At 37.8% G+C, this 144,179-nt stretch overlaps 1 pseudogene; it reads right to left on the bottom strand.

The window, feature by feature from the left end:
• Positions 1-49,761: 49,761 nt before the first annotated feature.
• On the bottom strand, positions 49,762-50,692 carry LOC149258920 (uncharacterized; annotated as a pseudogene).
• Positions 50,693-144,179: the final 93,487 nt, after the last annotated feature.

The raw sequence follows: 144,179 nt of genomic DNA, 5'->3' as shown, positions 1-144,179 counted from the left end.
TGCACTTATTTCTTTTTGGGGCACAAGATGGATCCTGAATTATTGAGAGAAGAAGAGGTTGTTCCTTTAGAGAAGTATGTAAGACCTTTGACATAGATTGCTCATTTATATTTTTCCCCTTCTCTGTTTGTACTAATTGGATGAAGTTGAAGACACAAAGAAGAAGGCTTAGTATAGGCACAAGGTTTCTCAGTGTGGACATAGGTTCATGGTTGGACCCAAGCTTCCCTTGCAGATGGCTCATATTTTCTGTCAAGACTTCATCGGCTGAAAGTTGAAACCAAGCATAGAGAAGTCGGACGTAGGACTGGTCAAGTACTGTAGTGTCACAAGACCCTTTAGATCTCAGCTACATACTCATTCAAAAGAACGAACTCAGTACAGGGAAAAACTTATTTACAAAAAAAATAGCATGATACTAAGAAAACAAAATAAAACAAAACAAAAATAGTAAGCAAGGCAAAAAAACAACATGCAGTAAACAAACTATGTACATGGCACGGGGTGCGACCTGACCTTCTAAAAATAGAGTTTGAGATCTTGGTCATTGACAAGAAGGTTGTCAACCCTCATGTCAAGTGATTTCAGATGGTACATGTGTGAGTCAAGCTTCTCTTGAACCAGTATTATACTATCAAGTTCCACTACTAGAACTTGGTGGTATCCTAAAAGACTATTAAGCAAATACATCATTCCTGCTCCAGATACTGTGTGTAACATAGGTTCTGATGACGCCATGGGGTAGTTGTTTTTTTTCCTGCAACGGTTCAAGTTTTGGAAATCAATGCATAAGCGGATTCCCTTGGATCTCTTACGTACATAAATTAAATTAGAAACCCATGTAAAATAAGAAACTTTGAAAGTGATCTGAGCATCCTACAACTTAGTCAGTTCTTTCTGTATAAGGGGTTCAAGTGACGGATGTGCTTTCCTTAGTTTTTGTTGTAATGGCTTGACCCATTTTTTGATTGGAATCACCTATTGGATTATTCGTGTGTCGTATGTACTCAAGCCATAATATTTCCATGCGGACACATCCCGATATTATGTGGAAAAGCTGACAAAAACTTGTCACTGTTGCCATGTGCAGCATGTACTGATACTAATGAACTCTGGATCATGGTTTGTTATGAGATTGATCTATTCGTTCATCATGGTGGAACTATGGGTTTTTCTATTTTTTGACCGTTGAAAGTGGTTTTTCAAGTCATAGAGCCTTTTGAGAGAAACCACACCCTTAGGGATGAGGTTGCCTTTCTTTTCATCAGCTGTAGCTTGCAGGGACTGCTCGTGCTCATCTTCATTAGCCATTGCATCTTCGAAGACATCAATGTTGTCCATGAAGTGCAATATCTGTTGATCATCACCAAAAGCACGTAGATTAGTTATTTTATCAGGGATAAAAGGCTTATACAAAATTTTAACGGTGAATTTATCCCTAAGAGGCGACATGCTAGCAGCTGCGTTTGTTAAGGTATTGGTAGCTGCATTACGCATTCTTGGCACAATAATGATATTGAATGCTTGGAAGTTAGAGATTAGTGTCCATACCTCTTTCTGGTAACTTTTGAGATGATGTGATAAACAATGTATGGTGTTACGCACCTGTCATACCAAAGTTTCTGCATCACCTACCACTTTGAGCGTAGTAATGTTGAGGCTAATGGCCTTTTGCAAGCCCAACACGAGTGCTTCATATTGAGAAATGTTGTTTGTGCACTCGAACTCCAAGCGAGTCAAGATCAAGTGTTTCCAGTGCTTTGGGTCAATCAAGACACACCTAGCTCTAGAGGCATCCTGTGTCTTCGATCTGTCGAAATACATGGTCCACAACTCATATGTACACAGACCATTAGATGCACTTGTATTGCTGCTACTACTGCTTCTGCTACTGCTACTAATGTTACAATGTGTTGTACAAGTTTCATTTCCATCAGTTGGGAAAGGAAGGAGACCCAATTGCGTTTCTGGTGGGGTTGGAGCTAGTTGTACGAGATAACACCCCAGCTGTGTTTCCAAAAGTCAGTTGCCGAACATGAGTTCCACGAAAGTCAATGGTTCATTCTCACCATTAATGGGAGTGACATTGTGTTTCATGGATATCTCGGATAACACCCGGATCTGATTGATTTTTCCCTAATACGGAATCCACAGTGTGACTAGTTTGTAGAAAAGTACCCATTCAACTTCCTTGACCAGTCTCTACTAAGTAGTAAGCCATAAGCTTCTAGTATGTCCACAATAACAATGTTGATGCACTGGTGAACTCGACCCTCATGAGATAATCAGATGATCAGATCTTGAAGTTCACCAATGGCTGGTATGCACGTTCAGCCTAGTTGGATGAACTTCACAAATGTCTTACTCCATTGCGCATTGATATTCTTGGAAATGGAGAGCAGCATGACATTGGCTGATGGGCCATAATCAACCAAATAGTTGTGAACATTGTAGTTAAAATTTCAATTGAAATAAAGAATGGAGGGAAAACAGAGTTCACTTCTTCCATCTCGAGTGCGTTGAGCACAATTGTGAGTGAATCGGGAGATGTGCTTGCTCCCTTCCTGGTAGAGGTTGCATTGTCCATAGATGTTTGCCTCAGTGCATGCAGCAGAATATCCCACTGAATTTGAATCTTGGCCAACTCAAAAAAAATAATGTTTGCGCGAGTTTTGTTCATGTCTTCCACGATAATATAGTCAAGAGTGGGTAGACTCACTGAGGTGTCCAGAGTTAGACTGGTGTTCGTATTGTCCAGTGGAGTGTTCTGTAGTTTTCTACTCATGGACATGATTTTGTCTGCCACTGTCTTCCCGAGTTTTCTTTTTGTTTTCTGCTTTGGGATGGCTGGTGGATCAACCTTCCTCATCAACAATTTCAAATTTTCTCACGCTTCCTCAGTAATGGGGGAAGCCCCTTAGGTTCTAAGATTGTATCAACCATTCTGCTTTGGGGGATGCTCCTCGGTGTTATTTTTTTGTGTTTCTTGTGAGAATTGATACATGTTGATCACCTACCCAGTGCTTGGCACCTCATCAGATGCAGCATCTTCCTCATCATCTTCATTTTCTGGTTGACACTACACATTGTTTAGTGCATTTGTCATATTGACACACATCAAGTCCGCAACTCGTTTCAATTCTGAACAAGTTCCTTTTGGGTGATGGTCTACATGGAAGGAGAAAAACTTGGAGTTCGCAAACATGTCCATGTGGAACACTGAGCTGGAGCTTTGTGCAGTTTTAGCCAGGAAGTGGTTGCTACCTGATGACATGCTTCCCTTCTGTTGTCTAAGAGGTCGACTACTAGAAGATGTCTCGATAGTTTGTTCCTTTAGCTCAGACATCTGGTTGCATTATGATACAGGTGATACAAGTGTTGTCCTTGATGGCAACTCACTCAGATGACAGATCATAGTGCAATAGGTCAATAGCAAAGATTTAATGATCAGAGAGAGGTATATGCAGGTTCACCTTGACAAAGGAGCGTATACACATAGGTTAATAGACCAAAAGTTGCGTATAACGTACACACACAGTTTCACATAAGGAAAGGCACGTACGTGTTGAAAAACTAAGTTTTGGTCCGTGGTATTTGGTCCATGGTATTTTGATCCATGGTATTGGTCCAAGGTATCTGGTTCGAAGTATTGACCCTAGGTATTTGGTCCAAGGTATTGGTCCTAAGTGGTTTTGGACCATGGTATTGATAAAGGCCTAACACTATAAAAGGAGGAGAAGATCATTAGGCCAAATGGGTGCAAGGATTCAATATCTGATAAAGTGAGAGATCCAGTATGCAAGTTATGGGTTCATGATGCTTTGCTTGATCTGAACCAAGGATGCACCTATGTGGATGATGATGGATGATGGATCGGGATCTTAAGGCTTGAAATGTTTTATCATTATGTGGTTTGATCATGGATAGACTAGATCTGAATTATTGACGAATGTTTATTCTATAAATTTTATGATCTGGGTATGATTGATGTCTGGAATAGCTGCAAAATTATGAGTTAATATTTGCAAATCTGTACACGGGTTTGCTTTGGTAAAAGCGCGTATACATGCTATTTCAGTTCATCAGAGTAGCGTATACATTATGAAATATGATATCTGAACTTATAGATGGTTCTGGTGGTTGTTGCAGGGTTTTGGGTTCTGCTCTGTGTTCTAGTAACTGTGTTTTGATGACTGGTCTTCAGTGATTTAGTTATGGGTGATTCAGAGATTGATTGGTTGATGCAATGGTTGTATTGTAGTGGTGATTTATTTGAGCTTCAATGTTGTTGATGGGTCCAGTATGAAAATTGGATGAAACGTGGCCTTCATATTATGGTGTTGTGATCCAGGAGTATCCAATCTGAAAATTTATGAAACGTGGTCCCTGGAGGAAGAGTAAAGGTTGGAGCCTTTAGTAGGCCAGCGCCTACATACTAGTAAATATACTGGCCAGTACAAGAGCTAGGGGGTTGGAGCTCCCTTCCAGTATCAGCTGGAAAACGAGAGAGGGTTGTAGCCTTCTGTAGGCCGGCGCCTACGTACTAGTAAATATACCGGTTAGTACAAGAGCCAGGGGGTTGTAGCTCCCTTCCAGTGGTAGCTGGAGAATGAGAGAAGGTTGTAGCCTTCTGCAGGTGGGTGCCTGCATACTGGTATGAGTCTGCGCTAGTATAAGATTGTAAACAAGTTTTTCTTATATTAAAGGAAGATGACAGCAGGTGGTTTTTGTCCCGCATTGGGTTTCCACCTTATATCATGGTGTTCATGTGTGTTTCTTATGTGTGATGATCTGTTTTGTTTTACTACACCTGTTTATTGTTTATATGGTTAATGAAATTCTGATGTGTTGATTAAATATCAACATATGATGAATTAACTGAATCACAAGTTTACTGGATATACACTAGTTGCATTAAACACGGTTGTGTGTACACACGAGTTCCCTTAACTGAAGTAGCATATATGAATTAGAGTATGAAATGAAAAAGTTATTGATTTTCTAATACCGATTCACCCCCCCTTTCAGTATTATTTCCAACAATTGGTATCAAAGCAGGTCCTTTGGTAGAAGCTTGATCGCTTGAAGGAGATCTATAGAACAATGGGAAAGAAAGCGCGTCAGAAGAAGAAGACAGCTCAAGGGAATAATGAAAGCTTGCCATCAGGTGGAAGCAAGTATTCAAATTCTGAATCACCTCAGATTGAAGATGAACAAGCAAATGTAGCATTAGATCAATAAGATCTATTTAACGAAAGAGAGAGTTCCCTCCAAGAAGAAGTTTCCAGATTAAAAGCTCAGCTGGAGTGTGCCTTCAAAGTACGACAAATGCTGCAAGATGAAGTGATATCATTGAAGAATAAGCAGAATGAAGATCTACCTCAAGTAGATAAAGAACAAGAAAATGAGATTCTCAAATTAAGGCAACAAGTGGAAGAAGGAAGAAAGGTGGCAGAAATCTTGAAGAAACAACACATGGAAAAGGAAGAGCAACATCAGGTTGAGGTAAATATCTTAAAAGGTAAATTAGAAGAAAAGGATAAACTGTTACGATTTCAAGACAGTACTAAGATTTTGGATGATATTCTTAGTAGTCAAAGATGCCCTCCTATCAAAACTAGTCTTGGTTTTCATGAATCTTTTGAAGGTGAATCTAGCTCTCAGGGTGAGGCAAGGAACTCTAATGAAAAACTTGAAATTATCAACAAGGATATAAGAGGTCAACCACATCAACAACCAAGGAAAGAAATCCATCAAAGAAAATCTTATACTCCAAACTATGGAAGTGATAATCGGTTATTTTCTTAGATGAATAATGTTGAGTGTTATGTATGTCATAATCTTGGACATGTTGCAGCGAGATGCAGAAATAGAATGATGCAAGACCGTCACACGGAAAGATCATCACGTTCCAAGTACTTTAAGGGATATTGTTTTGCTTGCAATATGTTTGGTCACAAAGCCATTGACTACTACAGAAGGAATATGAAACATGTAAGATGTTATGCATGTAACAAGTTTGGACATATAGCAAAGGAATGCGGGAACAAAGTATGGGCACCATACCAAAAGGAGAAAACATCATCACAGTCGAAGATATGGAAGAAGAAGGATGTATAGTTAGAAAGATGTGACATAGCAGAGTATACAGACATGACAGACTCAGAGGGAGCTAAAAGTGTGAAACTTCAGTGTTCTAAATCTTATACGTAGGTTTCATAAAGACAAGTCGTGTATATACACGAGTTCGAAGCTACACAGTCGCGTATATGATGGTTTGAGGAAAAGCAGCGCAACAGACTCAAGAAAAAGGGGTTGATATGGTTTAGTCAATTATTTGCTCTGTTTGATGATGGTTACAATCTCTTGATGATGTGTGGAAATGGCTTGGTATTCATAAGATGTTGTTTAGAAGTGTTTTTGATCCTAACTTGATGTATATCTGATTGATGATGATGCCTTGATACTTCTTGCTGATATATGCATGATCATATCTAACAGTGAATAGATGGAACAGGTTCAGGGGGAGCATATGCTTTGAATAATGCATTGTTGGCATTATGTTTAGAAGTCTTTGGTGATGATGCTTATGTGGCTAAATGATACATCTTGCTATTGGTTGGTCAAGGGAATGGTATTGCAGGTTACAGGTTATTGATGTTGCTGACAAATGCTTATGGTGCAGATCATATATGGTGTATGATAGTTGCTGATGACTATCATGGTATTGTTTAGATTGTTGGCTTTTGTTATAAAAGTCATGTATATCATTTGATGAAAAGGTCATGAAAAGGCTTAATTTGTACCCCCACTATGCATGGGAAGGATGATGTAATAATTTTTATTTTAGTCATGTATAAATAGTTGGTATATCCCCACTTGGTTGGGTGGATGAGTCAAAATGGTGTATCCCCACTTGGTTGGGAGATTGATGTATGTATGAGTCATTGGTGATAGGAAGGTCAAACTCACTTAGTTGAATTGTAGAGTCATGCTATTCTTTTGAAGAATATTTTTGTAGACTCTGCATGTGCTTAGGGGGAGCATGGATGGTTTAGTACATCTTAGCATGTACAAAGGGGGAGTTCAATCAGAGAATTCAACATGTGCTCAGGGGAGCATGGACGGATTGGTACATCTTATCATGTACAAAGGGGGAGCTCAATCAGAGACTTCAGCATGTACTCAGGGAGAGTATGGACAACATAATGTATATCAAGGGAGAGAATATCTTGGTCCACCCTTTGCCCTTGATGTCAAAGGGGGAGAGTGACATGGTGTTGTTGTTGCCATCAAGTCTAAAGGGGGAGATTGTTGGCATTATGATATAGGTGATACAAATGTTGTCCTTGATGGCAACTCACTCAGATGACAGATCATAGTGCAGTAGGTCAATAGCAAAGATTTAATGATCAGAGAGAGGTATACACAGGTTCACCTTGACAAAGGAGCATATACATACAGGTTAACAGACCAAAAGGTGCGTATAACATACACACGCAATTTCATAGAAGGAAAGGCGCGCACATGTTGGAAAAATAAGTTTTGGTCCGTGGTATTTTGATCCATGGTATTGGTCCAAGGTATATGGTCCAAAGTATTGACCCTAGGTATTTGGTCCAAGGTATTGGTCTTAAGTGGTTTTGGACCATGATATTGAGCAAGGCCTAACACTATAAAAGGAGGAGAAGATCATTAGGCCAAACGGGTGCAAGGATTGAATATCTGATAAAGTGAGAGATCCAGTATGCAGGTTATGGGTTCATAATGCTTTGCTTGATCTGAACCAAGGATGCACCTATGTGGATGATGATGGATGATGGATCGGGATCTTAAGGCTTGGAATGTTTTATCATTATGTGGTTTGATCATGGATAGACTAGATCTAAATTACTGACGCATGTTTATTCTATAAATGTTATGATCTGGGTATGAATGATGTCTAGAATAGCTGCAAAGTTATGAGTTAATATTTCCATATCTATATGCGGGTTTGCTTTGGTAAAAGTGCATATACACACTGGTTTTGTTCATCAGAGTAGCGTATACATTATGAAATATGATATCTGAACTTGCAGATGGTTCTGGTGGTTGTTGCAGAGTTTTGGGTTTTGCTCTATGTTTTGGTAATTGTGTTTTGATGACTGGTCTTCAGTGATTCAGTTGTGGGTTATTCAGAGATTGATTGGTTGACGCAATGGTTGTATTGCAGTGGTGATTTATTTGAGCATCAATATTGTTGATGGGTCCAGTATGAAAATTGGATGAAACGTGGCCTTCATATTATGGTGTTTTGATCCAGGAGTATCCAGTTTGAAAATTTATGAAACGTGGTCCCTGGAGGAAGAGTAAAGGTTGGAGCCTTCAATAGGCCAGCGCCTACGTACTGGTAAATATATCGGCCAGTACAAGAGCCAGGGGGTTGGAGCTCCCTTCCAGTCTTAGCTAGAAAACGAGAGAGGGTTGTAGCCTTCTGTAGGCCGGTGCCTATGTACTAGTAAATATATTGGCTAGTACAAGAGCTAGGGGGTTGTAGCTCCCTTCCAGTGGTAGCTGGAGAACGAGAGAAGGTTGTAGCCTTCTGCAGGTGGGTGCCTACATACTGGTATGAGTCTATGCCAGTACAAGATTGTAAACAGGTTTTTCTTATATTAAAGGAAGACGACAACAAGTGGTTTTTGTCCCACATTGGGTTTCCACCTTATATCATGGTGTTCATGTGTGTTTCTTATGTGTGATGATCTGTTCTGTTTTACTGCACCTATTTACTGTTTATATGGTTAATGAAGTTCTGATGCACTGATTAAAGATCAACAAATGATGAATTAACTGAATCACAAATTTACTAGATATATGCTAGTTGCATTAAACACGGTTGCATGTACACGTGAGTTCCCTTAACTAAAGTAGTGTATATGAATCAGAGTATGAAATGAAAAAGTTATTGATTTTCTAATACTGATTCACCCCCCGCCCCCCTCTCAGTATTATTTCCAACAACATCGTTGTTGTTAAGTTCTTGATAAGACAAGTAAGGGTTTCAATGTCACTTGCTTCCTTGTCTCTACACTTGCTCAGCACAGCCTGGGGTTTCCTGCTCACATCTCTAGAGACCTTTTCTGGTTCATCATCCTTGATGACTCTAATCGCGTGTAATTATTTCTCCACAGTGATCGCCTCTTCATAGTTCTCTAGTAACGTTGGTTTCACAACTCGCTTGACGAACTACGCAATACTAGTTGGCAATGCAGTCGTATAGTAGCTAACAATGATGGATTCATGAGGCTTCATGTCTGCTGTAAAATTATTCAATATGTGCAAAAACCTCTAATTGAAGTCTTTTACCTTTTCTTTCGACTCCATCTTCACACTACCCAACTCTTTGAGCAACATGGCCTGGGTCTTGTCGTCAGCGAATTTTTCCATAAAGATCCATTTGAGCATGACCCAATTATGGATGGAGTTGACAGGAAGGTTGTGATACCATACTGCTGCACGGCCATCCAAGGTACACAGAAACAATATGCAAGCAACATCTTCTTGTTGTACCTTGAGTGTCTGCAGATGTAGGTAGAAGTTGTCCAAGTGGTCTTCTGCCTTAAATGTGTTGTCAGGGTCATACTTTGTGAGCATTCTCTCCAAATGCTTTGGAATCCTATACAAAGCACTCGGGAGAGCCAATGGTCCCTGAGTCATCCATTCTAATTTTTGGTCAGCCATGTCCTTTTCTTCTTCATCTTCCTCTTCTTTAGAATCTGATGGCTTTGGCTCTAAGTCTGTTGGCTCGTCTCTACCTCCGCCTCCTCTGCTACCTTCCTCTCTACCTCCTGTAAGGGAATTTGTGCCCAAGATCACGGGGGTGTCTCGTTCTCCCTGTTGGAAGACCAGAGGTTCCTCTCCGTTCTGAATAGCTTCTGTCACACCTTCAAGTGTGGCAAGAACTGCTTCTTCCACCGATGAAACAACAAAACCTGTGGGAGTGGTTTTTGGCTTCCTTGTTATGTATGGAAGATGTTGTATTCTTGGTATTAGTCTGTCTATGTTTGCAAACTGAGGGGTGATGGGATGAAAAAAGAAGAGGTTTTGATACAAAATTTAGTGTTCATGTATGTGAGGTGAGGAGTAACCAACTTCAGAGTTGCACGTAGGTGAGAGGTATTGCGATTTACTACCTTGACGAAATGCTTGATGAGTGAGGGTGATAGGACATTCAACCATAAACAACTAGCAACCCTTCTTCTAGCACCAGAAATGTTGATAGTGCTGGACCGACCAACATTCAGGGGATCTCCCTAGTATGAAGTCCCAACTAGAGCTCACACCATTTGGCGTAGTAGTCCCATCCTATATGATGGCCCGATTGCCATTATCTTAAAAGTTTGCCTTAACTCTTGCTTGTTAGCACATGAGAGTGGTCTGCATTGTCTTCGAACAACGAGGTTCACGTGCCTGGTGAGTGTTTAGTGTTACTTGTGTCAAGGTTCTTTCACCGTATAGGGAGAGGGTGGAGGCGGGTCTCAAGTCCAAATGGAATAGTCCCAACTCTGTAAGAGACACAAAACACAACATGACATGCACAACTTTCGATGGAGTAGTCCACATGGATGCGGCAGTCACAATCGCACAGTGAATGGATAACACGTACAACACCCAACGGAGTAGTCCACACGAGTGCGATGGTAATTATAACAAGTTTATGGGAATGGTTCTATCGAGTGTCTGGCGGGATATCCCACATGGGCGAGACACCGTTAACAACTTATACAACACATTTTCGTCAGCATATTTATTATAACAACTAAAATAGTTCAATTTTTTTAACACAGGTTAAAGTAACATGCATTACAAGTGTCCAAACAATAGTCGTACAAAAAATTACAATAAATGTGTGAAAACGTGTTGACCTGTTATCAAGCTTCTGAATTAAGAAAAATTTCCAAGACACATTGGTACACCATACATCACTAACCCTGATAGTAGGGTTATTGGAGCCACTGCTCGCTCCTCAAAGAAAAGACTACAAACTCTCAAGGCTATGTGGGAGGAGCCAAGGTGAAAAGTCTTTTGCATGTACAAATGAGGGGTATTTATAGCCAAGGGTAAAACTAGCCCTTGTGATTGTTCGACTTCCCTCATGACTGTTTGACTTACATGAATCTTTAACTTTACATGTGGATCTCTTGGACTTCCACGTTACATTACACTGATTACAACTGTATGGCCTTCAATAATGATGTGGCTAAGATAACTCATGACATGACTCGACATGACAGATTTGGTATGTTCATGATGCTGGTGGTGTGCATGTCGAGTTGCAATGTTGTTGAGTGATGGATGTGCTCTTTGTGTATCATAGCTTCACCTCCGCATGGAAAGGTGTGAAGAGTTTTTGATGGTATTGGTGTTCACTTGTTGTTGCTCGTGCATGTCTCTCCTTCGCTTGTACCTTGCATGCTCCATGTGTTCGTTCGTTCACAAACAAGTCTCCTTACATGCGCTCCTTGTTCATCTTGTTCGTTGTTGTGCCATGTCTCATCCATGTACCTGTATCTGTAATCACGCATGACGAGGTGAAATCAAATCCAGAAATCTCCTAGTTTATCATGATGCATTATTTTTTGCTTCCAAATGCAAGTGATTGGGAGAGAGGACAAGGCTTTGAAATTGCACAAGGCACATTTCAAGCCGGGATGCGAGCTTCGAGCACGATCCATGAAAATTGCATAGATGTTACTGGGAGGTTGAGATGGGAAATATGGATCGGCAATGACTGTCTGCGGGATTTGGCTCGGTTGGAGGGAAGATTTGTGCAATTTTTTTACGGAGACAGTGCAGGTAGCAAGGGGAGACTAGCAGTGAAAACTACGCAATTTCTCTGGGAAGGTTGGCAGCGCACTGTGGGAGGCTGCTAGCAAAAACTACGCAGTTTCTCTAGGGAGATGGGAGGCTGGCCTACTAGACATCCTTGTGTATTTTATGAGCTACGTGGGATATTGGGTAGTGGGGAGACTACCCATGAAAACTGCACAGTTTTTAGTAGGAGCAGCAGGTCGGTTGACAGGGCGACTGGCTATAAAATCTGCACAATTTTTTAAGGAATTGTAGTGACAGGAAACAGGTGTTTGTCTGGCATGTCTGCGCAGTTTCTTCAGTCAGCAGAAGTGGGCATGCTTGGCAGCTTCTGCACAATGCTTTGGAGGAGTGAGGCCCGGGGTCACTGCACGATCAAACTCTCCAGTTGACCAGCTAGAGGCTTGGTGGTTTCACTTGCGGGCATCATAGATTGAGATAGCTTACTGAGAAACTCCTTTGTCATTATAGTGACAATCGATTGATTCAACTCAAGATTGCACAGTGCAGATTGCCTGGGAGGCAGCCTCAAGATCTATGCAATTCTGGGTAGTAGTACATGTTCACTGAGGGCTGAAACTGTGCAGTGTAGCTCAACGGAGGTCTAGCTGATGGGGTTAGTCCAGTCAACATAGATTCAACAAAATGACTAAGTGTGTGAATGAGTGACTTTGTACATGCATGACCTTGTCAACACACACTCACAAGACTTGGCGACAAGACACCTTGAACCATCAAGACAACATACACTTAGTGTGACTGACTGATGGTGCGAGTGATAAGCATGACACTTTTGATAGATCATTGAACGACCGTGATGACACTTGCACGACACTGAATACAAATTCATGTGTGAGTGTGACAAATTCTTACATAGCAAATACAACTTGTACACACGAAGACAAAATTTGTGCATGGCGAGAACATGGCTACAAGCATGACATTGTGACCAACATGCAAAAAGATGTGCAATGAACATTCAAGCGAGGAGGATGCAAAGTCTCAACACGATCTCACGGGATGAGCCCGAGTGCTTACAAACATCAAGGAAAAACCCAAGGAAGGCTCTAAAATTACATGCAGGCCAAAATTTTGGAGGGTGTTGCAGCTGCTACAATAAAAACATATCAATTTTTAATTTGTAACCCTTTAAAACTTCTATCATACAAACCCCTTTTATATATATTTCTTTTATAAGAGATTTACCATACTTTATCACAGATCAATACTGTAAATACAACAGATTTCTTAAAAAAATTACATTCTCTATTGCCCTTACATAAAGTTCACTAGTCTTTATACAAATTACTATTGTAAACTATAACAATTTTCATTTTACAAAGAATCTTAACAATGATGTGTACTTATCTGTTGGGGTTTAGGTTGTTAGGATAATCCATAGGGGACAAGGTCACTCCTCCCAACTAATAAGAATGATACCTCTACCTCTTCTTCCCTCATGCTAGTTTCCACTTCCAGAAAGTAGTGAACAATGACCTCAACAGGTCTTTCCTAAGAATTCGAGAACCAACAAGTCCAAATTATGATATTGAAGATTACAAGTCTGACAAGGGATTCCACTGGCCAACTAGCTCAAGAATACCCTATTTGGCAGCATTCTTCCATTCCTCAACAATGTCTTGTTGAGGAATCAAATTATTTTCAAGTCTCCCTTATCAAATGCCTTAAGTTTCCCTCATACCCTCCTGGCTTCTTTTCCCAACTGAGATGATTGGATGAGAGTAACTATCAGGTAGGTGAAACTTTCAAGTAGTGTCTTTTCCCCGTAATTTCTACGGCTTCCGTAACCAACTTATTAATAATTTTATAAAATAACCTTTAAACATTGAAATTTCTGATTAAGCCTTTCACATAGCCCATAGTCTCCCAAATCATTGCACTTAAAGTAAATTAAATATTTACTTTCTATTGAGGGGTATTACAACTTTATTTAACAACTACTTCCTTATAATAGATTGTAGACATTTCTTAATGCAATAAAGAATAATGTTTTACTAGAACATCTCCCTCATATTAGAATGCATAACACCTCTCGATACAATAAAGAATTAGTATAATTCATATTAACTTTAAATTTATCAAACGAATATTTTTTTTTGAGGAATCACTTTGAAAAACACAATGAGTATTTAATCACCCTTTAAATTGGATGACAAATATTTGAAGTAGGTAATGCAACCATGAAAATGCAGTGATAACTCATAGATTTTCTTTTTAATAATTTACACTAAAATGATTTTTCATTATTAATATTTGAAAAATGTTGTATATCAATTTCATATTAATGAATAAATAAATTATATAATTTTATTTTTATTTGTTATAGAAAATTTATTTTAATATTACAAAATACAACATAAATTTCCTTTAATAATAATAATAATTATAAAATACTACATAACATCAAATTTAACCATCACTTTATATATACATACATATATATATATATATATATATATATATATATATATATATATATATATATGAATGACATCAAGAAGTAGTTTTGATATCAATTTTATGCCGAAATACTTGGGAAATGTTTACATTGATTTCCAAGTTTTTGGTTCTTCAAAAAAGAATAAGAGGGAAGTTCCAAAATTATTATTTATGAAACTACTGATGACATACTTTCTACCAACCAAACTACAATTATATTCTCCACAAAAATGTCTATTCAAAAAAATGAATTTACAATATGAAATCACAATTCAGGAGGGGGAGCATCAACCAATAGCATGTTAAGATCAATTAAAATTTTATAGTTTGTCATATCAATGTATTGCTTGTAGTGTTGTGTTGTTCATCGATAGCCCTTTGAATTTATAATTCAACGAGTTGGCTTGTAGGGCTTTGATCATTTGCAATTCTTCAACCAATAAGATAATTGTGTTTGACTGCTAATGAATTTTCCATTAGAGGTCCATGTTCTCAACTTGATATTCATCAGGGTGGTCTAGACAATTACTGAAAGCAAGGATGCCACCTGAAGTGGTTGAAGGATTCTTGTGGTGTGCCATAAGAGACTTTCAAGAGGAAGAGAGACAATTTCAAAGGAGGATTGAGAACCAAATAGGTTGGGATCTTGAACCAAGGGTGCAAGAAGGATATAGGACGCCAACCAGCGAAGGAGCACCAAAAGAGGTTCTTGTTGGTCAATTCCACTCCCATGGAGGGTCGAGAGGAGCACTAGGGTGCTTGGAGCATAGGAAACTCAACAAACATGAGGGAGGAAAGGGAGAGATCCACCAATACTGTGAGAAATATGAAGAGTAGTACTTGACCAAGAAAAATACGTAACCTAAGTTAACAACAACATAGATGGATGAGTAGCTTAAAGGAACAAGCCAACTAAAATTAACTTGGAGACTTGCATGCGGCTACTTCCACAGTCTAGAACCAACACTTCCCAAAGTATGCAAGGTTGAAAGTGCTTGAGCCTGCAGATGGGCCCAATACTCTCTATATAGGATGAATTCTCCACCTTGAAGGACCCCAATATTTTCCCTGTAAACCTCCTTGGAGATTGGTGACAAACTAGAGGAGTATAATTCACATCTCCTAGCAAAGTAGAAGAGAATCTTTGGCTTCGTAATCAAGTAAGGGAAACCAAAATTACCCAATTTTTCCTTGCGATTCAGGTCACCCTTCATGACATAGATTTGGCACCTCTCGCTAGCATATGGTTCATCATCTTGGAAACTACCATAACTTCTCCTTCTACCAGAGGATTTGGAACTGTCTCGAACTTGAGTTACCCTCCAACACAAATAGAATTTAACTTAGCCCCCATATAAACACAAACTTCCTGTAAGTATAGATATATATATATATATATATAGATATAGATATAGATATCGACTTAACAAAATCCATATATTTAATTGCAGGACCCAAGAGCTCACACACACAAGGATTTGATCAAAAATAAATTCCATTTTTTCCCACCATGCTTGAGCCATCAATAAATCTGGTGCGAGGGCGAAGATTAGATTGCAGTACTGTATAGAGAATGGACTTGCCACATGCGAGGGCTGTAAGGGGAAGTCTTTTGCATGGTATTCTCACCCTCCACCAACCACCATAGTGATGTTGAGAGGCCCACAAATATATATATATCTATATCTATATCTATATATATATATATATATATATATATATATATATATATATATATATATATATATATATATATATATATATATATATATATATATATATATATATATATATATATATATAACTACCAATGTGAGAGGAAGTAGGGGGGTTAAGGTTGTTTTCCTTGATTTCCTCAGAGTTTTCCTTTTCTACTAGTATACCAATAGGTTCTAAAAATGATAAAATGAGTAGGAATATGTAAGAAATTAATCAAGGAATAAATTTCCTTCTTGACATACCATTAATGATGGTTTTTCTCATAGTTTTCATGAGCTGAGGGGTACTTAGGAGAATTCTAGAGCTCTGCACTGCGTCTCGTGCCCACTCCACCAAATGGACGTCTTCGGGAATGGTCGGGTCGATGGGCTGCTTTTCGATTACCACCTCCAACAAAACCACGCCGAATCTGTACACATCAATTTTCTGCGTTATTTTCATGGTGTATCCATATTCTTGGTCACGGTGCAATGAGATTTTTGAGGGTGGGGAAATGGCAGACGGTGTTTTCCTAGACTCCAATAGCTATGCTTTTCTGCTAAAGAGATGTACCGCCGCCAAAGCCCTGGCTCGGGGTAAACAGATCCATGCTCACATTATCAAGACTAGACTTCAGGGGCACGCTAGCGAGGCCCTCAAACATTTTTGCCAAATGCAGCGGGGGGGCCCGATGCCGAACAAGTCCACGTTCAGAAGTGTTCTGATAGCCTCTGCCGGCATAGCAGCGGCTGAAGAAGGAAAGCTGATCCATGCCCATGTCTTTAAAGCTGGATTGGAGCGTGAGGTTTTGGCCGGGAGTGCGCCAGTTGACATATATGCAAAATGCCAAAACATGGCGGATGCACAGCAAGTGTTTGAAAAAATACGGAAGCAAGACGAGGTTTCATGGGGTGCGATGATCTGTGGGTATGCACAGAATGGGTGCTTCGAAGAGGCTATCATGATATTTTATGACATGAAGGGCGTAGGGTTGAAGATGAATCCCCTCGCATTATCAAGTGTTTTCAGGGCATGCTCCGAGTGTAAAGTTTCCCGAGACTTCACACTTCTCGCGACAACCACTTTTCGCAAATCTCACTCACGGCAATGCAGTCATCAGCTCCATTCCTGCATTTTGAGGGCTTCGTATTCCACAAGATTGAGCGCAAACACGCGAGACTTGGTGTTGAGCCCAGACGCGCGAGATTTGGTGCAGTGGATAAGAGACGAGGGAGGATTCGTCGACGAGGGTTTGAAGCTGGAAAGTGAAGGCTCTTCAGGGTCAGGCCTGATGTCTTCAAAGGCGATATCCACAGGTACAAAGACAAAATCGCTGCCGTGCCATATTCCCTTAGCTCTGCCGCCTCTCGACGCAGGTCCAAATCAAACCGATGCTATTCTTCTCCGTCTAGCAGAGGTTGTGCCCAGAATTGCGACAGCCCCCTTTTTTGTGGAGAATATATGCAGTGGAAAGCAGCAGTCTGATCACTTTGCCTCGTTCCAGATCCAGATCGTGCTCCTTTCTGGCAAAACTCTGCTACAATGGGTAAGCTCTTTGGATCTAGTGCAAGACCTCAAGCAAATCCTGGAATTTAGGCTGGGGATTCCCTTTGCTTCTCAACGTCTCCTCCACGAAGGTAAACAACTTGAGGATCTTTATCCCCTTTCTTTTTACAGCATTAAGAGAAATGCCTCCATCGTTTTTACCCTTCGTTTGAGAGGGGGAGCTGTTGGACAGTCATCTTCAGCTGCGGATTTTTCATACAAAGATGATGTCCATGCTCAGAGGCCCAAGAAAATAGCTCCACCAGCTCAGGCTCCCAAACCTTTTTTGGTGGAAAAACTGGAGGAAACCCCCTCCATTGAAATAATGCATCCTACGCTGGATGAGCAAATCCAAAAGTATGCAGAGCATGCCATTATTTGCAGGTTCAATGGGCTATGGCCACGCACAGCGGATCTCTACCAATGGATTCACTCTAACTAGACCAACAACTGCAAGGTTTTTCTCTGCTCAAAGGGTTTCTTCATTGTAGTATTTGCTTTCAGTGAAGACTACCAAAAAGCATTAACTGAAGGCCCATGGTTTTGGGGCTCAGCAGGTTTATTCCTCACCCCTTGGTTCCCAGATTTTGATCCTTCTACAGCAATCATCACCAAGCTCCCCATCTGGGTTAGACTTCCTAATCTCCTGGCGCATCTATGGCACTTTGCTGTATTCCAAGGAATCGGCGATACTCTAGGCCACTTTCTAACCATAGACACCTCCAGAGGGGAAAAAGGTATATACACCTTCACCAGAATTTGTGCAGAAATAGATATGCGCAAAGGCCTACCTGATCAGATTATGCTCAAAATTGGAGACTTCCATTGGACTCAGACCCTAGATTATGAGAACACAGCCTTTCGCTGCCGAAATTGCCATCACACAGGGCACCTTCAGAGCTCTTGTCCCTCGATGCCTGCCCAAAAGAAGAAAGCCAATCCTAAGCCGAAATCCAAAAGCTGGAAACCTCATGATACTCCTCCCATGGATGATGTTGATTCCAGCTCAGATGAAGAGGAAAGCGATGCGGAAGGAACGGAAGCAAAGTCGGCACAGGATCCGCCCTCGACTGGTCCTGAGGAATCTACTATCCCACCAAACTCACAGAAAAGAACTCATGAGTCCTCTCCCTCAGATTCAGACAAGGAGACCTCTCCGTCAGCCCAGCTCAGTTTGAAAATCATGCCAGCTCAGCAGCGTCATCTTGATTGGGTCAAAGTTGGTAAAAAGAAGGGAAAAAAATGCCGAATAGTTGATTCTACCCACGTTGGGTAGAATCCTATGTTCTGTTCTTGTTACTCTATTCTTCTTGTTACTTCTTGCTTAGCACTGTTCTCTTCTCCTTTTCTCCAAGGGGCCAAGGTGGATAGTCAATCCTTTCCGGCTGCCCGTTTTCTTGCTTCTCTTGGTTGTAACTTCATATTGTACCATACTTCCTCTTAATATAATTAGTTTTTACCGAGAAGAAAAAAATGATGGTTTTTCTCGACTCTAGAAGATAAACCCAGTTTTCCTGCGCATTTGCTTCCTTATTTTGACTTCTCAAGATTTGATAGAAGGTCTTTTAATGGAAATAGTACAAAATACTTAGAATCTTGTAGAGAAAAATGCTTAGGTGGTTATTCTTAGGAAGAGAGGCTCTTTGTAAATTCCAAATGGTGAGAAAAGGATCTCCCAAAATTACTATCTTGGAGATTTCCGTTTCTTTAGCCAAATAAAGCCCAAACATGAATCAATACACTTTTCCCAGATTATTTATCCTCTTGCCAAGTCTCCAAGAATACTAAACTTGGTTTCCCTTGAGATTTAAAAAATCCCGTCCACACCTACCCTTAATTAAATATAAAATTTATTAAAAAAATATGCACATTTAAAATATCTATATAATAAATATTAATTAATTATTTCATATTTTTAAAATTTAAATACAATAACTATGTTTAAAAATATATTGTTTTTCATAAAGTAATGATAATCCCATTAGCGCTTTCTTCCCAACGAATTTCTTGCATCTATTAATGAAAAAGAGTTATTACCATTCATTAAATGTTTGTGATATTGAAATTAACATTTCATTTCAAGTGAGAGATAGTGTTGTATTTTTTTAAAAGGTATGGGGAATTTTATTATAGTGCACTCATATAAATTAAATAGGTGGTAATTTATAATAAGGATTAAAATAGTTTAATATTTTTTATATTATTAAGGTTAGAAAAAATTATAAAAAATAATTAAATTGTGAATTTATTTTAAATTATTATTACTATTAATTATAAAAGGAATTAATATATAAGTTAAAGATATATATATTTGAAAAAGTATTTGATACGATTTTTAGACTTGGAAATTCACCTTATTTTACCATGGATAATTTGAAATTGTAAATAGGTTTTATGACAATATCATGGGCCATTATCATGACTTATCAATAACACATGTCAAAAAAATCATAACTCATTTCATATCATACATGTTATGACATTTTTCTTTAATTTATCAATTTAATTAAAAGAGTAGAAATCATATACATTTGAAAAAGAATTTGATACGATTTTTAGACTTGGAAATTCACCTCATTTTACCATGGATATTTTGAAATTGTAAATAGGTTTTATGACAATATCATGGCTTATCAATAAAACATGTCAAAAAATCATAACTCATTTCATATCATACTTGTTCATATGACATTTTTCTTTAATTTATCAATTTAATTAAAAGAGTATAAATCACATAACTACTTTATTTGTGACTACTATGAATAACATTATAGAATATTATGTGGAAGTTAAATCCCCACCATCCACATAATAATTTTTGATATTTAAATTTAAATTTAAAAGACCCAATCCGCAATAGACAACCTAATAAATAAAAAGTTGTAATAATAATTGTAAGGGTAAATAAGGAAAATAAAAAGTATTTCTATTTTGAATGGATAAATCTGTAGAAACTACTCAATGATATTGGTTAGTGGTTTTCAATTAGAGTCACTATCAGTTGACTTATTTATCAGGATTTCTTACTTTCATGTAAATTTTTTCTACCTTTCATTGAGTCTGAATTGCTTTATTCAATCCAATGTTTCCTTGGTATGGAGGTTCTATTTGTTTGGGTTCTCAAACCATTTTGCTAGGCTAGCCCAACTAGTTGTTGGCTATGGATTTAACTAGCTTTATGATGTTTGTAACCGTAGAGACCTGTTTCTCTTTTTTTTCATTTTTGTGATGTCCTCTAATTTAATCAGTTTGATTTGAGGAAATTCTTGGGAGGAATTTTGAGTATAATGTGTGTTAAATTTCTGTTGGATTTTGAAATTATTTGATGATATTCCATAAACTCTACCCATAAAATTGATTTCTATCCATGTTTTTTTTTATTTTTCTAGAGTTCTTTCAAGTATTCTATCATAATGTAGTGTTCTTTCGAAAACAAGATCTGCATCTCAAGAAACTTGATCAGATTCCATTTTATGAGTCCATGAATTTTTTTGTTGCATATTATATTAGATTATGTTGGGAACCTGTTAGCACCTGGATTGAACCTAAGGCTGAATAAGGCAATTCCGGGGTAACCACAAACCACGCTTAGCCAAGTAGCTAGCCCTACTAGGCCAGGAGAGGGCTCTCTCCATAAGGATCTTAGCCAAAATGACTGGATCAAGAAACTGATATTAGGCTAGGTATAGTAGCACAGGGTTTTGATTTGATTTTTTTAAAGGGTTTTGCTGGATCAAAAAGAGCCGAACAGTTAGGGCAAGGAAATTAGGTCAAAACTGCAGGGTGTTAGATGGGGAAAGGTAGGAACAATGATCAGAACATTAGGGTTTGATGGATGAGGTGAAAAGAATGGTGAGGAGCTAGAAAGAGCATGTAAACCACATGGATTCTTCCTTAATTGAAGAAAACACAGACTGTGAAATGTATACCCAAAACAAAGCATAAAATATATGGATTCTGCCTCTCAGACTTGTATACATTAACATAAAGGCAATGAAATGATGAAATGGAGTCAACAATACATTCTAACACATGAATGCAAAAGAAAAACTGAACTTAGCATCATACCACATGGATCCCAAAGAAATAGCTGCAATTTTTCATTAATCTCCTGCTATAATTGATACAAAATGATATCTAATCAAAACACAAGTATCCCACTGAGTCCAGCCCTTTACAATGAGAAAGAAAAAGAAGATATAAACCTCAATTCAACCTCCTCCAATCCTCAAGGGTTGAATCCTTAATATGAGGAACTAATCCATCAAAACATGAACAAGAAACTGGAATCTAGGCAACCATAACAACTTGCCTTTAAAAGGGAGGAAACTGATTCATTTGACTTCAAGAGAACTTTTGATCCAATGAATCTACATGCCTAGTCACCATTTACATCAGTGAAAATATCATACATGAGAGAAAATCCAAAATTTATAGTCATGGTATAGTAAAGTGAAAATTTAGTAGAAAATTGTCCTATGTGCAGCGCTAGAAGGCTATTCGCAACACTTTTTGAAAGGCAAATTTGGAGGCCTTATCGGTGTCCAAATTGAGCTCATGATAGCTCATTGGAAAGCATGTCCTGTCTAATTTCCAAATCTACCTTTAGTTTTCCATTTGGAGTTTATTTGACCCCTAAAAATGAGATTCACCCAAGACTACTTCTATGCGTAGCGCCATGGCCAAAACAGGGGCAGAAACATGATTTTTTAGGTGTTTTTTGACCTTTTAGCTAGCCATTTTTGCTCCAAAATCTTAGAAAATGCACAGGGAGAATGCTTACATCATTAGGAATCAAATGGTGCTCTTCATTTGGCCATTGGATGCTCCTAGGAAAAGCGAGCCAAAATTTTTGTGTCAAAAACTGCTAAATTCTTCAAAAATGCAAAAATTCTCAAAACGTGCTCAAAATTGCTCAAAATTTGTGGGAGACCACCACCATCAAGTGTCTGTGTCAGCCAAGGAAGCTTCAGCAAGCAACCTAATCATATCACCCTTCTTTTTGCCTTTGAGGGTTTGTTTTAGCCTTGTCTTCATTTTCTTGACTCTTATGTTACAAATCTTGTTCCCGGTCCTGTAATGGTAAGCCATGTGCTTGGTGATTTGATTGTACCTGTTGCCCCTTTTTAGTAGCTTCTCAAAATACAAATTGACCCTGTCAAGCCATTCTTCTCTATCCTTTTCAATCTCACTTTTAAGCCTTTGTTCTATAGTCAAGGTGGCTGCGGTCTTTTCCTCTTGCATTACTAATTTTCCTTTGTCATCTTGCCTCTTGACCTTGAGAATTTTCAGCTCCATGAGGACCTATTTTTCACTTATATGCTTGTTCTCTTGCTCATAAAAGGAGATGCTATATTTGGCCCTTTGTAAACTGGTCTCAAGCTTCCTGATTTTCGTATCCTTTGCTTTCAAGGCATCCTGAGTGATTTTGTCTTTCTCCTCATCATTTGTGTTCACAAGGAGAAACTCCTTTTCAATGTCATGTTTTTCATGCTATTGTTTGACGTCTTCTTCCTCCACCATTTTCTCTTTTCCTTTAGTCTGTAATGCTGATGACGAAGGCAAGGCCCCTCCCACTTTCCATGGGGTAAACACCTGCCTCTTTCCCCTCTGATAGGTAAAAGCAAATGGCTACAAACTGTTCCTCTGTGGTGTACTACTCTGACCATGCTTAGTGTGTACACCATGTCCCTCACTGCCATCATGCTCATCATGTTCCTCATCACATTCATCATCTCTATTGGGTGAATGAATGGATACATGAAATGGTGATGTACATGGTGTGGAGGTGGCTGGTGAAGAATGATCTGTTGAGGATGAGTGATAAGTAAGTTGTGGTGGATGAGAAGATGCATATGGATGAGTGGAGGTTGATGGAGGAATGTGGGGAGCTGGTTGAGTAGGTGGTTCATTGAATATTTCATTAGCTATGAAGGTCTCCCAAGAAATGCCTAGTTGAGCTAAGTGATGGAGGAATATCATTTTGATAATAGAATGATGGAAAATACTAGGCATCTAATGAGCTGGATCCCTTTTCTGAGTAATATATGTTTATCTTGTCAATACTTTTGAAAAGGTAATATGGCAAATTGAGCATTCTTACCCTGGTAAAGTGCATGAGAAGCCTGATATGATATGAGTAGAGTCTTGAAAACCTGCCCTCACATGTGAAATACCTCATGATTATCTTCATTAATGGCGCATACTTGTCTAAGAGATAAGAGAAAGGGAAAAAAATTTCTTATCATTTTTAAACCTTTTTTAAGATATGGCTCATAAAAACTGTGAGGCAGATTTTTTTGCTTGAACCGTTTCTCTCCTACATTTGGAATTCCAATGGCCTATGATATGATGGCAGGAGATATGGTGAATGTGACCTTGGCTAAAGTGACCTAGTTTTTTTGCAAATTGAGGATGAATTGCTTGGTTATCTGCTGATGAAAATTCACCCTTGCAACCCTTTGGCAAAACTCAAAACAACCCGTGTACTTGAAACATGATATTGTAAGTGGTGATGCCATAAGTTCTATGGTATCAGTGGGTTCAAATATGATAATTCTCCCTCCCTTCTTGGCTGGCCTCCTTGATTGTCTTTCCCCTTCTTTTGAACTAGTGTGACCCTCTTCTGTCATGATTTTAGGGTGAAAACTTGAGAGACTGATACCTGGGTCAAGGTGAGTGAAATAGTGAGGGATATTGAATGAAGTACAGGCAAGGATGGTTTGAGGGTGACAAAGTCTATGAAGTGCTGTAATTATGATCAAATAGGTGATTTTGGAAACATACAAGAAATATTTGCTAGGGTTTTGAAATTTAGGGTGCCAACTTACTTAATTGATGGAGAAAAAGAGATACTGGGCCACTTAGTTGTTGTATGTAGGTAATAGAAGCCTTTGTAGCTTGAGTAGATGAAGAAAAGTGGTGTTTTGGCGCTCCTAGGGTTTGCTAGGCTTTACTGGCCAAACACGCAGCACCAAATGCCAACGTGTAGCGTCCTTGACAAATGTGCCCTTCAATGTACAGGTGCGCAGTGCCGTTGAAATTTTCTCTAGCTCGGTTAGGCAAATGTGTCTTTCATTGCACGGGCATGCAATGACTCTACTCAATGTGCAGCACCAACTGAAACGCACAGCACCTTCCTAATTTTTTCAAATCTTCACTCAATTTCCTCTTTGCCAAGGAGAGCTTAGGGTGCAAAAGAGCTGATGAAGTTTGAAAGATGCTTTTGAAATCTTATATAGAGGATGAGTTTGATTTTTCCTTAGAAAAACCCACTTTATAATGTTTGTTTGGAACTTTTTACTTTGTTTTCAAATCTTTGTCTGATGCTTCTCTTTCTTTGTCTCTTTTTAGGTGGATGATGCTTTGATTGAGCTGATTCTTCAATGATTCCTCTCTTACAGCAAGGAGAAGTGCCTTGGGCAGCTCATGGGAACAATTATTACATAAAATGACTTGAATTACATCAAAAATATGAACAAACTAAAATACTCTGTTTTCATCTCAAAAAAAAAATAAAAAATTAGATGAAAATTACATCAGTGAAATAAGTAACCATGACTAACTACCAAAAATTCTTTGTTTATTGGTCTTCCTCATACCTTTTCTACCCTTTATTTGCAATAAAACAAAGCTTTTGACCTTGGAAATGAACCCTAAGACCTAATGGAGACATGACTGCCTTAACTCTAAAAATAATATAACTAAAACCATAACTGAATGAAACATGAAGATGGGTAAGAAAATATACCTGATGAGGGAAAATTAGATTTTCTGAGAAGAAGAAGACAACCATTAGTGGATCATTTTTGGCATGACCTAGTGGAATGATAAAAAATTTCAGTATGAGACACCTACAATGAAAAGGCAAAGAGCAGATTTGATCCCTAATGGAAGTATGGATATACTAACACTAACATTGGCCTTATTGGGGATAGCAGCTCTGATCCAGGTGGATATTGGTGGCCACCTGCCAAGTCCACCTGGACCCCCACCATTGTCTTTCTCAGCATTTTCAGTTTCCTTAATTGTAGCACAACTTACTATTTTTAGCAGTTTTTCGGGTCCTGAACTTCCGGAGCCGTTTTGAGGCCCTAAACGACGTTTTTTGGGGAATCCGGGGGCAACACGAGTCCATGGAATGGACTGGTGTTTCCCGTTCCAACAATGATAGTGCTCGGATAGATCTTTCTAATGAGCTATTGTACGCGTCAAACGGAGATCATATGCCAAAGTTACGACCCCGGGAAGTTGATGTACCAACTTACCCCCAAACGGGGCCCACAGTTTGGCGTTTCATCTCCTAGGGTTAGGTTTTGGAATGTTAAGGGTTTTTCCATTGTTTCTCAACAATAAATAGGCCTTCGAGCCTCATTGTAACACAGTTCAGAGGCATGTAGCCATCACATCTCTTCTCAGAGATAAGCTACCATCGCCCTAGCTAGTTTATTTCCATTTCTGTTTGTAAGCATATTTCAGTATTTTCCATTAATGAAATGAGGTTTTATTTCCGCTGCATCTTTGTGTATATGGTTATCTCTGTAATTTGTTGCGTTCCTGTTTAAATCCGGATCAGTGGTATCAGAGCGGTCTGCTTTTTCTCTGTTTTTCTTTGCATGTCCCCAACAAGGTCGGGATATAAGGAGTTAGGGCTTGAACTGGTTGAACCTTTGCAAGACCAGCCTCGCAAATCCCGACGGCCTCCCATGGCGGACGAGAAGAAAGACGAGGGGGCAGGAGATCCCATCAAAATCTTGCTCGAAGAAGCGCTCGAGCGACAACGGAACGCGATGATGGACAGCTTTGCGCAGATCCTTCAGCGGCGCATCGGCTTCCAACAGCTCCTCTGGAAATGCCACACCCTTTAAGGTACAAGTTAATTTTGAAATCCCCATATTCGAGGGTCAGATAGACGCCGATGCCGTAGATAAATGGTTAAATCTGCTAGAGGGTTATTTTTCTGTTCATGAATTTTCGAGTCGGGAAAAGATTGTTTTTGCTCTTCTCAAAGCAGCCCCCCACGTCAAGGACTGGTGGGAAACCTACTGCGAGCAGAAGGATGAAAGTACTGGCTCACTATTTTCAGCCGCACCCACCTGGGATTCGTTCCGGGATGCCATCAAGGAGCAGTACTACCCTGTCGGAAGCTATGAGGATGAATACATAAAGTGGACCACGCTGCGGCAGGGAAGGGACCAAGACGTGCCGGAGTTCACCAATCTTTTCCATACCCTTCGCACAAAGTTGGGTATCAAGGATTCGGAGCAACATTTGATACTCAAATACCGTGGCTGCCTGCACAAGTACATCCAGGAAGAAATACAGTTCCTAAACATCCCCTCGCTCGGCGCAGCATACCGGTATGCCGTCAAGGTCGAGCAGAAGTTTAAACAAAAGAAGCGAGACTTTGGATCTGCGAATCCAAAGCAGGGGAAAGGTGCCCCTAAACCACAGAACAAAGGACAAAGCCAAGGCGGGACAGCCCAAGACAACCAGCCGAAGCAGCAAGCAAAGAGCAATGCCGCGAAGCCGAGAAAGGACACTGGAAAATGGTGCGAGTTCCATAAGAGCTCCACTCACAACACAAGTGAGTGTCGGGCCAAGCAGTCACTGGTGGCTGAGCTAAAGGTTTCAGAATCAGATGCATGTTCCGACTCTGAGTCAGAACCCGATAAGGGGTATGAAAAAGGGAAGCAAATCATTGATGCGGATCCCAGCGCCACTGTTGCTACCGCAAAGATCCAGAAAAATGAACCCGAAGATCCAGAGGAGGAGGAGCGTCTCTTCCACTCCCAGATGTGGGTAAAGGGCTCCCCGATACAGTTCATTGTTGATAGCGGGAGTCAAAAGAACCTCATTTCGGCAGAGGTCGTGAAGCGGTTGGGCTTACCGACCACAGCACATCCACAACCATACACCATTGGGTGGCTTCACCAAGGGCGAGATCTTCGCGTGAGCCAGCAGTGTCGCCTTCCATACAACATCAAGCCCTTCACGGATGAGGTATTGTGTGACATTGCTCCCCTTGAAGTTTGTGATGTATTACTAGGACAACCATACTTGTGGAAGCGACATGCTGTGTATGAATCAAGGCCCCGTGCTGTTATTATTACATTGGGAAATAAGTTGTTCAGGATACCAGAGGTAGCACCACCTGTCGCCATCTCTTTGATTACTGCAAAACAATGCAGTAAGATCATTTCCAAAACCAGGAAATTTGTTTTCCTGATGATACGCCCTCAAGGGAAGAAGAAGACAGTGGCCGCGGCCTCCAAACGGGGTCCCTCTGCACGGCAGCTACAGATGGACAAGATTGTGGAGGAGTACGAAGACATCTTCACCTCCCCGGCAGGGGTTCCTCTGCACTGTCAAGTCAAGCACTCCATCGATCTGACCCCAGGTGCGCCGCTACCCAATGGACCAATTTATCGGCGCTCCGTTCTGGAGAACAATGAAATCAAGAGGCAAATTCAGGAGCTCCTGCAGAAAGGTCACATCCGTCCGAGTTCTTCGCCCTGTGGGAGCCCGATAGTGTTGGTACAGAAGAAGGATGGGACGTGGAGACTCTGTATTGACTATCGGGCGCTGAACAAGATCACTGTCCGTAATAGGTACCCGATCCCACGGATTGATGACCTCCTAGACCAACTAAAGGGGGCGAAATATTTCAGCAAGATCGATCTGAAGTCAGGATATCACCAGGTACCAATTGAACCCTCAGATGTGTGGAAGACTGCCTTCAAATCCAAGGAGGGCCTCTTCGAATGGTTGGTCATGCCTTTCGGATTGACGAATGCTCCTGCAACCTTTATGAGGCTAATGGATGACATATTGCGGCCATTCACCAACTCCTTTGTAGTAGTATACTTGGATGACATTCTGATCTTCAGCCAGAGTTGGGAAGAGCACCTCCACCACATCCGACAGGTTCTCCAAACACTGCGGCAACACAAGCTATGTGCCAATTTGGAGAAATGCACTTTTGGCATGACCGAGGTTCAGTATCTGGGATACATCATTGATGAACAGGGGGTGCATGTCGATCCAGCCAAGGTCCAAGTCATTCGGGATTGGCCCTCTCCAACCACTCTAACAGAGCTCCGCAGCTTTCTAGGTCTTGCCAACTTCTACCGCAGGTTTGTGTTGGGATTTTCTCATATTTCTTGGCCCTTGAGTCAAGTCACCAAGGGCGGGGCGAAAGCAAAATTCTTTTGGTCTGAATCTCAACAGAAGGCATTCAGGGAGTTGAAGGATCGCCTCTGCACGGCACCAGTGCTCGCGTTACCAGATTTACAACAACCATTTGAGGTCGAGACAGATGCCTCTGACTATGCTATTGGGGCAGTCCTTACTCAACATGGACATCCAGTGGCATATCACAGTGAAACACTTTCAGACACAGTCCGGAAGTACCCCACTTATGATAAAGAGATGTATTCCATTGTACAGGCCTGCCGACAATGGAAGCATTACATTTTGGGGAAGGAAACGGTCATCCACACAGACCACCGACCTCTGCAGTTCATACAGACCCAAGGGAAATTGCAGAATGATCGCCATCAGAAGTGGTCTACATACCTGCAACAGTTTCACTTGAATATCAAGTATAAAAAGGGCAGCACCAATAATGTTGCAGATTGCCTCAGTCGACCACCGATCATGGCGCTAACCACCATGCTCAACTCTTGCGGGCACGAGACTTCTGATTGGCCACTTCTCTACAAAAGCGACCCAGAATTCGGCCACACATACCAGACACTCTTGGAGGGTCGGCAGGTTGCAGATTTTCACCTCCAGGATGCCCTATTATGCCACCTCGGTCACCTTTGTGTTCCTTCAAGCGAGCGTGCCAAGATGATTTGGGAAGCACACTACAGTCGGGCTGCTGGGCATTTCGGGGTCGAGAAAACAGTGGCAGTACTGCAAAACTATTTCTATTGGCCGAATCTTCGACAGGATGTTGGGAAGTACATCCGATCATGTACTGCCTGTGCCATTGCCAAACCGACCATTAAGAAGCAAGGCCTCTATACCCCGTTGCCTACCCCTAGTCGACCTTGGGAATCCATCTCCATGGATTACATGTCAGGCCTTCCTTCCACTAAGCATGGAAATGACTGTGTTTTTGTGGTCGTCGACAGGTTCTCAAAGATGGCCATTATGATGGCCTGCAAGAAGAATATCACAGCAGAAGCCACTGCTAAACTCTTCTTTGAACGAGTGTGGGTGCACTTTGGGATCCCACAGTCTATCATCTCAGATCGGGACAGTCAGTTTCTCAGCACCTTTTGGTCCAGTCTCTGGTCAATGCTGGACACCAAACTCACGAAGTCCACAGCCTTCCATCCTCAAACTGATGGCCAGACAGAGGTTGTCAATAGGATGATTGTGCACATTCTGCGCATGTATAACTCAAAGCATCCACGCACATGGGACGAGAGCCTCCCCTACGTTCAGCACAGCTACAACCGAGCTCTTCACAGCTCCACTGGCCATAGCCCTTTTCAGGTGGGTTTGGGATTCCAGCCACTATGCCCCATTGATGTGGCCATGCCACTTGCAGCTACTCACATGAATTCAGCGCATGTCCAGTCCGAAACAGATAAGGCCACCAGCTTCATTGAGCGCATCCAACATATTCGCCAGCAGGTCCATGACATTCTTGAGAAATCAAATGCCAAGTACAAGCAGCGACATGATCAACATCGGGTGCCACACAAGTTTCAGGTGGGCGACAAAGTCTGGTTGCATTTGCAAAAGGAACGCCTTACTGGAGCCTATCGGAAATTGAGACCACTCCGATATGGTCCTTACACCATTACTAAGGCTATGGGAGACAATGCATTTGAGCTCAGCATTCCCCCATTCCTTGGCCTGCACCCAGTATTCAATGTGGACCGCCTTCGGCCATACTTTCCACCATTGCTAGACACATCCGACATTGCAGAACAGCTCAAACCCACAGAATTAAATCCAGATTGCATGGAACAAGCTGCAACTGATCGGATCATGGACACACAGATCAAGAACACTCGCCAACAGAATATCCAACTGTATCGAGTTGTCAAAGCGGGCCAACTCCTTCAGCAGGGCAAGTGGCTCACGAGGGAACAAGTTCAGCAGAAGTTTCCTCATCTCAGGGAGGAGCTCAACGCAATGGGGACCATTGCTTCCTAAGGGGGGAGGAATGATCCAGGTGGATATTGGTGGCCACCTGCCAAGTCCACCTGGACCCCCACCATTGTCTTTCTCAGCATTTTCAGTTTCCTTAATTGTAGCACAACTTACTATTTTTAGCAGTTTTTCGGGTCCTGAACTTCCGGAGCCGTTTTGAGGCCCTAAACGACGTTTTTTGGGGAATCCAGGGGCAACACTGGAATGGTGTTGCCCGTTCCAACAATGATAGTGCTCGGATAGATCTTTCTAATGAGCTATTGTACGCGTCAAACGGAGATCATATGCCAAAGTTACGACCCCGGGAAGTTGATGTACCAACTTACCCCCAAACGGGGCCCACAGTTTGGCGTTTCATCTCCTAGGGTTAGGTTTTGGAATGTTAATGGTTTTTCCATTGTTTCTCAACAATAAATAGGCCTTCGAGCCTCATTGTAACACAGTTCAGAGGCATGTAGCCATCACATCTCTTCTCAGAGATAAGCTACCATCGCCCTAGCTAGTTTATTTCCATTTCTGTTTGTAAGCATATTTCAGTATTTTCCATTAATGAAATGAGGTATTATTTCCACTGCATCTTTGTGTATATGGTTATCTCTGTAATTTGTTGCGTTCCTGTTTAAATCCGGATCAAGCTCCTTGGAGGTGTGAAGAACACCATATACCAAATGCCTAGATGACTGGGCCAATACGGTCAAACAAATGAAAGACTGAAAACTTTTTGAAATTTTTTAAAAATGACTCAATACAAAGTGAAAACTAACTCAAAACTGACTCTAGACTAACTCAAAAACCAACTAAAAATAGCACAAAGCATTTAAGCTATATAGCCTTCACTTAAGGCCCCAAGCTCAAATGACATTGTACTTCAAATATTGCAAGGAAAGTAAACTGGTATATACAATGACAGTGAAACAACTTCAACGAGTTGCATCAACAATAATAGTGTTTCAGGAGCCTACCATTCACCGGTCCTCCTGAGCATTCTTGACCATCCATTTCCTTCAATAAATATGCATTCTGTCCTCGATAGGATGAGATTTTAGAAGGTCCCTTCCACAAATTGTCAAACTTACCATGTTTCCCTTTTTCTTCATTTCTTACATCCCATCGCAACACTACATGTTCCAATTGAAACTTTTCTACCTTGGTCTTGCAGTCATAAATTTTCTTTATCTTCTCTTGCAGTCAGAAAGTATTTTGAGTAACCTCTTCCCTTGTTTGTTGAAGGTGAATCATTTGATTGATGCGGTGCTGAATATCATCCTCTTCACTACCTACTTCTTGCAATAATCTCATGACTGGGACTGCAAGTGATGTAGGAAACACTGTATCAGTACCATAAACCAATTCGAAATGCGACATACCTATTGATTTCTTATTGCTCACTCTATCAGCCCACAAAGCATTGACAAGCTTTCGATGCCAATTCTTCTTGTTTGCCTCCAACATTTTCTTAATAATGTTTACCAAGGATTTATTTGAAGACTCGGCTAGTCCATTGCCCTGTGGATAGTATGTCGTGGAATGACCCAATCTGATGTTGTACTTGTTGCAAAACTCAACCATTTTCTTCGACTTAAATGATGCTGCATTATCTGTAATAATCTTGTGAGGGCAACCAAAATGAGACAAGATATTGGACTCTAAAAACTGAATGATTACTGTGTTCGTAGCTTGCCTTGTCGGAATGGCTTCGATCCATTTGGTGAAGTAATCGGTGGCTGTCAAAATCCATTTGTGCTGTGCTGATGATGTAGGATGGATTTCCCCTATGAAATCAAGCCCCCACTACTGGAAAGGTGCATTAACTATAATTGGCTTCAAAGGAAGAGCAAGCAGCTTCCTTTTTCCATAAAAAACTTGACATTCGTGGCAGCTCATGATTATTTTGTATAAATCTGAAAATAAAGATGGCCAATAATACCCTACTCTCAAGATTTTATTAGTGGTTGTTTTCCAAAACAAGTGACCCCCACAATCTCCTCTATGAAAATCATTCATTACCTGCTGAGCTTCATTTTCAACCAAACAATTAAGAAGAAACCCTCCTGGATCTTTCCAATAGAGAGCACTATCCAAAATGCAGAATTTTGCAGACTTCAGTTTTAGTGATCTACCTTTACTTTTTGACATTCTAGGAGGAGGAGAAAGATGTTGAAGAACATATACTATATCAGAATACCAAGGTGAGTTGAGAAACATTTTTGATACCTGAATGAGTGTGCCACCATCTTCTTCGTTTAACATTGGTACAATAAGATATATGTCTAGAGCATGAAGATTCGACTCAGCCATGAGTTTTTCCAAGCCTTGACCTTTGATCAGTTTCATGGGCTTAATCTCAAGATCATACTCCAACATCGCTGCTATCCACTTACCTCTTCTTCCTTCCAGATCAATTTGCATGAGGACATCTTTGACAACTGCGTTGGGAACATATGCTATGGTATGCAAATGCAGAATGTAAACTCAAAATCCTTCAATGCCTTTATAAGATCCAAATCTTGTTTCTCAATGATGTTATAGGGAAGAGCAGCATATCTACTAATTCGACTAAAAAATGCAATGGGCTGCTCCACCTGATCCTTCTTTTGCATCAACACCGTAGCCAAAGTATGCTTAGATGCAAATGAAAATATAATAAAATCACGAGTATAATCGGGATTGATCAAAACAGGGGCTATGGTCAAAGCAAGCTTTACCAAGTTAAAAGATTTCATGGCATCCTCGGTCCATTTCACAGTGTTGTCCTTCTTCAACATATTAGTTAACTCACGCAAATGCTTAGCCAAATTTGGTATAAATCTGTGTAAGAAGTTCATCTTACCATTGAAGGCTTGGATCTTCTTTTTGTTGCGTGGAAAGTCTATTTGCTAAATTGCTCCACCCTAGAAGGATCAATACAAATACCATCTTTGGAAATTATATGACCGAGGAGCTTACCTTCCTCCATGGTGAAAAGACTCTTCTTTGGATTTAAAGAAATCCCAAACTCTCTTCATTTCTGAAAAACAATCCTCAGGTGGTGTAAATGCTCATCATCAGAACCAAAAAATACCGCCAATTCATCTAAGTAAACCACTAAGAAAACATCCATCTCATTAGCGAAAGCTATATCCATGGCCCACTGAAAAGTGGCCCTGTCATTCTTCAGCCCAAATGGCATCTTGTCATACTGAAAAGTCCCCCATGGTGTTGTGAAGGTCGTTTTGTCTTGGTCTTTTTCATGCACTAAAATCTGATTGTAACCTAAGTAGCCATCTAGTAGTGACATCTGTGATGCTCCAACTACTCTTTGTAGAATGTGGTCCATCTTAGGAAGAGGATAATTATCTTTCAAGGACACCTTATTTAGGTTTCGAAAATCAATGCACAACCTTATCTCTCTGGATTTTTTTCATATCGGGACCAAATTCGAAACCCAATCAAAGAATCTAATTGGAACAATGATACCAGCTTTAAACAATTTATTTACCTCTTTCTCAATGGATGCTAGCAGGTTTGGGTTGATCCTCCTCAACTTTTGTCTAAAGGGTTTTCGATCCAACTTGATGGGAATGGTGTGATGAATGATGTTCTTGTCATACACTTTCAAATCTGAGTAATCCCACACAAAAACATCAGAAATTTTAGAAAGAAACTTAATATTCTTAGCCTTTGACATCAGAGATAATGTTTTTGACAACTTAATAAGCTTAGGCTTGTCCACTATCCCAATGTTTACATCTTCAACTCCTTTGTTGGTAGGAACCAAGGTTGGTTTTCTCACCACATCATCTTGATCAAACAATTCCTCTAAAGGTATAAGACCTCTAGGAATAACATTATCCTTCAGCTGTAAAACATCCATCTGATTTACCTCAATGTATTGTTCATCGGAGTCACAAACATCATTAATGAAAGCATCCTTAAACTTCCCTTCATTCTGCAAAAAGGAATTAATTTCATTGTCATCCCAGAAAACCTGCCAATATCTCAAATTATCAGGAACAGTAGGCCTATGTTTGACATGAATTTCAAACTTATTGCTAGAATTCATTGGAATTTTCAGATTGCTCGCTGCTGTAGCAAGTGAATCGGCCATGATGTTTTGACTTCTTGGCACCGCTGTCAATGTGTATTCTAGAAACATCTTCAAGATATCCAGGACTATGTTCCTATAAGCTCTCATCCGCATATGCGTCACTTGATATTCTCCTTTGACTTGTTTAATCACTAACTCTGAATCACCATAAATAGAAATCCTTTTCGCACCAAGCTTCTTCAAAATATTTAGACCTGTAATCAATGCCTCATACTCTGCTTCATTGCTAGAGCAATCGAAAGCTAATTTATAGGAACAAACTTTAACATTACTTGGAACTTTGTCTGGTTAAAAAACAGGACTTCGAATCCAAATTCCAATACCTGCACCATCCTTACCCAAAGCACCATCGAAGTCCATGCTCCAAAGGTCGTCTTCGTCTTCCAGATGTTGGAATTCTACTATTGTTTCAATCTTACCTTTGCTGGTTGCTTCATTTTTCTGTTCTTCACTGACTTTCTGCTCTTGTGGAGGCTTCTCAAAAGGAATTGCCACTTTTTTATTTTCTTGATTAAGAACTGCTCTAAAACACTCGGAAATTTTTGGTACATCATCTACTTCTACGAGCTGAACATCTACATCATTCAATCCACTATCATTGTACATAACAAAAGACTCTAAATCTGTATGTACAACATTTATCGGATGATTTATGGGCTTCTCTTTACTACTGATCATATATTTCATCTTCTTTTCCCGGTACAAATTCCTCAATTTACCAAAAATAGGGATTGTAGAATAAGAGAAGTCAAGTTGTAAAGTGCCTTTGAGTTTGGCTCCCCACGATCTAGACAATAGCATACCAAATCGAGGTGGTATATCAACTACTACCACGTCCATCAAAGCATTCTTAGCTGGGATTTGATCTAAGGAAACTACTAAATATTTGATGAGACCAATGCAACGAACTCTACCAGAATCAAATGAAAACAAATCATGATACGATCGGGTGATATCTATGCCCAACTTTTCCATGATAGCCTTGGGCATCAAATTGTGAGAAGCTCTAGAATCAAGCATAGCATTATGAAGAATATACTCATGCAGTCTAAGACTCAAATAAAAGGGTGGGACCTTGCTATCTTCTAGTTGACCATCAATAGTTGGACCGAAAATAAGCTCAAGATGATCATCCTCAATATTCACCATGTCGAACAAAGGATCAATTTGTAGTATTCTAGACACATGGTGTTTGTAATGGCTATTCTTAACAATCTCAGTCAAAGGAATGGACACTTTCAATTTAGAAATTTCACTTTCTAAATTAAAAGATGTGACTTTTTCTACCTCTTTGACAACGATGTCCCTCTTATCTGTTTTCTCCTTCATTACACTATCCCTTTTTTGATTGTCTTTCTCTTTTGCAATTGTACTTGTTGATGGTTGATTTACCTTGCTAGGATTCTGATCAGTATGCTCCTTTCCTCTTTTTTGATTGTTTGAGAGATCATTCTTTGACTAAACATCCTTCCTCTTTTGAATAGGACTGACCAGTACATCTCTGCTCCTCAAAGAGTATTGCTTCTGTTGTGCACTCAAAGCATTCATATAGCAACGTTGATAATCATCATATTCAATTTCCAAATCAAAATCATTTGCTAAGATGTAGTCCTCATCCTTTAGAATGTCAGAATTCTCTGCATACTCCTCATATTCGATCAGAAATATAGGCATACCATCTGCAGTGAAGAAATGATTTGTTTCAATTACCAGATATTCCTCATCTTCTTCTTCCACTCCTTAAACATAATTCTAATGTAATGGGGTTCTGATCTGTTGTTGTTGTTGTTGCGCTGGTTGTTTCGGTCCTTTTTGCTCTCTTTTCTTGATTCGGAATTGGGGCTGCTGCTGCCCTCTAAAGTTTGGGTTCCAGATCTACGGTTCAGGTCTATCTAAGATGGACAACGGGTCAACCATCCTTTCCATTGTTCAAATCAATGTATCCATTTCTGCATTTGAAGTAGATGTTTCTTCTTTCACGGTCACTCTTTTCTTTGATCTCATTCTTGCTCTTTTGGCCAGCAAGTTCGCTTCTACGCTCACAACATTCTTTTGCATGTCTTCTAGAGTTGTAGTATCACGTTCACGTAACTGATATGCCATATCGGCATCAAACCCATTTGGAAACTTAATCAAAGCTAATCCCTCTAGTGGTTTGATATTTTCAAGAATAGCATTGTATACTGCATTAAATATCACACAATAGTCTTGCACACTCTTGCCAACATTTCTTTTGATGTTCTCATATTCGGACAAAATCTGAAGGGGATTCTTCTTCACCTCCCACCAATCTAGGAACTACCTCTAAAGAACAGGTAGAGTAGGGATAGAAGCTACTGGTAGGGATTTGAACCATTTCTGAACTTCTCCTCCAAAACTTTGTACAAATAGACTCATCATCACGTCTTCAATTTCAACTTCATGGAGGTCAAATAAATCATTCATCTTGTCTATGTGCTGTTGAGCTGTAATAGTTTGAGTGTTGTTGAACAAAGGTATTTTGGTTTGATAATCAGGGGGCATGGAAGCAAGATTTTGAGGAAAAACAAGGGGTGCATATCGGGTAGCCATAACTGGAGGTGGGGGAGGTGGTGGATTTAAAACAGGGATTGCGATATTCGGTATAATAAAAGTAGGATTAACAATAGTCTGAGGGTTGTGAACAGTCTGTGAAGAAGAAGGCGTAGGATGAGGGATAGTTTGAGTGGTAGTAGATGTAATGGAAGTATTTTGAAACTCAAAAGATGGCCTATGAATCTTATTTTGCACCCAAATGTTTAAGTTTGAAGAGAGGTTCTGCAAGAAATTAAGAGTGTGAATAAGTTGTGACCCTAATTCATTGTGTGAAAACAAATCTTCAATGGGGTTATGAAGAGATATAGAGGAATCAAAAACTGTTTGATCAATCCAACTTAAAGATTTATTGCGAAATAAACTCTGCTCAAAATTAATATCAAACTCAATGTCCTGCAAAGTATCTAACCTTCCCGGGAGTGAATGAACTCTAGGAATGAAATCCTTACTTGCTTGTTCTCCGGATAAACTAGATCATTTTGTAACTTTCTTAGGTTTTCGTCCAATGAATTGAGGATCACTAACAATGGTCAGAGGATTCAGATCTAGTGTATTTTCATAAATCCAATATGTCTAATTCTGAAAATCAAGATATTTCTTTACAACTTTCCAATTCAGCGTATGATTAAATTCTAAAACTCATCATCCACAAGCTTAATAATTTAAATAAAACAACCTACTGGGGTGATTAATTTCTGTTGATTTTCCCCAGTATGGTCGCCACTATGTTAGCACCTGGATTGAACCTCAGCCTGAATAAGGCAATTCTGGGGTAACCACAAACCATGCTTAGCCAAGTAGCTAGCCCTACTATGCCAGGAGAGGGGTTTCTCTGTAAGGATCTCAGCCAAAATGACTGGATCAAGAAACTGATATTAGGCTAGGTATAGTAGCACGGTGTTTTAATTTTATTTTTTTTGAAGGGTTTTGCTAGATCAGAACGAGGCGAACAGTTAGGGTAAGGAAATTAGGTCAAAACTGTAGGGTGTTCGATGGGGCAAGGTATGCACAATGATAAGAACATTAGGGTTTTATGGATGAGGTGAAAATATTGGTGAGGAGCTAGAAAGAGCATGTAAACCACATGGATTCTTTATAAACTGAAGAAAACACAGACTGTGAAATGTCTACCCAAAACAGAGCATAAAAGATATGGATTCTGCCTCTCAGACTTGTATACATTCACATAAAGGCAATGAAATGATGAAATGGAGTAAACAATACATTCTAACACATGAATACAAAAGAAAAACTGAACTAAGCATCATACCACATGGATCCCAAAGAAATAGCTGCAATTTTTCATTAATCTCCTACTGTAACTGATACAAAATGATATCTAATCAAAACATAAGCATCCCACTGAGTCCAACCCTTTACAATGAGAAAGAAAAAGAAGATATAGACCTCAATTCAACCTCCTCCCATCCTCAGGGGTCAAATCCTTAAGATGAGGAACTAATCCGTCAAAACCTAAACAAGAAAATGGAATCTAGGCAACCCTAACAACTTGCCTTTAAAAGGGAGGAAACTGATTCATTTGACTTCAAGAGAACTTTTGATCCAATGAATCTACCCTCCAATGACTAATATTCATCTTATTTACATGCCTAGTCACCATTTACATCAGTAAAAACATCATCCATGAGAGAAAACCCAAAAGTTATAGTCATGGCATAGTAAAGTGAAAATTTAGCAGAAAATTGTCCTATGCGTAGTGCGAGAAGGCTATGCGCAACACTTTTTGTAGGGCCAATGTGGAGGCCTTTCTGGTGTCCAAATTGAGCTCATGATAGCTCATTGGAAAGATTGTCCTATCTACTTTCCAAATAGGCCTTTGGTTTCCCATTTGGAGTTGATTTGACCATTAAAAATGGATTATCCCAAGACTGCTTCTATACACAGTGCCATGGTCAAAACAGGGGCAAAAACATGATTTTTTAGGTGTTTTTTGACCTTTTGGCTAACCAGTTTTGCTCTAAAAGATTAGAAACTGTGTAGGGAGAATTATTACATCATTAGGATTCAAATGGTGGTCTTATTTTAGCCATTGGATGCTCATAGGAAAATCAGAACGCCAGTGGCGTTGCGCATAGAGCCAAAATTTATGTGTCAAAAACTACTAAATTCTTCAAAAATGCAAAAATTCTCAAAATTTGCTCAAAATTGCTCAAAATTTGTGGGAGACCACCACCATCAAGTGTCTAGGTCAGCCAAGGAAGCTTTAATAAGCAACCTAATCATATCACCCTCCTTTTTGCCTTTGAGGGTTTGTTTTAGCCTTGTCTTCATTTTCTTGACTCTTATGTTACAAATCTTGTTCCCCGTCTTGTAATGGTGAGCCATGTGCCTGATGATTTGATTGTACCTATTTTCCCTTTTAACAGCTTCTCAAAGTGCAAATTGACCATGTCAAGCCATGTTTCTCTATCCTTTTCAATCTCCCTTTCAAGCTTCTGTTTTGTAGTCGAGGTGGTCAGGGTCTTTTCCTCTTGCATTACTGATTTGCCTTTGTCATCTTGCCTCTTTGCCTTGAGAAGTTCTAGCTTCATGAGGACATGTTTGTCACTTAGCTGCTTGTTCTCTTGCTCATAAAAGGAGATGATATATTTGGCCCTTTGTAAACTGGTCTCAAGCTTCCTGATTTTGGTATCCTTTGCTTTCAAGGCATCTTGAGTGATTTTGTCTTTCTCCTCATCATTTGTGTTCACAAGGAGAAACTCCTTTTCAGTGTCATGTTTTTCATGCTGTTGTTTGACCTCTTCTTCCTCCACCATTTTCTCTTTTCCTTTAACCTGTAATGTTGATGATGAAGGCAAGGCCCCTCCCACTTTCCATGGGGTAAACACCTGCCTCTTTCCCCTCTGATAGGTGAAAGAAAATGGCTGCAAACTGTTCCTCTGTGGTATACTACTCTAACCATGCTCAGTGTGTACATCATGTCCCTCACTGCCATCATGCTCATCATGTTCCTCATCACTATCATCATCTCTATTGGGTGAATGAATGGCTACATGAAATGGTGATGTAGATGGTGTGGAGGTGGCTGGTGAAGAATGATCTATTGAGGATGAGTGATAAGTAAGTTGTGGTGGATGAGAAGAAGTAGATGGATGAGTGGAGGATGATGGAGGAATGCGGGGAGCTGGCTGAGTAGGTGGTTCATTGAATATTTCATTAGCTATGAAGGTCTCCCAAGCAATGCCTAGTTGATCTAAGTGATGGAGGACTATCATTTTGATAAGAGAATGATGGAAAATACTAGGCATCTGATGAGCTAGATCCCTTTTCTGAGCAATATATGTCATCTTGTCAATACTTCTGAAAAGGTAATATGGCAAACTAAGGATTCTTACCTTGGTAAAGTGCATGAGAAGCCTGATATGATATGAGTAGAGTCTTGGAAAACATGCCCTCACATGTGAAATACCTCATGATTATCTTCATTAATGGCGCATACTTGTCTAAGAGATAAGAGAAAGGGAAAATTCTTTTCTTATCATTTTTAAACCTTTTTTTAAGATATGGCTCATAAAAGCTATGAGGAAATTTTTTTTGCTTGAACCATTTCTCTTCTACATTTGGAATTCCAGTGGCCTATGATATGATGGCAGGAGATATAGTGAATGTGACCCCAGCTAAAGTGACCTGGTTGTTTTGCAAATTGAGGATGAACTACTTGGTTAACTGCTGATGAAAATTCACCCTTTCAACCCTTTGGAAAAACTCAAAACAACCCATGTACTTGAAACATGATACTGTAAGTGGTGATGCCATAAGTTCTGTGGTATCAGTGGGTTCAAATATGATAATTCTCCCTCCCTTCTTGGCTGGCCTCCTTGACTATCTTTCCCCTTCTTCTGAACTAGTGTGACCCTCTTTTGCCATGTTTTTAAGGTGAAAACTTGAGGGATTGATATGTGGGTCAAGGTGAGTGAAATAGTGAGGGATATTGAATGAATTACAGGCAAGGATGATTTGAGGGTGACAAAGTCTATGAAGTGTTGTAATTCTGATCAAATAGGTGATTTTGGAAACATACAAGAAATCTTTGCTAGGGTTTTAAAATTTAGGGTGCCAACTTGCTTAATTGATGGAGAAAAAGAGATATTGGGCCACTTACTTGTTGTATGCAGGTAATAGAAGCCTTTGTAGCTTGAGCAGATGAAGAAAAGTGGTGTTTTGGCGCTCCTAGGGTTTTCCAGGCTTTACTAGCCAAACGCATAGCACCAAGTGCCAATGCACAGCGTCCTTGACAAACACACCCTTCAATTTACAGGTGCGCAACACCGTTGAAATTTTCTCTGGTTCGGTTGGGCAAATGCACCCTCCACTGCACAAGCGCATAGTGACTCTACCCAGCGCGCAACACCAACTGAAACGCGCAGTGCCTTCCTAATTTTTTCAAATCTTCACTCAATTTCCTCTTTGCCAAGGAGAGCTTAGAGTGAAAAATAGCTAATGAAGTTTGGAAGATGCTTTTGAAATCTTTTATAAAGAATGAGTTTGATTTTTCCTTAGAAAAACCCAATTTATAATGTTTGTTTCGAACTTTTTACTTTGTTTTCAAATCTCTGTCTAATGCTTCTCTTTCTTTTCCTCTTTTCAGGTGGATGATAATTTGATTGAGCTGATTCTTCAATGATTCATCTCTTACAACAAGGAGAAGTGCCTTGGGAAGCTCATGGGAACAATATTACATAAAATGACTTGAATTACATCAAAAATATGAACAAACTAAAATACTCTGTTTTCATCTCAAAAAAAATATATTTTTTTTAAGATGAAAATTACATCAGTGAAATAAGTAACCATGACTAACTAACAACCATTATTTGTTTATTGGTCTTCCTCATACCTTTGCTTCCCTTTATTTGCAATAAAACAAAGATTTTGACCTTGGAAATGAACTCTAATATCTAATGGAGACATGACTACCTAAACTCTAAAAATAATATAACTAAAACCATAATTGAATGAAACATGAACATGGGTCAGCAAATATAGCTGATGAGGGAAAATTATATTTTCTAAGAAGAATACAACCATCAGTGGATCATTTTTGGCATGACCTAGTGGAATGATAAAAAATTTCAGTATGAGACACCTACAGTGAAAATGCAAAGAGCAGATTTGATCCCTAATGGAAGTATGCATATATTGACACTAACAAAACCCATTTTTAATTCCATTTCCATGTAAATTTGGGTGTAAATTGATACTTATTTTCACGACCAATAAAATGAACAATGAAACTTTCCTAGAGAAAAGCATGTGGTTTGAAAAGAGGGTAAGCTCCAAAAATTAAAGGGAAGATTTGCAACTCTTACCTAAACAAGAGTTGAATAAATAATACTAGTCAAAGGATTGAGGAAAATGAATCTATATTTTCTTGCACAACCCCAAATCCCTAGAATCATAAACCTGAATTAACAATTAGGTCCCTATCTTCCTAAATGACAAACTCTGGAATGAAGAAACCCGTTTCATATATATGAGTGAAAACTTCCTTATTCATAATTGGCTTCTAAGGGAAAGAAATCCAATCATTGAGATCTATTATCAAAGATGAAAACATCTCAATATGGATCTAAAATCAACATCATCCTCCTCTACATCTTGACCCATGGTAATGGTAATTGTAGGGACTTCATGAACCAAGAAATGAGGAGGAAGGGGAAATAAAGTCATGCTTGGATATCAATAAAGGAAGGTATGAACTAAAAATTAGAAGATATACACACCTACAACCTACCAACACTAAAAGAAAAATCACATTGGCCAAAGCCAAGATTTTGATTACTGAAAACATCAAGGCTAAAAGGGAACCAATGATGAAAGAAGAATCTATATAAAAAAAATACCACCATGGAGGATAACTCTCTAACAAAGTTAAGAATGAGAAAAAATACCATACAAATCTATATTTTAAAAAAAAGAGACTATGTGAATGAGTATGGCATAACTCTAGTCACCACAATGTGCATGAGTATGACATAACTCTAGTCACCACAACCTGGTTCTTAAATATGATAATCAAAACTTGAAGTAATAATCTAAAAAAACCATTTTCAAACTACAAATATAATTTAATTTAATTATTCAACACACACAACTAAAAATTTATGTAATGGAGGTGTGGACATTTTGGATGGTTTATCATTTAAAATGATATTAATATAGATACTGAAACTAGAAAGTATGATATTTCATTGAAAAGTGTTTTAGAAAATTTAGCTCTTGACCATTTAAAATTTTCATATTGTATTTAATGTTGATGCCAATTTAGGTTAATCTATATAATAGTTTATATAAAATATAAAATAATAAATTTATTTTTTCATAAACTGTCTTTGACGCATCATATAGATATATAAATAAGGTACGTTGAAGTTGGTTAAAAGATCAATTTAGTTCTATTAGTGATTGCAAATATATATGTGGTATAGAATATGAACTTATTAGAAAGGTTTTGTTCGTCATTGAGTGATAATAAAAGGTGCGACTGAACATTATAATTTTTTGGTAAGACGCAGAGATTTAATATTTTATTTTCTTAGAGAAAGGTTTTTAGTTATTTTTATTAGGAAAATTTTGGAAAAAAATTCATTAATGTGGTGCTTTTCTTTTTTTCATTAATGTGGTGTAATATTATCTTGAATCATTTTTTATGAGGTTTTTCCTCATAACACTGCTTAATATTTGTCGACCTTAATAGGAGTCTCTTTTATATTTATCTACTTAATGCACACAAATTTAAGAACTTTGGCATGTTTGAACTTTTAAACATGGCCTATTATTGTTTCACACAAACCTTATGGATTTTTAAAATCTACACATTAATTGGTGTTTCATGATCTCATTAAATATTACCTATTCTCTGATCATAAATTTTCTCAACAATCAATAAGAATTGAATGTAAAACCAATAAGCATTCATGTTAAATAATGTATTGATTGAGATACAATAAATTACTAGTGTTTCAAATTTTTGCAGCCTTACCAATCCGTGGTCTGGTGAAACAATTAATGTCCATGTATCATCTAATTGTAAATTCCATTAGCTATGGACAAGTTACTAGTAATAAGAAACATGAATCATAGTTATATTAACTAAATGCAGTAACAATCGGCTACATTAATGGAATTTAATATATTTGACTACTCGACTGCTCAAACAAGAAGCTATACTGGTAAAAGAAAGCAACTTCTTCTTCATCTACAATTCCTTTTCATGGAAATATCTGCATACTACTTGTCATTAATCTATATAGGTTAATCTAAATGCCAATTTAGGATAATATATATAATAATTTATATAAAATATAAAATAATAATTTTTTTTTTCATAAACAGTCTTCGACGCATCATATAGATATATAAATAAGGTATGTTCAAGTTGGTCAGAAGATCAATTTTGTACTATTAGTGATTGCAGATATATATGTGGTATAGAATATGATCTTATTAGAAATATTTTGTTTTTCATTGAGTGATAATAAAAGGGGCAACTGAGCATTATAATTTTTTTTGTAAGACACATATATTTAATTTTTTATTTACTTAGAGAAAGGTTTTTAGTTATTGTTATTAGGAAAAAATTGGAAAAAAATATTCATTAATGTGGTGTGTTTATTTTTAAAACTATGTAATATTATCTTGAATCATTCTTTGATGAGTTTTTTCGTCATGAAACTACTAAAGATTTGTCATCCTCAATAGGTGTCTCCTTTATATTTACCTACTTAATGCACAAAAATTTGGGAGGCCCTTACATGAGGTCCAAATGCATATTATTTGTTTTTTTTTTCCATGCATTTAAATTTCAAGTAGCATAATGTATCTGAGTCACTTTTCCTCTGTTATCAAACCTTTGGAGGAACATTTCTTGTTAATTGATTTCCATTGTGGAAAAGGCTATTATGATGCTATACTGCCACAAAATCTTCTTTTGTTTTTGTCGTGGAAAATTACACATAACCACTAGGAGACATTGCTTCGTAGTCTTATAGCCCCAACAAGACTACTAGATCAAGAAAAATATGACGAAAATCAATAAAATCAATGGATCCCAAACTATATGATCAAAAAACCATGAATGCACGCAATACCTAAACTTGGGTTTGAGCTAGAACCTGTCATCCTCACAAATCAATGAAGAGTGTTGGGTTTAATGTAGAGATTCCTCGTTGCATCCATGAGATCTCAACCTCTACAAAAAAACTAGAACCTACACACAAGAACCACTAAATAGAGAGTACAAATGCATTTCCACAAATGACCATTAGCTTAAATAAACAAGCATGTACATGAACAATTGGACATAAAATTATATTTATAGGAAAGGGAATATATATTTATATTGATCATAAATAAAATGATACATGTATACCTTCGTGCATAGGATCTCCTCTCCAAATTTCGACACATTCTTCCCCTCTCTGAGCAATATAACCTCAAAAGGAAGTGAATCACAATATTTGAATCAAAATAACTCTATAATTATCCCTCTCACTCTATGGCTCTATCATTCTCTAGTTAACTTAACTCTCAAGGATAGACCAATATATAAAGAACCAGCGATTCTCTGAGGAGGATGAATGTATATGCTTAGGGTGATGAAGTGTTAAGGAATCTCTTACAATAATACACCCAAAACAACTCCAAAAGGTAGAATAATATGATGATCAGAATTGATCTCCTAGGAAACATAAGTCTCTAGAACAAAATCCATAGTCACACACAAAAAACTAAGAAAACTCGACTACAACCACATTAAAGTAGGGTATTTTGTGTGTTTGAAGGCTTATAGTTGCACTGGAAGTCATTAGGTCCATGCGGCTGTGGGGAAAACTAGGTCAAGTGAGTCAAAGCCCATGAAAATGGTCAACAACAAAAGAGATCTCTAGTACTAACCCTAGGGAGAAAAATAGGTCAATAACATATGCACCCTAATCCATGAGGTCAAAAGAGTAATTGATGGCCAAAATGCATTGCAATAAATCCCAGTGGTAAAAATGGGGGGAAGGAGACAATGTAAAGAAACCATATTAGAAGAAGTCAAATGCTAGTCTCATATATACTAAAAAATCCCCGAGGAAGACATACCCATGCTCGGTCATAAGGAGATACTAAACATGGCCACCAAAACATATATTGGGGATCCATGACCTGAAATTCTAGGACATGGATATGGATAATACACAATGGATCCATGTGACACATTAGATAGATCATAGCCATAAACAAATATAGTGTGGATCTATGTCCCAGTATACATCAGTGGGACTATAGACACATAACATATAGGAGGTGTCTCATAATAGTCCTCGAAGTACATAAATAATACATAACTCCAATACAACCTAGTAAGGGTTTCGTATAAGAGTGAGATGTCCCTAACCCAAGGTCTTCGACATAACCCCAATGGTACAAATCTACAACATGTGAATATATTTGTTAATTTTGAACATGGTAGAAACCATTTGATTACTGGTCAATGAGGTATATCATTAAATGATGCAAGGGGACTCACCAATGAATGAAAATGGACCCCAAGGTACCTAGTATAGTCCACTAAGTGTGAATAGATGAGCTGACATTGAACACTTGTGGAATAGAAAATCCAGGAGCCATTAATGTAAACCCACTGTCATTCATGAGGAAACATACCATTGAAGTTTATAAGATCCATGGTACTATTGATTCTTAGATCAAGAGCCTGGATAATGAGATGAAGTCGATAAGAGAAGATTCAACAAAGGAGAGCCTTGATCCATCCTTCATGAATCGACATGGAATAGATGATTCAGGATGATGTATTGAATGGATGAAGTCATGAAGCAATGAAGTAAACCTAACACATGGATGGATGACTCAAAAAGATCAACAGGAAACTGCACATGGCTTACACAGGTTGAGACTTCCCTTTAACACATAATGACACGGCACAAATGTGACTTGCCAGCATGACTAATGAGCACCATGTAATTTTGTGCAACAATGCAGGATCCATTGAAACATGTTCCATATGACTCGAAGAGTAACTAGTCATAGGAGTAGACAGACTCATATGTATGGTATGAATGCTAGGAATGCTAATACTCAACTATGAGATAACGATGTAGAAAAGTTTCATGTTCAAGGGCAACGTGACTAGTGCTACCATTTTCATGACTAATGGAAATAACTATTCCCCTCCCTTTTCTATGTTTAGTCTCATTCATGGTTTAATGTGCACAAAATTGAAGAAAATTATGTTCAATAGGTTCCATTTTCATAAATTTAGTCCCCCAAGCCTCAAAAGGAGATAAAACAATAGGAGAACCTTCTAGCAATAAAGGACTAGAGTATTCTTTTTTTGTAACTAGTCTACTCATTCTAGGAAAGAGTTAAACTTATATTGAATAGATTTCCCTTCAAGTACTTTAATGAGCGTGAAGGAGAGAAGTTCACTCAAAAATCTTTTTTAAGTTAAGGAGTTTGAAAAAAGCTTAAAGGAAAGTCCTCCTGGAGGAACTAGTGGTATAAAGGATAACAACTCGTTCTAGTCATGGTGGAACTATTCGAGACATGGAAAGGTCAAGAAGTTGGCTAATATGACCAGTTATAGCAGGAATTCCTCCAGGAAAGGGTAAAACAACAAATGAAAGTGAATGATAGGCAAAGCAAATGATGATGCTAGAATGAGGAAACCAAGGCTCATTTTGGAGAAATAGTCCGATAAAAAGTGGCAATCACAAGGGATAAAATGTGGAATCCTCCAAGGGAAAGGCCAGAAAGTGATGAAGAAGAGGGCATAAGGCTTAGATTCTAGGTCATGGCGGGTCATAAGGAGGAATTCCAAAAAATAAGAAAAATGACTACATGGATACTGAGACAAAATAAGGGTGCTACAATAGGGAATCCATGATCAAGTAGGTTCTACCACCAAATTATGATGTGCATAAAAGATAAAGGCTATTTTTTCAACTAGACAGGGTCATACCTAAGGCACAATGATATCAATAATGGTAAAACTGCAATGGTGATAGTAATATGTGACCTACCCATATATGCTAGTAAGAGAGATGTGCCTCATGGCCATCAAAATAAAATGATACCTTGAAAGAGATACTAATGAAAAAGGAACACTCCCCATGCTCCCACAAAAACGTGATTAGAAAAAGACTGTACAAAAACATACAAGCCCAAAATGAATTAAAAAGGGAATATTCTCTAGATGCCAAATAAATGTTATGAAGAAGATACAAACCTCCTCATTTGATTCATTGTGAGTTGAAGAAGAGAGGAGAAGATAAGGAATCCCAAAGAGTGTGCAAGAAGGGCAAGGAGTAGAAAGAGCACTAAAGGATCATCACAAGCTAAGGTAAGTCGATTTATCTCCCTCTTTAGTCAATTTACGCATTGGTTTTTCATGGACATAGTGGTTTTTAGGGATTTTTTTATTTATTTCTCTGATGAAGTTTACTAGCCACTGGGATGGAATGAGAAAATATTGACATGCAATGTTTTATTCATAGCAAAACTACCATTTAGTCACCTTGTCTATGCCAAAAAGCCATGATACCATCTTTCTTTTATAGAACTAATGACATCCATCCCTCTAGCCCATAGAAAAACTCTTCCATATTACGATATGAATCCGACATCATCGAAAGAATATGAATAAAATCAACAATTCCCCAAGATGGTAGATTTCATAAACATATTTCACAAGTTTCAATAATGTTTCTTCTGAAAAAAGATGGAAAAGAGTTATCCTCTATTCCATTCCATGTTGTTTTCCCTTGTACGCATTTGTTTCTTCCCTATTATTAGAACTGTCACTCACCTTCTTTTCCAACTTAGAAACAACTGTGTTACTATCTAGAGGTGCACTTGCAAGCAATATAATCTCACTCTTGTTTTCATTCTCTATTTTTAAGCACATTACTCTCTTTTCTTAGTGAATTAGATGGATTTTTTTAAATTTTTCCTTTGAATTGGCCTTCGTTTGTTCCTTTTGAATGATTTTTTTTTTCTCCTTTTTGTAGTGCTTGCACTAGATTCTTTTTATACATCACCAGTACCTGGAAACTTCTTTTTAGAGACTAGTTCAAAATATTTATCTTTCGAAACATGCACCTTAAATATTTTGGGCTTAATAATATCAGATGCCAATGCATCCCCATCGTCCAACTTATGGTCAAGTTTGAAACCTCTCCATCCTCCACTAATGCCTATCTTGACAATAATTTATACAATCTCACATTCCTTGCCATTTTCATCTTCCAACACCAGTTTTGTATCACCCGAAGGTAAGTATTTTTGGAAAAATTATGTTGGGGGGAACAACCAAAAGAAACTAGAAACATGAGACCGAACCAAGGAATTTATAAAGGAGGGATGCTTGGATCCCAACTCTTCCACAATATTTTCAGCATTGCTTGCATCTTAGCTTCATATGATGCCAACTTCACCATATCCAGGATTTGATTTTTTTTTTTCTTCCATAACTTGTTTTGAGGAGAAACAATTGTGTTGTTATTTAGAGGTGCACTTGCAGGAACTGCAATCTTTCTCTTGTTTTCATGATCCATTTCAAGCATAATACTCTCTCTTTTCCATGACTTAGATGGATTTTGCTTAATTTTTTCCTTTGAATTGGTAGTTTCTTTCCGCAATGGGGTTTTTTTGCCCCCATTTTTTCTTTTGAAATATTCTTTTTCATTTATTTGTAGAAATGACACTAGATTCTTTTTTCACATCACCATTAATTGGAAACTTAATTTTAGAGACCAATTCAAAATATTTTTCTTTGGTGACATGCACCTTAAATATTTTGGGCTCAACAAGCTCAAAGACCAATGCATCCCCATCTTTCAACTTGTGGTCAAGTAAAAAACCTCTCCATCCTCCACTAAGGCCTGTCCTAATAGTAATATATATAGTGTCAACTTCCTCACCCTTTTCATCTTCCGACACCATTTTTTTTATCTACTGGGGGTAAGCTTTTACGGCAAAATCTTGTTGGGATGCCCAACCAAAAGCAACTGGAAACATGGGATTGAACCAATGACTTTCTAAAGATGGTATACTTGGTTTCAAACTTTTCCACAATCTTTTCAACATTTTCCTTAGTAATCTTCAATTTATTTTTCTGCACATTCTAAAATGAAGTGAAGTTTAGGTTCAGCCTTGAAGGTTTTTTTTAGCAAATAAAAATCCCCTCAATTATGAAGTTGAAGATCTCATGTAATGATGTGTTCATAGAAAAAATACCATTATGTCAACTTGTTGATGCCAACAAGCCATGATATCCATCTTTCTTGTATATACATAATGACATCCATCATTCCAACCCAAAAAATGTATCTTCCTATTACTATATGAATCTGACATCATAGGAAGAATATGAATAACATAAAAAATTCCCAAAGTTGTTAGATTTCATCAACATTTTTCACAAGTGTCAAGAATTTTTCTTCTGAATCAAGATGGGAAAAAGTTACCCTCTATTCCAACTTGCGTCATTTTTTCTTAAGGGTATTTGTTTCTTCCCTAATATCAAAACCATTACTCACCTTATTTTCAATGGAACTTTTGTGAAATCCACAATGTTTAATCTGAACATAGTCAATAAAAGAAGCTATCAAATTTTCCCGAATGTGATGGATATAAGTAACATTATGTTCAAAAATAATGAATTTATATCATTAATCCATGTTTATATTAATCACGCAACTAAATTAATAACAATAATTTGGTTGAATGGTGAATGGAATATGAATGAGAATGTCATTCCTTTTGCTATTGAAATTGTATTTAATGGAAGAAACATACTTCAATACTTCCATTCATTGTAATATGATTTGAAAATCTTTATTGTAATTTAATTTTAAAATATGTATTATTGATATCCATAATTTTATTAAATTTGAAATGATTTTAATCAGATATTTTTGGTAGTATTTGATGGAAAAAATTAGTTTAATACCTCCCTTTATTATCATTTGATTTTAAAATCTTTATTGTCATTTAATTTTAAAATACTTATTATTGATATTTCTAATTTTATTAAAATTGAAATAATTTTAATGAGAGTTTTTCAATATTTGAGTGGGTCAATTTGTAAAATATTTGTATTTTAAGGAGTTGTTCTTTCACATCATGTCATGTTGATATAAATAAGTTAGAAATATGAGAAAATAGAAAATAGAAAATATAATTAAAAATAAAAAAAGTTATTTTATGTAGATAATATGATATTAAGAATGCAAATATTATATGACATATAAAATTAATTATAGCTTTCCACACCCACATCCATAATTCCACATCCTTGTTTCCTATAGCACTACATCTTCATCACTTTAGATTCATCTACACTTCTATTAACATGCCCTTACACCTTTTGCTGCAAATGCTAGTATATAACTTATGTTTTCCAATCTTATATATATATATATATATATATATATATATATATATATATATAATGCATTATCTTCTCCAATTAAATATATGTTAGTTTTATCTTTTCCAATCAAACATATTTACATCTTATTTGAATTTATCTCATCGTAAAGGATTACTACATGGTTTTCAAAGTTAGGAAAATGAGGCATATAAGTATAATATATCTCATTAGATTGATGAATGTTTGACTTTATGTTTAGCATTACTTTTAAATCATCATGATTTTATAATGTATAGTACTTTATGTTTGTAGTATATTGGTTTTTTTTACATGTACACATCATTGTGTGTGACACACAACAACATTATAGATGAACGTGTCTTTGAAATAACTAAATTTTGTTTTATGTTTTCTCCTAGTTGTCAGTATCATTATTGCAATATAATAAAACTAATAGTGTAGTGCTAGAGTAAGAGTCCTCTAATGTTTCTAGAAAGCAGTAATATGAAGAACTATTATCCCATCATAACTTTGTTATTGTTGAGAGAGAAGAGGTTGTTTCTAATGGTAGTCACTATGAATCATCTTTGGTGCTAAGATAAGAGGGGACATATTTAATATATTTTCTTTCCTCAGGTTAGTCACTGAGGATGGTTATTAGTTCCTAAAATGCAAGAGGTCAACAAAGCCAAGTAAGGCATTTAGGTTGAAGGGAAGAAAATAATACGGATTTCAAGTATTTTATGTTTATACCTTAGATTGATTTGTAAAGAGTCTAATCTAAGTATTTATTGTTGCTAAAAGACATTTGGGCTTGTATTGTCCTTTGAGGTAGCATAACTTTGCATGTCCTTTTTTTATTATCTTTATACAATGAGTCAACAAGTTTGATGATCCTTGCATTTTGACTTGTTTGATGATCCTTGTATTTCCCCTTAGTTTCTTCAACATGTTTCTGTTCCAATTATTTTGTAAAAGTAGAATAACTACAACTAGCCTTGTTTCTTTGAATTATAAATGCAAACCATCCTGTCATTATTTTTTACAAGTTCATTGATGTAGATACAGAGAGAATGTGACCATTATACAATGTGACAAATCTAAGTATAGAGAGAAAATACAGATATGTACGTTAATTATAACAAGATATTGCAATCAAACTACAAGTATGTCAATTCATTATTGGATATCTCACCAAAAGATACCACCATTGAATTATGACTAATGTCCATTTTAAAGAGTAATTGATGTAAGGAAGCCTATTGAGACATTGAAATAATGCATATATGTAATTAATAACACAACTAATTCATTCAATATCTAGATGTTTTCTAACTATCATAGCTTGGTTTCATTACCTCTTCTAAGAAGGTACTACATCACTTCCTTTATTGGACCAAACATAAAATATTTTGTCACTTGGAATCCTTGTTTCAACAAAGTCATCAAATGGCTATCTACCATACCATTCAACTCAGCAAAGTTCAATTGACCTTCTCTCTTTGTGATACTCAATTATTTAGCCTTAGCCATGGCTGATTGATCACGAAAAGTTATCAACATCATAAATCAATTACCTAGTCCCCCATTTATTATTACATAATAAAAATGAAGTAATTGAGAGTATGAGACCAAAATTACTAGATTTAGTATTATGTGTAGCGAGAAGAAGTGATACTTTTCCCTTAGTAACATTTCCTAACATTGTTGAAGTGTAGGCATTGTAACAACTATGTGTCTTAGTAATCAAATAATGCAATGGGGAAGCCATGCACAATGAATTAACCATCCAAATTTCTATATTTAGGTAGGGGCTACTTACAAGATTCACACCAATAAGAATACCACTTTTTAGGCTCTTCTAATGATACAAACATATGAGAGAATGAGTATTTATAATGTGCTTGCACAATCCCATATGTGACAAGATTTCAAGGTGATCAGTTGAATTGAGAAAAAAATGTAGGTTTTGACCCTATAAAGTTAATTAGTGCAAATAGATTCTCAATAGAACAAAAAAAAAATTAATGGAAAAGACACACTAACATAGATATTTTCCCCTAGAAAGCCAAATTAGGTGAACTAGAAAGAATTTTCAGTATATTCATGTTTATACTATCTATCTATCTATCTATCTATATATATATATGGGGGACCATTTAGAAACCACCAGTGTATTTACCCCAAGTTAGAATATAGTCATAGTGTTATCAACAAAAAATAATCACCTAGCCATTAATAACTAGGTGGATCGAAATACACCATGTAGGATTAATTTTACCATAGTAAAATCACTTTCACTATGGGAAATAATTTAGTAAACCATTTTTATTAAATTATTTTTTATTAAAATTAAATGAGAATAATTGAATAAATCATTATTTATTTAAATTTCTCTAGGAATAATTATTAAATCATTATTTAATAATTATTACTTGTCACATTTGACTAAATCACCTAGGAATAATTAAATAAATCACTATTTATTTATTATTCATTAATTCTATTATTGGAATAATTGTTAAATCACTATTTAATAATTATTTCAATTTCACGCCCACGGGGCTTTGGATTGACGGTGAATGGGTGCCTTGTTAAGACACTCCTTGCGATAGGTCACCGGTTCAAATCCCCCATGGGTACTTAGGTTAGTCTTAACATAGAAAAAAAAATTATTTCAATTTCACGCCATTCTTAATCCTCACAAAATAATTAATAAATCATTTTATTTGTTAATTATTTCTAAATAAAGATATTTTCCATTTTAAATATATTTTCTCTCTTCAAAAAATATAATAAAATATTCCTAATGGTTAAATATTTATTTGGTCAATATTATTTTATTATTTTCTATTTTTGAGATCAACCCAATAATTTCTTATAAATAAGAGGGTTTTCCATTCATTCTTTACCATGATTATTATCATCATCACCATTATTGTCTTCTTGCATTTGAGCTTCCACTTAAGTTCTACAAACTGTTTTTGGGTTTTTTCACATATTAGAGAGAGAATCGGTCACTGAAGCATCAAGGACATCAAAGGAATCGACCCACGGAGGGGAATTTGTAGACCCTTTTCATAGATCTCTTTCACTAGGTGTTGTCAATAAATATTATTATTCATTTAAAAGTCTTTCCATAATGGGTTATTACATCAGATATCTATTGATGTTTGCTATTTTGGATCGCATATATGTTTTTGTTATAGTTTTTCTCGTTTTATTATTGCATATCTGAAGCGTAAGAAACCACAAATTGTTGTTAGGGTCACTTGTCACCGGTGACTTAAGTGAGATGTCTTTGGTACACCTTGCAAGAAATTTCATACTAACAATTGACAACTCCACCGGAGATTTAGCTACACAATCGTTAACAAATTGCGACTCCACTGGTGTAGTAATTCAATTCCTGCGTGACTAAATTTTCAGTAAATTTAAGGATTTTCTACAACTATTTATAGCCTCTCAATTTCTATTTGTAGTTTTTTTTTGGTCAAAGTTTTAGATTCTGGTGGTTTTTTTATTCTTTCCACAGGTCACAGGTACCATTCGAGCAAGAGATGGAAAAATTTGTGCAAGATCTGCCAACCAAGAGTCCCAAGAGAAAAAATCACTTTTTAGTGCCAGATCTGTGTTCCAGAGCATACGTTTTGGCCAATTATGTGCATTTTCCATAGTTTCCATGTTAGTACCTACGTTTTGGATTTTTTCCAAGATTTTTTTCAGAATTTTTTCAGACTTGCTGAGAGTGTTGTGTGTGGATTGTGAAGAGTTTATTATCTATATTTCAGTCTACCCTAAGCCTATATTCTCTTAGTTTTTCTCTTTGAGGAAGTAAAAATCCCACTAGGGTTTGGAGTAAACCTCCACCTTTTTATGAAGAGATTGGTTGGGTGAGGAGTCTAGGGTTTCAGAATTTTTTGCCATTGTCAGATTCTAGTCCATTACTTTATAACACTTGTGGATATGTTTATTTCACCTTTTCTCCCTATAAAGTTTGGGTTTTTCCTTTCCCCCTCAGGATCCCCTTGATCATCCTAGGTTTTGGAGCTTCATACCTATCCTTTACATCATTCATCACCTTTGATTTTTGTTGTGTGTCTATACCATTTACAATAGATTAATTCCTCTAGATCTCAGTCACTTTGACATTAGGTATTTTAGGCCTTTTATGTGTCTTTCAGTAGCTTATTTTCCTTCTCTTTCTTAATTTCTTGATAGCCTATTTTGGGTGGGGTTTCATGTGCTTGATTGGTTGTTTGTCTTTCTGTCCTTTTTAGCATCATTTATAATATTTCAACACTTTATTTTTAGTAGCACATGGCATCGTAAAACATGCTCAATTAACTCATCCACTTGACACATCATTTTCACACACTCACTCCCTAAGTGAATGTGAGCTTGGTTAACATTGCCAAGCCAAGACTTGAAACACTACACGTTAATAATTTAACATACATAGATTAAGCCAACTTGGGCACTAGGGCCAAACAATTTGGGTAGTTTAGGTGTAGGATCAGTGGGATAAGATTCCAATAACACCCATCGATTGCTTACATTGAGACATAGAATTTGAGATATTAGAGAACTTAAAATCCTTCACCATTCCATGGTCCAAAGCCAGAGTGCGTCATAATCCCAATTCAGAGGGGGTCAAGCTAGGTCATCATGCGAGCAATTCTCTTCATGGCTACCCAACCCGTGGCAGGGAATCCTGTGTGGTGGTTGATCACCAAGAAGCTCAAGACTCAACCACCCCCATGGGACGAAGGTAACCATAGTGACCAATCTATGGAAGGAACCCTATATGAGTGGTTGTGGGAAGTAGTTGGTTCTCTACCCTACCTTTCTCTAGAAAACTCTGCTTGCCAGGATCAGAATCCATTAATTAATAAGTTCTTTGGAATGCCATATGAAATAGTAGATTTAGGATTTATTGAGGATTTAGGCCACCTATAGGCTAGAGATATTTTTCTTTGATAGTATGTGCTTGCTTGTATTAGAGTAGCATCATTAATATAGCTAGTTTACACTTGGCACCAATGCACTAGGTGTTTGCTTGATGTTTGTTTCTCTTTTTCTCCTATCATCACCCTTTAATCCTTAAGGTCTTCATTGTCTTGACCTCGTTGCACCCCCTATGATTTTTTCATGGAGAGTTCGAGGCCTTCACCCTTAGTTTTCATTAGGATATATTACTCCTCCCCATTGAGTTAGAGTCCATCCTCCCAATCCTCCATCGAGTCCTCATTTTGACTCTAGCTCTACTGATTCTTCTAATTTTTCCTTTGATTCCACATATTCTCAACCTTGTACTTTCACCATGTCAGGAACTAATGCGCATGCGAGAAACCAAGTTTGTAACCTAGGTATTACCTAGGGTAACCCCATGAGCAGAACCTCCACCGATATGGTCACTCCTACTCCGTTGCTTCATTTTCTGGATGGTTTGATTCTCCCTAATTTCAATCAGCTCATCAACGACCCTATTATCCATGACCCCTATTGGCCAGATGTGCCTACCAAGCTTCCTTCCGACATCCCCAAGTTTGAAGGTAATCCTAGAGAAGATCCCACTAATCCTGTTCACTCATTCCATATGTGGTATTCATCCAATTTGATCACATAAGACTCCATTTGTCTTTGCCTTTTCCAACACACTCTTATTGAAGCTACTGCTAAGTGGTATGTCAATCAATCCAAAGCCACTCATTCCACTTTTGTGACTCTTGCCAAATAATTTCTAGCCTATTTCCAGTTACCTCTCTATTATGACATTGGTTTGGAACTATTGACTTCTTTCCATCAAACTTTTGCCACTCACCTATTTGACCATGTTCAAGAATGACATAGAAGGAGAAGCATATTTAAATCTCTTGAATTTGAATATCGTGTCTATATGGATTAGTTCCTTAGATCTATTTTTTCCCCGATTGGTAAATATGTCACTTCTAACTTCCCTTAATCTGAGGAAGATGCACCCCAAGTAGCCTTGTAATTTGACTTGATATACGCCTAGTGAGGTTATGTTTATATTGTTGTCCCTGATTTGCCTTAGCCTGGCATTGTTAATGCACTAGGGGCATCTCATGCAGTTGATGGTATTGTTGGACCCATTTCATAGCCTCAGCTTCAACCATATGCTCCACCTCTGATGAATTATGGTCAACCCCATGGGGGGACCAGTTCCTCTTAAACCTATCCCCCCCCCCCCCCCCCCCATCTTCCACATGGAAACCCTTATCTAGGTTCTAGCATGTCATATGTATATCCCCATCCACATCAACAAATTCCAAGGATACCTATTGTTCCACCTATATATTGTATTGTTATCCCATCCCCTTACTATCTATATGCACTGCCTAGAGCTCCAACCCCACCAGCACCAACACCCCAGCCCCCCATTGCTCCTCCACCTATGCCGCAATAACAACCTCCTCCACAAGGTCAAGTGTATACTTAGCAGAGCACAACCAATCCCTCTAACCCCAAGAAAAGGAACAAGGGGAAAGGTAACCAGAACCAAAAATCTCAATATAATGAAGGTAGCTAAGGTCCACCACCTAATGCACCTCAGGGAAACCAACCTAATCCTGCAACCCAACAAAAGGGCAGACAACCTAAGAAAAACAAGGCTCTTCGCACAAACAAACCTTGTGCTTGTTACAACACATATGGCCATTATACCCATGAGTGTTCCTTTTTACCTCAGATATGTCAAACATGGGAAGCTCAAGCAACTGCTTCCAGGGGAAAAGAGCCCATAACTCCTCCTCCTTATCCTAGTTCATCTCAATTGGTTGTGCTTACCAATCCTTTTCCTAACCAAGGATATCTCGTTGCTCAAGAATAAGAATAAGGTAGAGGTTATCCCCAAGATCCCCAAAGGTCTATTATGTCGAAACGTTTTGTCTACTAAAGCCACCCATAACTATAGCATAGTAGATGATTTGGCACAATCTCCTACATCCATGTCAATGCTGGAAGTCCTCCAAACATCCCCATCCCAACAGAAATCTATGCTTTATGCTTTGGATGTTGTGGATCCTTCTAATGATCTAATGATTGTCTTTGACATTAACTAGTGAGAATATCCCCCCCTCCCTTGATCCGTTTCATTTAAAGTAACAGTCTCCATAAGAAACTCCACCTTTTAGTGGTGTATCATAGATGAAGGCACCTCCAGCTGTGTTATGGTTGCTAGTGTTTGGAAGAAAATTGGTTCACCTGACGTGTCTCCTTCCACCATCACTCTCTATACTTGGGACAATCATCCCTCTCAGCCCCTTGGCTTATATCACAATTTTCCTATCACTATTTTCGGTAAGACTATCTCTATTGACATCGAGGTCATTGATGCCCCATTAGACTATAACATCCTCTTGGGTTGTAGTTACACCTATGCAATGTCAGTTATCACATCTGCAGTTTTCTATAAGACGTGCTTCCCTCATAATGGAAAGATTGTCACTATAGATCAGCTGTTGTACTATGATCCTAAGTCTTAGACTTCACCTCAATCCACTATCTCATTGATGATTGGAAATACGTCTATCTCATCCCTCACCAATGTCTCTCCTGGAGTCTACAAAGATTCCACCTGGCTTAGTGCTTATTATGGTCCACTACCTACTCCTTCTGAACCTATCTCGTCTAGTGTTTACATGCTCCAAGCATCATGGGTCACCCATAAGCGGTCTGGTATGCCTTCACAATAGTCATCACTTCCACAACCAGTTGTTCCCAACTCAACCCAACTTTCAAGTACTACTACTCAAGGTCCTCTTTCTTTTGTTGGTATATCTCATAATCCTTTTCAGCTCGAAACCATTCTCCCATGTCTTAACCATCTTAAAGTTGTTCCCCTATGTCATTACCCTTCTATTCAGATACCATTCTTATTTCCACCCCCAAGAGTTTATTCTATGCTTGTCATGGCTACATTGAGTTTACCTAACATTATCTTGGGGATCCTAGTCTGGTACATTGATCCTCCCGCAAAAACTCCCCTTGATCAACTCAAACCTTACACTGCTTTGACCACATTTCAACCTATTGTCCCTACCCCTTACTTTGTTTCAGTTCCTCGGGAACCTCAACAAGAGCCTAGTCCTGTTGAAAAAGCTTCCGATGAGGGGGGGGAATACCAGAAAAAGGGATACAAAGAAAAGGCACCCCAACCAACTCGAGCTGCTCCTAAGTCGCCAAAGCCTACTCTTCCATGTTCTTTGTGTGATGTTGTTGGTAATTCCACTAATAATTGTCATGAAATCCCTCATATCAATAATATGGTCTCTGAAAACCTTTCCTGATTCTAACATTCCTGAGGTCCATGTCACCTTACTTGAGTCAGCTAAGAAGAAAAGATCATTATGCATGAATTACCGTTATACTTTGTGTGATAATTATGGCCACTATTCTCGTCACTTTCCCCATATCGAATAATTTTGGGATATACTTCAAGTTCTTTGTGAATTAAAGGCCACTCATAGTGATTCCACCTCTCCTCTACCTGTAGGTTTTGGTCCCACTCCTATGCCAAAGAACGAGGTCTCTTAACCCCCCATCGTGATCCCTCCTCCTTATGTCGAGATGACGGATAGTACCCCACTTATTCTCTACCTGTCATCATCCATGGGATCGATATATTGGGACTCTATTGACGTCTCCTATTGTCATTCTATTGAACCTTCTTCAACAAACACTTTGGTCTCAACATTGGTAGATGTCACATCTACTAGTCACCTGTCTCCCATCCTTGATGATGTGTGTATGAACCTTGTCTCTCATGAAGATGCCTCTAGTAGCTCTTCTTCACCATGTGGTCTTTCTTCCTCCAATCCTCCCTTCTTCCATTCTAATGAAGACAACATGGAAGCCATGACCACCCCTGATTATCCTTGGGATGATATGCACCATCATGAATACTCCCTTCTGCAACAAACCCATGATCAATATGTTGTGGAATCCAAAGACTTCATCCATGGCAAGATCGATTAGCTCAATAACCCTTTACTTAGAACCCATGAATTCAAACCAAATCCACCTTGTGGCCATTACATTTTCACTCAATGTTTGGATAAGGGGGCATCCAATTTTGAGATTCCAGGAAAATAAATTCTCCCCAACCCTCCTAGTGCATCTAGTAGTGTCGACCGAAGAACCTCTAGAGTCCCATAACACTCCATATCACTGTAGGGATGATCCACTTAATCATTCCTCCATCTTACATCAAAAACCCAGTCCCTTAGACATTTTTGTTGTTCAACCACCATGATGTGTAGGTGAGCATCAGTTCATTATATCTGAAGCCACTCTTTGATTCATATATGCAGTGCCACATGAGATTGGTAACCCATTGTTTCCTTTCTCTTACTACATCCTTTATCCATTATTCCCACAAGAAGACATCCATAACATAAACAAATGGAAAACCACATCATCAAAATGTGTTTGGAGTCCACTATTCTAAATACATCCAGTATGCCCATAGCATGCTACATCTATCCATACAAAATTGGGGGGAACATATGCCCCTATATGTCCTCCTGATCCTCTACATGATCTTATGCCAGTATGGCCAAATGCTTGAATCCATTATTTGAGCACTTGGAACACAATGGCACTTCACAAACTCATCCAACTAGGGGGCATCATTCCCACCTGATCAGTCCCCTCCATTTGTTGGCATTATGACCATGTTTCTGTCCTTCATGGAAACCTACTTGATGAGTTGTATTTGGATGGAAACATACTTAATGAATATGTCAACAAGATGTGTCTAGATGTGACAGAGAGTTTGGTTAAAGGAAAAATAAAGCTGGAATTTGAATAAGTATATGTAGGTTCTGTGAAGTAAATCCGCATATAAATGCATGTATGAAGAAGAAAAGGTACATATATTTTCCACACCATGGTATTCTAAATACCAAGGATATTTACCATGGTTTTGACCCATAGTATTGAGCCCAACAATGGATATTTTCTCTCGTTAAAGAATACCATCGACATTAGTATGGTTTTGACCTGTCGTATTGGATAAGGTCTAGGCTATATAAGGAAATGAAGATCAAGGTACTTTGTGTGAAAGTGATGAATATTTCATGAATAGTTAGATCTTAAGCAAGGGTGCATGTAATGGGCTATTAATGATTTGTTTGATCTTAAGTTAAGTATGCACCTCAGAATTTGATGATGGATCAGATCCAATAGTGATAGTGGATTGATCAGATCTGTAATATTTATGTTTGATGCATGTTTTATTATGTATGCTAAGAGAGGGGTTTGATATGAATATCTGATGTGCAACAAAGCTATAAGTCAGAAATTGCAAATTTGTATGTGGGTTTGATAACCGGAAAGGAACGTACACACGCCAGTTTAATGCTGGTAAGTCGTGTATATATTAAGATTTGCATCCGGGTTTGATTCCTAAAAAACTCGTATACACGTGAAATTTTTTTGAGGAAAGCGCGTATAAAAGCTAGGGTTTTTCTAAATAAAATGTTTGATCAGTCTAATCAGTGTTCTTGTGTTTCTGTTGTTTGTTAATGAAGTCCTACTTGATGATTTGGGTTTAAGAGTGATGATTGAAGTTGCAATGATTGATTCAAGAGTGATGAAGCTTCTAGTGATATGTGACTAAATATCTTTGATGGTTATGTGATAGTCTCATAATGATTTAGTGTTTCACAGTTTCACTGAGTGTGTGTTTCAGAATAACAATGATTTAGTTTCAGGATTCAGTGTTTTGAGATCTGTATGCGGGTATGCTTCCAGGAAGTCATGTATACACACAAATATGCTAAAGTAAAGTAATGTATGAATTCTGATATTTATTGATCAATATTTTCAGTTGGATCAGTGAGTTGATGCAGTATTTTGGTACAATATTGGTATTCAGGTTACAATCTGTTAGTTCCAGTCTTCGCAGCCTGTCACCAGGGATCAACATGAGCTCTTACTATGTCTGGTTTTGTTAGATGTTTTGCACATGATGTTCAACACAAAACATGTCACAAGTGTGTCCATCAGAAGAAGCTCAGAAAAATATTTCCAATGGTATATCACATTCCCATAACCGGTTTCTGGATTAGAAGAAATGAATGAGTGATTCTTGGTTATGCATGTTTTGAAGTCAGTTGCTGCACACAATGACAAGTTTAGTAAAAAATCAGTTTCTGAAATAATGGTAAGGAATTTTTCAAAAGTGAAAGAGAATTTTGTTCATCACATACTAAATAACAAAAACCTCCTTCAGTTTATGCACAGGTGCTACTATGTGGGAGATATACAACGATATTTGGAGCCTACATTAAAACAAAACAAAATTTTCATATTTTTTTACTGTTTTAGTCATTTTAGTGCGGGACCACTTTACATCAGATGGAAAGTAATTTTGAAAAACAAAAGGAGGTTTTTGTTAAGCACGAGCCATATAACAAAAACCTCTTTCAATTTATTCATAGGTGTCATGGATTGGGATATGTGACTAGATATTTACAGCTCATTTTCACAGAATTAAATTTTTAATGATTTTCTGTTTTAGAGATGAATTTGTGGAACAGATTGTGAGCTACTGGAAACGAATTTCCAAAATTTGAGAGAGGTTTTTCTCTACAATGACCTTATCTACAAAAAATCTTTCAATTTTGTAACAAGTGTTATGGTTTGGGAGATATGAGTTCATCTTCAGCACCTATTTTCAGAAATTCGGCCCAAGTTTATTGTAACTAATTCTATTTTGAAGAAAATGGTTGAGCTCAATCCCTTAGTACAAGGATGAGAAAATGTATATATTTTATGAATTTCATAGTGTAGGGGTTGGATTTTGGTAGAAGGTTGGATACTTGGGATTGCTTGGCACTCTATTGTATATTTCATTTCTGCAATTTTGGCAAAGGAAAGACCAGGGTTTTGTAGCACTTGTTGGGATCCATGTGGCTCTATGTTTTGATGGTGTATTTCTCTATGTATTTGTAAGTTCATTGATATTCATTTTCTCTTCTCTTGTCTTCTGCAATTAAACAAATGAGTGATTAAGGTAGAATTCATTGGACTGCTATGCTTTGCCTTGATATTTTGTTTAATTCTACATGTTTTCATCTGTTTGCGGAGGACTCTTGAGACTTTCTTGCCCTCCTTAGCCCCTCACCAGTCTGATCCATCCATTCATTCAATCCAAAACATCAAAACTACTGCCTATCTTGCCCCTACCTGAACTCTGCAAAAATCTGGCCTCGTCCCCGGACCCAAAATTTGCCTTTCCCTTTTTCCAATAAAACCCCCAAAAACTCAAATTAAATCCTTGCACTTCATACCTAGGCTAAGATCAGTTGTTAAATCAGTCATATCAAGCCCCATCGATTATCTTTCACTGAGATTGACCCGGAGAGAGCCCTTTCCTGTCCTCGTAGGGCTAGCTATGAGGCTGAGCGTGGTTTGATGTGGACCTAGAACCTTGCCTTTTCAGCCTTAGGCAAATCTAGGCTCTAACATAGTGGCGAATGCACCGGGGAAGAAATTGTTTGGTTGTTAGTGTTCCTCATGTTATAGACTACAAACGGAGTCTGAAGATTAGCCAGGTAGCCTTCAAAACGCTTTTGCTTTGCATTAGCGCAAGTAGATAAAAGCTATTTCAGTCAATCTCCGGTCTAGTCTTATAAACGGAATATCTAACTTGCAAATTGCCCTAGTAACATGTATCAAGTTCAGATCTGATTGTTGATGGTGGACAACAGTCAGACAGATATGAAGGCTGAAACATTCACCTGGTGACTCCAACTCAATCCAGAGATTCCAACACTCACTGATCCGTTCATGCACTAAAATAAAATGGTAGGGTATGTGGCAGACCCTGTGTTTTGTGAAGCTTTCAAAGAAGTTAGAGATCAGTTAGTGGATATTGAAATTAATGAAGCATTTTTCATTGCCATTCTTCAATGTTTGAGATCTCCAAAGTTTCCTCCTAAAGTTAAAGCTGGTTCCTTTGAGTTAGTTGTTGAAAAATTTGAGAAGGAGATTCAGTATTTAAATGATCAGATCCAATCATATGAATTCCGAGATCCCAAAAAGTTCTTGGAAACTCTCCCTCCTTCAAAACAAGAAACAATAGAGCTGCCCATAGATGTTTGCATTGACAGTTTGCAGTTGGAGGTTTGTGTTGAGGAATTAGGGTAGCAAACAGAGTCTGGTTTCTTTGATCCTATTGCAACATACATGGAAATTTTTTTTAGTTTGAATGATAGATCAAATTGTCTTTTACACAACCAGACTCGTTATGTGCATGTATGGTTGTCAGCATTTACATCTGTGTCCTGGTTTGAGCACTTCCAAGCAACATCCTTGTCACAGTTACTGGATTGGTTGATCTGGCATTACAACGTTACTTGATCTATCAATTTTGTAGCAAAGTAGGTTAGATTTGTACATAAATAAGCTGCTTGAGGCAGCATTTCAGTTTTCAGTATTTGTTTATGTACAAGTTGCAGTATGTATATGTTTTTGGATTGGTATGAGTTGTTTTGGGTTTGCAGTTGTTTGACCATCCATGCCCAATGGAAGAGGCACTATCTACTTTCCAGATATCTGTAGTTCTTGGTACCTCCAAGGAGCTACCATCCCCATTGGAGCCGATGTTAGTTCCAGTCTTCACAGCCTGTCACCAGGGATCAACATGAGCTCTTACTATGTCTGGTTTTGTTAGATGTTTTGCACATGATGTTCAGCACAAAACATGTCACAAGTGTGTCCATCAGATGAAGCTCAGAAAAATATTTCCAATGGTATATCACACTACCATAACCGGTTCCTGGATTAGAAGAAATGAATGAGTGATTCTTGGTTATGCATGTTTTGAAGTCAGTTGCTGCACACAATGACAAGTTTAGTACAAAATCAGTTTCTGAAATAATGGTAAGGAATTTTTCAAAAGTGAAAGAGGCTTTTGTTCATCACATACTAAATAACAAAAAATCCTTCAATTTATGCATAGGTGCTACTATGTGGGAGATATACAGTGATATTTGGAGCCTACATTAAAACAAAGCAAAATTTTCATATTTTTTACTGTTTTAGTCATTTTAGTGCGGGACCATTTTACATCAGATGGAAAGTAATTTTGCAAACCCCAAGGAGGTTTTTGTTAATCATGAGCCATATAACAAAAATCTCTTTCAGTTTATTCAGAGGTGTCATGGATTTGGATATGTGACTAGATATTTACAGCTCATTTTCACAGAATTAAATTTTTAATGATTTTCTGTTTTAGAGATGATTTTGTGGAATAGATTGTGAGATAGTGGAAATGAATTTCCAAAATTTGAGAGCGGGTTTTCTCCAACATGACCTTATATACAAAAACCTCTTTCATTTTTGTAACAGGTGTTATGGTTTGGGAGATACGAGTTCATCATCAGCACCTATTTTCAGAAATTCGGCCCAAGTTTAATGTAACTAATTCTATTTTGAAGAAAATGGTTGAGCTCAATCCCTTAGTACAAGGATGAGAAAATGTATATATTTTATGAATTTCATGGTGTAGGGGTTGGATTTTGGTAGAAGGTTGGATACTTGGGATTGCTTGGCACTCTAATGTATATTTCATTTCTGCAATTTTGGCAAAGGAAAGACCAGGGTTTTGCAGCACTTGTTGGGATCCATGTGGCTCTATGTTTTGATGGTGTGTTTCTCTATGTATTTGTAAGTTCATTGATGTTCATTTTCCCTTCTCTTGTCTTCTTCAATTAAACAAATGAGTGATTAAGGTAGAATTCATTGGACTGCTATGCTCTACCTTGATATTTTGTTTAATTCTACATGTTTTCATCTGTTTGAGGAGGACTCTTGAGAATTTCTTGCCCTCCTTAGCCCCTCACCGGTCTGATCCATCCATTCATTCAATCCAAAACATCAAAACTACTGCCTCTCTTGCCCCTACCTGAACTCTGCAAAAATCTGGCCTCATCCCCGGACCCAAAATTTGCCTTTCCCTTTTTCCAATAAAACCCCCAAAAACTCAAATTAAATCCTTGCACTCAATACCTAGCCTAAGATCAGTTGTTAAATCAGTCATATCAAGCCCCATCGATTATCTTTCGATGAGATTGACCCAGAGAGAGCCCTCTCCTATCCTCGTAGGGCTAGCTACAAGGTTGAGCGTGGTTTGATGTGGACCTAGAACCTTACCTTTTCAGCCAGAGGCAAATCTAGGCTCTAACACAGTCATCTAACTACTTTGATTGTTTGAGAATAAGTTGATTTATTTGAGTCTTAGTTAGTTTAGTGATTGGTTGATTGATTTGGTTCAATGATTGAGTCATTTATTGCAGTGATCAGTTTCAGTTTTGATATTTGATATTGGGCTTAAATGAAGGTAGTGGGCCGAGTCTGAAAATTTGATGAAAAGTGGCCTACAAGTTTTGATGTTTTGTAACAAGTGGATCCAATGTGAAAATTTATGAAACGTGGTCTACGGAGGTGTTGAGGATAGGAGCCTTTAGTGAGGAAGTCAAAGCTTCCTTCCAGTGGTAGCTAGTAAATCAAGTCAGGGGGTAGGAGCTCCCTTCCGGTGGGTATCGGAAAATGAGATCATGGGGTTGGAGCTCCCTTATCGTGGGTCTTGGATAACAAGAGAAGGTTGTATCCTTCTATAGGTGGGTGCTTGTGTGCTAGTATAAGTCTTCACCAGTACAATATTGTAAGAATTTTTTCTTAATAATAGAAAGAAGACAGATACGACAACACTGACGGTTTTTTCCCACATTAGATTTCCACCTTGTGGTGAAGTAAAATTATGAGTGCGGACACAAACAATTCCTCTAGCCTGATAATGGGTCTAGCCACAACCGATACATTCTATGGAAGATTTCCTTAGGTTAGAACCAATTAAGAGGGCCTACCTCTTAGTATGCTTATCTCGTTTGGTGATGACCTTGCTTACTCGCTCCAACTACCTCTCGTTTCCTTCTTCAAATAGCTGAAACAAGTAAACAACAACAAACAACAACCATGATAATAGACAAATTGTAATTCAACCTACTTAACACGTCAAGAAAAATTAAGCCATAAACATGTAAGATGGCACATTATGTAGGAAATCAATCGATAGTTGCATATATATTGAATCAATAAGAGATTACAACCATTGTCTTGACGTTTTTGTTCTCCTTTGACAAAACCAGGTTCCCACACACTTCCATTAACATTCCATGATGGCCTCAACAATGATAGTTTTAAGGCTCTTCCCTTTAGGCTTCACACTAAACCAAATTCACACTTCTCCCTCACACATAATTAGAGGGCTACAACTATGAATATCTTGCTCTTTACTCCAAACTTAATTAGCACTAGCACACCAACATTAACACTTCAACATTAGCTTGTGTTTGGGAAAAATGGAGGCTTATATAGCATGAATGGATGGGAGATGGTTCCTCTTCTCATGGGAGAAGGCCTTATCTCTTGAGTTAGTTAGATCCTTATAGGGGTAAGGAGCCCAAACTAACATCCTCGACTCCATCCGGCTCAGCCATTTACCAGACTTCCGTTACGAAGCTTTTAGAGCTGGAAGCTTTGGCTCCTTAATTAAAAAGATTTCCAAAAGAGGATCAGTGTGACTGAAACAAATCTTGTCACTCTGGGCGATGCTAGGGACAATGTTAATTCCTACATATCAATGCGAGGAGTACAAGGTTCATTAGCGTTGGTCTTATAAATTGGGAAAAATAGAAGATTTGTGGGAAATGGTGCAAAAGGGAATTGTTCTGCTCATGAAGAGGGACACAATGGGAGTTTCTTCATGAAGGGAAAGCATGTAGGGTTCACTGTAGAGCTCCTCTAGGATCTAGGAATGGGGAGTACAGGGACAGTCACAAAATGCTGTGTAACAAATGCCCCCTAAAGCATGAAGGCCGAACTAGAGTGAGGGATGAAATGTTTTATAATCAATGCGGGGAACCATAGTCTGTCGTTGGAAAACCTGCAAGCAAGTACAAATACATATACATAACTGAAAACTCTGTCAAATGATACATGAATCTTGGTATGGATGCAGCCATCCAAAGGATGAACATGTAAATTAATCCATGCATGGGCGCAGCTATCCAATAAAGAGGATCATATCAAAACTAAGGTATGGTCGCAGTTATCCAATAATGAGAGGGATCACATATGATAACTGATGGTATGGTCGCAACCATCCATTTGAAAGAGACATGTATATCAACATAATCATGTGACACCGCTTTTCAACCCGGACTTTTGTGATCTGAGCCCAGGGTCTTGCTCTCCAACATGACCCAATCAAAGTACAAATTCTATCATGTGAATAGATGTGTCGATGTCAAACATGCTAGAAAATCGCTTGATTACCAGTCAATGATGTAAATTGTTAACAAGCGCGAGAGAAACCACCAATAATAACAATGGTCCTCAAAGTACTATCAACACAATCCATGGAATGTGAATAGAGAAACTGAAGTCGAACACCTATGAAATCACACGATCGAAAGCCAATGATGTGAACTTGTCATTGAGTGCAAAGAACTTGCCATTAGGTCATGCAAGATCTAAGGTATTGGAAGGGAGTCTCTTAGTCAACTTCCTAGATAATGAGCTGAAGTCGACAGGTTGCGACCGTGTCGATGGAGGGCCATAATGTATCCCACATCATCGACACAAGACAAAAGGATGCAAAATGATTTTGGATGATACAGAGAATCAGCGGTAAGTGTAACTACAGAAGGACAACTCTTGAACATATCAGCGACATGACTGGAAATTTGACAGCTTTTGGATCCATAGGATCGGTCGTCATGATGACGTGGCAGAGATCAAATGGAAGGAAAAAATGAATGACCCAACCGAGGGAGGCCAATGATACAAAGGAGGATATCCCATCTCGACACAAAGCAGAAAGTGTCATGTTCAAGAGTGAATTGCCAACACAACCGATTAGATTTCCAAATTTCCCCCCACCATTTTTGGCAGGTACCCCAATTATTTTTTAATCGCAAGATTGAAGGGGATAGCATATTCTTGCACTGTAAGTTCATCCTTCGGACAAATCCAACCTAGTAATTTTAACAAGCCCTAGGAAGGAGAAGTTCATGTTTGTCATGTTGACGAATCCGATGTCGTTGTATGTTTTAAAGAGTCCGACAAAGGTGTAACTCGGTATCTTTTTCATGTTTAGAGAGTTTGAAAAAGACATGGAAAATAAAACTCCACATGGTTCCTTTTCATACATTTGTGTCTTTCAAGCTTGAAAAGGTATAAAATGATGCTCGAGAGAACTGCTTGACCATTTCAGTCAAAGAGTACCTTTTTCGTAGATAGTGGATCCAAACCTGGAAAAGGGGTAAATGTATACTGAGCACGTGATGTTTTGCATCCATTAATGAGTTCGAAACGACAAGAGCTCAGTTATCTTTTCGTGTTTGAAGGGTCGAAAAAGAGCTTGAAAGCAGACCCCCCATTTTTATTCTCTTTAACGAGTCAAAAAGGGAAAAATACTTGGGGATATTTTCATTTGAGTTTTACGAGCTGAGAAAAGAGCTTAAAGGTGACTCGTCCTGGAGGAACGAGTGGTATAAAAGGTAGCTACTGGTTCTAGCAATGGTGGAATTGCTCAAAACATGTAATGGTCAAGAGGTTGGCTAAGAAAACCACTCATCGCTATGGTCCCTCAAGAAAGGAAAAACAACCAAGTGAAAGCATATGATCAGCCAAATAGATGGTGGTAATGGAATGAAATAACCAAGGCTCATCTAGCAGAAATTAGCTGATAAAAATGGCAATCATGAGATGTAAATTGGGCATGGGTTCATTTTTACACAAGCTTAAACCATGGAGAACTTTGCTTGGATTCTGTTTCATGTTGACACAAGCTTGAAATGAAAAACTATTCTTGAGTTAAGGTTGCATGCCCCCATCATAATGACTCAATTTGAGGTACATTCCCCCAAGCTTCATTTCATTCAACTAGGTGAATGGAATGAATTTTCACTTTCGAGATCCAGGAAAGACTCGACTGGGATTTTATAAGATCTTAATTAAAGACTCGATTTGGAAAAGGGAGTTGCTTCATTTTTTAATGAGGTTGACATAGTAAAAGAACTATCCTCGAGACCCTTGTTTCATTTTTAATGAGCTTGACACAAGACAAAGAACTATGCTCACACCCTTTGTTTCATTTTTTAACAAGGTTGACACAAGACCAGGAACTATCTTCATGAGCTGTGTTTCATTTTTTAATGAGCTTGACACAAGACAAAGAACTATGCTCATATCTCTTGTTTCATTTTTTAACGAGCTTGACAAAAGACAAGGAACTATTCTCACGACTCCTTGTTTCATTTTTTAACGAGGTTGACACAAGACTAGGAACTATCCTCATCATCAGTTCATGAACCATATGAGAACATGGCTCCCAAAAGGTCTTCACTAGACGGAAGAACCACGCTCTGGGAGGAATACATGTCAATTGGTACCAAAGATAGATCAGGTTCCAATGCCCCTAGTACATAATGTACTATACCATTTGTGTGATCATCAGCAGATGTGGAGATGAAACGGGTAGCCACATAATTGACTTGTGGCAGGGAATGTAGTGCTTGCAAACAAGAGCCGATAGGAGATGATGGTTGCAAAGGCGGCGCCTGGTGAGCAATGAAGGACAATTGATCAATGGTCACTATTCTCCCTTCATGCGGAAAACAAATCACACGGAAAAGTGAAGAAATAAGAGCTCCCATGACATAAACATAGTTGCGTCCAAGGAGAAGATTGAAATCTAAAGGACCTTGGACTACCATCACTTCTATATATACGGTCTTCCCTTTCAAAGTAATAGGGAACTTTGGAAGGACCCCTAAGGGTTAACTGGTTCCTATGTTGAAAGCCAACAGATTCTAGGTGACAGGCACAAGCTGTGGGGAACCCAAAGCTTTCCAAGTAGTAGAAGACATGATGCTAACAGATGAGCCTTCATCTAATATAGTGCCAGGTACTACCATATTATAGGCTTGTACTGTAATATGGAAGGGCACATAAGATGGAAGGCGGAAAGAAATCAATGGACTCTAATTGAAATAGATGACAAAACTACTTGGTGGGGTTATCATATGATTGCTCCCATTCTCTACAGGAATAGAAGAAGGAATCTCCTGAACAACTAGGATGGGAGGGTCACTCTTTGATTCATGAGAATCTGAGGAGATGAGAAGAACATCAACAGTATGATCACCACTCTCTTCTCGAACGAAGTGAGCAACTAAAGGTGGAACCAAGTTGACACTCTTTTTGACTAATGGTTGGTTGGGAATAGACACAAGAGAGTCTCGCTCAGGAAGAACATGATGGGTAGGAGATGAATCTAAGTCAATCTCTTTACCAACCAAGAGAGGGTTAGAAGAAAGCCTCTGACAACCAACAGGAAATTAGGGTTGAGGAGTTGTAATGTTTTCCAATACTTTGGAAGCTTTATCCATAAGAGGACAAAGGTGAAGAAGATGCTCTCCTTCACATAACCTACAGGGGAATCTAATCTTTCCCTTCTTCTTACCATCATTAGCTAAAGGTGTAACATCTACATGATCTCCAGAGGTTGACGGGGATGGTTGGTTCAGGTTTTGAGACCATACCTCTAAGACTCTGGGAATGCCAAGACAGTCTCGAAGGAGATGGTCACTCTTACATAGCCTACAAGGAAATTTTACCTTCCACGAAGGATCAGAAGGTTTGTCGACTGGGGGTGAATTTGGAGTAATAGTTGCATGGTTGGCCTCTCGTTTATTTCACTTCTTCTTCTTCATCTTGGCCTCCTGGTTACTAGATTTCAAACTTTCACCAAGTGAAGTAGAAGAGGAGGGTGAAGAAATGGGAGAAGAAGGCGAGGGGTCAACCTTATAATCATCGTGATGTGATTCGAATGAAGGAGATGGCAGGGTAGGAGTTGGGACACTCGAGACCACTGAGGTCGAAAATAACCAGACAGGTAAACCAATGGTTAACCCAGGGAGGGACAACATTGCCATATAAGGAGCACCATCATTTCCAAAAGAAGGAAAAGGACTAGGATTCCCATTTGAGGGGAATCCTTGACTGGTAGATTCTGGAAATGTTGCCATTGGAATCGACCCCAAATATTCACTAAGGAAGATAACTTGAACCAGGAATATTTCATGGGTTGTTAGTTTTAAGACACTGAAACAAAACTTTGCCTTTTCATATTTTAAGAGTCGAGAAAATGGCGAAAGGTGACTTTATCACTTTCGATTTGAAACGAGCTCGAAAGGACAAGCACTCGACTGATCTTTTAAGTTTAATCAGTCAAAATTATCAAATGACTACTCATGATGATCTAGGTAAAAAGGATTACCAGGTAACCGCGAACTATAGAATACCTCCCGACGAACTGAGAAGTACGGGCAGGCAATCTCCCCGAATGCTGTGTTTAGTGTATCACATTTACAAGGTGGTAGACTTGGCTTCCTATGGATAAAGGATTGCAGACCTATTGGGGTCTCCCTTCATATACACGATGGTACGGGGAGCACAAGTCTGTACTAGCGCTATCTAGTGTTGAAGCGAACGACAACTTGTTAGGCCCCTATACTACTAGTGTAACCCCTTATTGTTATTAGTACAACCCACTTATTATATTGATGTACCCATGTATTGCCCGTATTGTTACTATTGTGCCCCATAGAATCCCACTATTGTTATTATTGTGCCCTTACATTATTATTGTTATGTCGGCTCTGATTATGTTATGACCCCTTAGACTCCTATATATAGAAAGGAGGTCTTTTCATTTGTATCATCCAAGAATTGTTCATTTATGTAATGTAAAGGAGGTTGCCCCCTCGAAGAGGATGAATTCTAAGGCGTTGATCTATCTTTTCTATCTTTTCTTGAGCTGGTTTCATAACATTTGGTATCAGAGCTTTGGATTCTAGGGTTTTGCTGCTCCAAACAGGTCATCGTGGGATTTTCGCTATAACTTTTGTTTTGCAACATTTCAGAGGTTACAAAAAAAACCCATTTGAGAAGAAATCATGCTGAACCCAAATCCAAATTTTAGAGCCTTTTGCACTATATTTGCGGAGATATGATCTGAGGAAATTGGTCTTTTTGCAGACTCTCGAATTACATTCCAAACAGGTGACCTGGGGAAAATCGTTATAACTTTCTCTCTGGGGATCGGATTGAAATTTCATCAGAAGGTAAAGAAAGAGAATGGATTGTAGTTTCTTGTATTCATTTTTCAGATCCAAAGGTCAAAACAGTGACTTGTGGCACGTCGTACAAGTTCGCTCTACTGAACTAGTCTATAATCAAGTCACTGTGAGAGATTTTGCATAACTCTTCCTTGGAGAATCCAATTTGGGTCAGACTTGTGGCATTGGAAAGAGGACACAGAGGGCTACTTCAAGTCACAAATTCAGAACTAGATGATCAGAAAGTACAGAGATACATCAGAGGCAATATCGAGCTCCTACAAAGTGAAAAGAGGTGTGCAGATTTTCCTAAATTTTTACTTAAGCTTGGTTTGAAAATTTATTTTGAAGGAATTCAAAGGGCATAGTAGAGCATTATTATTGGTAACTGATGCCTTGAGGAAAGAAAATGCAAACACCTAGTAAGCAACCTGAAAGCTCTAGCATGACTCATGAAGAAGAGGAAGAAATGCTATATGATATATCAAAATTACAAGAACAAGTGCAACAAATGTCACTGTCACAAAAGCTAACAGAAGCTAAGATAAATGGCGTGGAAGCTAAGATGAATGGCATAGAAGCTAAGATGGACAACTTGAAGATAGATTTGAACACAAATTTGAAGATAGGCATGGCAGATTTGAAGACAGATTTGACAAATTTTCTACAAGAAATACTTACCAATGGTGAAAAGGTAGTAAAGGAAACTCATAATGCAAACAAAAGAAATGTTAATCATGATTTCTTAGACTCTAATGTGGGATCGAAAACCCACCATATTCCAAAAATCGATATGAGGAAGTTTGATGGCAAGGATCCCGCAACATGGATATTACAAATGGAGCAATTTTTCGATCTCAATAATGTGCAAAACACACAAAAGGTACGTATTGCAACTTTATATTTGGAACCAAATCAGTTTGTATGGTATCAGTGGCTTTGCTCTCGTAAACAAATTATCACTTGGGCAATTTTTACGGAAGAATTTATAGCACATTATGAGGATACAAAAAGCAACACTTTTTTTAGCCAATTGATAAGTCTCAAACAAAAGGGTTCAATAATGGAGCACATTGAGGAGTTCCAAAAATTGAACATAAGGGTAAAAGATATTCCAGAGGAGCATAGGATTGATGTGTTCATAGGAACTTTAAAGGATAATATCCAACATGATGTTCGCCTTTGGGAACCTGATTCATTAGAGAAGGCATTCAGGTTAGCAAGAAAAATGGAAAGCAAAATTATGGCAACCAGGAAGCATACCACTCACAACTATAAAGATGGAAGTGTGGTTGCTCCTAGTCTTCCACAACCTATAAGGTTGACACCACAACAATTGGAAGAAAAAAGAGCAAAAGGGATTTTTTATAGTTGTGATAGCAAATACACTAAAGGTCATAAGTGTGCCGAGAAGAAATTATTCTACATAGATTGTGAAGAGGAAGAAGAAAAGGAGCAAGAAAGGTCAAAAGAAGAGGATATACTCCAGGAACAAAGCCTAGATAAAGAAGAAATGAATCCGACCATATCTTGTAATGCATTGGCGGGAATTACCACTCCTCAAACCATCAAGATAGAAGGACAAATCAAGAAGAAAAAGGTACTAGTGTTGATTGATTCAGGAAGTACCCAAATTTTATTCATTGTAAGGTAGCAAAAGAATTGAATTGCTTCTTATACCCAGCACCAGAGTGTCAAGTGATGGTTGCAAATGGAGGAACAATAAATTGCTCTGGAAAGTGCCATAATATCAAGCTATCGATGGGAGAATATGTATTGACTAGCCCAATGCTTTCCATTCCAATGGGAGGTGCTGATGTTGTACTAGGAGTACAATGGCTACAATCCTTGGGTACAATAGCTTTCGATTTTCAAGAACTTTTCATGAAATTTTCGTGGAAGGAAAGGAAGTTGAATTAAGGGGTATTGCAGGGAAATTGGGAAAGATAATTAACTCTAATGGTATGACAAAGCTTCTAAAAAAGGAACAAACGGGTGTAATTGCACAATTATGTTCGCTAGATGTTTCCACATTGCAATCATCTATTTCTCCAAATCTCCAAAAAGTCTTGGACAATCATTCCAAGGTATTTGAGACTCCCAAAGGTCTCCCACCTATTCGTGATCATGATCATGCTATTCATTTGATTCCAGGAAGTGTTCCTCCAAACATTAGGCCGTACAGATATCCCTATGCCCAAAAGAGTGAAATTGAACGTATGGTTGCAGAAATGCTAGAGGCTAGTATAATTCAACCGAGTCAAAGTTCTTTCTCTGCTCCAGTAGTATTAGTGCACAAGAAGGATGGATCATGGCGCATGTGTCTGGATTATAGGGAGCTCAACAAGCTCACTATTAAAGATAAGTTTCCCATTCCATCATTGATGAATTACTGGATGAATTGCATGGATCAATTTACTTCACCAAGTTGGATCTTCATTAAGGATATCATCAAATCAGAATGAAGACTGAAGACATTCTGAAAACAGCATTTAGAACTCATGAGGGTCATTATGAATTTTTGGTCATGCCTTTTGGCCTTACCAATGCACCTTCAACATTTCGAGGTTTGATGAATTCCATTTTCAAACCATTCCTTAGAAAATTTGTGTTAGTATTTTTTGATGATATACTAATCTACAGCAAGTCTTGGAAGGATCATGTTGAACATGTTGACAGGGTGCTAAAACTATTGGAGGAGAAACAATTATATGCAAAAAGATCCAAATGTTTCTTTGGAGTACAAGAGGTGGAATATCTGGGTCATATTGTATCTCATGAAGGAGTTAAGGTAGACCCTAGCAAAATTAAGGCCATTAAGGAATGGAAAATCCCCACATCCATAAAGCAACTACGAGGATTTCTCGGGTTGACAGGGTATTATCGCAAGTTTGTTAAGAATTATGGGAGAATAGCAGCACCTCTAACAACATTATTGAAGAAAGATGCATTTTCATGGACTCCAGAAGCAACAAACGCCTTCGAACATCTTAAAGAGGCAATGTGCCAAGCACCGGTCTTAGCTACACTGGACTTCACAAAAACCTTTATTATGGAATGTGATGCTTCGGGAAATGGAATTGGTGTTGTTTTAATGCAAGATGAAAGACCCATTGCTTTTGAAAGTCGTCCAATCAAGGGAAAGTTTTTACACAAAGCTATTTATGAGAAGGAAATGTTGGCAATACTCCATGCACTTAAGAAATGGCGACCCTACCTAATGGGAAGACACTTCAAGGTAAAAACGGATCACGATAGCCTTAAATACTTTTTAGAACAAAGATTATTCTCTGAAGAGCAACAAAAGTGGGTCACAAAGATGTTGGGTTATGACTTTGAAATCATCTACAAAAAAGGGAAGCAAAATGTGGTGGCAGATGCACTCTCAAGAAAGGATGAGGATGTGGAAGCATTGTTGTGCGCCATTTCTATTATCCAACCAGATTGGATAAACGAAGCAAGGGATGAATGGAAGAAGGACGAAGAAGTATGGCCACTTATTCAAAAGTTGCAAAAGATCCCAATTCAAACAATATTGCCAGAAATTGAAGAGGAAGGAAAAATCATATTGGAACCTGGAGCAGTCACAGAAACAAGAACTCGACAGCTACGAAATCGATCAATTTCAAAGTATCTCATCAAGTGGAAGAACTTACCCGCTGAAGATTCCACATGGGAGGACAATAATTTTATACAAAAGCATCAAGAACTACTCAAGCGTTGAGGACAACGCTTTTTGAAGGAGAGGGGCATGTTAGGCCCCTATACTACTAGTGTAACCCCTTATTGTTATTAGTACAACCCACTTATTATATTGATGTACCCATGTAGTGCCTATATTGTTACTATTGTGCCCCATAGAAGCCCACTATTGTTATTATTGTGCCCTTACATTATTATTGTTATGTCGGTTCTGATTATGTTATGACCCCTTAGACTCCTATATATAGAAAGGAGGTCTTTTCATTTGTATCATCCAAGAATTTTTCATTTATGTAATGTAAAGGAGGTTGCCCCCTCGAAGAGGCTGAATTCTAAGGCGTTGATCTATCTTTTCTATCTTTTCTTGAGTTGGTTTCATAACACAACTGCTAGGTTTTAAGACGCTGAAACACGTCTCTAGCCTAGACCACTAAATGTGAGTGTTAAGTTTCAATGCTTCCTTAGGTCACTTTAATAAATTCTAATGGTTGATCTTGAGTTAGGTTTCAATTACAAGGCCCTACCATTGTCATCTGGAAAAACTCCTACATGCATCTATATGAGAAAAGAGATATTTGTCTTCGATGAAATCTATCACTAATTGAGAGATAGAGAGCACACAACGAATGCAACAATCAAAGAATGAAAGCTTTCACTTATGCATGTCCTAAATGCACTTAATCTTCCCTTAACAACAAAATAAGTTTCATTTCATTTATCATGCCTATGTTGATGCAATTATAGCTTCTTAATGATGCTACTAATGCAATATTTTCGCTTAAGTAAACTAGAATGATGTTATACTTTTCATAAAATGAAAAATGAATCTTTCACATAAAGCACTTTAATGAAAATTTCACAGTTCCGAACAAACAAGAATCAATCAAATCCAAAGCATGATAAATGAAACTAAAAGCAACTTCTTCCCTGAATCAAACAAAGCAAACACATAAAAGCTTCAATTGACAAACCAAGCAATGTAATCTATGCTCAAAATGAGAAAAGAGACACTTTAAATAAGAGAAAAAACGAGACTCTTTCACTCATTCAATTGAAAATGAAGCAAACAAAGCATCCTAGTCACTTCTGAGAGGAAGAAGAGAGTCCAAGGATCAAGACACACTGGCACTAGAATGGGAGAAATTTTGATTTTTTCTTAACTCAGATACCGATCGACTACCTAACTGACAACTAGCGCTGATAGGGATGACTGGCACGACTGACCAGTACTACAACTAGCATTGATGGCCTGATTGACGCGACTACCTAACTGACAACTAGTGTTGATCAAGAGATTCAAAGAAAAATAAAAAAGAACTTCACACAGGGCCATAATTAACACATCAAAGGGTGGGCTAAACCAAGCAAGCACACAAAGCAATCTAAATGAAGCTTTCTAGTCAGGGAGAACATAGTTAGAACAAACTAAGAGGCAAAAATCAAGAGAGCAAGACACACTGGTCGAGACCTAGGGTGGACTCTAACCTTCACTTACAGGCATCGGCGCGACTGCCTAACTGACAATAAGCACCGAAAGGGGGTCGGCGTGAATTTTTCTGAGTATATCGTGATGATCGGCGCGACTGTCAACAAAATAAGCACACTGAGTGAGGATGCATAGAAAAAAATAAAAATTTTCAAAGGCTGAGACCAGACTTGCTACTGTGAATTTTAGATCCAAAGCAGTAAACACAGCAAAGCAAACAAAACTAAAGGGAAATGGTGAAACTAGAAAAGTTCACACAAAACCATGAAATTTCAAGCAAACAAATGGAAGGATGGGTTCCCCAGTGGAGTCGCCAATTTGTGGTGAAGTAAAATTATGAGTGCGGACACAAACAATTCCTTTAGCATGATAATGGGTCTAGCCACAACCGATACATTCTATGGGAAATTTCATTAGGTTAGAACCAATTAAGAGGGCCTACCTCTTAGTATGCTTATCCTGTTTGGTGATGACCTTGCTTACTCGCTTTAGCTATCTCTCGTTTCCTTCTTCAAACACCTGAAACAAGTAAACAACAACAAACAACAACTTTGATAATAGACAATTTTTAATTCAACCTACTTAGCAAGTCAAGAAACATTAATCCATAAACATGTAAGGTGACACATTATGTAGGAAATAAATCAACAATTGCATATATATTGAATCAGGAAGAGATTACAACCATTGCCTTGATGTTGTTGGTCTCCTCTGACAAAACCAACTTCCCACACACTTCTGTTCGCATTCCATGATGGTCTCAACAATGATAGTTTTAAGGCTCTTCCCTTTAGGCTTCACACTAAACCAAATTCACACTTCTCCCTCGCACACAACCAGAGAGCTACAACTATGAATAGCTCGTTGTTTACTCCAAACTTAATTAGCACTAGCATACCAACATTAACACTTCAACACTAGCTTGTGTTTGGGAAAAATGGAGGTTTAGATAGCATGAATGGATGGAAGGTGGTTCCTCTTCTCATGGGAGAAGGTCTTATCTCTTGAGGTAGTTCCATCCTTATAGGGGTAAGGAGCCCAAACTGACATCCTCGACTCCATCCAGCTCAACCACTTACCAGACTTCTGTTACGAAGCTTCTAGAGCTGGAATCTTTGGCTCCTTATTTAAAAAACTTTCCAAAAGAGGATCGGTGCCACTGAAACAAAGCTCAGTCACTCTGGTCAGTGTTAGGGATAGTGTTAATCCCCACATATTGGCACGAGGAGGACAAAGGGTCATTAGCGTCAGTCTTGTAAACTAGGAAAAACAGAAGATTTGTGGGAAATGGTGCAAAATGGAATTGTTTTGCTCATGAAGAGGGACACAATGGGAGTTTCTTCGTGAAGGGAAAGAATGTAGGGTTCACTGTAGAGGTCCTCCAGGATCGAGGAATGGGGAGTACAGGGACAATGACAAAATGGTGTGTAACACACCTAAAAATCTTGGTGTTCATGTGTGTTGATGTGTTTCTTATGTGTGATGGTTTATCCTGTTCTTATTGCAAATGGTTACTATTTAATTAATTCCTATTGAAGTACTGATACACTAGTTTAAGTTAAACAGATGAAATAAACTGAAAAGTAAGCGAACTGGATATATGTTAGTTGTTTGCATAACAATAGAGTACATACTCATGTTTCTTTCACTAAAGCCGCATACATAAATATGGATAAGAAAACAAAACAGGTAAATATTGGGATGGAGGTTGAACCAAAATATGAAACGCTTGGTGATTACTAGGATGATGCTATGGTGGATAAGGTCACTGAGTTACTCTGCGAGTACCAAGACTTATTCTTGACCAAGATTACAGACTTAAAAGGGATCATTGGTGACTTAGGGATGATGAAGATCATCTTGAAACCCGATGCGAAGCCGGTTAAGCAGAGGCCTTACCACTTGAATTTGAAGTATAAGGAAAAGTTCTGCGTAGAAGTAGACAAAATGCTCACTGCCGGAATTATTAAGCCAGTGGAATAATCCGACTGGGTGAGCCCTATGGTAGTACAGGAGAAAAATTAGAAGGGCGAGATAAGAATATGTGTGGACCTTAGGAAGTTGAGTGACACCTGTGTACATTCCCGACCCCATTCACAGATGAAGTATTGGAAAATGTTGGCGGACAATAAGCATACTCTTTCACGGATGGGTTCTTAGGGTACCACCAGATCAAAATCACGCCGAAAGATAGGAGCAAGACAACCTTCGCAATGGAATGGGGCTGCTTTAAATACACCATTATGCCCTTTGGGTTAAAGAATGTGCCAGCCATATTTTCGTGCATTGTTGTTGCCGCATTCAAAGAATACATCCATAAGTTCCTAGAGGTCTATCTGGATGATTGGACTGCCTTTGGATTGGTTAAGCACCACGTAGCAAGCTTACGCTTGATGCTAGATACTTGCCGACAAAACCAGATTGCGCTGAACCTTAAGAGGTGCACATTCCTCGTTCCCTTTGGGAACCTGTTGGGACATGTGGTTTGAAAATAGGGATTGATGGTGGAACCTATAAATATTGTAGTGATTCTAAACTTGGAAGCACTGCGAAGTGTTAAACAGCTGCGCTCTACCTTGGGACACATAGGGTACTACAAGAAGTTCATCAAAAGCTATGCCCAAATCACCATGCCGATGGAGAAACTATTGAAAAAGGATGTCACATTTTGCTGGAATGATGATTTCATGAAGAGCTTGGATGTCCTAAAGGGGAAATTGGTCTCTGCTGCAATCATGGTCTTCCCAAAATGGGATTTGGAGTTTCATGTCCATGTTGATGCGTCGTGTATCGCATTGGAAGTAGTGCTCACACATTAGGGTAGAGAAGGCTTGGATCACCCTATTGTGTTTGCAAGTCATATATTGTCCAAAGTCGAGAAGATCTATTCCACAATCCGGCATGACGGGTTGGTGATGGTGTACGCGCTCCAAAAATACCAGAATTCTTTGCTAGGAGGACATTTCAAAATGTATACAGACCATTCCACGCTAAAGTAATTGGTAAATAAGTCTGTGTTGGGAGGGCACATATGTAGGTGGCTCTTATTGTTCCAAGAATATGACTTTGAGGTTGTGGTAAAACTTGGGTGCCTGAACGCAGGACCGGATCACTTGTCATGTATTGAGACAAGTGAGGAACCTACTAGTTTGGAGGATGAATTACCTGACGCACAACTCTTTGTTGTACATATCATAGACGGGAATTTCAAAGATATAATCCACTTTTTGAGAATAGGGACCACGCCGAAGGAATACTTCGTCCAACAAAAGAAGGAATTGGTGGTGCATGCGGCAGACTTTTCTGTCATCGCGGGGCACCTATATAAAATGGGAAATGATGAGATATTGTGAAGATACGTCCTTGAATTTGAAAGAAGTCAGATCCTCACGAAAGCACATGGGGGCATTGCAGGAGGACACTATGCAGGACGAGCGACCACACAAAAGATTCTTCGCACAGGGTTGTGGTGGCCAACCCTTCACCAGGATTCAAAAGCACATTGTAAGGCCTGTGATATATGTCAAAGGACCGGAAAACCATCGCGGAGGGACGAGATGCCGTTGAACCCATAAATGACGCTACAACCATTCGAGAAATGGGAAATCGACTTGGTGGGACATATCAAACCTCAAGGAAAAATGGGCGCATGCTACATCATCATCGGGATGGAGTACCTGACACGCTAGGTAGAAGCACAGCTGGTCAAAGACTGCACGACCATTACGGCTGCGAAGTTTGTGTTTGAAAACGTTTTGACCTGATTTGGTTGTCTGAAAATCTTAATGAGTGATCGTGGAAAACATTTCCTAAATGAAACCATCAACACGCTCACAGAAGAATTCCAGGTGTATCATCAGAAAAGTACACCGTATCAGCCACAAGCCAATGGGATAGTAGAAGCATTCAACAAAATACTAGAGACTGCACTAACCAAAGTGTGCAATGTGCATCAAAGTGATTGGGACTGTGTGTACCCACAGTACTATGGGCTTATACGACAACGTACAAGAAACTGATGGGACAAACACCTTTTCAGTTAGTTTATGGCATCGAAGCTGTAATGCCTATGGAATATATCGTACCTAGTCTGCGCATAGTAGCGCTCATAGGGATGACGGACAGTGAAGCTCTGGAGGAAAGGCTCATGCAATTGGAAGAAATGGGGGAGGAATGGTTCTTGGCTGGTTTTCACCACCAGGTACAAAAGCAGCGTGAAAATGCCTGGCATGGTCACCATATTAAGTTGCACACATTCAAGGTAAATGACTTAGTACTGCTCTATGACAATAAGTTTGAAAAATTTCCGGGAAAATTCAGAATGCATTTGTTGGGACCATACGTGGTTAAGGAGGTCACAGACGGAGGTGTATTCTAGTTAGTCAAACTAAATGGAGAACCCTTCCCAGGAAAAGTGAATGGCAGCCACTTGAAGCCCTACACGGGTGGGCCGACTATCTGACTAGCCAGTAGAAGTGCAGTCTTCGTACTCCAAAGAGCCAGACAAAGGCGTGGGACTATAAACGTATGCCGGTACCGATGGATGGAAATAGTTTAGACACAGAGGTCTTAGAATAGTGGATGCAGCAGATCGAGCAAGCAACAGCTCAGTACGCTGCTGACCTTAGCACAGTTCGTGAACAGTTGGAGGGACTACGCACAAATATCACCATGCCGATAGAGTGACTCGAGGGTGAGTCACGATGTTTGTGTTGGGGGCTTGTTGGGCGTGGAATCCCCCCCAAGGCATGTTTTGGGGCTTAAAGCCCAACTTTTGTCCAAATCTTGTTGTAAAACTCCACGAATTGTGGGTGCGGAGCACGAAATGTATGATAGAGTCATAGGATTGTCCACCCTAGTTTTGTAATGTAATGTCGGCTGGATAGAGTCATAGGATTGTCCACCCTAGCTTTTGTAATGTAATTTCCACGGACCATGGGATTGTATAAAGAGAGCAAGGCTCTAATTTGTAAAAGAAGGAAGTCATGGATAGAGGAAAGTAGTAGAAGATCTAAGAGTAAAAGTCTAGGTTTGGGTCGTAGAGTAGGAGAAGGCTCTGTAGCTGAGTGTGCAGAGGCCTAGTAGTCTGTAGCTGAGTGTGTGGACCCCTGCAGCTGAGTGCGCAGGGCAGAGTTGAGTCTGTAACCGAAGAAGGGATTAATAAAGATAAGTTTGTTATAAATTTGTGTGTTTGTTCTTGGGTTAATGCATGTTTGATGTAAATTGCAAATATACTGTTTATTTACTGCGCGCACCTATATGAATGATTTATATTGTTAAGTATAACTTAAAGCATGCAAGTAGGCTAAGTTAATCAACTAACAGTGGAATATTAGTGAAGTATTGGGTAATAATGCAGAAGCGCGACATTCATCTCCTGAGTAGGGCTACGGGAAGGCAGTATATTAGGTTGTGAGGTATGGGAAAGTGCGTGAAGTGACTTGTGCGTAGGGTTGAACCATGGACCACTTGAACTCATCAGACATCTCCAAGGTGTGGAAACCTGGTTCTAGCACCCTTCCATACTACTTTAAGTGAGACCTCAGTTCGCGCTCTGTGGACTGTTGCCAAAAGGGCCAATAGTACCAGGATTTGTTTGGCTAAGTCACCTCCGAACCTGGGTTAGGCCCCAACAAGCCAACACTCCCTCTCTTAGTAATTTTCCTAATGATTGGTATCAGAGCCAAGTTATTCAGAAGAAGCTTGATCTCTTGAAGGAAGATTCATCAAGATGAGCAAACAAGAGGGGATAACATCTATCAAGCCACCCTTGTTCAATGAAACCAATCTAGTTTTATGGAAGGTAAGAAAAAGAGCTTACTTATAGTCACTTGGAGCAGATGTTTGGGAAATCATTAAAGGAGGATACAATATCCATCCTCCATTCCCACAGATGAAGCATAAAAGAAGAAATATGAGATAAATGAAAAGGTTGTCAATGCTATGTTAAGAATCTTGATAGAATCTGAATTTGTCAAAGTCATGCAGTTGAATATGGCAAAGGCTATATGGGACAAGATCATCCAAAGCTATGAAGGTGAAACCAAGGTAAAAAGTGCCAAACTTCAAACTCTTAGAATTCAATATGAAACTCTCATAATGCACAATGATGAAAGTATCACAAGTTTCTTTCTTAGGGTAGATGAGATCATGAATTCTATGAGAAATCTTGGTGAAGAAATAAAAGAATCATCACTGGTTGAAAAAATATTAAGGTCTCTAACTCCTAAATTTGATTCAAAAGTTTCTTCCATAGAAGAAATGTAGGACTTGAAAAATCTTACTATTGTACAATTTCATGGGATTCTAATGGCCTATGAAATGAGAAATGTGGGACCCTTAGATATAAGAGAAATTACATTCAAATCCACTACAAAAGGAAAAGAAAAGGAAGAATCAAGTTATGTATTAGAAGGAGAAGAGGCAAAATTTGTAAAGAAACTCCAAGGGGGTATTGGAATATTCATAGGTAAGCTTCCCTTCAAGTTTTTTGCTTGTGGTAGAGTTGGTCATTACGTTGTTAAGTGTCTCTATAAAGAAAATCATGAGAAAGGGAAAGAAGCTACAAAAATAAATAGGAGAAGTTTTGAAAACAAGAGAATTTTTTATACACATGAATATAGAGATCATCTTTCAAATGATGAAGAAGGTGAGTCTGATCAAGAATGTCAATTACTTATGGCATTTGAAGACAGAAGTAGTAATGAGTTTGATGATGATATTTCTTGAAGAAGAGATTAATAAAATTGTGACATGGATATATTAGATGTAGTGACAGTTACAAATGTCAACAAATATTCAAGTTTGGGAGTACCTCACTTTCTATTGATCAAGAATGAAGAAGAAAGTAACAAAGAATTATTAGGTATCGATTTTTGTTCTAACTGCAGTCCATTTCCTTTTCTATGCAATAATTATAGTGATGATGACAGTGAAACAAATTAACTTGCACTCATGGGTAAAAGTGAAATTAAGCACCCTAAAGATTAAAAAATGATGCCTCCAGAAGCAGAATATCAATGAAAGTTAGAAATAATGGACAATGCTAATGTGCCTATGCTAAGCAAAGATAATTAGCAAAAACGAAAAGAAAATATGAAGTATAATCTAAGAAATCTTGATGTTTGGTATCTAGTATGCAATGGCTACACCAAGATTCCTCCATCAGATGACAAAGTGCAAAAGTAAAGTAAGGCTTTGAGTGACATCTTTTGTAGCATACCCGATTCAACATTAAATAAGGTTATGCATTATACAACTGAAAAGCAAGTGTGGGATAAGATACAAGAAATCCATGAATAAATCCCAAAGGAAGATTCCTCATAAAGGGAACTACCAAGTAATCCTATCCTTAACAATGTATCAACCTTTGTTATGTCAGATGGAGTTTTTGAATCAGAAGAAGACATGTTAGAAGAATTTTTTAATCTTAGAATGAAACGTGATATTTCTTTGAAAAAGTTTGTTAATCTTAAATATAAGTTGCAAGCATATAATAACAAGGATCATATTAAATTAGCAAATGTTGCTTTGGATTCTAAACAATATTGTGAAGTTCTTGAAGCTGAAGATCATCTCTCTAAGAGAAGATCTTGAAAAATCATATAAGTGAAATGAAGAACTACTTCAAGAATGTGAAGAATAAGAAAATGGGTTGAAAGAAGAGATTCCCAAATTAAAGTAGCAAGTGGAAGAAGGAAGAAGGATTGAAGAAGGTATGAAGAAGAAGTATATAGAAAAGGAAAAGCAATATCAAATAATGGAGGCTGAGGTTAACATTCTAAAAGGTAAATTAGCATAAAAAGATAAACATTTGTGATTTCAAGATAGTACTAATATTTTAGATAGTTTTATTAGTAGTAAAAGGTCTACTGCCATTAAATATGGTCTTGGTTTTCACGAAACTATTGAAGGAGAATATAGTTCACAAGTTGAGGCAATGAATTTAAAGGGTAATAATGCAAAACCTAAAATACTCAACAAAGAGATAAGAATTAAACTTGATCAAAAATCAAGGAAAGTTAATCTTTAAAGAAAATCATTTCCTCCTAATGTTAATCGATTCTCTCCTTTGACAAATGATGTTGATATTTTTATGTCATAATTATGGACACATTGTATCTAATTGCAAAACTAGACAACTTCAATCACAAGCAAATAACCGCTTCACAAAAAGATCATCAACTTCCAGGTACTTTAAGGGATATTTGTTTTCTTGCAATATATTTGGTCACAAATCCATTAATTGCAATAGAAGGAATATGAAACATAAATATCATGATTCCTCTTCTCATATAAGATGTTATGGTTGTAACAAGTTTGGGCATGTAGCAAAAGAATGCAGGAACAAATCTATAGAACATGGAAAGCAATCAACTAAGAATATTGATGTCAAAAGATCTAAAAAAGATGGATCCACCATTGTTTCTCATAACAAGAAAAAATAAGAATAACAAATAAGGTGTGGTCTTACACTTTTCTCATTTAAAGAAGAAGATGAATGGTACATTGACAATGGGTTCTCTCATCACATGACTGGAGATAAGAGTAAGATGGAGTTTCTCAAGAAAAACCAATATGGTAATGTTATTCTTGGAACTAATGTTCCAACAAAAGTCCTAGGAAAGGGTAAATCTGGAATTCATAAACATAGAGGAGCAGATGATGCTTTATTAGTTTAAGGGCTAAAGAATAATATTCTAAGTGTAGGTCAAATGAAAGATAAAGGAAATATAATTGTGTTTGCATCAACCAAGTGCAAGGTTATGGATGAAGAAACTGGAAAATTCATAGCAAGAGGATATAGAAACCTAGAGAAATTATATGTGCTTGAAGAACGAAATTCTCGCATATATGAGGAGGATTGAGACTCAGAGTTAAATAATATGGTGCTGATTGTAGTCCATTATGCTTAAATGAATACTTCTAATAGTGACTGCAGAAGTGATGTGAGGTACATGACCTCATAAGAGAATAAGATGATTATCAAGTCCTCAAGATCAGTGATGTATAATCTCTGGGGAAGTAATACATGTTTTGTCTTGATGATGATTCCCATGATTTATGTTGCTTGTATTACTTATGTTGTATTTGATGTAGTAACAATGAACAGGTACATATAGTATAAGCTCAAGGGGAGCTGAAGTTGTGGAGATTTTGTATTTCACTTTCATTACATGGATCCTATGAAGACGAGTCATGTATATACATGAGTTCTGATCTGAAAAATCGTGCATGTTTTGCTATGATAAAGAAATAGTGGAACAGACTTAGGAAAATGCTCTGATATGATTTAGACAATTATTATTAGGCTTTCTTGTTTTGATGATTAATGGTTACAGTCTGTTGATTCTATTTAGAAGTGGTTTTGGATTTTATAAGTTCTTGATTCTTTTATGGATAACTGATTAATGAAAATACTTTAATATCCTTATAGATATATGAGATGATATCATCATATCTAACAATGAACAGTTGGCACAAGTTCAGGGGGGTCATTTGCTATGATTCTAATAATTCATTATTGGCATTATGTTTTCTTTAGAATTCCTTGGTAATAAAAATTCTTATCAATGGTGATGTTGCTTATGTTGTTGAAGTTCTTGAATGATGATTCATGAGTTGCTATTTATGGTTGATAGAAAACTCTCATTATGGGATGATGTTGTTGTCATGGATGAAGCCTATGAGATGAGTGGTTGATAATAATGTCAACTTGAGTTACGTATTGGTGAAATAGTTTTTGATGGGACAAGAGAATGATGTTGTTGCAGTTTTCACAAAGACATGGTTATTGATATACTACTGCTACATTTGTTGAACGATACTTGGAAACATGGAATAAGTTTGATGCTACACTACACTCTCTTACTTTATGAAGATCTGCTTGGTTTTCACTTATGTTGTTGTTTCTACATACATGGTCACAGGTTGATGATATTGAAGCTAGATTTTCCTATCTTTCAAATTTACCAATGAGTTGTTACTGACAGATGCTTATGGTGCAGATACTATATGGTGTATGATAGTTTCTGATGATTATCATGGTCTTATTGAGGTCTTTTGTCTTGGTTATAAATGTCATATTTGTCTTGATGTAAAGGTCATGTAAAGACCCATGTTATGAATCATTGTAAAATTTAGTCATGGTTGAACTATTGAGTTCATATCAATTATGACTGTAATCCAATTTTTGGATGGTTGATGTAATAATGAAGTCAAATATGTAACCCCATTGTGATTGGGTGATTGTTCTAATATTGAGTCCTTGGTGATAGGAAGAGTCATATTCAGTTGAGCCATAGAGTCATATACTTCATTGCACATCCTTGATAAGTTTTATCATGTTCTCAGGGGGAGCATGGTTAGTATTTAGTGTTCATACTTAACAGATCAGATCTACAACACTCAGGTCAACAAAGGGAGAGAAGCCTTCATTCTGCATTGGTCAGCCCTTTACCCTTGATGTCAAAGGGGAAGAGTAACTTGGTGTTTGAAAAGCTTGGTGCTTAGTTTGGCATGTTTTACAGGTATTTATAGGTTTTGGTGACCAAACATCAAAGAAGTTTCCATCAAGTCCAAAGGAAGAGATTGTTGGAATTATGACCAATGTGTTGTCCTTGATGGAAACCTAATTGATGAGTTATCTTTTGATGAAATCCTACTTAATGAAGATGTCAATATGATGTTTCTACATGTGACAGAGAGTTTGGTCAAAGGAATGAGAAATATGAAATTTGAAGAAGTATACGCGGCTTCTTTGAATAAAAGCCTTGTATACATGTAGGTATGAAGAAGAAAAGGCATGCATAGTTTCCACAACATGGTATTCTAAATACCAAGATTCTTTACCATGGTATTGACCCATAGTATTGATCCCAACAATGGATATTTGATCCCGTTAAAGAATACCAATGGAATTAGTATGGTTTTTCCCTATGGTTTTGGATAAGGCCTAAGCTATATAAGGAGATGAAGGTCAAAGTACTTTGTGTGCAAGTGATGAATATTTCATGAATAGTTAGATCTAAAGCAAGTGTTCATGTAATGGGCTATTAATGATTTATTTGATCTGAAACTAATTATGCACCTAGGAATTTGATGATGGATTAGATCCAATAGATCTGAAATGACTATATTGATAGTGGATTGATTAGATTTGTCATATTTGTGTCTAATTCATATTTTGTTATGTATGCCAAGAGATGGGTTTGATCTAAAGATCTGATGTGCAACAAATCTATAATTTAGAAATTGTAGATTTGTACTTGGGTTTGATGACCTGAAAGGTTCCTACACACATGAGTTTAATGTTAGTAAGTCATGTATCTATTCATATATGTACACAAGTTTGATTCCTAAAAAACTTGTATACCCACAGAAGTGTTTTGAGGAAAGCACGTATAAAAGATAGGGTTTTGCTGAATAATATTTTTGATCAATCTAATTAGTCTTGATGTGTTTCTGTTGTTTATCAATGAATAATTACTTGATGATCTGGGTTTAACAGTGATGATTGAAGTTGAATTGATTGATTGAAGAGTGATGAAGCCGCTAGCTATATGTGATTGAATATTTGTGATGGTTTTGTGATAGTTTCATAATGATTCAGTGGTTCAGGGTTTAACTCAATGTGTGTTTCAAACTAACAATGATTCAGTTTCAGGATTCAGTGTTTTGAGATATGTACGTGGGTATGCTTCAAGGAATTCATGTATACATGTGGATATGCTAAAGTAAAGTAGCGTATAAATTATGATATTTATTGGTTAGGATTTTCAGTTGGCTCAGCGAGTTGATGTAGTGTTTTGGTACAATATTGGTATTCTAGTTACAATGATCTAACTGCTTTGATTGTTTGAGAATAAGTTGATTGATTTGGGTTTTAGTTGGTTCAATGATTGATTGATTGATTGAGTTGGTTGAATGATTGAGTGATTTTTTATGGTGATCTGTTTCAATTTTGATATTTGATATCAGGCTGAAATGATGGTAGTGGGTCTAGTCTAAAAACTTGATGAAAAGTGGCCTACAAGTTGTGATGTTTTGTAACAGGTGGATCCAGTGTAAAAATTTATGAAACGTGGTCCATGGAGGTGTTTAGGGTTGGAGTCTTCAGTGAGGAAGTTGAAGCTTCCTTCCAGTGGTGGCTAGTAAATTAGATGAGGGGGTAGGAGCTCCCTTCTGGTGGGTGTTGGTAAACGATATCAAGGGTTTGGAGCTCCCTTCCAGTGGGTGATGGAGAACGAGAGAAGGTTGTAGGCTTCTACAGCTGGGTGCCTGGGTGCTGGTATAAGCCTGTGCTAGTACAATATTGTAAGAAGTTTTTCTTAGTAATATAAAGAAGATAGAGATGATAACAACTATGGTTTTTTCCCACATTGGGTTTCCACCTAAAAGTCCTGGTGTTCATGTGTGTTGATGTGTTTCTTATGTGTGATGGTTTATCTTGTTCTTACTGCACATGGGTAGTATTTAATTAATTCATATTGAAGTACTGATACACTAGTTTCAGTTAAATAGATTATGCATTAACTGAAAGGTAATCTAACTGGATATATGTTAGTTGTCTGCATAATTGTCATGTACATATGCATGTTTCTTTCAATAAAATCATGTACATAAATCTAGATAAGAAAAGAAAAGTTTTAAAACATTGATTCACCCCCTCCCCTCTCAATATTTTTCCTAACATCATTATCATATGTTTGGGGAGAGTATCCCATGCTTGGGGGCATGATGGCACCCCTAGCCACCTTATCACTTGATTAACATAAGTCTCGGCCTAGTTCCCAACGATCTAGGTGTAGTCGATTATCCTTTCATTCCTTGGATATTTTTTCCTATCGGCATCTCCGACGAGCCATATGCACAGCATATATTGTAGATTCTTGATACCATATATTAAAAAATTCTACTTTATGGGATGCCACACTTACTACTCAGTACCCAGGTTTGACTTGGTGGGCGGGGATGTTTCTATACCTCCTCTAATAGTTCATTCCTATGATATTTTATTTCCTTAATTATTCACGAGGAACCATTCTTCCAAGAAGCATTAATCCCATATTTAGATCAGTAAGGCCACCTACCTGAAAGTTGTTGATCCAAATTCTGATGATCGATTTAACCACTATGATCTTGCCAAAATTTAGGGCCTTCTCCTCCTCTCCAAATTCTCCAAAATCTCACTATGCAAATGAATTGGATTTGGGGGCAAGAAGCCCTTTTATATAAAAAACCCTAGTTTTTTTTTCCCTCATTGCTACCAAATCATAGCTCAGTTTGACAAGCTGTCAACACCATTGGAAATCTCTCACCGAGTTCTATAATGCGTCTCCCTTTGTTTTTGGTAATGTGACATCGAAGCCATTTTTTCCATGAGGTCTCACTTTGCCGCCTAATAAAATCAAATTTCTTCATTTGTGTGACCTATACTTTGGTACCATTTTACCCACACATTGCTTGACTCACGTGTCAATTTTCATCATGAGTAACCATAATTTACTCATGTTTTTATGGTACCCTTCGAGCCTCCCCCATGTGAAAGCATGATTGAGTCACCCTTGTTCAGAGCATTAGAGATGAGTCACCATCACATACATGGAGACTGTTTTGAGTTCCCTTGAGTCTAGTTATAGTGTCCCATCCATATTTGTGTTCCATTCATCCCATTTTTCTCATATTTAGCCTCCATCTACATTGCTACATCTTTGAAAGCTTTCCCCCCGTTTGAGTAATTGACCATCCCCTCCTAAACCGAATCAGTCGCTGCCAGGTCAACCATGCATATTATGCTCTAACAAGGGAACTAATCAGTTTGCCAATCATCTTGTTTCCTTCCATCATCTCCTGGTGTTAGTCCATTGGTCACTTTACTACGATCCCTCGTGCCTTTGTTGAGGATTCCTCATTACCTTAACTCTAGCGGGCCCTCTTTTGTCGAATTCAACACATTTATTCCAGAAGCGCAGTCTATAGGGTGGTGTAACTGGATTCCTGCCTTCATCTTTGCTTGGTACCTTAGATCAAGAAAAGCGAATCATCATTTCCATTTGACTTGGTTTTTTCTCACGTGCTCAATGCCAGCTCAGTATCGCATGATTGAGAGTCATACACTTGATGGTTCGGTGATCCAAATGATTGTCCAAGTGATTCTCAGGTGTGTGTGATATGTTTGAGACCTCATGAGGGGGTGGTCCTTCAGGTATACCTTCATATGCCCAGATTTCTGTAGATGTTGATCCAACAGAAGATGCAGTTCTGCAAATGTGATGGGTTCAGTTTCAGCCGCTTGTAGCACCCACAACATGCATGTCTCCTTTAGATGATCTATTCGTATTTTCAGAGCCCTTTCCTATTCAACAAGGCTTATTTGGTTGCGATCTCCGCTCACCATGTCATCTTGAGGGGAATTATGTCTCATGTACTCAAATGTTATTGTATTTAGTCCTGACTGATGTCTATCTAGGCACATTATGTATATGGGATCCATTGTATTATTTTCTGGTCCATTGATGCCAACATACCATGTATCATGTACTTTGTATCTTAGTCCCACATTGTCGGGTTCACCGTTATTCTTTGTACTAAATTATCTCGGCAGGTATGGGTATTCCTCCCCCACCTCATTTGAGATCATGTACTGCAACATAAAAGGATACTTATATCAGTTTAGTAGGTCTCACTCCTTCCATTCTTTCCCTTCATTGCATTGCTTCATCTCTCTCTCTCTCTCTCTCTCTCTCTCTCTCTCTCTCTAACTACCCTTTGGTGTCTCGTGGAAGTGTAACCTACAACATATTTCGGTCTTACAATTTTCTCCTAACACTAATATGTTGGGGGGGAAACTGTTATCACCAAAAAATGATCACCTAGCCATTTTTAACTAGGTGGATCGAAATACACCATGTAGGATTAATTTTACCATAATAAAATCACTTTCACTATGGGAAGTAATTTAGTAAACCATTTTTATTAAATTATTTCTGATTAAAATTAAATGAGAATAATTGAATAAACCATTATTTATTTAATTTTCTCTAGGAATAATGATTTAATAATTATTCCTTGTCACATTTGACTAAATCACCTAAGAATAATTATATAAATCACTATTTATTTATTATTCCTTAATTCTATTATTGGAATAATTGTTAAATCACTCTTTAATAATTATTTCAATTTCACACCATTCTTAATCCTCGTGAAATAATTAATAAATCATTTTAGTTGTTAATTATTTCTAAATAAATATGTTTCACCATTTTAAATATTTTTTCCCTCTCCAAAAAATATAATAAAGTATTCCTAATAGTTAGATCTTGATTTGGTCAATATTATTTTATTATTCTCCATTTTCGAGATCAACCCAATACTTTGTTATAAATAAGAGGGTTGTCCATTCATTCTTCACCATGATAATTATCATCATCACCACTATTGTCTTGTTGCATTTGAGCTCCCACTTGAGTTATACACAATTTTTTGGATTTTCTCACATATTAAGAGAGAGAATCGATCACTGAAGCATCAAGGACATCAAAGGACCCATCCCATGAAGGGGGGTTTGCAAACCCTTTTTGTAGATATCCTTCACCAGGTGTTATCAATAAAGATTATTATTCATTTAAAAGTCTTTCCATATTGGGTTATTACATCAGATATCTATTTTTGTTTGTTGTTTTGCATCAGATATATCATTTTGTTGCAGGTTTTTCTCATTTTATTATTGCAGATCAAAAGTGTAAGTGGCCACAAATTGTTTTTAGGGTCACTTGTCACCAATGACTTAAGTGAGATGTTTTTGGTACACCTTCCAAAAAATTTCATACTAACACATAGTTCCTTAATTGAAACTACAAAACCATGGGCTAAACCACTATGTGCCACAAAACCACTAAAAAAATAGTATGCTGGAAACCACTAAAAATAGATGCATAAAACCACCCTTTTCTTGTGCAATTCCCTTGAATCAGCACATACGCTGTTTTCCCCCCCCTACAAATAGTCCAAGTAGGGGGGGGGGGGGGGGGGGGGGGACTACCAACCCCTCTGTGACCACATGTTGCACCCAATGCAACATACAACATGTGGAAGTAGTCATGTCAAGAATATAATACTTTCAAAATTCTCCCATTTGTTGATTTCTTTAGATATAGGGGATCACATGAGTACATGATCAACAATATAGGTTAGTAATGCCCAATTTTCCCTACACCAAGAGAACTTCTCATTTCTCATAGATTTTTTAATGAATTTGCAACATCCTTCAAAGAGTCCACCTTTTCTAATAGAACCTCCTTGTATTTAACCATATCTCTCACAAAGTGATATTGAACATCAATATTCCTTGTCATTGAATAATAAGCTAGTTACTTCCTTGGGAATATTGCACTCTGGATATCACAATCTATCCTTACAACTTGTTGTACCATAATGCTTCCTCTGTTGCATGATTGGATGCCATGTATTTAGCTTTTATAGTTGAAAGTGGCACTATACATTGTCTCTTTCTCATATAATTGGTTTCTCCTCCAAATAGCTTAAATACATACCCACTTGTAGATATTTAATGATACAGATATCTAGCCTAGTCTACATCAACAAAGCCATGTATGTCCAACACTATATCCAATCCTACTCCTCCTTGGTAGCATAATCCATAGCCAATAGTTCAATGGGAATTTTTGAAAACCCTTTTTATTGTTGTCTAATTCTCATTCCCTAGTTTTGACATATACCTATTCAATGCTTCCACTACGTGTGCAATGTATGATCTAGTACAGACCATTGCATACATCAAAATTCCATATACATTGGAATATGGAACACGAGACATGTCCTCTTCTTCTTTTTGTGTCTTGGAAGATTGATTTGCAAATAAATTTACACCTTAAAGAATAGCCATTTCTGCTAGTTTAGATTCCCTCATATTAAACCTCTGGAACATTTTCTTGACACATTTCCTCTGATTTAACTAAGGTTTCCTATTTTCCTAATTTCTTGTAATTTTTGTCACCAAAGTGAAATTTATAGCACCGAGATCCATCATTTCAAATTTAGTGGACAACTGAGTATTTACTTCCTATATGATTTCCCTGTAATTTCCAATCAACAACACATCATCCACAAATAAGACCAAAAATGAGATGATCACCAACTAATTTGAAATATACATAGTGATCTTGGTTGCTCCTTATGAAGCCATGTCCAAATATATATGTATCAAATATTTGATACCACATCCTTGGTTTCTTTAACCCATATAGGGATTTTTCAACCTATGTTCCAACTCTTTCTTTCCCTTCATTACATATCCTTCTAGTTAATTCATTTAGATTTCTTGTTTCATATCTCCATGTGGAAATGTTATGATTATTTCCATTTGTTTTACTTGAAAATAAAAGTAACAACAATAGATAAAATAAATCTAATAGAATTTAACTTAGAAACAAGAGAAAAAATCTCACCAAAGTCAATTTTGTGTACCTAGGAATAAAGTTTTGCTATGAACTGAGCTATGTATTCCTCGACATAGCCTTCTGCATTCAAATTATTATTAAATTAAACAACCATTTTCTACCAATGGTATTTCTTCAAGCTGGAAGCTCCACTAGATCCGAATTCTCATTCTTGTATAAGGAAGCAATTTCTTCAACCTTCGGATTTTTCCAAAGTTTTCCATTCTTTGAATCCATTGGCTCCATAATAGTTAGAGGAACATGATCAGTAATAAGCAAAGAAAATTTTGAGTTGGAATTATGTAGAGTATACCTTTTAGTTACTTTCTTTCCCAACTTGATATACTCAATACTAGATCTTGTTCTTCTTCTTCTTATTCATGTTCTTCTGTCGAGTCTAATTCACCAACCTCCAATTCAAACTCTATCATTTGTAGTTATTTTTCCCTTAGTAGACTTTCTATTTCAAAACATATTTGAATTCTCCAAACACTACATCTAAACTATACACTACTTATTAATTTATAAGTTCCAAAGCTTATAACCTTTTAAGCCATATTTATAACCAATATAGATACACTTTTTAGCTTTCTTCTCTAGATTACTCTTATTCTCCTTTTGAACATGTACTTAGGCACCTGTTGTACTGTCCAACATCCCCCATTTTAATATATTATAAATTTCCTATGAAATTTATTATATTAAAATAGGGACCCTTCATTTTAAAAAATCTTATAATCAAAGTTTAATACTTAGGCTTAAAAAGAAATAATTAAAACCCAAATATTAAACCTTGATTATCCAAAAAAAACCAAATTTTAATAGCCCTAAGATCAAAATACCTCAAGTATTCAAAAGTATGGGTTATTGAAACAAAGTAAATCAGAGTTTTTAATCCAATCCCCTAAGGTTGAAATCTTAAATAATCTTCGATTCATCCCGCTTCCCCGCATCACAACCACACAAAGGTTTCAAAGGCCTTATGTCTGAGCCCTAGCTAATTGCAATATGTGATTATCATTCCAAAACCCAACCTCCATAATCGGAAGTTAAAGTTAAGATCAAAGCGCAAAAAATACAAAGGAAATGGGCCATAGTTATAAATATTTTTAACAAAGAGAAAACGTGCAAAAACATTAATCCGAGGCTGTCGAGACCCACAAGCCCACGTCACTACATTGCATCACAAACAACACAAAGTTCCAAAGGCTTGAGACCCCTCCACCAAACTCCATTGCAATTGCGATTAAACTGGACCTGCAAGTATTATATAATCCAATTCATTAATTCCCTACATCTGTGACTATCGCAGAAGTTACAAAGTCTTAAGTCTATACCCCATTACCTTAGCCGATTGTGATTATAATTAAACCAGACCCATGGGGATTATTCACTACGATTCATAAAAAATCGCATCCGTACAAATGCATGAATCTAAAGGTCATGCCTCCTTCCTCCTCCCTTAACCGATTGCAATCTACGATAAGCCCAGACCCGCAGGGATTATCAATTTCATTTCAATTAAATCCCATGTCTGGAGCTATCGCAAGAACCATTGCCTTATGTCGATTGCGATATTTACCCCAACTCTGATTGCGATATGAGGTCAACAGTGACATCATCCATCGCGATATCCCTGATGTCACTATGTCATCATCCCTGAGGTCACCCCAGGATCCCGTAATTGCAAAATTTAAAGGGATGGCTTATAATAAACATTTCATCCAAGACGATTTACAATTTTTTATTAGACTAGACTTGACGGGATTATCCACTCCAAATCATATATGTCAGACCAGGCAGTAACTCCTCAAAAACAATTCGTTGATATTCATTCAGGTTGGTCTTTATTATATACAAGAGGGAGAGACTGTTCATTTCAACTCTCAGTGACTATTCATATTCTCTATTATTTATTTACATCAATTTTAGTTATTCACCCAATCCTAATGATTAGGTGTCAACATTCCCCCCCTTAATCTGAAGGAATGTTGGTGAGTCCAAGAATCATTCTGAATCTTTCAAGCTTTTCTCTTCCAAGTGCTTTGGTGAAGATGTCTGCAATTTTTTCATTAGTGGAACAATGGCGGAGATGGATTGTTTTGGCCTCAACATGATGTCAAATCAGATGATATTTAGTATTGATGTGCTTCGTTCGATCATGGAACTTTGGGTTCTTGGCCAATTTTATTGACGAGGTATTGTCAATCATGAGTGGAGTTGATTGTACTTGTTTTACCTGAAAATCTTCAAGAATTTTCCTGAGCCACACAATTTCTTTTGTTGCCTCAGCTGTTGCCACATATTCTGCTTCTATTTTGGAATCTGCTGGAACTGATTGTTTGTGTGATCTCCATGAGACAGCTCCTAATCCAATACTCAAAGCATATCTTGAAGTAGATACCCTAGTTTCTTTGTCTCCATCGAAGTCTGAATCAGAGTATCCAATCAAGCTGAAGTCGTCTGCCTGTGTATACTTGATTCCAAAGTCTTGAGTTCCCTTCAAGTAGCTTAGAACTCTTTTTGCAGCAGACCAATGTCCCTCACAAGGCTTTTGCATAAACCTGGAGAGGATTCCAACAACAAACGAAATGTATGGTCTGGTAGTAGTTAGGTAGTTGAGACTTCCTACAAGCTGTCTATACTTTGTTGCATCCTCAAATTCTTTTCCTTCAATGGATGTGAGCTTTAAGTTTTGTTCCATTGGAGTAGTAAGAGGACTGCATTTTGTCATGCCAAACCTGTTTAACATATCTCCAATGTACTTCTTTTGAGAAATAAATATGGACTTCAGATGTTGAGTTACTTCAATACCAAGATAGTAATGAACATAGCCCAAATCAGTCAATTCAAAACCTTTCCTCAATTCCTTCTTTATGGATGCAATGTAGCTTTCATTGTTCCCTGTCATCAAAAGATCATCTACATATACCACAAGATATACAACTGTTTTGCCAACTTTCTTGACAAATAAAGTTGCATCATCAAGATCATAATGTTTGAAATTGAGTTTCAGAAGATGCTCAGTTAGTTTTTCACACCAGGCTCGTGGTGCTTGTTTGAGGCCATACAAGGATTTCACAAGTTTTCATACTTTATGTTCATGTCCTTTCATAGCAAATCCTTCAGGTTGGGACATAAAAACATTCTCTTTTAGATCTCCATTCAAGAAAGTAGTTTTTACATCCATTTGATGGACTTTCCAACAGTTCTGAGCTGCTAGGGAAAAGAGTGTCCGGATGGTAGCCCATTTTGCTGTGGGGGCAAAAGTATCCTCATAATCAACCCCTTCCTTCTGTGCAAAACCTTTTGCCACTAGCTTGGCTTTGTGCTTATCAAGTGAGCCATTAGCTTTATACTTGTTCTTGTAGACCCACTTGCAGCCAATTGGTTTGGTTCCTAATGGAGGATCAACCAGCTTCCAAGTGCCATTCTTTATCAGGGCATCATACCCCTTTTGTATTGCTTCTTTCCATTCATCATGAGAAGCAGCTTCTTTGAAGGAAGTTGGTTCGAAATATGTAGAAAAATTCAATTCACAATCATAAGAAACATCCATATCAACAGGTGAATCAGATTCATCTACATCACCTCCATTTTGTTGGTTTGAATTTCTAGTTCCTATCTTTCCAAACTCATCAGGATGAACACTTTCAAGTGTCTTTGTCAGCCACTTTGGGGGACCTTTCTCAGACGGTCTAGGCTGCTCTGTTATTTGAGTTGGGACTGAATCAAGATTGAGTCTCCTATTTTTATCAATCACATCACTTAAAGCGTCATCCGTTGTTGGAGTTTCATTTGGGAGAGAGAGTGCATCAGAAGAAGATTCCATAGGTTGATCTAGTATAGGAATCCCCCCTTCAAGATGTGGAATCTGATTATCAAATTCTTGAAATGATTTTTCATTTGCCAATCTATCTAGTCGATCAAGTTGCCACTCAACAACATTGTCATTTTTGGATGTTTCAAGAAAGATTACATCTCTAGATACAACAAACTTTTTATTGACTTCATCATAGAGATGGTATGCTTTGGAGGTGTTTGAATGCCCCAGGAAGATACACTTACGACTTCTTGCACCAATTTTTTTTCTATGTACCTTTGGTATCAAGGCATAACAAGTGGAACCAAAGACCCTGAGATGCTTTACCAAAGGAATGTGCCCATACCACATTTCATAGGGAGTCTTGTTTCTGATAGCATTAGATGGACATCTATTCTTTATATATACAGAACATAGAACTACATCAACCCAAAACATCAATTTTACATTTTTGAAAAACATCATGGAGCGCACCATATTTAAGATTGTCCTATTCATTCTTTTAGCTACACTGTTCTATTGGGGATTATAAGGCACAGTTGTTTGATGTTTGATGCCATGTTGGTGAAGATAGTTTTCAAATTCATTTGAAGTGCATTCTTTTCCATTATCAGTGCAAATAGAGCTAATATGAGGTTGTGCATCATTTTCAATCCATTTATGAAAGGTCTTGAATGTTTGAAAAGCATCAAATTTGTTCTTCAATAAATAAACCCAACACATTCTGGTGTAGTCATCAATAAATGTCATCATATATTTATTTCCATTTGCAGAAGGAATAGGCATTGGACCACATAAATCTGAATGAATGAGTTCAAGTTTTCTATGTGCTCTTGAATGTGAATCATGAAAAGACTGTTTGCTATGCTTTCCTAGAATGCAAGCATCACATTGCTTAAGTTTCCTAGTAATTGTAGGCAAACCAGAAACACCATTTTTCTTCAACAAGCAGAGGCTGTCATAGTTTAAATGTCGAAATATAGCATGCCATAATAAACTTGATGGAAGTGTACCTTCTTCATAATGAGAATTGTATGAGAAATTTTGTGCACGAGCAGAGGTATCTTGCAGCTTGAGAAGCCTTTCTTCTTCTATTCCCCTCATGACAAGTGAGTGGTCAGATGCTTTTCTCACCTCAAGCTTGCCATAAAACATATGAATGGAGTGACCTTGCTGGAAGATGTCAACCAAGGACAATAAGTTTCTCTTCAGCTGTGGGAGATATAGAACATGATGCAGAAGAAATTCTGGAAGACTAGGCAATTTGAGCCTGATTATGCCAAGCCCAGATGGCTTGATTTTTGATTGGTCTGCAAAGTATACTGCTCCATCAATATTTTCAGTAAATTCTTCAAAAAAATCTTTTCTATGAGTCATGTGGCAAGTTGCTCCTGAATCAAGCAACCAATCATTTTTCCAAGAAACAAGTGAAGCATTAAATAAATCTTCATTTACTCCGATATTACATTGTGCCACAACATAATGAGCGGATTCAGGTGCTTTACCTTTGTCTGTGTCATTAGTTTTACCTTTGTCAGTGCAAATCTGACTTTTCTCCTTCAGAGTGTCTGCCCCCCCTGCCTCTGAAATATCTTCCTCTTCCTCTTCGACCACCTCTTCCACTGGAATAATCTTGGGCAAGATTCTTTTCTTTATGAGCAAGGCACACAGCCTTTTTAGAAGATTCAGGGGCTGTCTTCTTTCCAAAAGCTTTCTCTCTTTCAACAATTTTTTCACAAGAGAGTCAAAGGTAATATCTTTGAGATTTCCATTTGCTTGCAATGACTCAAGATAATTGGAGTAAGTAGGATAAAGTGCCTTGAGAAAAGTGATAAGAGGAATATCCAATTCAACCTTAGTTTCTTTGATATCATGCATTATAGATTTTACTTCGGATGCAAGAGCAAGAGGATCATTATTTTGTAATTCAAGAGTGAAGAGTTTAATCATGAGTTGAACAACTTCAAGTGCAGAATGTGAGTCATAGAGTTCTTTCAGCTTTTGTAAGGCTTCGAAAGCAGTTGAAAATGGTGAAATATGGCGACTCACCTCTTCACTTACAGATGCTACAATTAATGCATAGGATTTGCTGTTCTTATTTTCCCAAATGGAGAACTCTTTGTCTGAGGTAGGCTGTTTTGGCTCTTTGTCTCTGTCTCCAATACATACTCCTTTCCACAACTCATTGAAAATGAGGGTGTGTTTTATCATCCTAGACCACTTAGGATAGTTCTCCTTGCCAATGAGAACTATTCCTATAATGGATATGATTGAATGCATTGTAAAATCTGTCAACGATTGTGTTATATACCTAGGGGGGATAATATGGGGTACCGAGGGAGGTACCTAAGGTAATAATGTAATAATGGGATGGGCCATAGTAATAAATAAGGTGGTTAACCCATGTCATGTAAGGGACCACAAGTAGTTAATAATAATGTAATGGGCCCATGGTATTAGTTTGATAGTATGAGGGAACCATGGTAATGATCCATGGTATTGTATGTATGAGGCCTATATAGAGGCTAGAGACTCCACATGGGAGATAGAGAAGGATTATTGTATGAACAGGCATATGGCTTGTGGAGTGTTCTCCTTCCTTAAGGAGTGAATGTATGGTGTTTCCCTACCATAAGGGTTTTATCAATAAAGAATCATTTCATATTATCTTTGGGTTTACTTGCATTATCTTATATTTTCATATCAGATCTATAATATTTCTGGGTTAGATCTACAACCAGTGGTATTAGATCTTTTGAGTAGATCTTATTATTTGTGTTCTTCTCATGTTTCGGGGACGAAACATGCTTAGGGGGGTGGAATGTTATATACATAGGGGGGATAATATGGGGTACCGAGGGAGGTACCCAAGGTAATAATGTAATAATGGGATGGGCCATAGTAATAAATAAGGTGGTTAACCCATGTCATGTAAGGGACCACAAGTAGTTAATAATAATGTAATGGGCCCATGGTATTAGTTTGATGGTATGAGGGAACCATGGTAATGATCCATGGTATTGTATGTATGAGGCCTATATAGAGGCTAGAGACTCCACATGGGAGATCGAGAAGGATTATTGTATGAACAGGCATATGGCTTGTGGAGTGTTCTCCTTCCTTAAGGAGTGAATGTATGGTGTTGCCCTACCATAAGGGTTTTGATAATAAAGAAGCATTTCCATTTATTTTGATCTTGTTATTATTGGGTATATTTGTTATTTCTCATACAATTCTGGGTTAGATCTATAACAGATTGACAAAAATCGACAATATAGGAACAACATTATAACATAATTCCAAGATAGTGAGACAATGAAACAATGGTGTCATATGTACCAGCGTTTATGTATATGAAACACTGGGTTTTGGAGAAATCCTTTATATACCAATGTTATATATATACCAAAGAAAACAATGGCGTTATATATATACCAAAATAACGTTATATATGAAACACTGCGGTGCCACCATGTTTAATGCAGTGTGGAGGCCACCATGTTTAACGCAAATACATTTTCTTCGACTGTGCAAACTCAGGTATTTCTGGTGCAAGGCTGTGAGCCTTCATTTTTCTCAAGACTTTATTGCCAGTGACACCCTTCACCTGTGCAATTCCATGGAAGTCATGGAGAATCACACCAATTTGTGATTCTGTCAAACCTCTCTAGTTCGTATGGCCTCTAAGACATGGTCAATTCCGCTTCCACTACGCATCATCAAATTTTACCACATATACAACCAAGCTCTCAAAATATATTGTATCGAACTACTGAACGTCTTAAGAAATATTTTCCGATGCTAAAACCATCATAGCAAAATTTCAAAAAATCTCTGCAAATCTTTAAAATCTTTGAAGATCATATATATGCATCATAAAAAGAAATGAAAAAAGAACTTAGAAAATGCTTCAAAATTAAACTCAAAAGGCCATCATCCATGGCTGGCTATCCACTGCAAGTAAACTTAGTAACAGCCTTGGTGCCCTCGGATACCGCGCTCACCATCAGACCATCAGAGCCGCCATCACCACCGTAGCCACCAGCAATTCTAATCCGGTAGGTTGGACCAACGATATTCACTGAGCATAACAGTTGGAGGGCAGACTATTCAGAGAGAATAGAACGTATATTGATACCATCTGCATGGAGCAGGCTTCAGGCAACTGACACCATCAATAGCGTACCACAACGTTTACCATGGGCAACGTATTTGATGGGAAATGAGCAGTGTATTATATGGGGAACTAAATCAATATGGGCAACGTACTAGCAGCATATTATATGTCAGAGCAGATACCAGCAGTGTATTATATGTCAGAGTAGAGCAGAGGAGCAGCGCTTTTATATGCAGGTGAATAATAGACAAAGAGCAGTGTTTTGTATGCAAGGAAGAACATAGGCAAAATAGGGAGTTACAAAGCAAAGGGAAGCCAAAAATGGCATTGGCTCTGATACCATGTTAGACCAGGCAGTAACTCCTCAAAAACAATTAGTTGATATTCATTCAGGTTGGTCTTTATTATATACATGAGGGAGAGATTGTTCATTTCATCTCCTGGTGACTATTCATATTCTCTATTATTTATTTACATCAATTTCAGTTATTCACCTAGTCCTAATGATTAGGTGTCAACAATATATACCTCGCATCCATGGCAATCTTAAATTTTAAGAGAATATGTTTTATAACAAGCCATCCACCTTTCTGAACGTCGATTGCAATGTGATTTAATAAAGACCCCTTTTGGATTTTATGCAAAATACTCTCGGTCTAAGCTAATTACGATTGTTCTAAAGCTTTTCCCTTGGTTCTATGCCGATTGCAACTATTTTATGATCTGCCGCAAACTCTGGTAACCGATTATGATAAGCCGTAAAACTCCGCTTTCCTCTCCACGATCTTTGTCAGATTTATTGTGCTTTACGTCTTCCTAATTTCCTGCAGAAGTGATTTGTTTCAAATATTTGTTTATCATATCATTCATAGAATTGAGGCTTCTATGATCCATATCAAATTTTAAGATAGGTTTTCAGTCATAATCACATCAGAATTCATTTGTCAACGCGTTTCAAACCAACAAGTGTGGTTCATCGTCAGGACAAGATGAAGAATCAGATCCAGGAATAGGTTAAATAGAGAGACACATCATCCAAACATCTAGAAAAAAAACAACTATAAAATTCATTCATGTTTATCTTATCGATCCTTATTTGCCGTATTCAGGTCCATAATAGAGATAAACAACTATGCTGATCAGTGACAGATAAATTCAAACGGATAGATAGACATCCGAAGAATTCGATGGAACAAATGAAGTTGATGATGACAACAAATCATTTTCAAGAAAATTCTACCAAAATATTGTTTTCTTTAAAAATTGTTGAAGGGATCTATTTAATGCCCTCAACGCTCTACACAATAGATTAGAGTTTTTTTTCTATTTAAGCTTAGCTTGTAGGAAATAAAGTTCCGGAATTTTATGAAGAAAGGCTTACGAAATCTTGCACTACTATACTATCATCCTTTTTTAATAGAAATACTGGGACATGGTTTTATGAATTTTCAATAAAGCATTTCGGGAAGTTGCACTACTATACTCTTGGAATTATCTTTGTGAGAAGGATTAAACTGTTGCTATTTCCTTTGTGAGCTAAGTAAACATGCATCTGGTATTTCTATCTTTGTGCCTCTGTTTTGTTCATGAAATAAATAGTGAATTTATCTCTGCAAATTGTTTCTTACATGATATTTCAAAAAAAAAATAGTGTTACATGTATGCACTTCTGATCATGCCGCCATTGATGTTTTTTAAATACTTGTTAAGAAATTTTCCCTTTTTTTATAAATGCGATATGAGTTATACACATTATTCTGATTAACTATTTAATCATAATAATCATCTTTAAATATTTTCATTTCCATTGGTTTTTGATCAATCTATATTTTCATTCACTATTGAAAATTATTGTAGATCGCATCTAGATGAATGTTAAAAAATCAGGGGTTATAGAATAGATTAATGTATATGTTTCCCATTTGATTCATTGCTACAAATCCATCTATTTCACTCAACTATAAGCATTGTATATCCATTCAATCACCCTCATTGGGAAACTGGTCCCATTATATCCAATCGGAGCCACTACTTAAAAGGAAAAAGAGTTGCCTTAAGGTCTGGACTATGTGGTTTTCCCCTTGTGTTGACGTAGCAATTTTCAAGGCCTCAACACTTTTTGGTGCTAGAAGGAGGGCATGTAGACTATGAATGGAAAGTAAGTCCAATCAAAAAACAAAAGGCTATTCCAAGGGTCATTCTCCCTCCAAATCTCCTACAACTTCCAGATCCCCTCCAAAATATCCTAGTTTTAGATCATAAATTGTACAATCTCCTCCCAAGTCTCCTAGAATACTTCTTGAGGTAATCCCCTTAGATTATACTCTAGAATCACTAGAAATTATAGTTTTGATAAAGAAATTGGAAGACGTCTCCATTTCAGCAGAAAGGCCTTAATGATCCGAAGTTTCTGAAGGAAGTATAACTTCTATTTTTTAAGGAACTTGTGTTTTAACTCGGTCCCAAAGTGCAAAACTTGGCATCTTGCCATTTGAAGTTCCACTTCAATCCCACCGAAAGAAAAATGCTACACCGGATTCCCAAACATCTATTAGTGATATTACCTCATTCTCTCATTCACCAACATCTCCATTTCTTCCTTTTTCATTTCCTTTCTCTCTACCACTCACTTCATCTATTTCCTTTTCCTCTACACAAACAACTAGTGCTGCCTCAAGCAGTACTATCACATCTACCAGTTCTTCTTTCATCACATCCACCTCTCCAACTATTACAATGGCAACCAGACCATGGTTGAATTTGGGAGATGTTCAAATGCCAACACCACTTCATCCTCTACCAAAACATCCTGAAAGATGCCTTCCCAAATTCAATCCTAATGATTGGTTACCTGCTGAAGAGCACCTTCACAACTATATGTTATCCATCAATATTAATGGGGTAGATGAAGAAGAATCTTTTATTATATTATTCCCATATACTCTTACAGGATTTAAAGGGTCTTGGTACTTTTCTTTACCAGCCAATTATATTACTAGTTGGGATCTTTTTGAAGAACATTTTTTGATTAAATTTGGTGATAATCACTCAACTGCATCTCTTATCAATGGCCTTTCCAATTTAAAAATGAATTCAGGGGAAAAGATAAAAGATTTCAAATCTAGATTTAACAGATTGTTAAATAAAAACCCAGCTACTTCTAGACCTAGTGTCGATGTACAAATATAATGGTATATTTCATCTCTTCATTCTAATGTAGGAATTTTTGTAGATAAAGCTAATAAAATTACCTTGGTAAAAAGCATGAAAGAAGTTGTGTCTGTATTGAAGGGAATAAATGCACTAGAAAAGAAAAAATATCAGGAAGACATAAAACTAAAAAAGGTTACATTTAAGGATGAAGCTAAAAAGAAAGCACCTAAAGATCCCTTTGATCTTAAAGGCTTACGACAAGTCCTTAAAACCTTGTCTAACGAGATGGTAGAGATCAAAAGCAAGTAGTTGAATCTTCTTCTTCCAAAAAACCTTTTATACCATTCAAAACAAATCACTCACCTAATCCACAACCTCCAAACATGATCTCTAATGTAGAAAATGATGATGAACATGAGGAGGAATCAGCATTTTCTGTTGAAGAATCCCAAGATGAACAAGTAGTTGAAATAAATGGAGTGTGGGATTTTCTTCTTCCTATTCCTAATAGTGAAAATGAACATAAAGCATTACCTATTAGCACAAGAAGAAAAGGTTCAGTTGATCCTATACAACCAACTAAAAAATAGAAACCTTCAACTTCTATTGCTAAAGATAAAGCCGTTGTTAACAAACCCACTTCCACTTCTCCCCAAGAAATTTCGTCTTCATCTAATTCTCCATCTTCACCTAGAACTTTAGTAGTTTCAAATACTATGGTTACAATATAGTTGAGGATATGAAGACGATAAAAGAAAACATTTCTCTTTTTGAACTCACTAAACTCAAAAAACAACACAATTTTTTACTAAAAGAATTAAATGCAGTACCTACTTCTCCTCTTCCTACTGATGTAGTATCGAAAGCTTCTAACGGAATGGGTAAACCTCTTGTTCATTCATTATTAGATCCCTCTAATGATATTCTGATTGGTGACAAGTCTAACTCACATACTCCTCCTTTTCTTTTGACTTTTGAAATATTTAATAAAAATGTGCATAACTGCTTGGCAGATTCACGAGTTTCTTCAAATATCATGTCGTATTTAGTTTGTCTGAAATTAAACATGTCACCCCAAAAAAATCTAGTTCACATTGTGCAACTCGATAGGAAAAAATTCAAAGTCATAGGAAAAATGAATTTAGTTCTTATTAGATTATCTTTGAATCCTGAAATGTGTCAAATAATTGATATACTTGTTGTTGATATCCCAGACTTCTATGGTTTAATTCTTGGTAGAGATTGGTCAGAAAAATTACATGGTTATTTTTCTACTGATTGGTCTCACCTATGGCTCCCATTCAATGAAAAGCCGAATCAAATCAGAATCAAGTAAGAGAAACATATGAAATAGTCAGTAACAGATTTCGAAGGTGAAAATACGATAGTAGTATTCAATAACAACATTCTTGGAAACTACACCACTGAATCATTTTTTGAGAATATTAAAGCACAAATGTCACCATTTTTTATTAATTCTGTAACTTCTCAAATTGAAAATTTTTCATAGACAGACTTTTCCAGATGTGTAAATATAATAGAAAAACCAATAGTTAATTCTTTATTATGGACATTGTATTTTGGTGGGTCGAAATCAAGTGATGGTGTAGGAGTAGGTTGCATATTGATCAATCCTGAAGGTGGGAAGACAATGCTGACTTGCAGATTGGAATTTGAATGCACAAATAATATCGTAGAATATGAGGCATTAGTCCAAGTATGTATAAAGAAATTAACCTTGACGTTAAATACTTGCAAGTTTATGGAGATTTAGAAATTGTAGTAAAACAAGTAAAAAACAAGATGCATTATATCTCTGCGCACTTGAAACATTATCAGTCATTGGTTCATTCTCTCACTTCACATTTTTTATTGTTTAACATTTCTTCTATTCCTAGGATTCAGAATGCTAGAATGACCTTCTTGCTAACGTTGCATCAAAATTGATCCCATCCGAAGATTACAGTCCCAATAGATTTTCTGTAGAATTTATCTTTAGGCCATCCACTCCAGATAATATCACCAATTGGCGGGTATTTAATGACGATGAAGACATTTTAATATTTTTAACTTTTGAGAAATCATACAATGACCAAATTATTAATGAGGATGAGCACGATGATCAATTAAAACAGAAAATTGATGATAATCCCATACCCAAATCTGTAATAAAACTTAAATATCTCTATGATTTAAAAGACATATTTAAAAGAGTTACTAATTAAAAACTATAGAGTTCAACTCTAATATTTGAATTAATAAATCTTGGAACGGAACTTAAACCCCGAAACATCAATTTAGGACTTGGTCTCTCATCTGAAGAAAGATTGTCCTTCATTCATTTGTTTAAAAAATATAAGAATGTCTTTTCTTGGAGTTATGAAGATCCTGAAAACATTTGACATTTCCATCATTCAACATAAACTTCCAATGTTATCAAATGATAAACCTGTCCAATAGAAACTAAGGAAAACTCATCCGAAATTAGAAAATCAAATCAAAATGGAATTGAATAAAATCCTTAAGGCTAAAATTACTTTTCCTGTTAGGCATTCAAGATGTGTTTCCAACTTGGTACCTGTTAGGAAGAAAAATGGTGATATCCGCATTTTTATAGATTTTAGGAATCTTAATAAGGCCAGCCAAAAGGATAATTTCCCTCTACCCACTATGGAATAGATTTTACGATTAGTTGTTGGTTTCGAACTTATGTCTTTCCTTGATGGTTTCTCTGGATATAATCAAATTATGGTACACCTAGATGATAAACTAAAGACTACTTTCAGAACCAAAGGGGGAACTTATACCTACCAAAAAAATTCCATTTGGTTTAATAAACGCAGGGGCCACTTTCCAACGAGCCATGGACATAGCTTTCAAAGGTCTGTTAAACAAAATAGTTGATGTTTATATAGATGATATTACTATTTATTCAAAGAATATAAATAGTAATTTATAGGACTTAAAACATATTTTTGAACGTTGTAGAAAATATGGTATCTCATTAAATTCAAAAAAGTCGGTTTTTGCTCTTACTGAAGGGAAACTTTTAGGATTCATTATGTCAAAAAATGGAATTTACATTGACCTTGCCAGAATAAAATAAATTTCAGAAATTTCTCCACCACATAACAAAAAAAGAATGCAATCATTTTTTGGAAAAATCAATTTTGTTAAGAGGTTTTTCCTTGATTTCTCATAGATTACTCTATTGTTACAACAAATGATTAAGAAAAAGGTAGTTTTTAAATGGTGCCAGCATGAAAAGCAAGCATTCGATTTTATCAAAGAGTCAATTATCAATGCTCCATTTATAAATACTTTGAATTTCTCCAATCATTTCATCTTATATACCTCTTATTCTTCAACGTCTTATGTTGTTGTTTTGACACAAATTAATAATCAGAAAATTGAAGCACCCATCTCATTTTTCAGCTCAAATTTTCAGGGTGTTGAATTGAATTATTCAAAAGAAGAAAAATAGGCATTTTTTGTATATAAATATGTAAAACATTTCAAGCCTTTTCTCTTAAAAACACACATGAAAGTAATAGTCACATTCCTAGCAGTGAGGCAATTACTATTGTAGAAAGAATTAGGAGAAAAGAGAGCAAATTGGGTAACAACTCTGTAGGAATACGATATCGAAATAAAAACAACCAAAATTGTGAGAGAGGGAGGTTTCTGCAAGCTGCTTATAGGAGAATCCAACATACGAATCGAAGGGGATACACATAACAATGAACACATTTATGAGGTAAGTGTAATTGATGCTGATTCCCAATACGCTGATTTGATTTTTTACTTGAAAAATGGATATGCTTATCCCGAACTCAATCATAAAAGAAAAATATATTTACGATTAAAAGCAAAAAATTATGAGATCATTGATAACGTGTTATTTAGGAGAAAATGTGATTCCATATTGTTAAGATTCTTATAAAATTCTGAATCACAAACAATTTTGCAGGAACTTCACAATGGACCAGCAGGTGGACACTTTGGAGGAGATACTACAACACACAAAATCTTACATGCTAGATACTACTGACCCACTCTCTTCAAAGATGCCCACACATATGTGAGGAAATGCAAAACATGCCACATTTCTTTTGGAAGACAAAGGAAACCAACTTTGCCTCTACAACCAGTCAACATTGATCAACCATTCAAACAATGGGGACTGGATATCATAGGTGAGATTGTTCCTCATTCTTATAAACAACATAGGTATATTCTGACTGCTACAGATTACTTCACTAAGTGGGTGGAAGAAATCTTGCTAAAGGTAGTCAATTCTAAATCTGTTATTGAATTTATTGATCAATTTATCATTATAAGATTCGGTTTACCTTCCGCACTTATATTTGACAATGCATCTTATTTTTCAGGTACTAGTATGATTGAATTTGCAATTAGGAGAGGATTTAAACTCAAATATTCTTCCAATTACTATCCTCAAGGAAACTGTTTGGCTGAATCCACCAATAAAAATATCCTTAGAATAATCAAAATAACTGTTAATCAAAATCAAAGAACTTGGCACAAAGCTTTAATATTTTCTTTGTTGGCTAATAGGATAACTCAAAAGGCCTCCATAGGTACTTTTCCATTTAACTTAGGCTAGGGGAAGGAAGCCATTATTCCATCACATTTAACTCTTCCTTCATTAGCCCTAGTTTAATTTATTGGAGAAACACCTTCTTCTTCATTGCAATTAAGAAATTCACAAAGCCTAAAACTAGAAGAAGAAAGGGAAAAGGCCAAACCCACACACAACAAACATCAACAGATGGTGAAAGTTTCTTTTGATGCAAGTTCAGTCACACAAAGATCCTTCCAAATTGGAGATCTAGTTCTCAAGTGGGACAAAGCACACGAGGAAAAAGGGAAACCTACCAAATTTCAAAGATTATGGCTTGGTCCATTTCAGATTGTTGAAACGATAATCCCATCTACATTTATACTTCAATATTTATCAGGAAAGAGAGATTCTCTCCCTGTAAATGGACTCATTTAAAAAAAAATCTTAAAAATAAAAAATAAAATAAAAATTAATAAAATGAAATCTATAAAAAATCACTTCCATTTGTACATCACACTCCAATTTACTCTCCTTTTTACATATTTTGTTAATAAAATGTTAAATAGTATGTTATTTACTTTTTAGACATCTCTTGAAGTTATTTCTATTTTTCATGAAGGTAGGAATTTTTTTAAGAAGCGGTTACCAAAATTGAAAATTAGATAAAAATTATATAACTCTGAAAATCTTTGCCATTAAATTGTAAAATCTTTAAAAAACCTCAAAAAATTATATCCTTTTACTCTATTTTTAGTCAAAAAGGTTATTCTTAAAAATTAAAGTTTTTTCCTTCCACCCTAAAGGATGTAACTCTCTGATGGTTCATGAGACTAGAATGAAATAGCATCACCACATGTGAATAGATGCAACAAAATTTCAACATCAAATATTGGGATTACTATAGAGCAAGGGATACCATAGATGAAATATTCATAATGATCCAAGGAGAAAATGAGTCTCTGGAAGACTTTGAGGATAGAATTTAGTTGAGCTGTAGGAGGGTGCATGTTGTGCAAGCAATCCTTTTTGTGGACATAAACGATCCCTCTAGTCCTATGGGAGGATCTAGCAACTACAAAAGACAACTACATGCAATATTTCCTAATTCATACTAGAAAATGCAGAGGATAGAACTCCTACCTCTATTTGATGCTAATACCCTTGCTATTGACCTTGACTCTTTGCCTTCCAACCTCATGATCTCCTCTTCGCTAGTGTAGATGAGTTCTTGCAAGAAAGATCAAGTGGATACAACAAAACTATACAAAGCATAACATTTTCTAATACAAATTATGTAACAGATCAAGGAGCATCACAATAAATGGACAATAATTGACACATTTATGGAAAGAAAACATATACTGTATTATTAATAGATGAAAAATGGAGCATTACAACCAATAAAGCCTTGATGTTGGAAGACTCCTTCAAGTGAGATTCCAAGTCCAAGCCTTAGCCTTCAAACACCTTTTCTCCTTTGCAAATGGGCAGCATTTGGGCACAATTTAGCATAGGCTTCTAGCTCCTATTGTTCACTTCCAAGGCGAGATAGGCCTACTTTTTAATTTTTGTATGTTTAATTTTGATTGTATTAGTACTCTATCATCTTATGTCTCTCTATAGAGAGTTAAATTTTGAATTTTATCTACTCTCCCAAGTGAAAGACTCACGAATGTATTTCAATATTATCATGTACTCCAATTTTTAGAAGGAAATACAATTTAGCCCACAAAAAAACTAATAATTTAGTTAATTTTTATGATATTTTAAAATATTTGTAATGGGAGATGTATCATAAGATGATTATGTTGATAGTTTAATTTAAATGGCTATACTAATAAAATAAATTTCTCTTGGATTGCATGGTTGTACTCGCATCCATTCTAGTTTTCAAAATCTTTGCCACACTACCAACCTTCTAGACATGTTAGCAAAACTAATCTATAAGTTACACTCACATCCATTCTAATTTTCAAAATCTTTGCCACACTACCAACCTTCTTGATTTGTCAACAAAACTAATCTATAAGTTTCTTAAGGCCTGATAGAACATATTGATCTTAGTGGATGTCAATCATCATTATCATTAGTAAATTTATATGTTAAACATGAGTCACAATAATTTTGGAGAAAATTTTAATTTTAAAATTTTATCTATAAATAAAATGATAATCGACATCAATAAGATAATCTATAAATTAGTGAATTATTATGTCTATTTTGAATAATATGTTATTTTGTACAATACATTTTAATTTTCTCTACTAATAAATGACATAAAAAATAAATTTTAATATATCATAAAAATAAAAATAAAAATAATTTACTTAATATTTTACATCAACAAATAACTAAATATTTAATTATTTAATATATTATTTTTGTTTTTCCCATTATTATTATTTTTATTGTCTTTATATATATATATATATATATATATATATATATATATATATATATATATATATATATATATATATATATACATAAACGTTTCTAATTTAATTTTTATCTCTCAACTACTATTCAAACACGTGTGTAAATTATTGTAATAATTTATTTATTTACAAATATAAATACTTTTTTTAAACCAAAGCTGAAAATATTTATACTAATGGGAAAATTTGTGTATGGATACTAGACAAATATAGTAAATTTCATAGTATAATGTCTCCATAAAACCCTAAGAACTTAATACATTTAAAGTGCATTCTAACTAACAGAAGGAGAAGGCCTAGCAAGAGTGCCCTCACCAAAGTCTTCAAAGGGAACTGTATTTAAATCTGGAAGACACCTTATAGCTAAAGAAGAGGAGTGTGCCGAAGAGGAACCTCCTTGAGATATTTTTCCTAATGAAACTTGAATATCCAACAATTTCTAGTGAAAATCCACTAACTCATCTTCAATACCCTAAATTTTAACCCTATGTTCTACAAGTAATTCCATGCCAATAATCAAAGAAGACACAATTTGATTGTGTTGTAGCTAAAGTTGTGGTATGTCTTATTGCAATTACCCAATACCATTTCAAAATGTAGAAGAAACTAAAATGATCTCCAATAAAAAGGGGCCTTGGGAGCCACCACTCCACCACAATTGCACTCAATTTTCTAGTAGAAACCAATACTCTGATTACCCAAAAAAGGTGGCCTGGAAAGACCTAAAATACACCACTATACCAACTCGAGGGAGAAGAGAAACAAGGTGAAAAGAGACAAACTAAACCCAAGCTCCAAGACTTCACATGTTCAATGAAATGAGAATTTGATAAATCCAAAGAGAACTTTGACCACACCATAATAAAAAGGGCCTTCTTAGAGCTATAAACATAAGGAGAATCCATGAAAACACCTATGAAGGAGTCACCTCTACCCCAACATTCAACCGATGCCCCCAGAGGTCACACAACATACCAAGAAAGAAAACAGAGAGCCCAATTAAGTTATTCTTAAGGAACGAGGAGTGACCAAGGGAAGAAAGACTCCATAATTCCCTCATAGAGCCACATAGCAAAATTCATTCCAATTACAGGCTTAAACCCATATAAAATGAAACCAAATCTTCCCAAACCTACTAAAGCCATTAAGTGGAGTAATCATAACTTGCAAGAGAATATTTACTAACAATGACTTAATATGTCACACATGAAGCTCTGCTACTGAAGGATCTCTCAAACTACAGAACATGCATCCACCCATTGCTTGAAGTGATACTCAGATTTCATGTCCCAATACTCTAACATTATGAAGCTTTTTCGTTGCTATTATAATCCAATCCAAAGGATGATGGAGGACTAAAACCCCATCACTTGTCGAGGAAAGACAATCTCCCTTTTCTACAAAATGAATGATGCATTAACCCCACTCTACTTCCCATGGAAAGTAATAAACCTTGTTACCATGCACTCAAAGACTTGTCATCTTAAGGTTGTCAATATATGAACATTCATGGGGAGCACATCGAGGAGGGACAAGCCCACAACTCCAAGCCCCATTTTGACCACCTGAAATTATACTTTCCTATTTACCACCAAGTGTTTTTTTTTTGAATAGGGGTGGACAAACTATCCCCCACTTTTACCTTTGGGGAACAATAAAGAATTCATGGGATAGGAGAAAATGTGATTATATTGTTAACTAGTAATGATTCTCTTGAAAGATTAACTACCTAATTTGCCATTGTGTTAGCCTTGGTATTATTATTCCTTAAGATACGATATGATTGATATTCAAAGAATTAGGAAAGAATATCTCTTATATGATTAAGGACAGAATTGAGAAGTGGTCCTTAGGATATCCAATTATGAGTTTAAGATCCTATAATAAAAATATTTGGAATGTTTCTTGTGTGGGCCAAATAAAAAGCTTGAAATATTCCATAAACTTCTACTTTTCCTTAGGATATCCAATTATGAGTTTAAGATCCCTATAATAATAATATTTGGAATGTTGCTTGTGTGGGCTAAATAAAAACCTTGAAATATTCCATAGACTTCTACTTATTACCTCATATACCTACAACCCTATATAAATAAAAATAATTTAAAAAATAAAACATAAACCAATTATTTTATTATTAATTTATTGCTATTAAAAAAAATGTTAAATTATTTATGTTCACTTTCACTTTTAATACAACAATAAAATCCATGTTTAACCAAAAAAAATTATAGATTTAAAATTTTAATAAAACATACTAAAATGAATTGTTATTGTGAATGCGGTTTTATGGATATTTCAGAAAATATAATTTTAAGTGATTGATTTATATTATAAATGAAAAAATATTGTTATCTTAAACAATACATTTATTTGATTTCAATCAAAATAAAGTTTAAAAAAATTATAAAAAAAAAAAAATTGTTTTGGTGAGAGGGCATGGTAAAATATTTGAATTTTTCATTTTTATGGAATAGAATGTTTAGGCACATGGTATTGATGATTCATGGTATTAGCTTATGGTATTGTTACAAAGTTTATTTACGAGGTAGAAATCCTCCATGTAAAATGTATGTATGAGCCAAAAGTGAATGGGTGAAAATGAGTGGGTGAGAAGGCTGTGCTATAAATGATAGTGTGTATCAATTCATAATAAGTATCAAAATACTTACTTCCTTATACATCTTACATTACTAAAATTTAAAAAATCATTAAAAAATTAACTAAATTATAAATATCTATTATGCACTTAATAATTATTGATAATTAAATATCTTTTCTTCCTCTCTTTTTTATTATTAATAATTGATATTAGAGTCACAAGTGTAAGCTAGGTCTATTGAGCAATATGGAGATAATTGTAGTGAGTGATATGGGGAATTTGAATGGGGAAAATTTCAGGCTATGGAAATCATAGATGGAAGATACACTCATTTTTATGGATTGGTATTTTCTAATTGACGAGTGGCAAAGTAATCCTTATAGATGATGCATGAAGCCTAGAAATAATTGGACAAAAAATCCATTGCTACAATCCAACAATGGAAAAATATACATGATATGTATGAAGAAAACAAAACATCAAACAAAATTTCTTGATGAAGAAGATGTATAATCTCAAGATGAAGGAGGGTGTTTCAGTTGTAAAGCGTTTAAATGAATTTAAATAATTACTAGTCAACTTGCCTCTATAAAAATTATTTGGGTTTAAATATTAGGTTTATAATATTATGGTCTAATATTGGGTTTATAATTTATAATAGAAGAAGGTTAACATGCTTGAGGGTTGAAAATTTCACCTATGAGGATTCAACATGAAGGCACTATTGGGAATGGGTCCCCTGGGGTTAATTATGGGGTTAAAAGCCCAAGTTTTGGGGCTAAAGGCCCAAGTTTTGTATAAAAAATGTAAAGTCTCCTCATTTTGTGGTCGCGGAGCGCGAAGATGTAGATAGTCAAAAAGGGTTTCCGCCCTTAGTTTAGATAGTTTGTGTGGCTTGATGAGATCCGCCCTTGGTTCGCAGACCATGGGAATGTATAAAAAGGAGATTCTTAGAAGAGTCTAACGCAACTAAGCTCAGCACAGTTCTATGATGTTTTGGATAGAGTTCTAAGTTTTAGGTCTAAGAGCAAAGAGTCTTAGCGTAGGAAGAGGCTCTGCAGTTGAGTGCGTAGAGGCCTAGGGTAGAAGTCTGCAGCTGTTAGGTCCCTATAATACTAGTGATTACCCCATTACTATTGTAGTTGTATCCCTTATTAATATTGTTGAGCCCCTATTGTCCCCATATTTTTATTATTGTGCCCCATAGAATCCCTCTATTGTTATTTTTGTGGCTTTATATTATTATTGTTAGGTTGGTTGGGTTATATTGTGACTCCATAGACTCCTATATATAGAAAGGAGGTTTTGTCATTTGAATCATCCAAGAATTGTTCATTTGTGTAATGTAAAGGAGGTTGCCCCCTCGAAGAGGCTGAATTCTAAGGTGTTGATCTCTCTTTTCTATCTTTTTGTGAGCTGGTTTCATAACATTTGGTATCAGAGCTTTGGATTCTAGGGTTTCGCTGCTCCAAATAGGTCATCGTGGCATTTTCACTATAACTTTTTTCTGCGACGTTTTAGAAGCAAAAAAAGAACCCATTTGAGACGAAATTGCACTGAACTTTGGGTCCGAATTTCAGAGCTTTTCGCACTATATTTGTGGAGATATGATCAGAGGAAGTTGGTCTTTTTGCAGAATCCTGAATTACATTCCAAACAGGTGACCTGGGGAAAATCGTCATAACTTTCTCTCTGAGCATCAGATTGAAATTTTGTAAGAAGGTACAGAAAGAGGACGGACTTTAGTTTCTTGTATATATTTTTTAGTTCCATAGGTTGAAACAGTGACACGTGGCACTTCATACAAGTTCACTCTTCTGGAAAGGTCTATAATCAAGTCATCTTGGGAGATTGTGCATAACTCTTTCTTGGAGAATCCAGTTTGGATCAGACTGGTGGCATTGGAAAGAGGACACAGATAGCTACTACAGATCGCAATTTCAAAACTGGATGATCCGAAATTACAGAGATACATCAGATTCAATATCAAGCTCCTACAAAGTGAAAAAAGGTGTGTAGTTTTTTTTTAATTTTTGCTTAAGCTTGGTTTGAAAAATTAGTTTGAAGGAATTCAAAGGGCATAGAAAAGCATTATTATCAGTAATTGATTCCCCAAGGAAAGAAAATGCAAACACCTAGTAAGCAACCTGAAAGCTCTAGCATGACTCATGAAGAAGAGGAAGAAATGCAACATGGTATATCAAAATTATGAGACCAAGTGCAACAAGTGTCACTTGCACAAAATGTAACAGAATCTAAGATGAAAGATGTAGAAGCTAAGATGGATGGTTTAGAGAAAGGTGTAGAAGCTAAGATGGATTATTTAAAGAATGGTGTAGAAGCTAAGATGGGTGGCATGGAAGCTAAGATGAATGGCATGGATGGCATAGATGATAAGATGGAAGAATTGAAGATAAATATGAATAAGTTGCTACAATAAATGGTCACTAATGGTGAAAGGGTAGTAAAGGAAACTCATGATGAGAACAAAAAAAATGTTAATCATGATTCCATAGACTCTAATGTTGGATTGAAGACCCACCATATTCCAAAAATCGATATGAGGAAGTTTGATGGCAAGGATCCCGCAACATGGATATTACAGATGGAGCAATTTTTCGATCTCAATAATGTGCAAAACACAAAAAAGGTACGTATTGCAAGTTTATATTTGGAACCAAATCAGTTTGTATGGTATCAATGGCTTTGCTCTCATAAACAAATTATCACTTGGGCAATTTTTACGGAAGAATTGACAGCACATTATGAGGATACAAAAAGCAACACTTTTTTTAGCCAATTGATAAGTCTCAAACAAAAGGGTTCATTAATGGAGCATATTGAGGAGTTCCAAAAATTGAACATAAGGGTAAAAAAATATTCCAGAGGAGCATAGGATTGATATGTTCATAAGGACTTTGAAGGATAATATCCAACATGATGTTCGCCTTTGGGAACCTGATTCATTAGAGAAGGCATTCAAGTTAGCAAGAAAAATGGAAAGCAAAATTATGGCAACCAGGAAGCATACCACTCACAACTATAAAGATGGAAGTATTGTTACCCCTAGCCTTCCACAACCTATAAGGTTAACACCACAAAAATTGGAAGAAAAAAGAGCAAAAGGGCTTTGTTACAGTTGTGATAGAAAATACACTAAAGGTCATAAGTGTGCTGAGAAGAAATTATTCTACATAGATTGTGAAGAGAAAGAAGAAAAGGAGCAAGAAAGGTCAAAGGAAGAGGATATACTCCAGGAACAAAGCCTAGATAAAGAAGAAATGAATCCGACCATATCTTGTAATGCATTGGCTGGAATTACCACTCCTCAAACCATCAAGATAGAAGGACAAATCAAGAAGAAAAAGGTAATAGTGTTGATTGATTCAGGAAGTACCCACAATTTTATTCATTGTAAGGTAGCAAAAGAATTGAATTGCTTCCTATATCCAGCACCAGAGTGTCAAGTGATGATTGCAAATGGAGGAACGATAAATTGCTCTGGAAAGTGCCATAATATCAAGCTATCCATGGGAGAATATGTATTGACTAGCCCAATGCTTTCCATTCCAATGGGAGGTGCTGATGTTGTATTAGGAGTCCAGTGGCTACAATCCTTGGGTACAATAGCTTTTAATTTTCATGAAATTTTCTGCCAAAGGAAAGGAAGTTGAATTAAAGGGTATTGCAGGGAAACCGGGAAAGATAATCAGCTCTAACGGTATGACAAAGCTTCTAAAGAAGGAACAAAGAGGTGTAATTGCTCAATTATGTTCACTAGATGTTTCCACATCGGAATCATCTATTTCTCCAGATCTTGAAAAAGTCTTGGACAATCATTCCAAGGTATTTGTGACTCCCAAAGGTCTCCCACCTATTCGTGATCATGATCATGCTATTCATCTGATTCCAGGAAGTGTTCCTCCAAACATCTGGCCGTACAGATATCCCTATGCCCAAAAGAGTGAAATTGAACGTATGGTTGCAGAAATGCTAGAGGCTGGTATAATTCAACCTAGTTAAAGTTCTTTCTCTGCTCCAGTAGTATTGGTGAACAAGAAGGATGGATCATGGCACATGTGTCTCGGTTATAGGGAGCTCAACAAGCTCACTATTAAAGATAAGTTTCCCATTCCTGTCATTGATGAATTACTGGATGAATTGCATGGATCAATTTACTTCACCAAGTTGGATCTTCATTCAGGATATCATCAAATTAGAATGAAGACTGAAGACATTCCAAAAACAACATTTAGAACTCATGAGGGTCATTATGAATTTTTGGTCATGCCTTTTGGCCTTACCAATGCACCTTCTACATTTCAAGGTTTGATGAATTCCATTTTCAAACCCTTCCTTAGAAAATTTGTGTTAGTATTTTTTGATGATATACTAATCTACAGCAAGTCTTGGAAGGATCATGTTGAACATGTTGACAGGGTGCTACAACTATTGGAGGAGAAACAATTATATGCAAAAAGATCCAAATGTTTCTTTGGAGTACAAGAGGTGGAATATCTGGGTCATATTGTATCTCATGAAGGAGTTAAGGTAGACCCTAGAAAAATTAAAACCATTAAGGAATGGAAGATCCCCACATCCATTAAAACATTTGCGAGGATTTCTCAAGTTGATAGGGTATTATCGCAAGTTTGTTGAGAATTATGGGAGAATAGTAGCACCTCTAACAACATTGACTCCAGAAGCAACAAAGGCCTTCGAACATCTTAAAGAGGCAATGTGCCAAGCATCGGTCTTAGCTACACCGGACTTCAGAAAAACCTTTATTGTGGAATGTGATGCTTCAGGAAATAGAATTGGTGTTGTTTTAATGCAAGATGAAAGACCCATTGCTTTTGAAAGTCGTCCAATCAAGGGAAAGTTTTTACACAAAGCTATTTATGAGAAGGAAATGTTGGCAATACTACATGCACTTAAGAAATGGCGACCCTACCTAATGGGAAGACACTTCAAGGTAAAAACAGATCATGATAGCCTTAAATACTTTTTAGAACAAAGATTATCCTCTAAAGAGCAACAAAAGTGGGTCACAAAGATGTTGGGTTATGACTTTGAAATCATCTACAAAAAATGGAAGCAAAATGTGGTGGCAGATGCACTCTCAAGAAAGGATGAGGATGTGGAAGCATTGTTGTGTGCCATTTCTATTATCCAACCAGATTGGATAAACGAAGCAAGGGAGAAATGGAAGAATGATGAAGAAGTATGGGCACTTATTCAAAAGTTACAACAAGATTCCAGTACATCTCATACATTTAGCTGGAAAAATGATTCGTTATAGTAGAAAGATCGCTTATACCTCTGTAAGAATTCGCAACTCAAACAAAAAATTCTTATGGAATTGCACACTTCTCCCTTAGGAGGGCACTCAGTATTTTTAAAAAATTACCACAGGGTTAAGAAGGAATTTTTTTGGGATGGCCTTAAATCAGATATTCAAAAGTTTGTGGCAGAATGTTTGGTTTGCCAACAAAATAAAGTTGAAAAAATTAAGACCCCGGGTCTATTACAACCTTTATCCATTCCAAACCAACATTGGGAGGAGGTTTCAATGGATTTTATCACAAGTTTACCCAGGTCTGAGGGAAAGAGTGTCATCATGATGGTAGTTGACAGACTTACCAAGTATGCACACTTTTGTGCATTATCACATCCATTTAAAGACAGTATAGTTTCTACTACATTTATAGAAACAATTCAAAAGCTACATGGAAACCCAAAGATTATTGTAAGTGACAGAGATCCCATTTTCACTGGAAATTTTTGGACAGAATTATTTTCTTGTCTTGGTACTCAGTTAGCTCATAGCTCGTCTTATCATCCTCAATCTGATGGGCAAACTGAGATAGTAAACAAATGTTTGGAAGGATATCTTCGTTGCTTTGTATCTGATAAATAAACATAATGGGTCAAATGGTTGCATCTAGCTGAATGGTGGTATAACACTTCCTTCCATACAGCAACAAAAATGACCCCATTTATGGCACTTTATGGATATCATCCACCATCCATCACATCATATTTAAGAGAAAATTCTAAGGTTCAAGCAGTGGAACATCACATCGAACATCAACAACAAGTCCTCCAACTCTTAAAGGATAACCTCGTGTTGGCACTGAATAGAATGAAACAACAGGAAGATCAATATCGCGAAAGAAGTTTTGATGTAGGTGATTGGGTATTCCTACGGCTACAACCATATAAACAAATGTCCCTCAAGCAAGCTAAGAAGGATAATAAATTATCACCAAAGTATTATGGTCCATACAAGGTGTTGCGAAAGATTGGTACTATGGCATACAAATTGGAGCTTCCTCTAGCGTCTCGAGTGCACCCAGTTTTCCATGTTTCATGTTTAAAGAAGATTATAGGCGACAAGCTCCCAGTTCGAAAAATATTACCAGAACTTGACGAGGAAGGAAAAATTATATTGGAACCAGAAGCAGTCACAGAAACAAGAACTCGACAGCTACGAAATCGATCAATTTCGAGTATCTCATCAAGTGGAAGAACTTATCCGCTGAAGATTCCACATGGGAGGATGAGAATTTTATACAGAAGCATCCAAAACTACTCAAGTGTTGAGGACAACACTTTTTTGAAGGAGAGGGGTATGTTAGATCCCTATAATACTAGTGATTACCCCATTACTATTGTAGTTGTATCCCTTATTAATATTGTTGAGCCCCTATTGTCCCCATATTTTTATTACTGTGCCCCATAGAATCCCTCTATTGTTATTTTTGTGGCTTTATATTATTATTGTTAGGTCGGTTGGGTTATATTGTGACTCCATAGACTCCTATATATAGAAAGGAGGTTTTGTCATTTGAATCATCCAAGAATTGTTCATTTGTGTAATGTAAAGGAGGTTGCCCCCTCGAAGAGGCTGAATTCTAAGGCGTTGATCTCTCTTTTCTATCTTTTTGTGAGTTGGTTTTATAACAACAGCTGAGTGCACAGACTCCTGTAGCTGTGTGCGAAGGGAAGTTAGAGTCTGTACTGGAGAAATGAACCATCAATAAAGAGAATTATTCTAGAAATATATGTGTATGAGTTATTTTACTTGTGTTATGAATGTTGCGATTATGTTATGTTGAATACTAGGTTTATGATTTAATGATATATTGATGCACGAATCTATGTATTTTACTTTGTCATATGAATGCAAGTAAGAATATTTGTTTACGTGAAGACAATCATAATACATGTTTGGGTTAACCAATACTTAAGCTAATCAGGATAGATATAGAAGTAAGGATAATTACAAAGGCGCGTAAGCATCTGAATTGGATATTTAGGGTTTGCGACGAATGATCGGAGACTTTCGCAGAAGCTTCAAGGACGAATAAGAGAAGTACTTTGATAAAACTTAAAGGGATTATCGATTTGTGTGAAGGTAGAGTGAGGGTATAAAACTGACATCACAACCATCTCAGGGTGCAGAAACTTGGTTCTTGCATTCCCCCCATACTGCTTCAGGTGATACTTTAGTCCACGCTCCACGGGTTGATGCCAAAAGGGCTAGTAGTGTAGGGATTTTTCTTGGTTGACTAACGATGAACTTGGGTCAGGGCCCATTAAGCCAACAAATGGTTCTGTAGTTGGGACCGGGATCTACATAATGAGATGTGTGATGTCGCATCATTGGAATCCAATTAAGAAAGAGATTGAAGATTGGTTGGATAGAAAGATCCACAAATTCGCGGCGCAAGAAAATAGGAATCCGTGATTGATGAAAGAGCAGTGGTTGGACAAATATCTATATACAAAGATACATGATACCTTCTTCTATTCTTTCCCGGTTGAATTGTACGAGTGGATTGCGAAGTTGGCAGACAGCCAAGGAAGGTGGAGGCTTAACGGTTTGATAGTTTGGACACCAGAATTAGTGCGGAGATTGGAAGCATCCAAAGATAAGATTTCACACATTGTCGATCATTGGCTTGATGGTATCATAGGAGGTTTTGTGACAGATTTCGCGGTCGATACATCTATCAGTTACAGCAAAGCAGAACACTGCTTCTTCAAGGGACCATGAGGTAAGTATTTAAAATTGTTAAATACTTGGATTAAGATGATATTGTGTGAAAAGCGGGTTATTCAGCTACCTTGATGTTTGGGGCTATGCGAAGTGGAAGGACTTTCAGGGACAGAGGGAAGACAGGCCCTGAATATAGCCCATTGATTGAACCGCCTATGAGTGATGACGAGGAAGCAACACAGGTATCTCCGCAGAGCATTGTTCATTTGATAAAACAAGGGTTCTCACGGATACCACAACCTCCCACACTGCCTCCATCTTCACCACCACCACTTACACCTTCGCCTACACCACCGTCACCATTCAATATGGTGAACTCCGTAAAGCTACATGTGCTCAAGGGTGTGGGAAATGAAGATTTGGACTAGTTTTGGTTCGTCGTGAAGGCTGTATGGGAAGCTCATGGTATTACTGATGATCAAATGAAGAAGGCGGCGTTGGTTAGTGCTTTACAGGAATGCGGGCTAACATGGTACACTAAGTACTGCACTGATAACCCAACATCTGCATTGTCATATATCCAGACCGCGTGTTATGAAACCAGCTCACAAAAAGATAGAAAAGATAGATCAACACCTTAGAATTCAGCCTCTTCGAGGGGGCAACCTCCTTTACATTACATAAATGAACAATTCTTGGATGATTCAAATGACAAAACATCCTTTCTATATATAGGAGTCTAAGGAGTCACAATATAACCCAGCCGACCTAACAATAATAATATAAAGCCACAAAAATGACAATAGAGGGATTCTATGGGGCATAGTAATAACAATATGGGGACAATAGGGGCACAACAATATTAATAAGGGATACAACTACAATAGTAATGGGGTAATCACTAGTATTATAGGGACCTAATATGTCCCTCTCCTTCAAAAAAAGTGTTGTCCTCAATGCTTGAGTAGTTTTGGATGCTTCTATATAAAATTTTCATCCTCCCATGTGAAATCTTCAGCGGATAAGTTCTTCCACTTGATAAGATACTTCGAAATTGATCGATTTCGTAGCTGTTGAGTTCTTGTTTCTGTGACTGCTTCCGGTTCCAATATAATTTTTCCTTCCTCGTCAAGTTCTGGCAATATTGTTTGAACTGGGGGCTTGTCACCTATAACCTTCTTTAAACATGAAACATGGAAAACTGGGTGCAATCGAGAAGTTGCAGGAAGCTCCAATTTGTAAGCCATAGTACCAATCTTTTTCAACACCTTGTACGGACCATAATACTTTGGTGATAATTTATTATCCTTCTTAGCTTGCTTGAGGGACATTTGCTTATATGGTTGTAGCCGTAGGAATACTCAATCACCTACATCAAAACTTCTTTCGTTGCGATGTTCATCTGCCTATTGTTTCATTCTATTCTGTGCCAACATGAGGTTATCCTTTAAGAGTTGGAGGACTTGCTGTTGATGTTCGATGTGATGTTCCACTAATTGAACCTTAGAATTTTCTCTTAAATATGATGTGATGGATGGTGGCTGATATCCATAAAGTGCCATAAATGGGGTCATTTTTGTTGCTATATGGAAGGAAGTGTTATACCACCATTCAGCAAGAGGCAACCATTTGGCCCATTGTGTCTGTTTATTAGATACAAAGCAATGAAGATATCCTTCCAAACATTTGTTTACTATCTCAGTTTGCCCATCAGATTGAGGATGATAAGATGAGCTATGAGCTAACTGAGTACCAAGACAAGAAAATAATTTTGTCCAAAAATTTCCAGTGAAAATGGGATCTCTATCACTTACAATAATCTTTGGGCTTCCATATAGCTTTTGAATTGTTTCCATAAATGTAGTAGAAACTGTACTGGCTTTAAATGGATGTGATAATGCAAAAAAGTGTGCATACTTGGTAAGTCTGTCAACTACCACCATGATGACACTCTTTCCCTTAGACTTGGGTAAACCTGTGATAAAATCCATTGAAACATCCTCCCAATGTTGGCTTGGAATGGATAAATGTTGTAATAGACCCGGTGTCTTAAATGTTTCAACTTTATTTTGTTGGAAAACCAAACATTCTGCCACAAACTTTTGAATATCTGATTTAAGGCCATCCCAAAAAAATTCCTTCTTAACCCTGTGGTAAGTTTTTAAAAATCCTAAGTGCCCTCCTGAGGGAGAAGTGTGCAATTCCATAAGAATCTTTTGTTTTAGTTGGGAATTCTTACAGAGATATAAGCGATCTTTGTACCATAACGAATCATTTTGCCAGCTAAATGTATCAGATGTACTGGAATCTTGTTGTAACTTTTGAATAAGTTCCCACACTTCTTCATCATTCTTCCATTCCTCCCTTTCTTCATTTATCCAATCTGGTTGGATAATAGAAATGATGCATAACAATGCTTCCACATCCTCATCCTTTCTTGAGAGTGCATCTGCCACCACATTTTTCTTCCCTTTTTTGTAGATGATTTCAAAGTCATAACCCAACATCTTTGTGACCCACTTTTGTTGCTCTTCAGAGGATAATCTTTGTTCTAAAAAGTGTTTAAGGCTATCATGGTCCGTTTTTACCTTGAAGTGTTGTTCCATTAGGTAGGGTCACCATTTCTTAAGTGCATGGAGTATTGCCAACATTTCCTTCTCATAAATAGCTTTTGTAAAAACTTTCCCTTGATTGGATGACTTTCAAAAGCAATGGGTCTTTCATCTTGCATTAAAACAGCACCAATTCCATTTCTTGAAGCATCACATTCCACAATAAAGGTTTTTGTGAAGTCCGGTGTAGCTAAGACCAGTGCTTGGCACATTGCCTCTTTAAGATGTTCGAAGGCCTTTGTTGCTTCTGGAGTCCATGAAAATGCATCTTTCTTCAATAATGTTGTTAGAGGTGCTGATATTCTCCCATAATTCTTAACAAACTTCCGATAATACCCTGTCAACCCGAGAAATCCTCACAGATGCTTTATGGATGTGGGGATTTTCCATTCCTTATTGGCTTTAATTTTGCTAGAGTCTACCTTAACTCCTTCATGAGATACAATATGACCCAGATATTCCACCTCTTGTACTCCAAAGAAGCATTTGGATCTTTTTGCATATAATTGTTTCTCCTCCAATAGTTGTAGCACCCTATCAACATGTTCAACATGATCCTTCCAAGACTTGCTGTAGATTAGTATATCATCAAAAAATACTAACACAAATTTTCTAAGGAAGGGTTTAAAAATGGAATTCATCAAACCTTGAAATGTAGAAGGTGCATTGGTAAGGCCAAAAGGCATGACCAAAAATTCATAATGACCCTCATGAGTTCTAAATGTTGTTTTCAGAATGTCTTCAGTCTTCATTCTGATTTGATGATATCCTGAACGAAGATCCAACTTGGTGAAGTAAATTGATCCATGCAATTCATCCAGTAATTCATCAATGACAGGAATGGGAAACTTATCTTTAATAGTGAGCTTGTTGAGCTCCCTATAATCTGTACACATGCGCCATGATCCATACTTCTTGTGCACCAATACTACTAGAGCAAAGAAAGAACTTTGACTAGGTTGAATTATACCTGCCTCTAGCATTTTTGCAACCATACGTTCAATTTCACTCTTTTGGGCATAGGGATATTTGTTTGGCCTAATGTTTGGAGGAACACTTCCTAGAATCATATGAATAGCATGATCATGATCACGAAATGACGTTCCACGAGTCACTGTTTTGACCTTTTTCTCTGAAAAATATATACAAGAAACTATAGTCCGTCCTCCTTCTGTACCTTCTTACAAAATTTCAATCCGATGCTCAGAGAGAAAGTTATGACTATTTTCCCCAGGTCACTTGTTTGGAATGTAATTCAGGAGTCTACAAAAAGACCAACTTCCTCAGATCATATCTCCCCAAATATAGTGCGAAAAGCTCTAAAATTCAGACCCAAGGTTCAGTGCGATTTCTTCTCAAATGGGTTTTTTTTAGCTTCTGAAATATTGCAGAAAAAAATTTATAGCGAAAATGCCATGATAACCTATTTGGAGCGGCGAAACCCTAGAATCCAAAGCTCTAATACCAAATGTTATGAAACCAGCTCACAAAAAGATAGAAAAGATAGATCAATGCCTCAGAATTCATCCTCTTCTAGGGGGCAACCTCCTTTACATTACATAAATGAACAATTCTTGGATGATTCAAATGACAAAACCTCCTTTCTATATATAGGAGTCTAAGGAGTCACACTATAACCCAGCCGACCTAACAATAATAATATAAAGCCACAAAAATAACAATAGAGGGATTCTATGGGGCACAGTAATAACAATATGGGGACAATAGGGGCACAAAAATATTAATAAGGGATACAACTACAATAGTAATGGGGTAATCACTAGTATTATAGGGACCTAACACCGCGTTGAATAAGGAATTCAACAGACCTAAATCTGAAGCGCAATCAATCATTGGATTCAAGGAAATCATGATGAAGCCCGGTGAGACGCCCTAGGAGCTGGATCAGAGATTGAAATGCAAGATCCACAAAGGTAACATGAATTTGACAGATGGGCAGCACCGTGAATGGTTTGTGGCTGCGCTCCTGCCTCATCTAAGGGTTGTGCTATCATAACAGAAAATTGGGACCCAGGCGGAAGCTCTGGAGATTGCAATGAGATTACATGTAACACCAATGCCAGATGCTAATCTAGGGGTTCAACGGATTCACGTGTAGTTGCAGAACCTTTGCTTGGAGATGCAGAGTCTAAAGAACAACAGAAGATTTCGGCTAGAGGTAAGCGAAGAAGTCTGGTGCCTAAAATGAAAAGGTCAAGGGCATGACAAAGATCATTGTCCAGTCTTTACAAATAATGTTGCAGTAGGAGGGCCAATGCCTTTGAAGTCAGAAGCTACAGCAGGGCCAATTATAGGGCCCATGTTATGGTGTGTTATTTATCAGGTAGTTGGAAAACATGCAACAAACAATTGCCATTTGCTGCAAAAATTTGTGCAGACACCACAACAACTCTTCTACAACTTTTGTCAATTAGTGAGTCATGATGAGTGCAATTGCCTGAGTTACGAATTAATGATGGATAGGACACCTGCATACATGGTGCAGTAAGAAATGCAGCCTTCAGATCAAGGTGCTAGAGGAGTGTGCAGTGAGTATCAGGGCTGTGGACGAGGGCGAGGTGGAGGAGGGCCTGGTAGAGGTCGAGGGCAGGTCTTTTGTTACAACTTTGGGGGACTAGGACACTATGTGTGGGACTGCCCGAATCTGACGCGACTGTCATGTCGCTATTGTACTCAATTTGTCCATGCAACGGAGGATTTCCCTATATTGTTGGCTAAGATACGTGAGAAGGGGGCGCAGCGTCAGCAACTGACTCAAAACCTACAGATGATGAGGGCTAAGCCTTGTCAGGAAGATCATAAGGTAAATATTGTGATGAGGAGTGGAGCAGTGACTGGTGAAGATAAGGGGAAGAAGCCTGAAGAAGGTGAGTGGGTCTATAAAGTGCCAGAAAAGGAGACCGAGTTTGATCTAGAACGCACAAAAGAAACATTTATGGAAGCAAAGAAAAGATTCGCTGAGGCCTCTACCTTAGGGAATTAGGAGAAGCTGGCTAAAGAAATGGACCCGTCCATGATTACCATGTTCTTGGAGACCTTCATGAAATTGTTACGCGATAGCAAGGCTATGAAGGGACTGCAGGAGTTGATTAATAGGTGCACTGGGAAGGAAAATGCTACTGATGGACCACGCGTAGTTAGAAAGATTGGCAAGCATAAGGCAAGAATATGGCATGAGATGAGGCTCACCGAGTAGATAGGAGAATATGAAATGGACCAAGTTATTTTCGATCTAGGGTCCAAGCAAATGTTTTGCCTAAACATACATGGGAGCGAATGGGGAGACCTGCGGTGTAGTTGTCTCCGATTTAGTTAAGGATGGTGAATTCGCAAAAAATCATCCCAATGGGACGATTGCAAGGGGTAACAGTGGATATTGAAGGCGTTAGAGCACTGGTTGACTTTGTAGTGATAGAGATTGTGGATGACAGCAACCCCTACCCTGTGCTCCTTGGGTTTGATTGGGCTACTGACATGAATGGGGTGATCAATCTGAAAAATTCAAAGATGACATTTGAGAAGAAATCACTTCATGTAGTAGTACCCCTGGACCCTGCAGAAGGACCACGCTATAGTAAGCCAGTCCGCACTTATGAAAGTGATAATGATTTGGACCACATATATAAGATAACAACGCGAGATCAATACTGGGTAAATTCGACAGCAGATGGATGCATGGGACCACAAAAGTTCCTGCACCTCAAATTCGGATGAAGAATTGGAGCACTGGCAGAATTAATTACATGAAATGTCTACGCTGCGCTGTAACATGATGACTAAGTCTCTGCGTTGTGTGTCATCGGAGGTAAGAAATCTGCCCTATTATGATGGTTTGACTGATGTTGATGCATTCTTGGATGCCTTTGAGAGAGAAGCATTGCTTCCAGGCCTTAGATTGGGCATTGTGTGCTACACCCACAAGATGGTGGGGTATGCACAAGGATATCTTTGATGATTGGCGCAAATACAGGACAATGATGAGAATACGCTTTGGTCAATCGAAAGTGCATTTAATAGAAAAATATCATGGAAGGAATGATCTGTGCGATCACTTGGCCAAGTGGACTAAATTCTATGGGGTGAAACCTCAGCCTGAATGGGTGCATCTATTTTGTCACACTTTGGAGGTAATACTAATGAACTGGTACTTAGAGATGGAACTCCACCATGGCACTGAAGAATGGGATGTTCTGCGATAGGGAATCTTGTTGACGTTAAGTTTTGAGGATGGATTTGAATCTATCGATGAAGCACTGTAGGAGGTCAAAACAACAATCTTCAGGATACCACAGGATCCTTTAGAGCTGATCCAACCTAATTATACCACCCAGTTGAGCCATGTGCAGGAGTGCTATAATGTGACTGTTGAAGAAGAAGATGAGGATCTAAGGAAGATTAATATTTCGGAGACTAAAGGTCACCGCAAAGTTGAAGGACTGTAACTAGATAACACGGACATAACTGAGTTGCTCAAAACTAGACAGGTGAACATTGGCACATAGGGAGAGCTAAAGTTTGCAAAGATTGGGGACTACTAGGACAATGCGATAGCAGATAAGGTCATCGAGCTACTCTGCGAATATCAGGATCTGTTCCCCAGGAAGTTTTCAGATCTAAAAGGGATAATAGGGGACTTGGGTGTCATGAAGATCACTCTAAAACTAGATTCGAAGCCGGTTAAGCAAAGACCTTACCACCTCAATGCGAAGTATAAAGAAAAGGTCCACTTAGGGTTGGATAAAATGTTAGTAGCAGGTATTATTGAACTGGTGGAAGAATTTGATTGGGTAAGCCCAATAGTAGTTCAGGAAAAGAAGTAAAAGGATGAAATAAGGATTTGCGTAGATCTCAAGAAGTTGAATGATGCCTGCATGCATGATCCTTTCCCAACTCTGTTCACCGATGTGGTGTTGGATAATGTTGGGGATGAAGAAGCATATTCGTTTACTAATGGGTTCTCAGGGTACCATCAGATCAAGATCGCACCAAAGGATAGAAGTAAGACAACCTTCACAACTAAATGGGGATGCTTCCATTATACTATGATACCTTTTGGGTTGAAGAATGTGTCAGTGATCTTTTCGTGTGTATTCATCGCGGTGTTCAAGGACTTCATTCATAAATTTCTGGAGGTATACTTTCACGATTGGACAGTGTTTGGACTGGTAAAGCGCCATGTGGCAAGTCTGTGCTTTATGCTAGATACGTGCTAGAGGTACCAAACCACGCTCAATCTGAAGAAATGTTTGTTTTGTGTCCCTTTTGGGATCTTCTGGGCCATGTGGTATGCAGATAGGGCTTGATGGTAGGCCCAAAGAAGACCACGGTCATAATCAATTTGGTGGCACCAAGAATTGTGAAACAGCTGCACGCAACACTGGGCATATGGGATCCTATAGGAAATTCATCAAGAGCTATGCCTAGATCACTATGCCGATGGAAAAACTGTTAAAAAAGGATGTTACGTTCTGTTGGAATGAAGACTGTCAGAGGAGCTTGGATGTGCTAAAGGAGAAAATGGTCACCGCGCTGATCGTAGTCTTCCCGAATTGGAAGAAGGAGTTTCATGTGCATGTTGATGCATCATGTACTGCGTTGGGAGCAGTACTGACACAGGCCGGTGAGGGGGACTTGGATCATCCTATAGCGTTCACAAGTAGGAAGTTGTCCAAAGCGAGGAAAAAATATTCCACGACAAAGTGCGAAGGACTAGCTATGGTCTACGCACTCCAGAAGTTTAGGCATTATTTGTTGGGTGGAAATTTTAAGATGTATACAGACCATTCTGCATTGAAATACCTGGTCAACAAGCCTGTGTTGGGGGGGAAGATATGCAGGTGGTTGTTGTTGTTCCAAGAGTATGATTTTGAAGTTATTGTCAAACCAAGACGCTTGAATGCTGGACCAGATCTGTCATGCATTAAAGGACTACCTGACGCGCAGAACTTTGTAGTACGCATTGTGGACAGTCACTTTGAAGATATTATACACTTCCTAGCGACGGGAACGACTCCGGAAGGATATACAAGTCAACAAAAGAAGGAACTGGTAGTGCATGCGACATACTTTTCTGTCATTGCAGGGCACTTGTATAAAATGGGATCAGATGAAATACTGTGACGCTATGTACCAAAGTTCAAATGGAACAACATCGTCGTTGAGGCTCATGGTGGAGCCGCGAGAGGACATTATGTAGGAAAAACAATAGTGCACAAGATTCTATGCATTGGGTTGTGGTGGCTAACCTTGCATAGGGATTTGAAATCATACTGTAGGGCATGCAACATATGCCAAAGGATTGGCAGACCCTCGCAGAGGGATGAGATGTCACTGAATCCACTGATCTCATTACAACCCTTCAAGAAATGGGAAATTGATATTGTGGGACCAATTCAGCCTCCACGAAAGAAAACCCGTGCACGATACATCATCACTGCGACTGAATATTTAACCAGATGGGTGGAGGTGCAGCCTATGAAGGACTGTACAAGCATGATAGTAGAAAATTTTATCTTTTAGTACGTGTTAACAAGGTTTGTTTTTTTAATAAGCAATCACAATACACACTTTCTTAATGAGATGATCATCGCGATAACAAAAGATTTTCATATTTACCATCAGAAGAGCAGGCCATATCACCCGCATGCTAATGGAATGGTAGAAGCATTACTAGAGAACACCTAAAAAAGGTTTGAAATACACAAAAAAATGACTGGGATGTGCGCGTACCTGCGGTGTTATGGGCTTATAGAATGACTTGCAACAAGCTGTCTGGACAAACGCTGTTCATGCTGGTTTATGGCATAGAACTTGTGATGTTGATGGAGTAAATTGTACCTAGTATGCGCATAGTGGCATTCACAGGAATGGCGGATCACAGAGCCCTGGAGGAAAGGCTCGTGCAGCTAACAGAGCTTGAAGAGGATAGATTTATAGCTGGATTCCATCAACAAGTTCAAAAGGAGTGTGAAAAGGCATGGCATGATCGACACATCAAACTGCGCACCTTCAGGGTAAATGATTTACTTTTATTATATGACAGTAAGTTTGATAAATTTCCAAGGAAATTTAGGATGCATTGGCTAGGACCATATGTCATCAAGGAGATTACCAATGGTGGAGTAGTTAAGTTGGTAAAGTTAAATGGAGAACCCTTCCCAGGAAAGGTGAATGGCAGCTGATTGAAGCCATACACTGACGATCCGGCTAGATGACTACATGATTGAAGTATAGTCTTAGTGCTCCAAGGAGCTGAAAGGAGGTGCGGGACTATAAACTACATTGCTCGAGTTAGGGAGCTACACAATAGGGGAACTTCGCGGAATGAAGAAATGTCACAGTGCCAGCAGAAACGCATGGGGAGCTGAGCTATCGAAGGAGAGACTGCGCAGGGCAATGAAAAAGTGATTGTTATGGTCATGTTCATGCTTTGACGGTGAAAAAATGGCTAAATGGAGTGGGGGGCGTCAATTAAGTCGGAATTTAAGAGAAATATATTTGAAAATCTACCGCCAATCTAGCATTTATGAATGAATTTTAGGGGGAATGGTCATATTCAAATTCAAAATTGCCTATAAATTACAGATGGTTGCCCAGTGAAAAACATTTTCCATTTTAAGAATTGAGGTGTTGAGCTCTCAGGAATGTATGAATCGTGAAAGCTTTGAAGTTTTGATAGCGAGTTTAGCGTTTGAAAGGTTGCCAAAGGAGACACAGGATTTTTTGACTAGCATCATGTTGGTGCCTACAGAAACTGTGAGTTCTGGAGAGGTAGTGGCTATTGAGAGAGATGCCCTGGAGGTAGCACTGGTAGCTGAGGGAGCTGCCCTAGAGGTAGCAATGGCAACTGAGGGAGTTGCCCCAAACATTGCAAGTGTCGAAGTACCTACAGAGGTACCCAAATTGCTGAGGTCGCCTAGGTCGAGGCCTACCCCAACCAAGGAGGGTCCGAAAATGAAGAAAGATAAGTAGAAAGTGACACTGCCGATGTGCGCATCACCCCAGAAGCACCCGTAGAAGGAAAAGCCCACCGCACAGGAGAAGGGTAAGGTAGTTGACCTGTATCTTGAGGAAGATATTGAAGATATTAATATGGGTGAGGAAGACACTAATATGGGGGTATAGGTCATTGACATTGAATGGTTCGACCCTATCTCTAAATTTCCCAACTACATTCCTCTGCGCCGAGGCAAGGTAAAGATCCTGAAGGACATTGATGAGAGCAAAGTCACATTGCATACATTGTTGCTATTAGACAAGATCGCATTTGATGGACCACGCCTAGCGCACGTCCCCCATTTAAAGCTGTAGGATTAGGATTTGGCCAATACGGAGCACTTTCCCCACTTAACAACCGATCAATTCATGCACCGTGTCTTCTATAAAGACATTAGTGTGACTGCGCTAGAGCCAAGGAAGTGGATAAAATGGGTGGACAAGGTAGGACTAATAAACATGTTGTGGGTGTTGCATTACAACCGCACGCCCATAACCATGATAGTGATCAAACAACTTCTCTGCTTGGCGCACAATGGGTGCCTGTGGTTAGAAGAACCCATACCTATCACTGACATGCTGATTCATGGGATCACTCGGCTGCAGAATTCAAGATTAAATCCAACCATGGAATTTCGCAGAAAGAAAGGTGAGCATGACCTCGCTGAGCAAATGAAGGACAAATTTAAGCTTGCCAAGAAGCTGCGTGGCTACTCCATTTCTAGTATAAATTACCCCACAGTCAAAGTAGCCACTGATATTTTGGTGGGGAAGATTATGAGGAAGTCTCGCACAGATGAAGTGCCGGCACCAGTAGTATCATTGGCGGCCTAGTGCATAGAGGGCGTACAATTCAACTGGGTGTGCTACCTCTGCAGTGAGTTCCTCGCGAACTGCAGAGAGGTTCAGGATCAGAGAAAAACTTTTCACTATGCATGGTTGTTGTTGTCCATAGTGCTGGTTGCATGGGAGTTACCGAATGATAGTCAGTTTCCTCCGGTCCCACAGGATTTACCAGAAGCAGCAAAGTTCACTTTGCTTTAGGCCACCAAGGACTCCCAAAAGGTCAAGGATAGCAAGATATTTTGGATCTTGATGGAGATTAGTATTAACATGGCTATCAACCGCAAACTGCGATTATTGCTGACTATCTTCGAGCAGTTGTCAAGTATGTGGAGTTCAAGGTAGACTTCCACTATGTCTCCATGTGAGTGCGGAAGGACCCTGATCAAAAGTGGTATGACCTTCTGTACCTGGCCACAGATGACGCAATTGCAGTGGTTCTCGACCGCTGGCCAATAGAATGGCGCATGGCCTCAGACTTGACAACTGGGTCTAGTAAGTCTGCAGTGAAGCGAAAGAAGGAAGAGGCCAGACTAAAGATGGAACAATTGGTCGAGAAGAGGAAAAAGGAGGCTGAGGATAAAGCCAAGGCAAAGCACACTTCCAAAAAGTAGACAGCAGGGCAGGAAGAAGAGGAGGAGCGCGACTCTAGTAGGAGTCATAAATATCCTTCCCCAGAGACAGAGGAGGAAGAACAACAGTTAGAAAAGGGAGGAGCAGACGCAGAGACTATTCCATTCTGAATTAAGCGCAATAGGGAGCAGGAGAAAGTATGGCTAAGGAAGAAGTCCAAGGCCAACAAAACATCCCTTGACCCAATCACCTTGACAGAAGGTGATCTGAATGACATTGATGATGCAGTGAGGGATGCAACCGCGGAACTACTACAACAGTTCGAGGAGCAATAGAAACAAGCCTTGGGTGCCATTCAGATGGGTCTATGTGAGTTGCAGATCCAGGTGTCACAGGTACAGACCAGTTTGGGATAGAGCTATGCCTCGTCAACTAGTTTGGCGCTTGGCGCTTTAGAAGTAGCAAGCATGGTGCACACACTAGATCCCTGGGCAATAGCACTACCGGATGGAGCGCTGACTATAGAAGCAGAAGCTAGCAGGGCCACTGTCAGTGCCCTCAAGGGGGTTGAGCTAAAGTTGGCGACGCTTCCTAGTGAAGCCCTTCACGCTCTACAGGATGGTGTGATCGCAGAACTTCAAGCTCGAGAACAACACGCACTAAAAGTTATCAGCGAGAAGAAGGTCAAAAATGCTTAGATGGATGTACAGAAGAATTCTTCCATTGATCTTCTTAAGGCCATGACGAAAATGAATGAGCACATGACCAAGTTAGTGGTTGAGGCATGCAGGACTGTTCTAGAGTTAGATATCCTGAAGATGTGCTAGTGGATGTGAGAATTCGGAAGCTCGCTGCCAGAGTGCGCGAAGCGAGAACAGAGATGGATAAGGTTGAGTTTGATCTAAACCTTAAGATTGTAGAACTCGAGTTGAAGGCCCAGCCTTTGACTCTGCCAGAGGTGAAGGAACAACGTGAGGCCACTGTCAAAGATGTAGTAGTAGCCGTGGATGCCGCAGTAAAGGATTGCACTGCGCTCTTCGAGAAGTCACTCAAAGTAGTCACCAACCTATAGGAGGATCCTAATGTGCAGAGGTTGGAAACAGAGACACGGGAGCTGTAGCAGAGATATGATGAGATTAAAGTAATGATGCACACCGTCACCATTAAGCGAAGCTACAGGAAGCAAAGGCACTTAAAGAACAGGCAGATGTAGCTCAACACAAGGAGGCAGTACTGAAGGCCATATTGGGGCCTTGGCTGGAGTAAGCCTATGTCCTCACAGCCACCATTGAAGGGAAATTGGCTAGTCTACAGGTAGCACAGCAGAAAATACAGGCAGATAGCACAGAACCAATGACAGAGCAGCTGGTCGAGCAAATGAAGTAGGTAGAGACGCAGTGTACTGCCGAGGTTGCAGTCGTACAAGTGAAGCTGGGAGGTCTTCATGACAAGATCTCTACACCAGCTGAGTGACTCAGGGCGAATCACCAGATTTGTGTTGGGGGCCTGTTGGGAATGGGTCCTCTGTGGTCAATTGTGGGGTTAAAAGCCCATGTTTTGGGGCTAAAGGCCCAAGTTTTGTATAAAGAATGTAAAGTCTCCTCATTTTGTGGTCGCGAAGCACGAAGATGTAAACTGTCAAAAAGGGTTTCCTCCCTTAGTTTAGATAGTTTTTGTTAGCTTGATGAGATCTGCCCTTGGTCCACAGACCATGGGAATGTATAAAAAGGAGAGCCTTAGAAGATTTTAAGGCAACTAAACTCAGCACAGTTCTATGATTTTTTGGATAGAGTTCTAAGTTTTGGGTCTAAGAGCGAAGAGTCTTAGCGTAAGAAGATGCTCTGCATCTGAGTGCGCAGAGGCCTAGGGTAGAAGTCTGCAGTTGAGAGCGCAGACCCCTACAGCTGTGTGTGTAGGGAAGTTAGAGTCTGTACTGGAGAACTGAACCATCAATAAAGAGAATTATCTTGAAAATATCTGTGTATGAATTATTTTACTTCTGTTATGAATGTTGCAATTATGTTATGCTAAATATTGGGTTTCTAATTTAATGCTATATTGATGCATGAATCTATGTATTTTACTTTTTCATATGAACACAAGTAATAATATTCGTTTACGTGAAGACAATCATAATACATGTTGGGGTTAACCAATACTTAAGCTAATCAGGATAGACACAAAAGTAAGGATAATTACAGAGGTGTGTAAGCATCTGAATTGGCTATTTAGGGTCCACGACGAACGATCAGAGACTTTCATGGAAGATTCAAGGAAGAATAAGAGAAGTACTTTGATAAGCCCTAAAGGGCTTATCGATCTACGTGAAGGACAGTGAGGGTATAAAACTGACATCACAACCATCTCAGGGTGCAGAAACTTGGTTCCTGCATCCCCCCATACTGCTTCAGGTGAGACTTCAGTCCGTGCTCCACGGGTTGATGCCGAAAGGGCCAGTAGTGTAGGGATTTTCTTGGCTAACTAAAGCTGAACCTGGGTCAGGGCCCATCAAGCCAATAGGCACCCCTTTTCCTTCAACCCATCTTACAAGAAAAGGGAGAATGATTCAGACCTCGAAGCATAACATTAAAGATAATATTCTGTAATACTAAGGTTTCAATATTTACCACATATTTATGCTAGGAACAAACCCCTCCAACAATGGTCATTGTAAACAAATTAAATAATAGTAAACCCTCCTTCTAGCAGAGTACCAAATGACCCTAAAAAGTGTAGCTAAGAAGTTAGAAATGTTTTCAAGATTCATTCTATATAAAAGGGTAGGAAATTAAAGTCCATTATAGGGTAGTCTCACTTAGTAATTTATTTTGTATCCGGTCATTAAGTTCACTCTTGTCTATATATCCAACTCGTGGAACGCGTCTTATTCCTGTAGATCCCATCAATCGTCTCTTCACTTTTTTTAAGATGCATAACTAAAAAAAAATTCAAGCTCCTATTTGTGTGAATTATTACCTGCAATCAATTAATTTTGTAAAACCTATCGTAATCCACTACAAAGGGCCAAGAGTGTTGGAATTATGGCTTAATTGTTTGGTTGGCATTGATGTCAACCTAATAGCATCAGTGTTGGAGGTTGTGATGAGTGCCAACATTGCAGAAAGAATGTTGCAAATCCTGGGCTACCAGCTTTACTTTATCAACCCGGGGTTCGTTCAAACTTGGAGGTGATAGTGTTGTATACACAAGTAAAAGTGATGATTCTACCAGTTCTCACTGTTCAGCTGGCAAGAGACCACTGGGGTTTTCAAGCCAGACTTCTATGGAGTCAAAAGAATCTTGATTTCTTGATGGAAGAAAGGTAAATCTACTCTAAGAGAGAGCTACTCTACTGCAATAATGGAGAAGACCGAAATTCAATGCTAAATCACACCATTTCCTAATTAACTGCTAAGAAACTATGCTTTGCAAAAATGCTAAATTAACATGAACCAAATGCTACTATCTAAGTATAGAAGTAAGAAGCATCAAACATCACTAATGTGCAAGTAAAGAGACTGAAATAAATCTATTTTTGTCTTTTTGTCTTTTCATGCAAAATCAAGTATGCAAACTAATTCCTTCTGGTGATGTGGCAGGCGAATTAAGGATGTTTTAGGATGGCTAGAAGGGTTAGGAGATGGTTGGATGGTGTGGGAGGCTTTTGGTGACTTCCTAGAGGATTTCCCTCAATTCGGCCTCAAAACAAGCCATTTTAGGAAAACCTACAGGATGTACTAGAAACCTACAAGATTCCCTGTAAACCTACAAGATACAGTGGAGAGAAAAATGTGAGGTGTTGGAGGTGATGGAAAGCTTAGGAAAGGTGGTTGATGGGTGGAATGGAGTGGGAGAAGGTCTATGATCACTCAAAAGTCAACAACAAAGATAGGAGATGGTCGGATTTGCTCAATGTGCTTGGAAGAATTTATATGAAAAATGATGAAAACTAGTGACGGTGATGGTAAAAACAAGGGATGGCTATGGTGGATGGAGTGGAAGGTGGTTTCTGGCTCTGAAGCACCTTCTCTGCATAAAACATGTATATTTTCCAAAAGGCTATGTAAATAAGAAACATTCTCAGAAACTAGAAAATCAGAATTAATGAACTAACTACCTATATTATGCATGAGGTAAGTTGCTGAAAGGAATGAAATCATGGATGAGATCTATCACAAAAATGAAGATGAAAAATATGAAAATGGATTCCTACTTTGCAAAACTGACCAAATACTAATTTAAAGACAACAAACTCCAAAGCTTATAAAAGAAATAGAAATCTGTGTTTTTGGGGCTGCATAAGGGTCCCTTCCTCAAGTCATGATCCCAGAGGGAGGAAGTGAGGCCGAGACACCTGCTGAAAACCTTGTGGTGCTCCTTTTATCCCTGCTAACCTGCTACTAAAGTAAGGCACAAATGGAAGCAAACTAATAAACAACCAATCCAATCTACACTACTTGCAATGGAAATGCATCTAAAAGCAAATTAACAATGAAGCTATGAAACTAAACTAAACATACATATACAAGAAAGAGGAGCCTTGGATGCTAGGGTTGGGACCTAACCCAAGAGATTCAACCCTCTGAGTTAACTTAGTGTTGGCTCAAAACAAAACCCATTTTTATTACCAAAATAGAAAATTACATCAATAGCACTTTCACAAGCCTGGAACTAGAAAATAACTTAGAATTTTACAAAAGAAATTTGAATCCTAATGAGGCTCTAGGCCTCTCTACTTATACAACTGAATTCCCCAACAAATTCCTTAAAATCAGGGAGGCTTAGATCCTGAACTTGAGATAAACTAGCTCTTTTTCTCTCACTTGCTCGGCTACCTTCTAATCCTCATGGCTTGGCTTCTTGCACTCTGAGCTGGTGTGATGGATGGAGGAATATTCGAATGGGGGATAAGTAAATGAGGAGGATTTACCTCCTACAATCCCTCTCCCTTGTCCCATTCAAGTTTTAACCTTAATATTTGCAAAAATTCCTTAATTTTCTCCTTCAATCCTGCATTCAATGCATTTTAGTCTACTAGGCATAATATCCAACTCTAACTCATCTCATAAACAAAATATAATCAAAAACATGTAATAATTTGTGAGAAAAGTTGGTTTGACTAATCTAGGAGGTGAATTAAGGCCCATATAATTACCCAATGATGAGGCTCATCATCACCCCCCTACTAAAAGTGTTGGTCATCCCCTGAGCAACTCAATCAATATCCATATCCTTCATAGCTCTAGTGGCCTCCCTGACATCCCATGCCTCTACTATGGTTTCCTCTTCTTGTTCATAAAATCTTGCTTTCCTTTCTACCTCCTCCCACTACCTCTTTGCTTCTTCTTCCTTCCTTCCTTCTAGCATTCCTAAGAGTAGTGGTGGAATGAGTTTCAAGCCAATCCAATTGACTTTCAGCCTTTGCATAGATTTCTTATACATGGGTGTACTATTTAGTGCTTCTCTCAATCTTTGAGGAGAGTGGTACTCTCTTATCTTTAAGCTGCATGGAAGTGTGTTCCATCTCCTCAGGAAAGCATGTATGCTATCATCCCCTAATAGCCTGAACATGTCCTCAAAATGTGAAATTTCCTGCTCTTGGGTAGCAAGATATTTAGGTGCAAGATGAGGATCATTTGCAATCAAATTATGGGTATTGATGAGGGCCATGGGATCTGACTGTTCAACTCTGATCATAAGAGGTTCAGTTTGCTCTCTTGCCAATATCTTCTTCATCTCTGCAGCCCTTGATTCCTCATGGTTCATCCATGATGCCAAAGACATCAACTGTAAATCTCCTAGCTTGGCATTAGGGTCCCATACATTCATGTATGTTAAGGCCGTGTTGTGCAAATAAAACTCAGACATCTTGGCCCTATCGTCTAGTGTGCTATGATCACAAAGATCAATGAATTGCCCATAGTCCTGAAATGGCATGGTGCCTCTTTGTGCTAGGGTCTTTATCTGGAACTGCAGCTACTATTCCTTGAGGTATAGGGCATAAGATTTAGCTAGCATCCTACATTGGATTGCTTCCAAAGAGAGACTAGCCATACATGCCAATTGATTCTCTCTTTCTTGCAATTGTCCTCTCAACCATGCATTTTCTATCTCTAGTTGATTTTTCATTATGGCCTCCCTATCTCTCAAGCTACTTATCTCTCTGTCCATCTCCTTGAGCTTCTCCTCCATGTGCCCAATGTCTTCCACCCCCTTGGATTTGGCAATCTGCATCCATCAGTGAGTTCTGAATCTCTCCTTATCAAGCTCGAAGAACAGTGGAATAGCAAATTTTTGAGGTATGGCCCTGCCTCCTTCAATAAACCTATAGTAGGAGTCAAGCTTAGGTTGGGGACTAGGTTCTTTGACTCTGGCTCCTCTTCTTTAGTTCCTTGTTGTTGGCCTACCTCCTTTTCCAATTTTTGTGTCTCCTGTAGGTTCAGCAAAGTATCATGTAGGACTGCTTCTACTTCCTGTAGATTCTGTTGTGTATCCTGTAGGATTTATTTTCCCTTGGAGGAGGTTGATCTAGTCATAGGCCTTCTCACATAGGTGATAGGAGACTTAGGGGAAGGCATTTTCTCCTTTTGTTTAGGTGAGTCTTTAATCACAATGGGAATTTTGGTTGGTGTTTGGGGTTTTCCCTACCTTATTCTTGTGCCTTTCCTTCTCCTGAAATATAATGGGGTCTGCCTATGTCTTTTTCCTTTTTTCTTGATGGGGGTGCTAAGAGAAGTGAGGGCAGCTATTGCCT

Source organism: Pinus tabuliformis, chromosome 6 (genome assembly GCF_031772625.1).
Source record: "Pinus tabuliformis cultivar Carrire ecotype Pingquan chromosome 6, CPIR1, whole genome shotgun sequence".
Taxonomy (NCBI): Eukaryota; Viridiplantae; Streptophyta; class Pinopsida; order Pinales; family Pinaceae; genus Pinus; species Pinus tabuliformis.
This window is presented reverse-complemented; position numbering and strand designations above follow the sequence as displayed.